This window comes from Megalobrama amblycephala, linkage group LG14 (genome assembly GCF_018812025.1).
Source record: "Megalobrama amblycephala isolate DHTTF-2021 linkage group LG14, ASM1881202v1, whole genome shotgun sequence".
Taxonomy (NCBI): domain Eukaryota; kingdom Metazoa; phylum Chordata; class Actinopteri; order Cypriniformes; family Xenocyprididae; genus Megalobrama; species Megalobrama amblycephala.
The window spans coordinates 29,900,858-30,045,036 of NC_063057.1; the positions used below are offsets into that span (position 1 = coordinate 29,900,858).

General features: G+C 39.4%; 2 protein-coding genes and 1 long non-coding RNA gene across 8 annotated transcripts; all 3 read left to right on the forward strand.

Annotated features, from left to right (window-relative positions):
* Nucleotides 1–33,723: 33,723 nt before the first annotated feature.
* On the forward strand, nucleotides 33,724–98,583 carry LOC125245136 (complement C1q-like protein 2). 6 transcript variants are annotated; one of them, XM_048155620.1, is made up of 5 exons: nucleotides 33,724–34,084; nucleotides 97,610–97,635; nucleotides 97,808–97,858; nucleotides 97,954–98,085; nucleotides 98,288–98,583. In XM_048155620.1, the coding sequence occupies exons 1-5, from the start codon at nucleotides 33,801–33,803 to the stop codon at nucleotides 98,566–98,568; spliced, it is 774 nt and encodes a 257-aa protein (XP_048011577.1). In that variant the 5' UTR covers nucleotides 33,724–33,800; the 3' UTR covers nucleotides 98,569–98,583. The 6 variants fall into 6 exon arrangements, with proteins under 6 accessions (XP_048011577.1, XP_048011572.1, XP_048011574.1 ...); XM_048155615.1 differs by lacking the exons at nucleotides 97,610–97,635; nucleotides 97,808–97,858; nucleotides 97,954–98,085; nucleotides 98,288–98,583 and adding exons at nucleotides 49,047–49,182; nucleotides 49,354–49,404; nucleotides 49,496–49,627; nucleotides 49,829–51,082 and having other exon boundaries at nucleotides 33,724–34,058; XM_048155617.1 differs by lacking the exons at nucleotides 97,610–97,635; nucleotides 97,808–97,858 and adding an exon at nucleotides 34,307–34,360 and having other exon boundaries at nucleotides 33,724–34,131.
* Nucleotides 90,341–91,396, forward strand: LOC125245164. The gene is made up of 3 exons (XR_007179446.1): nucleotides 90,341–90,522; nucleotides 90,673–90,762; nucleotides 91,293–91,396. It is a non-coding gene; the product is annotated as an uncharacterized LOC125245164 (long non-coding RNA).
* A 30,438-nt stretch (nucleotides 98,584–129,021) lies between the features above and the next one.
* On the forward strand, nucleotides 129,022–130,440 carry LOC125245142. The gene is made up of 4 exons (XM_048155630.1): nucleotides 129,022–129,469; nucleotides 129,631–129,684; nucleotides 129,769–129,900; nucleotides 130,104–130,440. The coding sequence occupies exons 1-4, from the start codon at nucleotides 129,151–129,153 to the stop codon at nucleotides 130,403–130,405; spliced, it is 807 nt and encodes a 268-aa protein (XP_048011587.1). The 5' UTR covers nucleotides 129,022–129,150; the 3' UTR covers nucleotides 130,406–130,440.
* The last annotated feature ends 13,739 nt before the right edge of the window (nucleotides 130,441–144,179 follow it).

Consider the following 144,179-nt stretch of genomic DNA (forward strand, 5'->3'; position numbering starts at 1 on the left):
AGAATCTAGAATCTTCTTAAATGATCAAACTCTGACAAACACTCAATTATTCTTGCCTTTATTAAAATGACAATAGGTAAATGTTAATTCTTTAGTTTCATTGCTGAGTTGGGTGTGTCTTGATATCTGATAATGTGCACATCATGTTATAGAGGTTTTGTGTAAAGGGAGAATTTATATCTGACCTATATAGCTGGATGAATTTAGTACTCCAGTGACGGAGCCCTCAGGTGGTGATCGGAGGGAGCCACAGAGGCCGCATTCGTGACAGAGTTTGTGAAAACAGTGACATCATGCACATGCGTTTTACGTGTTCAGTCTAGATATTTCTTTACAAAGTGACGTTGCGCAAAAACGCAACCCTGACATGTACATCATGGAGACATCTATTTGATGTGCGTGTTTAAATCTGGAAAATGTATTTTTTTAGAGTGTTTGTTTATCTGAAATACGTCTATAGGACGTTTCCTGTCTAATTACAAATAGGACGTTTAGAAATGTCTTTAAAGGGTCATGAAACCACAGAACGTCTTGGTTACGTATGTAACCCTCGTTCCCTAAAGGAGGGAACGGAGACGTATGTCAGTAGTGACCGACGAATTGGGATATCGCTAGAGAGCCCTATCAGCTTCGAGTGAACTAAAACAAGCCAATGGAATTGGCGTGCGATATTTGCATAATGCGCACCGCCTCCGACAGGTGTATATAAATAGGAAGCAGATGCAATCGCACTCTGTTTTTCGCTGAGGAGACAACTGGTGTCCGCACAACAGCGAGGGTACAGAAACTGTGGCGACGGGACGTACGTCTCCGTTCCCTCCTTCAGGGAACGAGGGTTACATACGTAACCGAGACGTTCCCTTTCAGTCGGTCACGTTCGACGTACGTCAGTAGTGACCGACGAATTGGGATCCCAAATAAAGCGCCACAGTTACGAAACCCCTTCCAGTGCCCAGTGCAAGCTCTGGCCACCCGTCGCACCAACTGGGACGGTGAAGGGGGCGAGCTTACGCCGAGAGAGTCTACTGCTGTTCCGACATACCCACTAAGTAAACTAGACTACACTGGGGAAGCGAACCCGTAGGGGACGCTGCGGAGGCCACTACCTACCCAATGGGGGAGGAGTTTACGTGGAGAATACACATATGGACTGGCCCGGGGGGCAGTACGCATATGGAGTCCCTGGGATGGCTCCACCTGGGTAGGGGAGACTCATCTGACAGGTGACAGCAGAGCTGGCTCTGCTAAGGGAAAGACACGGACTCGCCGTAGGGAGTTTTAAACCGTGGACAATTACACATATGTGACCGCTCACGTAGAGGAGTCACGACATATGGAACCCAGCCAACAGACAACGTCAGGGACGGATGTTGGCCTGGCATCAGACACTCCGCAATGTCCGAGCCGAAGGGGGAGGCGGAGGAACTCGACAGGGTGCGCCAAGTGGGAACACGACTGGAGTCAATAGATGCACGTATCCGGCCCAGGGGGCGGGAATGGCATTGCAAGCCGACACTTAGAGCGGGTTCAACGCGTCTACCGGCTAGTGGAAGCGAGTACACGGGAAGATACCGGCTCTACACGTAGGCTATAGAATCTAGTGAACGTGTTAGGTGTCGCCCAGCCCGCAGCTCTACAGATATCTGTCAGCGAGGCGCCATGAGCCAACGCCCAGGAAGAGGCCACTCCTCTGGTGGAGTGGGCTCTCAACACAAGTGGACAAGGCACGCCTTGAATCGTACGCCAAGGCGATGGCATCCACTATCCAGTGGGCCATCCTCTGCTTGGAGACAGCCTTTCCCTTCTGCTGGCCTCCGTAACAGACGAAGAGCTGATCTGAGGTCCTGAAGCTTCGCGTTCTGTCCATGTACACACGCAGAGCGCGGACGGGACAGAGAAAAGCTAGGGCTGGGTCTGCCTCCTCCGAGGGCAGCGCTTGCAGGTTCACTACCTGATCTCAGAAGGGAGTGGTAGGAACCTTGGGCACATATCCGGGCCAGGGTCTCAGGATGACGTGAGAGTCACCGGGCCCGAATTCTAGGCACGATTCGTCGACCGAAAATGCGTGCAGATCCCCTACCCTCTTAAGCGAAGCCAGTGCAACCAGGAAGACGGTCTAGAGAGACAGTACTTTTAACTCAACTGACTGCAGAGGCTCGAAGAGATGACCCCGGAGAGATGTAAAAACCAGGGTCAGATCCCAAGAGGGTATGGAGGAAGGGCGAGAAGGATTCAGTCTCCTCGCCCCCCTCAGGAACCTGACGATCAGATCGTGTTTCCCCAGGGACTTACCCTCAACTGCATGGTGATGTGCAGCGATAGCGGCGACATACACCTTGAGGGTGAAGGGTGGCAGCCTTCGCTCCAAGCCCTCTAGCAGGAAGGAAAGCACAGATCTGACCGAGCATGATCGGGGGTCCTCTCAGCGAGAGGAGCACCATTCAACGAACAGGTTCCACTTCAGCGCATAGAGGCTCCTCGTGGAAGGAGCTCTAGCGGAAGTGATGGTGTCTACGACACTTGCGGGAGATCACTCAGAACCTCCGCATCCCATCCAGGGACCACACGTGGAGTGTAACGATGTAGCGGTTCGTACAGTTATTAATTTATGGATGAAATATGAATATAATAATTCATAAAGCTTTATGAATGAATTATGATTCATATATCGACCCAACGGGGAATTAAACATATATTGTGTATCAATTACAACGAATTATAATCAATTACATATATGATTAGTTCTGGTTTAATAATTATTTAGAGAAACTGTTCGTTTGTCCAGCAAACTAAGTCCCTCACAGAATATTATAAACGGAGTTATTCTCTGGCCATGAAAATAATTTGCTATTATAGCATCAAAGCATAAAGCGATCGAAAAACGTTAAAGTGACTTGGTCTTCAGTTGAAAGAACAAACAGAACAATCGAGCATGAATTAAGTGTTTAATATATGCAGCTATGACTACAGAGATTATACGTCTAAAATATATACAGAAGGTATACACATATATATATACAAGAGTGAAAATGAAGAAAAGACAGGAAAAGAAAGATGATCAAAGAATGGCAAATTACACAGTCAAACCTTTTTGAGAGAGCCAGCACAGAAATCAGTTTAAACAAATTTCAGGTAAATTCTAATACTTGCTTATTGGTTCAAGCCCGTGTGTAGCAGTTTCAATGCGCCTGGCTGGGTTGGTCCTTTCCGAGAGGGTTTCTCCGGCGGGGTTTTCAAAACAAGGTTTAAACTGAAGAGTAACTTAGCCGAAGAGAGAGAAGAGAGAGAGAGTCTAAGGAAGTGGTCCTGCTGAGATGCGCGCGTGGTTGGGAAGCACGGTCACCTGAGGCGTCCGGAGAGACGTGCACGAGACGATCGGGAGATCACCGGGAGAACAAAGGAGAAGGTGTGTGTCGTTGTTTTTTATGGAAACCCAAGCTAACACACCTCCTGAATTGTAGCGGCCAATAGATGCGCAGCACTATTTGGCGGGCAAAGTTCCTTTGTTTGGTCTCCTAGATGAATTTGCATACTTAATGACTATCAGATCGGATTTCGAGATGGAGTCCATTCTTCACAGTATCATTAGACACATAGAAAAATGCATCTGTCAGTTATGTGACATCTCTCAGTGAATAGCTCAGGTCCGGAGCTTTACGGAGAGATCAAACTCGATACATCAGAAATGCATATGAAAGAAGTTATGGTTTACAGACAAAATTCTATCATTAAAATGCACACTAGCACAAATACACTCATTTAAACACTAGGAAACATGCATAGGCCCTAAAATACATGATGGATATATTTCAGCATAGTTCTATTTTACATATACAGTCAAAAATGTATGATTGTGTGTTTCTGTATGTGTCTGTGTGTGTATTTTTGTGTGTCCCTGTGTGTGTGGGGTGTTGGAATGTGGATCTGGTCAGTCTCTGGGGGGGGGTGCTCCTTTTGAAGTCACCAAAGTGAGGAAGTTGGAGTTTTTCTGTTTACCCTCGCAGGTCCACAAAAGTGTCAAGTGGGCTCATCTTATGGCAGACTGTTCGGAGCTGGGATGGTTTTACAACCCAGTCCAGCATGCTAAAAGCGTTCTGAACATTCCAAAGTTTATTGATTATCCTGTTACGTGTGCATATGCTACATGGAGGTTCCACAGGTCGGGACGCGGGTGCCATAGGGTGCCCCGTCTCTGAGTCAGGAGGTCCTTCCTCAGAGGAATCGGCCAACGAGGGGCTGTCATGAGGAGCATCAGGTCCTAAAACCAGGTCCGAGTGGGTCAATACGGAGCCACTAACAAGACCTGCTCCTCATCCTCCCTGACCTTGCACAGGAGCTGTGCGAGAAGGCTCACTGGGGGAAACGCATATTTGCGCAGACCCGGTGGCCAGCTGTGTGCCAGGGCATCCGTGCCGAGCGTGCCGCCGGTCAGGGAATAGAACCACTGGCAGTAGGCAGTTTCTGGGGAGGCAAACAGGTCTACCTGGGCCTCGCCGAAGTGCTGCCAGATCAGCTGGACCACCTGGGGATGGAGCCGCCACTCGCCCGCAAGTGGAGGCTGCCGTGACAGCTCGTCGGCTGCACGGTTGAGCACACCTGGGACATGAATGGCACGAAGCGACCTCAGATGCTTCTGACTCCATAACGAGATGGCGAGCGAGTTGTGACATGCGACGGGAGCGTAGACCACCTTGATGGTTGATGTACGCAACGGCCGCAGTGCTGTCCGAGCGGACCAGTACGTGCTTGTCTGACAGCAGCTTCTTGAAGCGGCCCAGTGCAAGACGTAATGCTAGCAACTCCAGGCAATTGATATGCCAATGCAGTTGAGGCCCCGTCCACAGACCCGACACTGCATGCCCGTTGTACGTGGCCCCCCATCCGGTGGCAGAGGCATCTGTGGAGACCACAGCGTGCCTGGACACCTGTTCCAGGGGCACTCCTGCCCGCAGGAACGAGGGGTCCGACCACCGGATGAGGGTGCGATGGCAGCTCGGTGTCACAGGGACACGGAGCGTACCGCACTGCCACACCCATCTCGGGACCCGGCCGCGGAGCCAGTGTTGAAGCGGCCTCATATGGAGCAATCTGAGCGGCGTGACCGCGGCTACAGATGCCATATGACCCAGGAGCCTCTGAAAAAGTTTCAGTGGGGCCGCTGTCCTGCGCTTGAGCGTACTCAGGCAGGTCAACACCGACTGGACGCGCTCCTCGGTGAGGCGCGCAGTCCGGGCGACCGAGTCTAGCTCGAGACCGAGATAAGAGATCCTCTGCCCGGGGGTGAGTTTGCTCTTGTCCCAGTTGACCCGAAGACCCAACCGGCTGAGGTGAGCTAGAACCATGTCCCTGTGTTCGCACAACTGCTCTCGCGAGCTGGCCAGGATCAACCAGTTGTCGAGATAGTTGAGAATACGAACGCCTTGTTCTTTGAGGGGAACAATGGCCGCCTCCGCAACCTTCGTGAAGACGTGGGGTGACAGGGCCAGCCCGAAGGGTAGGACTTTGTACTGATATGCTCGACCCTCGAACGCAAACTGTAGGAAGGGTCTGAGGCGAGGCAGAATCGAGACATGAAAGTACGCTTCCTTCAGGACGATCACTGCAAACCAATCCTGGGGACGGACGCATTCAAAAATGCGCTTCTGCGTGAGCATCTTGAACGGCAACTTGTGAAGGTACCGGCTCAGGATGCGCAGATCCAGGATTGGCCGTAGCCCACCGCCCTTTTTGGTACAATGAAGTAGGGGCTGTAAAACCCCAACTTCATATCGGCTGGAGGGACCGGCTCGATTGCATCCTTCGCCAGGAGGACAGCAATCTCTGCCCGGAGAACAGGTGCATTGTCCAGTGACACCTGAGTGTAGTGGACACCCCTGAAAACCGGGGGACACCGGGCGAACTGAATCGCACAGCCGAGTCTGATGGTACGAATGAGCCAGCTGGACGGGCTGGGGACGCACCGGGGGTGGGGCAGCGAGGCAGAGTACGGGGACCCGACTCGGACGGCATGGAAGCAGCCCGGAGTGTGGTCAGACTCTGCGAGGTAGCAGTGTGAATGGGAGACGGCACATGGGGTGCGGCCTGAACCACCACACTGGAACCTGGATGGTGAAGTGAGAGAGGGCTGAGAGTGGCAAGGCGGGGCCTTGCACACTACCAGCCACACCCTCTTGGGACCTGGAGGATCAGATAACAGTTCTATTCGTGGGTACCGCTGGACTCCGGAGAGCCAGCGGCAGAACAGACCAGAATTCTCCACCCGGCCCTCCTCCGGGGAAAGAACTGTTTACTTCAGCTTCAGGTCGCCATATCCCCAGGACCGCCTCCTGCTAACCAACTGGGTTGGCTGCGGGGGGAGCGGGCTGGATTTTAGGCCAGCTTGTGAGATGAGTGCGTCGAGAAAGTGTACTTTGACAACGACACATCCCAGCAAGACTAGCCAGGGGTGTTTCCGGACCACCACAGTGGACATTGTCTGGCCAGGGGCCTGCGCTATGACCTGGATCATGCGTAGCTCAACCCTGACTCAGAACTACCCACATGCAATGAGTGCTTTGGCGTACCACGGACTTGCCAGGGGCCAAGACCCATGCAGGGCAGAGGTGGTGTGCCCGTAACACTGCCACCCCACCCTAAAGGGTAGTGAGAGAGAAAAAACTTGTAATGCAGATTATGGCCCCTTTGGCGTACCATATTTGATACCAAAGAGGCTACAAACTGCCAAGTTTTTCCATGCACGTCCGGGCTAAAGACAGGGGTGGGGCAAGGCGAGTATGCGTCGCACAACGCCCCCAGGGGCCCGGGAAAGCATGGTTGTCAAGTCTGAATCTGATTCAGCATGATGTAGCATATGCACACGTATCAGGATAATCAATAAACTTGGGAATGTTCAGAACGCTTTTAGCATGCTGGACTGGGTTATAAAACCATCTCGGCTCCGCATAGTCTGCCATAAGATAAGCCCACTTGACACTTTTGTGGACAAGCGATGGTAAACAGTAAAGTCCAACTTCCTCTCTTTGGTGACTTCAAAAGGAGCACCCCCCCCCAGAGACTGACCAGATCCACATTCCAACACCCCACACACACAGGAACACACAAAAGCACACACACAGGCACATACAGAAACACACAATCATACATTTTTAACTGTATATGTGAACTACCACTATGCTGGAATATATATATGATATATTTTAGAGCCTATGCATGTTTCCTAGTGTTTAAATGAGTGTATTTGTGCTAGTGTGCATTTTAACGATATAATTTGTCTGTAAACCATAACTTGGTTTCTATGCCTTTCTGACCTATCGAGTTTGATCTCGTTTCAAAGCTCCGGACTCGAGCTATTCATTGAGACATGTCACAAAACGGACAAATGCATTTTTCTATGTGTTTAATGATCCTGTGAAGAACCCACTCCATCTCGAAATCCGATCTGATGGGCATTAAGTATGCAAATTCAGCTAGGAGACCAAACAAAGCAACTTTGCCGCCAAATAGTGCTGCGCCTCTATTGGCTGCTACAATTCAGGAGGTGTGTTAGCTTGGGTTTCCATAAAGACAACGACACACACCTTCGCTCTCTCTTGTCTCTTCGCGCTGCTCTTCTTCTTCTCCTTTGTCTCCCGACTGACTCACGAGCACCTCGTGCACGGACGCCTCAGGTGACCGCGCTTCCCAACCACGCGCGCAGTTCGGGAGGACCACTTCTTTAAACTCTCTCTCTCTCTTCGGCTAAGTTACTTAAGCTTAAACCTCTTTTGAAAACCCCGCCGGAGAAACCCTCTCTGAAAGGACCAACCCAGCCAGGCGCATTGAAACTGCTACACACGGACTTGAACCAATAAGCAAGTATTATCATTTATCTGAATTTGTCTAAACTGATTTCTGTGCTGGCTCTCTCTCTCTCAAAAGGGTTTACGTTAACTGTGTAATTTGCCATCCTTTGATCATCTTTCTTTCCATGTCTTTTCTTCATTCTCACTCGTGTATATATATGTGTATACTTCTGTATATATTTTTGACGTATAATCTCGGTAGCCGTAGCTGCATATATTAAACACATAATTCATGCTCGATTGTTCTGTTGTTCTTTCAACTGAAGACCGAGTCACTTTAACGTTTTTCGATCGCTTTATGCTTTAGTTATTTTCATGGCCAGAAAATAACTCTGTTTATAATATTCTGTGAGGGACTTAGTTTGCTGGACAAACGAACAGTTTCTCTAGATAATTATTAAACCAGAACTAATCATATATGTAATTGATTATAATTCGTTGTAATTGATTCACAATATATGTTTAATTCCCCGTTGGGTTGATATATGAATCATAATTCATTCATAACCTTATGAATTATTATATTCATATTTCATCCATAAATTAATTAATAACTGTACGAACCGCTACATTCGTTACAATGAGCACATCACAACTGTGGGACGCTCAGCATCATCTTCATGTTCAGAGCCCAACAATACTCTCTCCAATATAGCAGTCGACATCTGATCCTCTGCTGGAGCCCAGACTAAGACGCTAGTGTAACGGGTTATATTACTTATAATTTAGTTCTTCACTTTTATGGACCAATTAAGAAAATCAGAAGATTTGTATGTTCGACTATGGAGGTAGAGGGTAATTGCTGAAGGAACGACAGGAGACCACAATTAAGGTAAGTATATAGATTTTTTTTACAAGTGTTCCCTTAAATGCCGGCCTTTCCCCTTTTTGAAATCAAACAATAAAATAAATGAAAAACAATTCAAAGTAAGTTAAATCAATTCAACAAAAAGAAATAAAAGCACAAATCACTTAGAGCAAATCACTGTTGGTTTCACACTAGAATAGTATGAATACAATAGAAAACGATAGAATGACAACCATTTTGTGATATCACGCACACGTCGACGATCAGTTCAATTTCCAAATGTTCAATAACTGATATCAGTTCCTTCTATTTATCTCAGACAGTTTTCAGTCCCATATGTAGAAAACACAGTCTCTATGCAGGAATAGTTTTACCTTGAGCAAGGAAAAAAAAATGAAATCACGATACTCTCCTGGTCCTATAGGATGAATCTTCTTTCTTCTTTTTTCCAGTGTCCGAATAGGTTCGCTCGCCATCAAAGAAAATCAATCTCCCCTCAGGAAAAAAAAACCTGACCTATTCAAAAGATCAGAAATGCATGACTGCATTTAGTCAATGTTGCACACACAGAAGAGGCGGAGACTTCTGGTGGCACATATATTGTTTTATTGCTGTAAAAACACATAAACAGAGATAGGAATTAGTTATTTTCAACTGTTTATCAGTGACTGCCAGAGTGGCTTCTTCATATATAAATTAAGCTCTATGTCCTTAAACTCACTTTGCACAATCTTATGACACTACATCAAAAGAAAATAAGAATATATTGCTGTATACTGTCTGTAACACATTAACATTTCCATTACATCAGACAGACAATAATACTCAATACTCAATAAACATACACAAACGGTGTATAAGCACTTAGTTTCCTTTTTAGTATGCTATGTCTCTCTGTGTGCTCTGTTATAAACGATCTGTATCAGCAATTTATTTATTCCTAACCCATGACAGGTTTACAAAACACAAACGTAACAATAAACAAATAAACTCTTTCATAACCAATTATTACAATTATATTGTAATACTAACAACATTAAGCAATATGATTATGTTGCTGTAATATCTCGCGCGGCCTCCACCAGCCCAGCGGAGTCGGCCGCCTCCCAGCCGCGATTGCGCAATCCATCGCGCGGGCCGCCGCCGGCCGCATCTCAACCGTTAAATTTATCGAAATCTGCTTTAAATATTGATGTGCGGTTTTTATGATCTGTGCATTTTTCATGAAGTTATGAGCACGTGAAATATACACACTTGTATTCAGTTAGCTGCTGTGCTATTTTTGTTGTAAACGCATATTACTCAGACTCATTAGAGGGTGAAAACAACGCAACAGAAGCATGTTGGAGGCTTGATATGAAAGTTTAAAGTCTTTGGTTTTGTATGCAAAAAGAATTTTTGTGCTACCTATATGGATTAAATTTTTATTGGCTTTTAAAGAGAGACACGCAAATGGGAGTTTTATTTTATAAGGCGCGCTAGTCTGACAGGAGGATGGCTGGACCGATCGCGTGCCTGTCAGTCGAAACGGGACTTCCCATTGTTAAAAATCAGCATTTAGGTCCGTGTGTTTACATTTCTAAGCTGTTTGATTGGTTCTATACAACGTGTAACACCATATTTGTAGAGCAGAGATAATGACGTTTCAGGGGATACCGGGAAATGCTCATAAGTGACAGAGGAGTTGAGAAGTTCATTTCCAGCGAATTTAGTAAAACCATGTCAAATTTAATAGCCATTTAAATACCTTTTTTTTTAAATACCTCAATTATCTGGACTACGAAACTTTGGGAGATTATTTTTGAAAGTCTGTTCTTTGAAATTAGCTTTAAAAAAAAAATCGATTTTTTCATTGTTTTTCCACATAATCGGCCCATATCTTAAAATAGAACGTTGCGACTTCCGACTCATTTCGCCAGATCGGGTCACATATTATAGATCTCAGATTTTTTTTTTTTCACATGAACTTCACTTCTTCACAGTCTAAATCGTCTCTGGTCATATATAACTTAGATTAAAATCACATATTTCTATTTGATTGATCAAATTTGTTACTTTCTTTGGAGAGACTCGAATCACGTCTGCTCTTCTGATCAGCCGATGATAGAGAGAGCGCAAGCTCCAGCCGCGTGCGAATTCAGGAAAACAAAAAAATGCACTACACAACATCCTTGATCCTCATTGGTCGGTTCTCACAAACACAGAATAATTCAATTGGATGTCCCAATACTCATGAAAATAAATGATAAATTGAAAAGAAAGAAAAAAATGTCCTGACTCATTTAATTCAATCATGTATTTTTGGTAACCGGGGTTACATTAAACTAAATTGTCATATAGCCTACAATATGCTAGTGCAAGTATATAACAATTAGTTCAAACTTTGACCTGTGGAGGGCAGTAATACACTTAGCAGCGTCTACACTGCCGGAATTCTAATAGAGGAGAAGAAGAAGAGAGCTAGTTCAAGATGAGCATTTATTGTTAAATTATATAATTTTTTTTTTTTTTTTTTTTAAATGACCAATGGTTTCTCTAGATAAGACCCTTATTCCTCGTCTGGGATCGTGTAGAACTGAAACTGTAATTTTGACCTTCAACCGTTTGGGCTCCATTGAAGTCCAATATATGGAGAAAAATACTGTAATGTTTTCATCAAAAACCTTAATTTCTTTTCGACTGAAGAAAGAAAGACATGGACATCTTGGATGACATGGGGGTCAGTAAATTATCAGGAAAATTTAATTTGAAAGTGAACTAATCCTTTAGACAACTTTGAACTTTTTTGATCCACTACAAATTTTGACTACTGTATATTAATGGGTTTTTAGTTAGGGTGAAATGAATGTAGGCCTATTTTAAATACATTTTAGTAGTTTTTTTACTTGGGCAGACTCTGCATCCATTGCCTCTGACATCATTTCTCATCGTCACGTACTTAACTCGGAAACTCTTAAGAAAATCCAGAGTTACCTAAACTCATAATTATGAGTTTTGCTGATGTTCATGTGCATTTTATCTCATAAATGTATTCTTCCTGACATGACTTGAAAACACTGTAACTGCTGAAGCTAAACCTTGACCCCCATTGGCCTGCCCCAATGTCCTATTGGTTGAACCAGAAGTTGACACATATAGATCGTAATGATTGATATGTTTTGAACACGCCATAAACCCAATGCCATCACACTCGCCAACAATCGGTTTTGCTGTACTTTTGCTTAACAACAAACTCTCTGGAGTGCACACTATTGGGAATCTGTGTTGCAGTTTTGGCACATTTGTCAGAAGGAAACTGGGTCTAGAAAGTCATTGTAGCTAAAGACACAAGTCTCACCATGTATTTCATATCTGAAAATGATGAAATAATTTTTAGATGATGCTATATAATTATTTAGATGAGACTTTTTTTGTGCAAACCAAAGAAAACGTGAGGTATGAACTGAAACATCTAGTTTGTTTCTGCTAACTGGAGCTGTAAGGGCAGAATTTTCAAACCCAACTTTTGCCTACAACTCAAATGTAACAATGAGCAATTTGGAAATAAAATGATTTAATTTGTTAAATATTTAAGTAGCCTACTACTTCAGTAATTTATTTTTGTTGAATACCATGTTGACCTGTTATGATTAAATGTACAATTCAATGAACAGTATTTGAGTTCTACTTGTTTAGTAAAACAATAGTATTGGCCTAGATAAAAGTTAACAGGAAATGTATTTTGAGTTGCAAAAAATAATCATGAAGTAAGTTTTATAATTATGATATTTAGCTTTTCAATAATTTGCTCTCGCTTTGAATATCAGGTAGGCTATTGTTTAATTTAATTCAAATTGATTTCTATAGCACTTTTCACAATTTTGCATGGTTGCAAAGCAGATATACATACATATAGAAAGTAGTTACAAAAGTAAATAATTGTAATTATGACAGATAAAGAAAACAACATATAGTCAGTTTGATGAAAGGTGAATGGAGAAATTCATGTACCTGATCAGAAGTTTTATTACTTTGTTTTACTGTTTTATTACTGTATTTGTAATGCATTCCAAAGCACCTACTGTAAAACACTTTCCCTATTAATGCTACTTTAATGGCCCATTGCACATTTAAATATGGACTGCAGCCCTTTGGGCTGTCAAAATATTATGAATTATTATTAAACTAATTATTAAACCGATCCTGACCAGTCTTCAAAAATTACACAAAAAGTTAAAAAATGTCAAATAAATTCAGAAACGTTAACGGCATGAAAAGTAAATAATTTTAATCAACGCGTCACATTTAAATCCACAGCGTAATGCGAGACTGCCAAATCATTTCATTGCATTTTTGTCAACAGCAGTTGTGGTGCATTGCGAGTTAAAGCGTGCACAAGAATAAAACTAATGTTATGCCGGTTTATGCAATTGCTTTATGTTGCATTAATGACAGATCATGTCAAGTAAAAGGGAAGCAAAACATTCTTGATATTTAATGTTGCAACATTAAATATCAAGAATGTTTTGCTTCCCTTCTTAAGCTGTAACATTATTTATAAAGATTACTTTATTGTAGCCTATTTGAAGCACACTGTAATGATGCCGTTAGCACACTACTGTACAAGTTAACTTGGAATGCCATTGCAATGTGTTTTAAAATCACTAAAAGTTTGTTATCAGTATAATATTAATGTATGTTCAGCATTCTTACAATGTAATTAAATTGCAATTCTAATGTCACCAAAATACATTTAAAGTTTATGCTGAGTGAATTCTGCATTTCAAAACTTAAATACAAGAGCATATTTAAAGTGTACTTAAGTATACTTGAAATAGTTCCACTTTAGCACAAACAAGTATATTTAATACAACTTTAATTGAACTTCAGCACTGCTTTTGCACAACTAAAATGCATTTAGTACAAAATTAGTTGTTCCAATTTAGCAGACTTTAAGTATACCAATTTATAGTGTGCCACAAGTATATTTAGTCATACTAAAGTACATACAAATAAATTGTGCTTAAGTATACTATTTTTTCACTAGGGATCTTCCTGCAAGCTCTCTTGATTTAAAGGTGGTAAAGAGGATGTTTTGTTTTATACATTTTTGCAATATTACTTGAAACTGTCTTTACTAAGTGATAAAAGACTATTTTTTAGGTGCACTGAAAGGAATATTATTAATATACATCATCTGTGCACGAGGTAGGGCCTTAAAAACATCAACCCTCTGGCTTGTCTGGCTTGTCAATCACTGCCATGACGTTCCCTGTGAGAGACGCGCGGCCGCGCGCTCAACTTTCCACACTCTACATGCGCCGCATGCAATGTTTTTGTCAGGAGACAGGAGTAACAACTGCAGATTATGAGTCACCTGCGGTGAGTCCGACATAATGAATCCACTAAGTGTGTGCGCGGCTTAACGATTGTAAGGCCGATTATGAATGTAAATTGATACTTATGACTGATCGCGCTCAAACGCGTCCAGTCAGAGCCAGTTGCGTTCAGTCTGCGATAACAGTCGGTGTTCAAATTCCATGTGAAAGTATATAAATCTGCTTCAGGAGCAGGAAACTATCGCCGTATGTTGAGCACAGTCAGAATGTTTTAGCTAGTCGTAAAATGTGTGTCCGGCTTAATAACAGCGAATGCCGGTGGTAAACAAACACTCGTGCACGCGTTTTGGGAGACGTTCCTTTAAAATGAGCTGTGAAGGAGGGGGTTGTTCTTATGCATGCGCTCATTTCAAAAACTCAGTAACAGTCTTTGGATTCTCAGTCAAAAAAAATCCTCTCTATCACCTTTAACCGTGTATCATTCTACATTCTGATCATATTTGACCAATTCAGCAGCTAATACATATGCAAACTGGGAACTAATGTAATAAAAAAATACATTAACTAGTTTCAAACTTTGCATTACATTACAATGAAATTCTACACAGAAGCCAGAACACTAAGTACATTTTTAGAATTTTGACCTTCACATAGAAGGCTTATGAGTGCATTAGTGTCTGTTTTTGTATGTGTAACAAGTGGAATTAGGTACTGCTCCTTTAATGCGGAACACACTCTCTCTCACTCGCTGATGAGTGGGCAGTATGTAGATGGATCGTGAACCGTGAGTTATTTCTTTTGTTTTGTTCAGTAACGCAGTTGTCAGTGAAGTGTTGCAAACTGCCCCATGTGTTCGTGGGAACGGCGCTGACAGTAAACCCCATGTGAAACGTCAGATAGCCTACGTGAGTTTTGCTTGCACTTGGCTGCAACCATTCGGTCCAGCTATCCGGTCTCTCTCTTTCTGTATAAAGCATTACATATGGATGGCATTTTATACATTTATATGGGGGAACAACAATGAACTTTGAAGTGCAAGAAAAATTGCTGTTTAAACTGATCATTTAGCATGTATGGTTTAATGTTTGTGGAAATGGGCATGGAATAGTGAATAAACAAAATGACTTTGGTCCCCTGTTAGATGGTAAAGTGAATTTCATTTTAATGTAATGCAAAGTCTGAAACTAGTCAGGGCATTTTTTTTTTTTTTTTTACTTTTATAAGCTCCAACAATATCTAGTGATATGGCGATTTCAAAACACTGCTTCATGAAGCTTCTGAGCTTTATGAATCTTTTGTTTCGAATAAGTGATTTGGATCGTGTATCAAACAGCTAAACTGCTGAAATCACATGACTTCCTACCAGATAAACTAAGTTTTTTCATCTCCTGAACTCCCAGTCTTGCGAAGCAAATCTGTAAATTTTATGTACTGTTAAGAAATTTTTTTATCCTTCGTGCGGCACTGTTTGACGGTGCAATTAAAGCCCATCTCTTTGAGGTGCTCACTACACACCTTGTACGTTTTTATGTGTTTTGGACAGTTGCTTGATTAGGCATTGTAGTGAATTCCAGGGCCCAGTTTATGGCCGGGCCCCTCTCTCTCCGTAACAGTGGACAAAGGTTTGCTAAATTTTGATTGGATCTCGGTGGACTAACACAAACAAACTGTCCTACGCCATCAGATAAAGATGGAAGGACAACATCCAGACCTCTCTTAGAGGGTAAGAAGAAGACCTCTTGTACCAAGCCTGGGAAGGAGAAGACTTCTCATTGGTCCACAGGCAGTTACTGCCCTTCACCCATCTAGACACTACTTCCTAAGGTTGGCCAGAGACTGCCATAAAAATTCCTCGGGACCTTAGCAGCAATGGGTGAATTTGTGCTTAATGCAAATGAGTTCCACAGGGGAGAGAAGGGTGGACCACACTTTATGTGTCCCCTCTGATGCCAGTAGCCAATCACAGCACTCGAATGGAGAAGCGCCAGAATGCAATCTCCTCCTCATCGGAAAGGGATAAAGGTACCCTTTCTACAGACACTCATTGTTCTGAGTCTCCCATCGGGTGAGACATAACAGATATTGTTCTGAGTCCCGGCTTGCGAAGCTGAGACACAACAGATACACCGTTCTGAGCCTCTGGTCCATCCAGAGAGACAACAACAGATCCCATGATCTCAGTCTACAGCTTGTGAGGCAGCAACAGAGACGACCATGTTCTAAGCCTCTAGCCTTTGAGGAAAGAGACATCAACAAACACTACGTTCAAGAGTTTCCGTCCAGCAAGACAGTAACGACATCTGCAACAAGGTTAAGCTCAGGAGAGCAAACCTTCACTTCCAAGGTACCTTCGTCTGCGTGTTCCAGATTGTTAAGGACCTTCTGCACCTACACCAGGGCCTCATCTGCGTGTTCCAGATTTTAGGACCCTTTGGTGCTCCAGGAGATCAGCATCCCACAGAGCTTCGTGTTCAAGACTGTTGAAACAGATTCTGGCTCCTCTCCCCACTGCACTGTCACCCAGCACAACCAGTGGAAGACGTCACCGTCATCGGACTCGACCAAGTGGAACGTAAATATCACTAAACCAAACCTCTTTCCAGAGACCTTGGCATTGTTGTATATTATCAGTACTGTATATAATTTCCTAATTTCCATTAGATGTAATATAGCTGATTTAGTTAATAACAAATAATCTTTCGTTTATTTGTTTGGTGCATAATAAGGTTCTCCACCTTATTATTTTCAGAGAAACAGTTTATCTTTCCATAAGATAACGTAACTCTTCCATAGCCACACCCAACTTAATCACTTGTATTCTATGTAGCTTATGCATTCCTTTATTCATTTATCATTCATAGTATTCATTTAGTAGTTGTGTTAGTTATTCTTGTTTATCTTTTTGTTAATACAATGTATTTTATTACACTTGTGTCTTCCTTGTGCTGATAATACAGAAGAAGGTTCTACAAGTTAGCAATATCACCAATCTTTCAGATAAATCAGCTGACCACTTTACATTAATTCTAAATGAATGAAAGCCCCTGTTGGAAGTGTTCTCATACCACCAAGGTGACAGACCTTGACTGGTGCCCTGAACTAGGGAAAAAGGGGGAAGTGGTCATCTGATGTACTCATAACCACACCTCAAGAGACGTATGATCCAAAAATCACAACGTCAGCGGTGACTTGAGTACCAATCCCTTTTTCCTAGGATGGACAAAGTAAAAATCACTACAGCATTTTTGCTTCGCCCTTGCTCCAAGTTAATTTGGGAGGAATTAGCAAAAATTCCCTGCTGCTTTTCATGCAACTTTTCGTAATTACCCATCATGCATTGTGATACAGCCTGGTTCATTAGTCCTTTGGGTCGGATTGCTTTCTCACCACAAGTGACCTGCTCCAGAATTAATTTGCAATCGGGTTGAGAACATGATCTCGGACTGATTATTTTGGTGTGGATCTGAGCGCTTGTTCAGATGTCTAAAAATGATATTTAATTAACAAAGTTTGGGAGGAGCACATTTACTCAGAATGTTTTGACTGTTGTACTACATTTTTCCAAATTGCGCTCTTCATTTATGACACCTGCGTGATGGCTGATGGTAAAAAAAAAAGAAGGACTGGGCTTAATAGAGCTGATACTGATCATTTAAAAATTAACTTGATCAGTGCAGGACATCCCTAATATCTATATTTTTACCATGGTCTGTCTGAATACTCGATTCTGATTGGCTGGAAGGTGTGCAATAAAACCATTTAATGCACACTTAGTTTCAAGTCAGTTGAAGCGCACAAACATATGTCACTCATACACAGAGATCACACTGCGTGCACAGAAACATTCAGGAGCACAGAAACTTATCAATGCTGCTCTGCAACTTTTAGTAATAAAATAGCTTCACTACTGAATCGCTACATTATATTTCTCAGCAACGAGGCATCTGGTGAGTACATGCCCAGACAAAGGTGAAAATGCTGTGATGAAGCAATTACGATACAGACATCTTCAGAAGAAATGATGGAAAAAGAGTTTCCCATGGTTCAAATGAATGTTACAAAGGATGCTGAAGGAGAGCCAGGGGTTAAATTGGGCCAGCAGATAGGCTTTCTCATTCTTACTAATTCAAGCAATCATTCAAAAGCGTTGCCTTTGTAGCACATAATAAATTAATTCCACCCCTAAAGAGCTGCAACAAATCTTTGATAGCATCATTCACAGGGAAACTGGAGTGATGGTTTATGCTCTTGCCGCTTTACAGACTACTTCTAAGTCTGCGTTAGTCACTACTGAGTCACGACTTTGCTAGGAACATGTTGGCTACCTATTTGTTGTCACAGGGTGAGATTTGTGAACCAAAAGCCTATGCTTTTCAAACATTTTTATTCATGAATATAAATCATGAAATTTGGGACTTGATTCCCCCCTAGGTCTTCTGAACACACAAACATTTTTTTTTCTCAGGTACGCTAGCTTACTAACATGTAACATTCAAGTGGACAGGAGAGAGGAGAAGATGATGTTGGACAGGAGAAAGGAGTGTCAGAGTTAGTGAGGACTTACCAGACTGCTGGACCACCAATCAATATGATTATTTCACCAAGACGTGTCCATTTGTCACAAAGAAAAAGGCAAGTAAAACACGTTATGAAGCAGGGTCACATGGTGCACTGAGAATGGGGAAACACTGGTACATAATTTTTACTGAATGGCAAAAATCATTGTGTGACAAACTGTTCATTCATTTCTTTTCTCAATCACAATTTAGCAGAAGACGTGTGAAAAAACAAGGTGAGAAAGCTCCAGAATCAAGCTTTCTGAAAATACAAAGTGATATTTTAGCTTCAACCAACAACATCTTCACAACAGCGTATTATGTTGCAAAAAATTGATTATCCAGGATTAATAAACCTTCAGATGATAAATGATGCGAATGTTGGCTGTGTTCTTCACTCAAATATCACATCTACTGACATTGCATTTTATAGTCAAAGAGATCAGGGAAGCATCAGGGTGACTCGAGCAAAGCTGACTGTTATTGTGGATGAACGTAACTCATTAAGTAAGAAGTATTGTTCTGAGGTACACAATTAGACATCAGTTAATAAGTCAGAGCCATTGACCTTCCTCTTCTTGAGCTAGAGAGTACACCTGCAGATGGATTCACTAGTACTCTAATCAACTCCCTGCTGAAACATGGTCTTGATACTTTTCTTAAAGAAGGCTTGGTGGGATTCTGCTCAGATGGAGCCTCTGAAAAAATGGAGTAACTCAAAACTGAAAAGTGTGTTTCCAGGCCTCATTGGCTGGCATTGCCTAAACCATGGGTTGGAGTTTTTTTGTATCACATGCAGTAAAACACTGCAGAGACCAACCATTTCACTTGTCTGGCAAGGCCAGACTGATATAGCTTCTACAAGATATATCAGTCCGGTCAGTCCGGCCTCCGTCGCGATTCGAGTCAACTCCAAACCATACCATGCAATCAAATTCGTTTATTTCAGTGACGCAAACAGCGTCACTCTAGTGCGGCGAAAGTCCCATCAATATCAATATCAACAAAGATTGCGCACGGGAGACCTGAGAGTTTGTTCTATTCAGCCGTGAATTCAGTTTTAAATGACCAAAAACACATTAATTATTTACTTTTCGCTGTTGACTCTCTTGTCACTTTGCTAACGTCATATCTGCCCTTCTCTGATTGATTTACTCTGCTTCCTGTTTGCTCGGATTTGCTCCGCCCTAGAAATTGAATTGATTCAATGGCCAACCAGACTCATCCGCTGGTACAGTGGTGAGGCTGGATTTTCCAGGCAACCATTTCACAGCTTTCTGAGACAAGAATCAGGGTATCTTACGATCTTTTTTTTTTTTTGTAATCAGAAAACTGCATTTTTTTCGTTGGAAACGAATAATCAGCTTGAATATTCGATCTGTACATGTGGGCAGGAATGAAAATGAAAAGCTCTTTCCGTTGATTGGTCAACCAGACATCAAACCATGTTGTCATCAGTTGTTCATTAACTACATTTCATCTCTTTCTCATTAAACAACCAGTCTAGTGAATGGTTTGACACAAACATACTGAGTCAGAGTCAGGGCTTAATTCTGTGTGGACATAAATTGATCTACATTACTTTAGCTCATAAATATTAATTTACTTTGCAGCTGCACACAACTACCCTCTAGCCTACAACTTTGGCACACTGCCTGTTATATTTAACTGACCAATTATAAAAAACTGTGTGGCAAAGCTGCGCCACGCACTGGACAGCACAGAGCAAATGTACAGTACATGGCAGTAAAGAGCAAACCGGTATTATCGATTTAAATGTAAATGTTTAGACAACATCATGAGTTTTGGACATGGGATAAATTTGAAATATGACAGATATGAAAAGATTTTACGACGCTCAAAGTTCAATGCAAAGGGAGATATTTTCTTTTAAACAATTCTCTGTTTAATGACTTCAAAAAACGGCTGGAAGAAACTACAATAAACTCCTTTGACTTGCCGTCATTTTACGCCGGACTGCTTCACAAACGAGGGTCAATTCAATCCTGGATTTGCACAAAAGATTAACATGACGGCACATGCTAGTGGATGAGTTGAATAAAGTCCACAGCAACTACATAAATTTACCCACTAACCATTCAGAAACGTCCAGTTTCATTCTAAAAGTTGTAACTTCTTCCTGAGTCTCTCCATCAGTGTCGACTCCGGTTTGAACAATGTAAGGCTGAACACCGTTACTGACAATCCTCATTTTGGCTGCGTGAGATTCTCCAGCTTTGTTGTTGTTGAGCAACCGAAGCGTGAGCTGTTAAAGCTCCGCCCTCTTCTGGAAAGCGGGCAGAGAGCAGCAGCTCATTTGCATTTAAAAGGACATACTAAAATGGCGTGTTTTTGCTCACACTCAAATAAGGGCAAATTTGACAGGGTTAATGTTAGAGTGAGCGGGCAATTAAAACCACTTTCCACTGCATACTATTATTATATTATAACCTTTATTTTACCAGAAAAAGCACACTGAAATTAAAAATCTCTTTCACAAGAGCGCCCTGGCCAAGAGTGACAGTAACACACAGCTTACGTGGGTTTAACAACTAACAAATATCATCCATACATACACACAAGCAAAGTAAATTGATAAAATATACAATGAAAAAGACTATCAATACATAACTAGTCAAAACAACTACAGCCTGATGTTTTTGTCTCCAAGTCATTTAAAATCTTTTGAAAAATTGTCCAATGAAACCAGCTCCCTAAGTTGCACACACAGAAGAGGCGGGGACTTCTGGTGGCACACATATTGTTTTATTGCTTAAACACGCTGTAAACACACATAAACAGAGATAAGAATTAGTTATCTTCAACTGTATATTAGTGACTGCCAGAGTGGCTTCTTCATATATAAATAAATATATGAAGCTTTCTCTCAATAAACACACTTTGCACAATCTTATGACAATACATCAAAAGAAAATGAGAATACATTGCTATATACTGTCTGTAACACATTAACATTACATCAAACAGACAATACTCAATAAACATACACAAATTGTGTATAAGCACTTTGTTTCCTTTTTAGTAGACTATATTTCTCTCTATGTGCTCTGTTGTAAACATCTGTAAAAATCTCTATCAGCAATTTAGTTGTCCCTAACCAATGACAGATTTATAGAACACAAACGTAACAACAATCAAATATCAACTCTTTATAACAACGAGTGATTGCAATTATATTGTCTAACGACATTAAGCACTATTATTATGTCGTGATGTCTCGCGCGGCCTCCACCAGCGCAGCGGGGTCGGCCGCCTCCCAGCCGCGATTGCGCAATCCATGGCGCGGGCGCCGCCGGCCGCATATCAACCGCTAAATCTATCGCTTTAATATACAAATTCATCAAACTAACACATATAACTAACGTATAAACATTTTATGAACACAAACTGTGATGCCACATCACTCATCTTACCTGTAAACACACATAAACAGAGATAAGAATTAGTTATCTTCAACTGTATATTAGTGACTGCCAGAGTGGCTTCTTCATATATAAATGAAGCTCTATATCCTGCGGCTCACGATCACCCTCTAGCGTCACCCGCCAGCGTCTACAGGTCTAAGTGATGTTCAAGTTGGCATCCTTGCACAGTACTGTATACAAATATATTTCATATACATTTAACGTTAGAACCATATTTAACAAATGACAACTAATAATATTAATGATAAACAATACATACATGACTGCTTGAGTTCATATCACTACACTTCCAGCATGTATTTTGCAAATATAAGCATGAAGATATGAAGGGAGTAGACCCAGGATAGATTTATAAATAAAAACATGACATTATTTTATTCTACAGATCCATCCAGAGCATACAACACACAATGTGTGAAAGTTTTGAGATTTATTATGAACCTCAATGCACCATGATAAACAGTGTCTAAAGCATGTAAACACTGAGAAGATGTGTGCATATATATAACATCACTATAGTCTAGGACAGAAATAAAAGTGGCGGCAACAAGCCTCTTTAGCCTCGAATGAAAGGCAAGATTTGATTCTAAAATAGAAACCCAGTTTCACTTTCAAACTTTTCACCAATTGCTGAACACGAGGGACTAAAGAGAGAGCGGCAATTCAGGTAATAAATAACAAGATAAGGTGTTAAAATCAAAGCACACACCGCAAAACAACAGCTCACATTATGGTACCATAAAATAAGGTATTGTAAAAAGTGCATAAATCCAGTTTCCCAAAATCTAGGGCATTCTTGTACGGGAAAAGTTGTAAATCAGGTTAATAATTACATTATCCCCAGTTTCACAGACAAAGCTTAAGCTAGTCCTAGACTAAAATGCATGTTTGAGCTGTTTAAGCTTAAAGAAACTGGCACTGACACATCTTAAAATATGTCAGAGCCATTGTTTTGTCTTAAGATGCACACCAGTGATGTTTCTTTCTAAGGTACGTTTATAAAATGCACTTAAATGCTCTAATTGAACTAAGGCCTAATTCTGGCTTAGCCTAAGCCCTGTGTGAAACTGACCCTAAATGTTTTTATATTGTTTTTTTTATACTAAACTCCATCAGCAACATTAGTTTCATTAGTATAGACACAAGGTTTCAACATTATACATGTAAATGACACTTACAATTTTTTTTCCAGTGTAAATTAACATCCAATCTTTAACTTTTTTGTCATAACATAAATCTGGTAAACCTTTCGTAAGATATTCACATTGATACCAGAGAGTGGAGTGACCATCTATATCAGAGGTCAAAAATTTATCAGAGGTCGAGATAATCACTGACACGACAATAGGTAATGTATTTAATTTAAATAATGTCACTCAAACTTGCATATGGACGTATATTTTGAGGTACTAATTCCTTTTTAAGGATTAGTTCACTTCAGAAATTAATTTTCCTGATAATTTACTCACCCCATGTCATCCAATATATTTGTCTTTCTTTCTTCAGTTGAAAGGAAATGAAGTTTTTTGAGGAAAACATTCCAGGATTTTTTTCCATAGTGGTCCATTTTGCAGTTTCAGAGCAGCTTCAAAGGGCTTTACACGATCACAGGCTCGTCTTGCACTGCTCTGCGATGCGCCGCGCATTACGTAATCATATTGGAAACGTCACGTGTGACGTAGGCAGAATTACCGCGGTACTCCATCTCATTTTCTCCTCCAATTTCAAAATCGTCCGACATCATTGTTTAACCTGTAGGAATTGAGGACAAACCAGACAAATGAATCTTTCAGATGATTCTTTCAAACATCATGATTCTTTCAAACTCCATACAAGGCTCATCTCAACACTCCAGACGCCCAAATCAACTCAGAGAAACTGTCATTTGTGACTCCAGTGAGTCTACCAACAACCCCCTGCCACACATGCGTCCTGGCTTAGGAGAAAGGTGCCAAACTTAAGTCAAAGGCAAATGGTTGAAAAGACAATGCAACTTGAGCTGCAAAAAGATAACACCAGAGTCTTTTGATCTCCTGAGATGGAGAGACAATGCAGGCCTGTTTCTTCTGAGTGATACAGTTGAAAATTCACAAGAAAAATCATAGACTGTGATATAAAATAAACTGCATCAAATTGTTCCAAAACCATCTTTCAACTGCATAACAACACTATATAGTGTCTACACATTTTACATGTGACCAGTTGTGCTTAGAACACCCACAATTCATGTAAATGTTATAACTTCTGAATGATTGATTGAAAGTGTACCTTGTTTGGAATTAATTTAAATTTCTATTTTAAACTCATATTGTGGCTTGAATGAAATCTGTGTGAAACGTATCATATTATTTTAATATTTTTTTATTCTCTGCTGAGAACAGGAAATTACGAGATCAAGGAGATAACATTTAATTTAAAGTTAAGGGGGAGGAGGAAAGCCACCAGAAGACGATACCTGATTGGTCAGAACTCCTCAAAGAGGTTGGACAAACACCTAAAGTTTAAGTAGTCAGATCAATAAGACAGAACAGAAAAAGAAGACAAGAGAAAAATATTGCTTAAAGGTGCCATAGAATGTCTTTTTAAAAGATGTAATATAAGTCTAAGGTGTCCCCTGAATGTGTCTGTGAGGTTTCAACTTAAAATACCCCATAGATTTTTTATAATTAATTTTTTTAACTGCCTATTTTGGGGCATCATTAAATATGCGCCGATTCAGGCTGCTGCCCCTTTAAATTCTCCTGCTCCCCGCCCCCGGAACTCGCGCTTGCCTTAACCAGCATAAACAAAGTTCACACAGCTAATATAACCCTCAAAATGGATCTTTACAAAGTGTTTGTCATGCAGCATGTCTAATCGCGTAAGTACAGTGTTTATTTGGATGTTTACATTTGATTCTGAATGAGTTTGAGTGCTCCGTGGCTAAAGCTAACATTACACACTGTTGGAGAGATTTATAAAGAATGAAGTTGTGTTTATGAATTATACAGACTGCAAGTGTTTAAAAAAATGAAAATAACGACAGTCTTGTCTCCGTGAATACAGTAAGAAACAATGGTAACTTTAACCATATTTAACAGTACATTAGCAACATGCTAATGAAACATTTAGCAAGACAATTTACAAACATCACTAAAAATATCATGATATCATGGATCATGTCAGTTATTATCGCTCCATCTGCCATTTTTCGCTATTGTCCTTGCTTGCTTACCTAGTCTGATGATTCAGCTGTGCTCATCCAGACGTTAATTCACTTTTTTTTTCAATTCACATTTATTTGTATAGCGCTTTTCACAATACATATCATTTCAAAGCAGCTTTCCAGAGAATGCATGTCAACATTACAATTTAAAGAATGCAGTTAGCAAATAATGTAATAATTTAGGCAATTAATTTACAATCACTGTTAGCAGTTTAACTGAACGTAGAAGCAATGAGGTCCTGGAAAAATGAATTACATTAACAAAAATTAGGATATATAGAAATTGTGTAATGTGCATGTTGATCCAGATGATTGCGTCTTCTGAAGTCCTCGCAGGAGTTGGCGCCGTCTCTTCATAGGTGTTGGTCATCTGAAGTCTTCTTAAGAGGCTGGATCCAAACTGAAGCTGAAGTCCTCTCTAGTCACCTCGGGACGGGTGTCCCGAGGCAAAACAGAAAAGCAAATGGAGAATAATTAGCGTAGCTGCTGTTCATAACATTAAGCAAAGATAGTCATGTGCAGATTCCGTGTCCGGGGATTGGGTCACCGAGGCCCCCGCCTTCGACTGCCGCCCAATTCACAATGCACCGGCCCCTTACGGTCCCTCCCGCAGGTGGTGGGCCCACGGGAGGTCGGCCCCACGTCGCTGGCAGGTGGCGGTTGGGGAGAGTGCCCCTGGACTGGCAGACCGGGGTGGTAATCCCCCTTTACAAGAAGGGGGACCAGAGGGTGTGTTCCAACTATAGGGGGATCACACTCCTCAGCCTCCCTGGAAAAGTCTATGCCAGGGTACTGGAGAGGAGAATTCGGCCGATAGTCGAACATCGGATCCAGGAGGAACAATGCGGTTTTCGTCCCAGTCGTGGAACACTGGACCAACTCTATACCCTCTTCAGGGTGCTAGAGGGTTCATGGGAGTTTGCCCAACCAGTCCACATGTGCTTTGTGGATTTGGAGAAGGCATTCGACCGTGTCCCTCGTGGCACTCTGTGGGGGGTGCTCTGGGAGTATGGGGTCCGGGGCCCCCTGCTAAGGGCTGTCCGGTCCCTGTACGATCAGAGCAAGAGCTTGGTTCGCATTGCCGGCAGTAAGTCAGACCTGTTCCCGGTGCGTGTTGGACTCCGGCAGGGCTGCCCTTTGTCACCGGTCCTGTTCATTATTTTTATGGACAGGATTTCTAGGCGCAGCCAGGGGCTGGAAGGAGTCCGGTTTGGGGAACATAGGATTTTGTCACTGCTTTTTGCGGATGATGTTGTCCTGTTGGCTCCATCAAACCAGGACCTTCAGCGTGCACTGGGATGGTTTGCTGCCGAGTGTGAAGCGGCTGGGATGAGAATCAGCACCTCCAAGTCCGAGGCCATGGTTCTCAGCCGGAAAAGGGTGGCTTGCCCCCTTCAGGTTGGTGGAGTAGTCCTGCCTCAAGTGGAGGAGTTTAAGTATCTTGGGGTCTTGTTCACGAGTGAGGGAAGGACGAAGCGGGAGATTGACAGGCGGATCGGTGCAGCTTCTGCAGTAATGCGGTCGATGTACCGGTCCGTTGTGGTGAAGAAGGAGCTGAGCCGTGAGGCAAAGCTCTCGATTTACCGGTCAATCTACGTTCCAACCCTCACCTATGGTCATGAGCTTTGGGTCATGACCGAAAGAATGAGATCCCGGATCCCTTAGAGATAGGGTGAGGAGCTCGGTCACTCGAGAGGAGCTCAGAGTAGAGCCGCTGCTCCTCCACATCGAGAGGAGCCAGCTGAGGTGGCTCGGGCATCTGTTCCGGATGCCTCCTGGACGCCTCCCTGGGGAGGTGTTCCGGGCATGTCCCACCGGGAGGAGGCCCCGGGGAAGACCTAGGACACGCTTGGAGGGACTATGTCTCTCGGCTGGCCTGGGAACGCCTCGGAATTCCCCCGGAAGAGCTGGAGGAAGTGTCTGGGGAGAGGGAAGTCTGGGTGTCTCTGCTTAGACTGCTGCCCCCGCGACCCGGCCCCGGATAAGCGGAAGAAAATGAATGAATGAATGAATAGTCATGTGCAATTGATCTGGTATGAGATGCATTATGTGAATGCTTGGCTAAAGAAATGCGTCTTTAATCTAGATTTAAACTGGGTAAGCAAGTCTGAGCCCCAAACATTATCAGGAAGGCTATTCCAGAGTTTCGGAGCCAAATGTGAAAACTCCTTTAGTGGACTTAGCTATCCTAGGTACAACCAGAAGTCCAGAGTGCACAGGAGCTAAACCATTTAGAGCCTTATAGGTCATTAGCAATACTTTATAATCAATACGGAACTTAATGGGTAACCAGTGTAGAGATGATAAAATTGGTGTTATATGATCATATTTTCTTGACCTGGTAAGAACTCTAGCAGCTGCATTTTGTACTAATTGTAGCTTGTTTATTGAGGAAGCAGGACAACCAGCTAATAATGCATTACAGTAATCTAGTTGAGACGTCATGAAAGCATGAACTAACTTTTCTGCATCAGAAACATAACATGTTCCGTATCTTAGCAATGTTTCTGAGGTGGAAGAAGGCTGTTTTTGTAACATATGAAATATAAGGACAAGTTGCTGTCTAATATAACACACAGGTCTTTAACTGTCGAGGATGGAGTAACAGTACATCCTTCTAAATGCAGATTGTAGTCTGAGAGATTCTGTGTACAGGTTTTTGGCCCAATAAGTAATACTTCAGTCTTATCTGAATTTAAAGAAGAAAATTACTAGTCATCCAATGTTTTACTTCTTTAACACACTCTGTCAGATTGGATAACTTGGAGATTTCATCTGGTTGTGTTGAAATATATAACTGAGTATCATCGGCATAGCAGTGGAAACTAATTCCATGTTTTCTTATAATATTGCCGAAGTGGCAGCATGTATATTGAAAATAGCAGAGGGCCTAACACAGATCCTTGCGGCACTCCATAGTTTACTATCGTGATCTTAGATTTTTCCCCGTTTAATACTGGCTGCCCTTGTCTAATGCCTTGATCATGGGCTGGCATATGCAAATATTGGGGGCATACATATTAATGATCCCGACTGTTACGTAACAGTCAATGTTATGTTGAGATTCACCTGTTCTTCAGAGGTCTTTTAAACAAATGAGATTTATATAAGAAGGAGGAAACAATGGAGTTTGAGACTCACTGTATGTGAACTCTTGTTATTCAACTATGCCAAGGTAAATTCAATTTTTAATTCTAGGGCACCTTTAAGACAAAGAACAAATGATGAAGGGCAGACAAGCAGTTTCATTCAAGCCATCCCAATTCTCACTCACTTTTCTTTTCCTGTAACTTTCCTTTCTTTTTACGTCGAGAGTCTCGTGTTCTAAGTTTTGCCGCAAGGTTTAACCAACGACTTTTGCTGCCTTAACTTAAAACTCCAGCCATGACAAGAGACTCCATTCGTTTGCCAGTGTAACGGAGTTGTACATATATATTGTGTGTCTCTACTTGCTGAATGTAAACAATAAGAATGTTAAATAATAACACTGGAAGATGATTGGACAGAATAAGGGTTAACAGGGCTTCCTATTAGCTGGCAAGTTTTTTTTGTATTGTGTGCGCCCTCTATTGCACTTATCAGTTCATGTGTGTAAGGCCAATGGTAAGTCGTGTGATTGACAGCTCAATTTGGCTGTAATTGCCTGTCAATGAAATGTCTGCTACATTAAGAGCAACATTTATATATATTATATATATATAATATAACATATATATAATTCAATATCAAGGAAAGTGTTCGATTTTAGTAAAGAGTGTGAAAAACGTGTGTTTTATTATAGTGCCACGCCAGCATACGAGGAGTGTTGAATATGCTGGAACAGGCCTATATCAACTCACTCTGAGTTACTGTGTTTTCTCAGTGTTTCCCCAGTGAATAAATTAATGAATGGGACACGATTTCTTGAAGTACAAGCTTTATTGAAACAACACAACGCAAGGAGGAAAACGAGACCAGTTACACCAGCACGTCCAAACATGATTGGCTTTTTCACGACAAACCAGCAAATCTGGAAAACCCTTTTCTCCAAGCCAAGGATGCCGGCAAGGGAATCCGAATTCAAAGAAGCAAACAACAAGCAAGTACAGATTCCATAGCTGAACTGGTGCATTAAATTAATGATTCATGGTTCGTTCAGGTCAGGTCTTTGAAGTGCATATTTTGCTAGAAATCATGCTCATCATTTCATTTACTCTCTTAAAACTCTTCCTTTCTCCCTTTCTCACTTCTTTCTGCAACTTGTGTGTGTGTGTGTGTGTGTGTGTTTGTGTTAGATATTAGCTTATGTGTTAGAATAATCAATAAAGTCTCTTGTAGATTTTTAAAGAGAAATGTCTTGTGGTATGTGCTTAAGAATTTAATGCCTTAAACTGTGATCTATGTTTCCTTGTTGATAAATACCTTTTTTTGTAAAGGGCATTTGGCTTAGTCTTTGCTCGTTCACTTTGAAGACATTAGATTGGTACTTCTGCCTACGGACTGATTACCTCAAAATGCATGTCCATATGCAAGTTTGAGTGACTGTATTTAAATTAACACATTAGCTATTGTCACATGTCAGTGATTATCATGATCTCTGATATATTTCTGACCTCTGATATAGATGGTCACTTCACTCTCTGGTATCCATGTGAGTATCTTACAAAAGTTACCAGGTTTACCAGCTTTATGTTATGACAAAAAAGATTGGATGTTAATTTACACAGAAAAATAAGTGATGTTTACATGTAATGTTGAACACTTGTCCTAATAAAACTAATGTTGTTGATGGAGTTTAGTATATTAAAAAAAAGAGTATAAAAAACCTTAAATGGAATTATTAACCTGATTTACAACTTTTCTCGTACAAGAATGCTTTAGATTTTGGGAAACTGGATTTATGCACTTATGATAAAGTTCATAATAACTTGTTTTACAATACCATAATGTGAGCTGTTGTTTTGCAGTGTGTACTTTGATCTTAACACCTTACCTTATCATTTATTATTCTCAGGTTAGGTAAAGTAAGTCGAGTCTGGCCTAAATTATGTTGCTTACAATTTGTTCAGAAGACTCTGTGGTGTTTTTATTCAATGTCTTAATTAAATCCAGAGAAATACACAGTTTTAACTAGTGTCCTGTCCCTTGTCATTGCATCACCTATCATGAACATGATTTCTGCCCGAGTCCCATCGGTTTCTTCTCCACTGGCTATACAGGTGCTGGTCATATAATTAGAATATCGTGAAAAAGTTCATTTTTTTATTGTAAATTATTTTTAAAAATGAAACTTTCATATATTCTAGATTCCCTACGTGTAAAGTAAAACATTTCAAAAGTTTTTTTTTTTTTTTTTTTTTTTTGATGATTAGAGCATACAGCTCATTAAAGTCCAAAATCCAGTATCTCAAAATATTAGAATATTTCCTAAGATCAATCAAAAAATGGATTTTCAAAACAGAAAAGTTCAAGTTCTTTAAAGTATGTTCATTTGTACACTCAATACTTGGTCGGCAGCACATATTACAGCAAATGACTTGCTCCTAGCACAAATTACAGCATCAGTGAAGTGTGGCATGGAAGTGATCAGCCTGTGGCACTGCTGAGGCACTATTGAGCCTTCAGATCATCTGTATATTGTTGGATCGACTGTTTCTCATCTTTCTCTTGAAAATATCCCATAGATTCAGGGGTCAGGCATGTTGGCTGGCCAATAAAACACAGTAATATCATGGTCAGCAAACCACTTGGAAGTGGTTTTTGCACTGTGGGCAGGTGCTAAAGTCCTGCTGGAAAAGGAAATCAGCATCTCCATAAAGCTTGTCAGCAGATGGAAGCATAAAGTGCTCCAAATTCTCCTGGAAGATGCCTGCATTGACTTTGCACTTGATAAAACACAATGGACCAACACCAGCAGACGTCACGGCCCCCCAAATCATTACTAACTTCAGAAACTTCCCACTAGACTTCAAGCAGCTTGGATTCTGTGCCTCTCCAGTCTTCCTTCAGACTCTGGGACCATGATTTAAACATGAAATGCAAAATTTACTTTTATCTGAAAAGAGCACTTTCGACCACTGTTCACTGTCCAGTTCTTTTTCTCCTTAGCCCAGGTAAGATGCTTCTGACGTTGTTTCTATTTCAGAAGTGGCTTGGTAGTCCTTTTCCTGAAGATGTCTGAGTGTGGTGGCTCTTGATGCGCTGACTCCGGCTTCATTTGACTCATTGTGAAGCTCTCCCAAGTGTCTGAATCGGCTTTACTTGACAGTATTCTCAAGCTTGTGGTCATCCCTGTTGCTTGTGCACCTTTGCCTACCCAATTTCTTCCTTCTAGTCAACTTTGCATTTAATATGCTTTGATACATCACTCTGTAAACAGCCACCCCATTCAGTAATGACCTTCTGTGACTTACTCTCTTTGTGGAGGGTGTCAATGATTGTCTCCTGGACCATTGCCAAGTCAGCAGTCTTCCCCATTAGTGTGGTTTCAAAGAACAAGAGATACCCGGAATTGATACTGTAGGGATGGTCATTTAATGAAACTCAAATGTAAATATTCTAATATTTTGAGATACTGGATTTTGGACTTTCATGAGCTGTACGCTCTAATCAACAAATTAAAAAAAAAAAAAACTTTTGAAATGTTTTACTTTACATGTAGGGAATCTAGTATAAATGAAAGTTTCATTTTTAAAAATAATTTACAATGAAAAAATGAACTTTTTCACGATATTCTAATTATATGACCAGCACCTGTATTCTTCTCCGAAGTTCAGTCTCGGCGTCATCAAGCTACGCCTTTGGGCGTCACACAATACAAAGTTACACCAGCGAGAGGGAGATGAATGAAATAAATCGCTAAACAAATATATCAGAAGCTGTCATTTAGTCTTTATTTACAAACTTTGACAACACACACGGCTATTGACTGACCACGAACAGGAAACAGAACTTACTTGCAGCATTTTTCATTAGTTAAAGTCCACTTTCTAATAAAAATTTCCTGATAATTTACTCACCCTCATGTCATCCAGGATGTCCATGTCCTTATAGTGGACTTCAATTGGCCCCAAATGGTTGAAGGTCAGAATTACAGTTTCAGTTCCGCTTCAAGGGGCTTTATCTAGGGAACCCTATTCAACTTACAGAACGAATGCGACGCCAGTTCTGTTTTTTCCGTAAGTTTAATAATGAAGGTGTAGGACATTCAGCGTAAGCTTTTTGAAGAATACGGAATCGCAGTCTGGTGGAAGCACTTGTGATGCGATCATTTGTGTCTATAAAGCATATAGATTTTAATTTTTTAAAGAAAATGGCAGATTGTTAGATAAGACCCTTATTCTTCGTCTGGGATCATGTAAAGCCCTTTGAAGCTGCAAAGTTTGGGACCAATTGCAGTCCACTATAAGGAGAATAATCCTGGAATGTTTTCATCAAAAACCTTCATTTCTTTTCGACTGAGGAAAGAAGGACATGGACATCTTGGATGACATGGGGGTGTGTATATTTTCAGGACACTTTTATTAGAAAGTGGACTAATCCTTTAATGTCTCAGTCTTGCTGTTTTGTTGTTGTTGTTGTTTTTTTTTTTTAACAATAAATTTTGGGCTAAAAGTGTGTTGTAACGCAAGCGTTACAAAATATGTACCAGGTAAAATATTACTGAGAATTGATTAATAATGCCTTACACTACTGCGTTACAGCAAAAAGTAATATGTTACTGTAATGCATTACATTTGTAATGCGTTACTCCAAACACTGACTATAAATAACCAATCAGCATATGACCCATTGACTAAGGGAGCACATGAGGAGCAAGGAAATGTATCTAATTTAAGTGAAGTAATGCGTGGCGCATTGCAGAGCAGTGCAAGATGAGCATTTGTGGTTAAAAAGTATATATATATATATATATATATATATATATATATATTTATTTATTTATTTTTTTTTTAATGACCAATTGTTTCAGTACATAAGACCCTTCTTCATGTAGAGCCCTTTGAAGCTGAACTGAAACTGCAATTTGTACCTTCAACCCGTTGAACCCCATTGAAGTCCACTATAAGGAGAAAAATCCTGGAATGTTTTCATCAAAAACCTTAATTTCTTTTTGACTGAAGAAAGAAAGACGTGAACATCTTGGATGACATGGGGGTGAGTAAATTATCAGGAAATTTTAATTCTGAAGTGAATCCATTAATTACACAGCCTGTTTTATTAAGTTAGGTCCAATAAATACTATTAAAGTGTGATATTTTAACCTGCAGTAGCACGCAGATCAGACAATTAATTCACATGACCGGAGATTCCTGTGATTATCCCTCTGCGTCCCATAAGGATGCAAAATGCTAATCTATCAAAAGTATTTAAAAAATAAAATACTAAAAAAAACAAAGAAAAATAAACTTTGAGTCCAAGTTATTTTCTGTTGAGATCAACATAGTATCACAAATGTTGTGAACAGATAAACATCTACTGAACCTGAAACATCCCTTTGATTATGATTAACATTTAACTTGAATTACTTATTTATCTGAAGCAATATAAATCAAGAACAAAAGGCAGTAAATCAGGACACTATAAAAGGAACATGAGAGGCTGTGAGGATGACAGAGCAAGAGCTGGAAACAAACATCAGTGAAGAATGAAGGCTTTAGTATGTATACTGCTGCTGTTGGAAACCTTTGTGTTTGTCGTCCAGCAGCAGGTAGATGGAGGACTCAATGAGAATGAGATCAGTCAACAGATCAGCTCTGAGGACGGAAGACAGAATCCACCTCAAACAGACACTTTGAGAGCTGAAGCTTCAACTGACAGCCAACAATACTGTGATCTGGGCATCCCTGACATCCATGCAGCACTGAGAGAACTGACCGCCACCGTTACAGAGCAGAAAGAAAACATCAGAGCTTTAGAGACGCAACTGAGGGAACAACAGACGTTTATCCTGGAAGAGCTGAACAAGAAAAATGAAGGTACTTCACAAAAACATTCACTCTTTGATCAATGATCCTCAAAGTAAAACACCAATGCAATACATTGTAATAGTGTAAATGTTAGTGTAAAGTTGAGTGTATACTGTGTAAATTGTGTTATCTATTACAATAATCAGTGTAAATGTCATTTAACAGAATCTTTATTCCTTCACAGAAATTTCAAATCTTACTCTGAGTCAAGTGGAGGAGTTGAGAAAGGAAAATAGAGGTGAAAGTGTGCTTGAATGATGTTAAATTCAGTGTATTCATTCTCAGTGTAATACAGTAATATATCACAATATTTCTTATGTTTTTCAATAACAGACAGAGAAATAGCTTTTTCAGCTGGACTGATGGAATCTGGCAGTGGACAATGTTGGTCCTTTTACCACTGAAATCACACTAACCTACAGGAAAGTCTTCACAAACATAGGGAACGCCTACAACCCAATTACAGGTAATTATCAATGAAATGGAGTCATAAAACTCAGTTTATAGTAATGAAAACCTTCTGCTCCATTCAGATCTCTCTGCAGTTGTGTAATGTGTATAAGAGAATTAAATGATCTGCCATCTTTCTAAAACTATTACAGTGTGTTTGGTAATTGACTACTTGCACTGAGCTTCATGACACACTTCTGCTTTGAAATACAAGTACAACTTATTTATCTCCACTTGGTGTATTTTCAGTGTGCTCTAGTCACTTACTTTACTAAACGCCACTTAAAACGAGTGTCTGCAAGAAGATTTAAAAATCTGGATATTTTCAGAGACAGGAGAAGATATATTCTGATGATTACTATGTAACGGATTTTCCAAACTCAACAGAACATGAAGTTTTAATCAACTCAAGTCGATCTGAGAAAGCAGCAGCTGTTAAACATACATGATTATTTCAGCACAGGGTGTCAGTGCTCGTCTAAACTAGTGACTGTGATGCTGAAGTGTGCGAGACGATCTGATGAATAAGATCAGTACGAACATTTATTTATTAGAATTTAATATTTTTATCGCTATTCTGTGTAATTTTTTCATTGTCAATCATTTTACTGTATTTAATTTGTATGTTTGTGCACGGTACTGTACATTCATTCAAATATTTTAAAAGACTGGAATAAGAGCTCCAGCGCACACAAGCAATCCTTTTATCAGTCAAATTCATTTAAAAATGTGAATTCAGCAGGTATGAAATATGATCATTAAGAGAAAAACACTGTTAATGAGAAGACGAGCACTGGACTGCTGCAGGTTAGTGGGGAAATATTTATTTATTATTCAGAATGCACAGCTGGAAAGAAAATATATTTATAGAAACATTTGAGCAGGTTCAAGATAATTCATGTGAACTCAGAGAACATGATTCATTGTTTTAATCAACTGACGGACATAAAACAGTAATAATCTGCGTTTTCATGTATGAAGGTGCGCTGAACACTGTTACTGGAAACTCCTGAACTGTGATAGGGAGAACGAGGAAGTAGTTGTGCAAGTAGTCCATTAAGAAATCATACAGGAAACAGCTGATTCTGTGTCTCTTGTTATTTGATTTAGGTGTTTTCACAGCCCCACTGAAAGGAGCGTACATGTTCAGAGTCTCTGCACATGGTAATGGCCCAACTACAGCAATTGTAACCATTGTTAAGAATGGAAAGCATGTGGTTATAGCAAATGCTTATCAGGCTCAGGGTGCGTTAACCTCCTCAAATGGAGTTGTGTTGATCCTGGAGGTTGGAGATGTTGTCTATGTGAGACTTTGGTCTGGCACGAGGATATCAGAAAACGAGTTTAACCACAACACTTTCAGTGGTTATCTGCTGTTTCCCTTAAGATAACAGGAGATTTGAAGAATGTGATTCCAATAATTCTGAACCTTCAGTGTGTGATTTAAGATGAGAAAACTGCAAAAAAAAAAATAATAATAATAATATTAATTCTTAAATCAAGAAGCATTAAGTTTGTTTTTGCTTAAAACAAGCAAAATAATCTGCCACCCCATTAGCAGATTATTTAGCTTGTTTTAAGGAAAAACAAACTTAATTTTGACTTTTTTTTTTTTTTTTTCAAATTTGCCATAGATTACTGTATAAAGTCAGTATAATTCACTATATTCATAAGTTCTGATCTGTCTGTACATGTAAGTTTGTATAAAGAGTTTCAAAGAGACAGACAGGACCCATGAATATCACATGTGACTCAAAAGTGATTTGTTGAAGTAGTAAATTGTGTAATCTTCCTGAAATAAATCTTTTTTGTAGTAAAAAAGTGTATCTTGTTACTGATCCTTGATCTGTATCTCTTCATCCTACATAAATAAATAAGAGAATAAAGAGACATTGTGGCATTTACTTTTCCTCATATTGTCATCCAGGTGTTCATATTGTTAGTGTTATTCGTATATATTGTTGAGGTAATTAATCATTTAACCAACATTTAAGTTGATATCTTTAAGTTCAATCTTAAAAATACGTTTATAACAGTTACAGTACAAATAAAAACAATATAACAATGGTATTACATAACCACAGTGAATAACTGTACGTGGCAAATTATGTTGTATGCGCTTGCCTTGCAAAGCATAAATCTGTATTCAGATTTCAGAAGAATCATTTTAAAATTTGTAATACAAATGTTGAAGTGTCTCGTCCGTCAGCTGATCGGATATTTGCTACCATAATGAAGATGAATTCCTGACCATTTACCTGACCAATAACCATTTACATGTTTAGGACGTTGCATTGTAAGAATGTACAGGGAGATTTCAGATATAAAAATGCTGACACGTTAGGTAATGTTTTCCCATTAAAATCAGATTATTTCTGTTCCCTGGGCCCTGGAGATGTTTTGACAGGTCCTGACATTTGTGCTTATATATGTTACTTATAACATTTTCATGGTTGAAGTATTCAGCATAAAAAAATATTTGAGAAGCATGTGTAAAAGTTTATCGTTTATGTGTGGTAAGTGAATTTTTTTTAAGTCACTGAAATAAGGCCATAAAACCAATACTGAATATTTGTTCACAAGATGATTGATAACTGGGTTTTGTGGTCATGAATTTTTGCTTGGAAATGACGTAAAAATCACGCATTTCATTTTTTCATTTGGGCACAAATGAGATCAACCTCATTGCATAATAACATTAATTATGAATTAAAAAGACAAAAAAACAAGGAAGAACTGGTGTACCACTCTATTGACGTAATACAACAGAGGAGTCGTAAAGATTGGACCTAGCCTACTGAAGCAGTCTAAACACGTCACAGGGCTCGACATCAACGCTTGTCCGGGACAAGTGGATTTTTTTAAAAGGCCAAGTGAAAGAGAATTTTACTTGCCCGACTGGACAAATAGCCTAGCCTGATTAAAACGCCAATAACAATCACCAAAACGCGATAATCATTCTGCATCATTTAGTCTAAATGGCGATCGATAGTGCATACTATATAATGTATAATGTAATGACACTAATAAGGTTGCACTGCCTCTCTCGAGGAGAAATCAAAACAAATGAGCGCAGCAAACTCAAAGTGAACTAAACTCAGTTAACATACTGCGGTAAAAATAAAAAAGTGTGGAGTTTTTATAACATGATACAGTTAAAGGATTAGTTCACTTTCAAATAAAATTTTCCTGATAATTTACTCACCCCCAATTTATAGTTACGCCTTCCCTATTTTACTTACGGAACAAATGCAGCGGCAGTTACAATTGTTCCGTAAGTAGAATAGGGAAGGCGTAGGACATACAGCATAAGCTTTTTGAATAATATGAAATTGCGGTTTTGGCGAAAACACGTGCAAGTCGTTCATTTGTTTATATAAAGCATGAATGGAATTAAATGACCAATCGTTTCACTGGATAAGACTCTTATTCCTCGTCTGGTATCGATTAAAGCCCTTTGAAGCTGCACTGAAACTGTAATTTTGACCTTCAACCGTTTGGGCTCCATTGCAGTCCACTATAAGGAGAATAATCCTGGAATGTTTTCATCAAAAACCTTAATTTCTTTTCACCTGAAGAAAGAAAGACATGAACATCTTGGATGACATGGAGGTGAGTAAATTATCAGGAAAATTTAATTTGAAAGTGAACTAATCCTTTAAGAGAAAGAAAACTCAACCCAAGCACACAATGTCAGGCTGCCTTTAATGCTGACGCTGAACAGATCTATCTTAAGTTAGTGAAAGCTAATCTCAAAACTCTAGCATTTACCAGAGGAGAAAGCTACTAAACCAAAAGGTGGCTAACAGTGTGGCTTAGTTACAGCCGACATCTGAATACATATGAACGGTGGCTTAACCCTCTGGAGTCTGAGGCTGATTTGGGGCTTGGAGAAGTTTTGACATGCCCTGACATTTGTGCTTTTTTCAGTTGTTCATAAACATATTAATGGAAAAAGTGTCATTACACTGTATTCAGCACAAACTAGGCTACAATAATATGTGAGGAACATGTATGTACATGTTTGTGTTTTTGAAGGAATAACATTTATGCATGGTTATTGAAAAAACAAAAAACTTAAGTCACTGAAAAAAAGTATAGTAAATCTGTGTTCACAAGACTTTTGGGTATTGGAGGTTGTAAACTAGAGTTTTTGCTTCAAAATTATGTAAAAATTATGCTGCCTACTCCTTCATATAAAACAATATATTGATTTAGTTTTTGTAAGACACTTTTTGCCAAGAAACACAGTATGCATGGAGGCGTGAATCACCACTGAATAATGGGCCATTCTCACCTGAGAAGACAAAAGAATTGGATAGTAATGAGCTGAAATGACTTGCATATTAATGAGGCATTTCAGTCAGGTAGGCTGTGAAAAAAACCTTCTGTGATGTCTCAAGCTCATCATGATATATGAAACATACAGAAAAATATGATTACAATATAAAGTAATGGTTTTATATTATACTTTAAAATATAATGTATTTCTGTGATGCAAAGAGTCTGAATATAGGCTTTTAGTTTAAAAGCATGCACATTTGGAGAAATATTGGATTCTCATATGCTTATGTCAATTTTCTATACAGAGGAGTTATATTTATTTAATATTCATTGTCATTACTATGAGCGCTGGTGTTTTCAATTCATCCTTGAAGTCGGAGGGCGCTCTCTGTGCAATTTAGTCCACAAATTCATCTAAAAGAAGAAGAGGCTATTCCATGAATGGAGTTTCCAATTCATACTGCAGCCGGAGGGCGCTAAAGAAACAAAAACTCATCTAAAATTAATCTGTAGAAGAAAAGAAAACAGGAACTAACTGCATGTCTTCTAGAGCTCGCTAACCATGACTTTTACATCCAGATAAACACTTTTCAAGACAATAAATACACGATTGAGACGATGAATGCATGTATTGCCTCTGAATTTGCGTCTGAATAGCGCTGGCTCCGTGGGCGTGGCCGCATTAGCGGATAATGAGCTGAATCACAGACTTCTGACATGGCTCTCTTTTCATACAGATTACATAAACACAGAAGGTTTGTTTTTGATTTGACTTACATGATTTAAAACCTGACATCTTAACGTTTTTTAGACATAAGTTTAATTTTTCTGTGATTAGTATTCACTAAGTTACAGTTCATTTTCTGAGAATTATCAGATTGGACTTCGTTCAGAGGGAGAGGAGAAATCACGCATCATGTTAGTTTTCTTTATTTTACAAAAAGCACAACATTTTGTTTTTACTCTGAGTGTATACAAATAAAAGAAGATATTCTATAGTTTCAATTGATATATTACTTATGTCTCTATGACAAAAAATTAGTATTTTAACCCTCTGGAGTCTGAGGCTGATTTGGGGCCTGGAGAAGTTTTGACATGCCCTGACATTTGTGCTTTTTTCAGTTGTTCAAAAAATTAATGACCAAGTGTCTTACACTGTATTCAGCAAACTAGCTACCATAATATGTGAGGAACATGTGTGTACATGTTTGTGTTTTTGAAGGAATAACGTTTATGCGTGGTTACTGAAAAAACAAAAAACTTAAGTCACTGATATAAGGCCAATAAAAGTATATTAAATCTGTGTTCACAAGACTTTTGGGTATTGAAGGTTGTAATAGAGTTTTTATCAAAATTATGAAAAATTATGCTGACACTCTTTCATTTATAACAATATACTGATTTAGTTTTTGTAAGACCTTTTTGCCAAAAACACGGTATGGAGGAGGCGTGAACTCCATGAATAATGGCTATTCTACCTGTGAAGACAAAAGAATTGAATAGTATACCTAAAAGACTTGCATATTAATGAGGCATTTCAGTCAGGTAGGCTGTGAAAAAAAACTTCTGTGATGTCCAAGCTCTATGGTATATGAAACATACAGAAAAATGTTATTACAATTAAAATAATGGTTTATATTATACTTTAAAATATAATGTATTTCTGGATGCAAAGAGTCTGAATATAGGCTTTTAGTTTAAAAGCATGCACATTTGGAGAAATATAGGATTCTCATATGTTTATGTCAATTTTCTATACAGGAGTTATTTTTTATTTAATATTCTGTTATTACTATAGCGCTGGTGTTTGCAATTCATACTGCAGCCGGAGGGCGCTCTGTGCATTTTAGTCCACAAATTCACCAAGAAGAAGACGATATTCAATGGTTTTACAATTCATACTACAGCCGGAGGGCGCTAAAGAAACAAAAACTAACATCAATAGAAGAAAACAAACAGGAATTGAGTCTTCCAGTAAAGCAAGATAAACAATTTTCCAATAAATACGTTGAGATGATGAATGCTGTGTTGTCTCTGACCTGTGAATAGCTGCCGCGTGGCCGCATAAAGCGTCACGGACTGGGCTCTCTTTTCAGCATAAACACAGAATGTTTGTTTTCTATTGCACGATTTAAAACCTGGCATTTCAACGTTTTGAGATAGTTGACTTTTTTGTGATTAGTATTCACTAAGTTACATCTCAGAACTCAGTTGGACTTCGTTCAGAGGGAGATGAGAGATCGTTGAGTTTTCTTTATTTTACAAAAAGCATAACATTTTGTACCTGAGTGTATACATAAAAGGAAATATTCTATAGTTTCATTCGTATTACATCAACACAAATGACAGAGTATTTTAAGTCGAATTAACCTGCAAAACGCGCCGGCGCGTTGATGAGTGTTAAGTCTGTTTTGCTGCAATGTGAAAAAAACCCTGCAAAACGCGCCGGCGCGTTTTCAGACCTCAGAGTGTTAATTATCTCAAGCCAACACATCCAAAAAAGGGGACGAACAAAGTTCCATAATATATCGTACCAGCCAATCTAATGGAACTTCAGGGCCCTTAGTCCACATCATAAAAAGGAAACTGAAATATATATAAGAAACCTACCAAGCCAATTTCAGCAGGTCTAACAGACATTGAGTGTAAAGCAACACCCGTCTGACCTGCTGCCGCGTATAAAGCGTTGGAGCCTGTCTTTATGGAAAGTTTCTTCTCATGGGAGGCGTGGCTACCCATACTCATTCCATCAACACCAGCGAATTAACCTGTTGATGCTGATGAATGCGAGCTGAATACAAGTCCTTCCATGCCTTCTCAATTTCAGTATGAGGATCAAGAAGGAATGGAAAGCTTATGGTGGCTGGAGGATTATGGCAAAATAGGAACCGTTCGTCCAACAATCCACAAGTGGTTTCTTTCTTAACCTGCTCCAATGGCAGCTGCAGTCTGCCAGAGGCGCGTTCCACAATCTCACACAGCAGTACATACGCGGGGACAGGGTGGCTTTAAGGATTCAGGAGGCTCACCATCTCCATCCTCATCAGCCATCTCCTGCTCTCTTGTCAGGCTTAGAACAAGAATAACAACTGCTGCTGAATCTACTGATACCATAGACAACACATCATTGAAATCACACAGCTCTCTCCCGTCAGCCGTCAAAGGTCCAAGGAATTTCACCCTTTCAACTCTTCAACAAGCTCCAGCTGAAAACCCATTGATCTAATCTCTGTCTCAGCAAAAGTAAGACCCGAACCATAGGTGCAGCTGCCGCTCCTTCTCCTCTCGAGGAAAAGTCCGGAAGAGAGTGGAGCATTTTACAAGTAAAACACACTCACAATAACAGACAGATCCCACAAGAACTGCCTGTACATGCTCTTTTGTTCTCATAAAAGACAACATTATAAGTTATGTGTGTGATCAAATGTCCACACTATGGGACACGGATGCACACAATTGTCTTACCTTAATAACGGTTTGATATCGCTTGCTTTCAAACAAAACAGTCCCTGAAGAAGAAAAAGATACTGACTGGTTCTCTAGGTGCTCCTTATATACTTCTGGGTCACGCTATGATGACGTCATAGGCTGTCACCGGCCAATAGGATTGTCTTGAGTTGATATTGTTTTCAGACACCGGTTCCCCATAGCGTTTTCGAACACAGAGTTGAGTTCCCTTTCGAAAGGGAACCAGCATTTGGTGGTTAAGGTAGGTTTTGAAGCTGGTATGCTGGTATGAGCTGGTTTATCCTGGTTCTAAACTGGTCCTGGTCCAGCATAAACCAGCTCAAACCAGCATACCAGCTTCAAAACCTACCTTACCAGCATATGCTGGTTTTTTTCAACAGGGCTGATGTTCACAACACAACCACAGAAACGCGTTGCAATTAGCACATACCAGGCCCGGCGATCTCAAGCCCCCCCTCTGCGATGATCTGAATGATGATGATGATGATTATTAGGCTACTTTTAGAATTAAATTAATATTTTCTTTTGCCACCCAATAATTTGTAGTGCATCACAGCATAACAGACAAGCTGCAATAGATTAGCTAACTCCTCATTTAAAAAAAAATTTTTTTTTTTTTTTTTACTATGTATGGGCCACAAGAGAAATATTAAGAAAATAAATTAAGGTAACCATTTTAAGAACATGCTGAAGTAGAGTTTTTAGTTTTACTTTCTGCAGTGAATAATTGTCTGGGATTTAATTTTTAATTTTAATAAAAAATATTATTATTTATTAATATTTTTATTTTTATTAATAATCAGTGTTGGGCACGTTACTTTAAAAAGGTAATTAGTTATAGTTACTAGTTACTTCTCACAAATAGTAACGGAGTTAGTAACTGAGTTACAGCATTATAAAAGTAACTAATTACCAGGGAAAGTAACTATTGCGTTACTTTAATTTTTTTTTAAATATGTCAAATAACTTGAATGCCCCCAATATTAAATATAAGTCTAAGAATAAATTATTCTTGATCCGACTCGTGACTCATGATCCGCTCTTGCTTATGAAATTTCTCTGTACTGTACAATACGTGTTGGTAGCCATTAAAGAAAATGTAGTTTCATATTTATGTTTAAATAGTCCTATGTTATGTTTTAAATTCATTGATTATGAAAAGTGAACACCATGAGTAAGATGCATCATAAGATGCGCAATATATCGGGAGACATGGAGTGGGTCAGACACGATTTTGACCACTTCATTAAGTTTTGTTTTATAGAAAGCCTCTCTTTAAAGTGAATTTCGTTTTGTAAAAATTGTATCTTAATTTTAATCAATGTTTCATCAATCAATTGCCTGGATTTAATAAATAAGAAGCAAATATAGCAGACAATATAATCATGGCAGGCGTGGGCGCGATCACTGGTGCGTGAACTGGAGCGCGTCTTACAGGCTACAGAACCGAAACTCAGAGGCTGCTTGCCTCGCAGACATGAGAAATATATCTATAGAAAGCTTGAAATATCTAAAAACGAAAAGAAATAGGCTACTCTGATTATGTAGCCTAATCCGAATGAAATGTGCATTCTCTCTCTAGGCGCGTCTACTATGAAGAGATGATGAGAGTCAGCAATGTCAACTTCATCTTTGCAGCCGACACTGATTCAGAAAACATTACTTCATTAATAAACAATTAAAATGTCTCCTTGCTGTTTTGGTCACATTCATAATTATTACTTTTGCCGGTTCTTTATGGCAAGCTTTATGTGTGTGCTTGAGTGCCTATTACATAAACGCTCATTATTATGGTTTATTCTCTCCAGTATTTAAGAAATTAAATTAATATAAACGTGATTAGTCAACTAATGGCTTAAATGAATAGCTACTAGTCGACTAGAATAACTTATTTCCCATTTTTTCGATCCAGCATGTCACAAGTATTCTGGTTTGAGCTCGCGCTCAGCTCGCATGCTCATAGACACACACACACACACAGAGCATCGAACATTATTATCAGTTTAAAATTATATTTGAGCATGACTAACCCCAACACACACCAGAGAAAAAAAACTTTGCAGGTCCTATGGCTAAGAGAGAGCCTACTCAGATGAAAACCGCTTCAGTGAGCTCAATTATAGTAACGCAGCATTTTTTTTGCCAGTAACGGCGTTGTAACGGGAGAAAAAGTAATTCGTTTGATTACTCGTTACTGAAAAAAGTTTATATATGTATATTTATAACGCCGTTATTCCCATCACTGTTAATAATAATTTTTATGCAAGCTCCCTACTTTCTGCATATTCTTTTTTCTGTGTATTTCAGTTATCTCCTTCATACTAAAATGGATCAGTGAAAGTATGTTACTGTCCTGGTAACTCTGTATGAAAAGCACAAAGTATTGATAAGAAAAACTAAACCTCTTAGTGATTTTGCACCATATGATCATACATATCAACACTCAGGCCCCCCTCCCATTTAGTTATTTCTCCTGGGGAAGCTTCCATAATTTGTATGGCTCAAACCTTTTTATGAATAATCACATCAATATATTGTTCCAAGGTTGTCCAGTTTCTAGATCTGGTATGAAATGCATCCTACTCACAATTGACACATCATACAAATTTCAACCAATTTGTGACCTCAACCTGACAACCTACAACTGTTGATATCTGCACAGGAAGTAGATGCATTTAATCAAGCATCACTGAAAACTCAGGTGGAGCTCCAGTGAAAATAAAAATAAAATATACATGTAAATTTAACAACAGCTGGACAGAAGAATTTAATTTCATATCTCAAAGCCATATTGACAATGCCCACGCCTTTTGTAAAGTGTTGCTGTGATTTTATTTTCGGACATGGAGGGAAAACATCTAGGTTACTAATGTAACCCCCGTTCTCTGAAGGATGGAACAGAGACATTACGTCAGACTGGCGTCATGGGGTCTTGCCTGGGAGCCCAATCACCTCAAGTGGTACCTAAACAAGCCAATGAACCTTGGCCAATGAGATTTGCATGCTGAGTTACACCTACCCGGACATACAGATATTAATATGATTGGCATTACTCACCTCATTCATGTTTTGCAGAAGAGCCGAGAAAGGATCCCGGCCATGTAGCAGTGGTTCAGGGCTGTGTTCCCTCCTTCAGGGAATGGGGGTTACATTAGTAACCTAGACAATTTCTATTAAGTCAGTCACGTTCAACGCTACGTCGGACTGACATCACGGGATCCCTATGGAAAGTGCCACAGCCACTGAATTGTTACGAGTGTTGGAGACGCAGATGATGGCAAGCTACCGCGTGCCCTTTTAGTAACTGCCCTCACAATGTAGTAACCTCCTCAGCGTCCCATGTAAACCCAAGGGGTAGTCCTCCATACCAGATGGGATGGAAGGGACAGGACTTATTGTGGGGACGGTTGTAGCTGCTGCTCCCATATTGTGACATTTCATGGGAAGTATGGTTCGAATCTCAATTCACATTGTTTTGACCAGTGTTGTCAATGCTGGGGAAGTGTGCCTAGTCCAATGGAGGGGAACGCTACGGAGACCACACCCTACCAAAAGGGAGGTAAAGTGTGGAGGTTACACAAATGGACTGACCCGTGGGACAGTACTACATATGGAAGACATCTGCAGTAGGTCCTACCTAACCAGGGAGGAGCTACTACCGATGCAGAGATGGGGGCAGAGCAGAGCCACCCAGGGAAAGACACGAGTTTACCATCAGGGAAAGACACGAGTTTACCGTCAGGGAAAGACACGAGTTTACCGTCAGGTAAACCGTATCGTGGACAATACGCATATAGGATTACCGAAGGGGAATCGCAGCATATTGGCATCTAGCCCAGTACAAGGGCTGACTGGCCGGGCATGCACACGAGTACTGGCCTGGGCCTGGCATCAGACGCCTCCGCCGGATTTAAACAGCCGCATCCAGAAACAAACAGACAAAAAGACATTTTGAAAAAACTGCTCTGAATGCTGAAGTGCCGAGGGGTGAAACACTGCACTTCTCCGTGCACAGCAAGCTGGATGTGAGACATCGATGGATGTGCCTTCACACCGGCAGAGAGATCCCATGACAAGCTATTAAAATTGCTGCTTGCTCTTTTTCTGCTTTCAGAAATATACACTTTTTCTTGAAGGTAGACTGGAATGATCGATCACTGTACAACCGCTCTGTTCCAAAGCAAAATATGAATGAAGTGAGTAATGCCGGTTATATTTATACTTGTACGTCCAGGTGGGTGTGACTCAGCATGCAAATCTCACTAGCTAGTGTTCATTGGCTTGTTTAGTTACCATCTGGAGGTGTTTGGGCTCCCAGGCGAGACCCCATGACGTCAAGTCGAACGTGACATCGAACGAAATGACGTTACTCAGCACATTAAATCACAACGGCACAATCACGCAGCGGAGGCACATAAAGGCACTAATTATAAACATGACTTATTCATGTTTCTTTTTATTTTATTAATAATTATAAATTATGTATTTATTTATGTGTATTTAGCCTGCCTCTGCCATCAAGCAGATGCTTTTTTGCTACATATTTTTAGCCAATGTATTGAATATAATGGATCGCTTACAATATTGTTATTTAATTTTGTTTCTAAGAAATGCCTTCTACTGTATGGAGAGTGATGTACAGTAATTGTTAGTTATGTATGTGTGTGTGCCTACCCATGAGAAGGAGCAGAAGTGTGTGTGTGTGTGTGTGTGTGTGTGTGTGTGTGTGTGTGTGTGTGTGTGAGTGTTCAAGGACATAAAGAACTGTAGTTCTACTCCTAGAACCTTAAAAGGAAATCAGTCATATTGTTTGAGTTTACTGGAGTTCAATGACATGAAAAGGCAGACAGCTTACACCTGCAAGACCTTGAGAAGCATCTTGGAAACTTTGGGAAAGTTACAACTTGCGTCAATCAAGAAGATTAAAACCTAACGTAAGGTAAACAACAGAGTATAAAAGACTGAGTTGATTGCCTCTTTGGATACTGATACGTCATTGAACCACCGACGCCTAGAAGCCCAGAGCTGAAGACAAGAAACCCAGAGCTGACTACACCGTTGACTCAAAGTGTGATTATTACATTTTATACTTTACACTTTAATAATGACATTTTATTTGCCTTTAGATTTTGTACATTTCAAAAAGAAAAGTAACCTATGAAATAAAATTTAACTGATTACAAAAACTGCCTACCAAAGCTTTGATTTATAGTGTGTTAAGACTTTGACATGCCACCAAGAAGTCTTCTGACAAAACTGTAAGTAATTTAAAATGTTTATGATTTAGGCCAGACTTGACTTACTTTACCTAACCTGAGAGTAATAAAAAGTAAGGTAAGATCAAATGTTAAGATAATAAGATCAAAGCACACACCGTGAAACAACAGCTCACATTATGATACTGTAAAACAAGTTATTGTAAACTTTGTGCATAAATCCAATTTCCCAAAATCTAGGGCATTCTTGTACGGGAAAAGTTGTAAATCAGGTTAATAATTACATTTTTTATTGTTTTTTTAATTTCATGGCATTAAAATTTAAGATCTTGAAGTTTTGTGTTGAATAATAGTAGTGAGTTGTACACATATAGTCTGTTATCTTCAAAGATTGAAATAGATTTTGTCCTCATATTAATATTTTGTATTTATTAATCCATGGATTTATTCAGCTCTACTTCTGTTGATGCATGTGGGGAAAAATAACTTTTAAAGGAATTTTGTGGATTCAACACAAGTTAAACTCTATCAGTGCTCCGAACCACTGATTCGAAACAGAAGATTCGTAAAGTTCAGAAGCAGTGTTTTGAAATCGACCATCACTAGATATTGTTGAAAAGTCGTTTTGTTGTTGTTGTTGTTTTTTTTTTATAAATTTTCTTGCTGGCAATAGTGGTGTATGCATTTAGTCACTCAAACTTACATATGGACATACATTTTCTAATCATTCCTTATAGTCACACAGCCTATTTTATTAAGTTAGGTCCAATGCTATTAAAGAGTGAGTTTTTAACCTGCACTCCTACGCAGATCCGACAATCCATTTACACAACCAGAGGTCCGTTCTTCTGTGATTATCCCTCCATGTCCCATAATGATGCAGACCACTAATTTATAAATATATATATATATATATATATAAAACAGATGAATCAGTTGATTTCTGTGGACATCAAAATAGTGCCACAAATGTTGTAAATAGAGATAAACATCTACACAGTCTCAAACATCCCTTTGATTATGATTAACAATTAACTTGAACTACTTGTTTATCTGAAGCAATATAATTCAAGTACAAGAGACAGTAAATCAGGACACTATAAAAGGAACATGAGAGGCTGTGAGGATGACAGAGCAAGAGCTGGAAACAAACATAAGTGAAGAATGAAGGCTTTAGTATGTATACTGCTGCTGTTGGAAACCTTTGTGTTTGTCGTCCAGCAGCAGGTAGATGGAGGACTCAATGAGAATGAGATCAGTCAACAGATCAGCTCTGAGGACGGAAGACAGAATCCACCTCAAACAGACACTTTGAGAGCTGAAGCTTCAACTGACAGACAACAATACTGTGATCTGGGCATCCCTGACATCCATGCAGCACTGAGAGAACTGACCGCCACCGTTACAGAGCAGAAAGGAAACATCAGAGAACTGACCACCACCGTTACAGAGCAGAAAGAAAAGAACAGAGAACTGACCGCCACCGTTACAGAGCAGAAAGAAAACATCAGAGAACTGACCGCCACCGTTACAGAGCAGAAAGAAAAGAACAGAGAACTGACCGCCACCGTTACAGAGCAGAAAGAAAACATCAGAGCTTTAGAGACGCGATTAATGGATGAGATAAACAAGAAAAATGATGGTACCTCACCAAAACATTCACTTTTTTATCAATGATCCTCAAAGTAAAACACCAATGCAATACATTGTATAGTGTAAATGTTAGTGTAAAGTTGAGTGTATACTGTGTAAAGTGTGTTATCTATTACAATAATCAGTGTAAATGTCATTTAACAATCTTTTTCCTTCACAGAAATTTCAAATCTTACTCTGAGTCAAGTGGAGTTGAGAAAGGAAAATAGAGGTGAAAGTGTGCTTGAATGATGTTAAATTAAGTGTATTCATTCTCAGTGTAATACAGTAATATATCACAATATTGATTATGTTTTTAACAGACAGAGAAATAGCTTTTTCAGCTTCAATGATGGAATCTGGCGATGGATATATTGGTCCTTTTTCCACTGAAATCACACTAACCTACAGGAACGTCTTCACAAACATAGGGAACGCCTACAACCCAATTACAGGTAATTATCAATGAAATGGAGTCATAAAACTCAGTTTATAGTAATGAAAACCTTCTGCTCCATTCAGACCTCTCTGCAGTTGTGTAATGTGTATAAGAGAATTAAATGATCTGCCATCTCTCAAAACTATTACAGTGTGTTTGGTAATTGAGCAATAATACAGGAAACAGCTGATTCTGTGTCTCTTGTTATTTGATTTAGGTGTTTTCACAGCCCCACTGAAAGGAGCGTATATGTTCAGAATCTCTGTACATAGTATTGCCCCAACAGCAGCAACTGCAGGCATTGTTAAGAATGGACAGCATGTGGTTATAGCAGATGCTTTTCAGCCTCAGGGTGGGTTAAACTCCTCAAATGGAGTTGTGTTGATCCTGGAGGTTGGAGATGTTGTCTATGTGAGACTTTGGTCTGGCAGGAGGATATATGATAGCTATAATAATCACAACACTTTCAGTGGTTTCCTGCTGTTTCCCTTAAGATAACAGGAGCTGATTATGATTCCAATAATTCTGAACCTTCAGCGTATGATTTAAGATGAAAATTGTGAAGAATCATTAACATATGAACCTGTATTAATGAGGACTAATGTGGGTTTGAAATCTGCAGTAGATTACTGTATTAAAGTCAGTATAATACACTATACTCATTGATGCATCCAAAATGGTCAATATTCATATTCATGCACTTTAATTAATATTTATTTTAAACGTTTATGGCTTATCATTTATCAGTTTCACTTTTGATTTCCTATATTTATGTACTAATACTTTATATATTAATTCTTATCATATTTTCAAGGATTTACTTGTTATTGTACCCTTATGGTTATTTTATATTTAAGAGTATGCTTGTTATGTTCAATTGTTCTTCAAGTGTTCCAGTGTGAGAGGTCACGCTGACACGGTTGTGGTTAGACATTGGACGCCTGCCAAGTGCTGTATAAGTGATGTTTTTCAGAGTTAACCATTTGAATTTGAAATCTGATCAAAATATGTCTGTTATTATTCCTGATGACATTTAAAAGGGTAAGATTTGCAAAATTCCCAAAGGGGGTCAAAACAACTCTTATATCTATTTTTGACACTGGGTAAAACCATTTAACCTTTTCTTTTAACAAAAACATCCGTTTGTGTGGGATGTAAATTTCCCTATATGCTCATGGTATAAAGCTGACCGGGTCATTGATAATTCAGCTTTTTCCCTCCTTTGCTCTCCTTGGCTTCTACTTCTTGTCTCTTATCTGCAAATGTCTTAATTATTGCTCTTTTTGATCTTCATCTATTAGATACAATACTCTAAATTATACAATACTCTAAATTTATTATTAACTATTGACTGCTTCTTTATGATGGTTATCTTGCCTTTTGGTTTTACTAAGTATTTTCATTATCGATTAAAGTTTGCGTGTGAGGCTAAATTTAATTGTAATGAATAAATAATTTTTCATCAACTTTATCTACTGCCTGGATCTCATTTTCTCAATTTTTTGCATCACTCATAAGTTCTGATCTGTCTATACATGTAAGTTTGTATAAAGAGTAGGGATGTCCAGATCCGATCACGTGGTTTCAGACTCGATCGGAATCGGACGTTACCTCCAGATCAGGACTCGGACATATGTATATATAGGCTATATATTCTCATTATTTTTGAACACATCTATAGTTATGTGGTGGCACAGAGTTAGACCCTTTTGACTCCACACAGAAACAGCAACGCGTGCGGCATGACATCACTTTGTTGCAGAGACGCTATTGGTTAAATGCCGGCAAAGTCTGCTGTCTGGAGTAGGGTGACCACCTGGCTATTGATCTGTTGCAGGACAGTAGATGTGACTTTGCGGGACAATGCAGGACACGTGAGACAGATAAATTTACTACTATTACGCAATGTAAATAGTGATTTACACTTGTTGGTAAACTTGGCATATGCGCCGATTAATGTTTCTGCTGGTGGGTTTTATAATGTTGCGCTTATGGCAACATTAAATCCTAGAGAGAAGAAAATTCTAGATTCACGGCTGCACATGCAGGAGGACAAAGTTTGAGCACGCCGATGTAGGCTATATCTGAGCGAGAGCGCGCGCGCTTCCAGTTTTATGCAGGGGAATCTGCCTTTGAGGAGAGATTGCTTGAGCATTTGATGCGCTCTCAACATTTTTCATTATAATAACGCCATAGAACCCGCATTAAATGAACTATAAACGTGAGTAGAAAGTCGTGTCTGAACGTCGCAATTTTGTATTGGTTAAAACAAATGGAGAATATCTCGTTTTTCCGTAGCTGCTCAACCATTTCCGTGTGTGGCGCTTGATCGCTGCCGTTCGTTGGAAATATTTGCCATCAGAATATTTGATTACATGCTTTAAATCATCGATTTAGGCAGCTTGCAGCTCTTGAGGTTCTTATCTAGTATGTGAGATGAAATCCTTGCTGGTGTAGTTGTGTTTACCGACTTTGATGAGGCCCCACTTATCCCTGTGTGTGCTGTCCACTCAGTTGATGTCCAATCTCTCTCTGATTGCGTTGTTTGGTTATTTTCACAGCTAGAATATGACGGCTGCACAAATAGATTTTTAAATGCCAGTCACAGTTTTTATTATATTTCTTACTGTTGTATTGTAATTTCAGGTATGAAAAAAAAAATTACAGACATACTGTAAATGAAATGCGGGACACTACTTAAAGGTTTTTTGAAGCTTTGATTGTGTTTATAGTGTGCAATATAACATGTGTTCATGTTTCGCGTGTAAAAAAAACAGTATTTTTCACATAATTTACTTATCTGTATACCGCTGTTTCCACTGTCATAAAAACGGGCTGATGACTTCCTTGTTCTATGAAGTCCCTCCTTCAGAAATACGTAACGAGTTCTGATTGTGCCAGCGGTTCCTGTGTTGTGATTCGACAGCAGCTTAGCGCTCCTTGCCGGGAAAGGTCACGCCTCTTACCATAACGTGGAGATGCACGCGCTCAGTGTTATTGTAAACATGTCTTTAATTTTACCCTATCAATTTGAGCCGGAATCAGACCCAGTGATTGGACTGCGGGATGAAAATAACAGCGTTTCGACGACATGGCGACAAAGACACTCTACAAACGCAACTCTTGTGTATTCCTGTGGGCGGAGGTTAGTCAAAAAACTGTTTTAGTGACGTCATTAAAGAAGGAAGTAGAGGGATGTAGTCCAAACTGGCCGTTCGATGTAGGCGACTTCTGTTAAATAAAATATCTCGCTTGGCATTGAACTTTGAGCTTTAACATTTTACAGATTTTATTTATACTCTAACAACAACATTACACACTAACTAAAGTTTGAAACATGGGATCACGAAGAACGGGACCTTTAAGTCTTGCGGGACGCGGGACAAAGCTCCCAATTTCTGGACTGTTCCGTAAAATAAGGTGAATTAAATAAAAAATAAGGAACATCCTGGATCTGTTTTTTCACTCTTCTTTTTTTATGCATTATAGAAGTATCGGATCGGGACTCGGTATCGGTAGATACTCAAAATCAAATGACTCGGACTCAAGGGCAAAAAAACCTGATTGGGACATCCCTAATAAAGAGTTTCAGCACTGAGACAGACAGGACCCATGAATATCACATGTGACTCAAAAGTGTTTTGTTAAAGTAGTAAATCTAGAATGTTAAATAATACCTTTTTAAGTGTATCTTGTTCCTGATCCTTGATCTGTATCTCTTCATCCTACAGAAATAAATAAGAGAATAAAGAGACATGGTGGCTTTGTCTTTTCCTCATATTTTCATGAATATTTCCCCAACAATGGTTCCACCTGGATTTTTTTGTGTGCAATTTTTTTGTGATGACTGAAATGCCTGATTTTGTGGTGGCAATTTCCAGAATGGTGGGGATAATTTCCTAAGAACGGACAATATGACCAAAATCATATAGACTAAGCAAACCACAGCAAAACAAATAGTTGCCTATAAGTGAAAAGTTCTAAATAAATATAAGTGAAAAGAAAAATAATCAAGTAAACAGTCAGTAATACAATTAGAACAGAAGAAAATGCCAATAGGATAAATATTGTTCTCAAACCTGATTGTCTGAGAGCATTTTCCAGCTGTGCGATATTCCCCCAGTTTCACCATTTGTATCACTCCACTTGCATCGACTGTCGTTGTGAGTGTGACAAGCAGGGTGGGGTGAGAGCCATGAGGGAACGGCGCGAGGCTGGTGGTGCGAGTGATAATGAGCGTCAACTGCCTGTTCCATCGGTCTTGTATCTCACGGAGGAGCTCCAGAAGCATAAAAAGGGTGCGACGACAGTGAAGGATGCGAGGGTGGTCAGAGGCAGTAGGTGGCAACACTAGGTTGTGACTGAGGCCAAGATGGACGGAAGTGGAGTAGAGTCTGGACATGGAGGACATAGCTGGCGGGGGAAATGAAAGAAGCAAAAGTAGTAAGTGGCTTGGAGTTATCACTGGACTACCAATGAATGTATTGTAAGGGAACCCCCCCACCGGCCCAAAAACGGAATCCGACGGCCTGGGCGAAGGTTAACACGTGTATGCCTTTTCAGCATCTCTATGAAGTTCACTTAATTTCACTCGTTTAATCTGACTCCAATTTCAAATGATTCTTATTCTTAGGTTGTGCTCCCAATTAGAAATTAATCATTTGTTATGCCATAATTTAGATTTTTGATTATTCTGATTACCTTATAGTTTCAATTATTTTGTTTTTTGCAGTCCCGGTATCGCTTTAGAAGAGTCATTTCGGCCGACTGAATGCTCTTCCCAGACACAAACTCATCAGTTCTGATCTTAAACATTGGATGCAGGGTAAATATCTACCTTTAAGTCGGTCACACTCTGCTTACTCGTAACAAAAAGCATAGTTTTTATATATTTACGAAAACTGCAACTTATTTAAGGCAGCGATAGTCAGAAAACGAAATGGACTTAATTGATGTGCCCCATGCTCCATCTATTAAACCTTTCGTATGAACAATCCTGAACACAGATTTGAGGTAATACCTTCGCTTTGATCTACTAGAAATAATGGATTAAGAATAATACAGAATCAACCGAATATAACCTTTTATTTGTCAAGTAAAAATATATCATGCCAATTACATTACAGTTAGACAATTAGAAGCCAATTCAGAAATAATGAATGCATAACATCAGTTTAAATGCATATGCACACAGTGGTGGATTAGTGTTTGAAGACACTTGTCCATCACTGCGTGGGGGTCTCTGGCTACAGAAATTCCCCCCTTACTGCTTTGCAATTTACCTTATATACCAAGACCAGAACAGAAAAGGTCATAAATATTTACTACACCAACACCTGTTTTGGGGGGAGAGGAGTGGGTTTTCACAAAAGGCACCACCCAAAAAGAATTTTCCTTAGTTTTCAATCTTCTTCATAATACCAGTGACTGCTGTGAAATTGAGACCATTTTACCAATCGCACTGAGACATTTAAAATGATACCAAACAATAAAACAACAATAGATACATAAGTTACATTATACGTTTTGAAAAACTTTCAGTGACTTGAGTCAGGGGAAGGGAAGGTTTGTTTGTGTGTGTGTGTGTGTGGTGGGGGAGGCGTTGTCCTTTAGGGGTTAGGGCAAGGTGTTGCCCCTTGCTATTTCTTTGAGATCTTCTTCTCCAGATGAGTTTTATTGCTTTATTGCAGGATGCTTAATCTCAGTTTTTGTCTAGCAGGAAATTCAAGCCTTACAGTATCAATAGATACGATTAAGAAAAGTATTTCAGGAGCAAAAGTGATAGATGCGAGAAGGCTGAAATATACCTGAGACAAGGAGGGGTGGAGAGTCTTTCGGTAATGGTATATGTGGCGACCAGGGCGGGCGAGAGCTGTGAGGGAACGGCACAAGGTCGGTGACGCAAGTGATAACGAGCATCACCTGGGAGGCTCACCGGCCTTGAGTCTCTCACGGAGGAGCTCCGGGAGCATAAAAGGAGGAGCGACGACCGTGAAGGACGAGAGAGGACCAGGCCTGGACTTTATTTTATGTTTTATTATGTTTGTGTGGCCGGTAGACGTCCGCGAGGGTCTGCCGGCATTACTTTCGTTTTGTATTTGTTTATTTTGGTATTAAAGTTTTGTTTGAATGTTCGCCGGTTCCCGCCTCCTCCTTCCCGTTTACGAACTGTGTTACATTACATTTTTATGAAGATGAAAAATGATGAAAAATGCCGGAAAGAGTGTTTTTAGGGCTTATTAGCTATGTAGTTACATTCTACCCCCAGTAAGGTGTTTTAAGTGTCAAAAATATGGACATGTGACTTCAGTATGCAGAGGGTAGCAATGCTGTACTAAATATGGGGGGATCATAAATACATAAATGTGGGGAAAGTGTGAGGAAGCTGTGAAACCTAAATGCTTTAATTGTGGAGGAGAACACAGTGCGGGATATGGAGGTTGTCAGATCAGGAAAAATGCTGTGAAGGTTCAGAATGTTAAGTCAAGTCAAGTCACCTTTATTTATATAGCGCTTTTTACAATGCAGATTGTGTCAAAGCAGCTTTACATTGATAACTGGTATATAATTTTGGCTGCACAGCAGCTCTTAAAGAACAGTGTCAATGCAGGCAGATCAAAGCACTGTTGAATATTAAATGTCAAGTCAAATGTCAAGTGTCCCCAACTAAGCAAGCCAAAGGCGACAGCGGCAAGGAACCCAATCTCCAACAGGTGACATCAGGTGGCAAATAGGTGTTAAAAATGGAGAGAAAAAAAACCTTGGGAGAAACCAGGCTTAGTCGGGGGCCAGTTCTTCTCTGGCGAACAGTGCTTTGTTACGATTCAGGTTGCTATCATAAGTCCGATAGGATCGCAGCATTCAAAATATTTATTTATTTATTTCAGTTCCATCCAGTTGAGGATCGTATTCATCACGCCGGTATGGACGTTGAGGAACTGTGGCACTGGCTGTCGTGTTGATGATGTCTTCACAATGGATGATCTAGTCGACTCGATCTCTGCTGATATTTCAGGGCTGCGTTGTGGCTCCAGTCTTTGGTCTCAGCTGGATACGGCCCAGATCCGGTTGACTACGGATAATAGAATAATAGATAATAAGATAAAAGAAGGATTAACATATATGGAGGCAATCAAGAAAGTCCAGATAAGAGAAAAAAAAGGAAGCAGAAGAAACAGTTGCAGACTTGAGAAGGAGAATTGAGCGTCTGAATCTTGGAAAAGAAACTTCATGACTGATAAGTTGGCATTTGTTACATTCATCGTAAAAGTAGTTAACTGCTCGGCACAGACTGAGAGTAGAACTGAAAGAACGAGTAATCTTAAGAGCGGCAGAAAAATATCTGATTGTAGAAGGAATTACATTAGAACAGAAAAATTAAAATGCATGCATCTAACCCCCAGGCAGTATGTGGAGATTTTTTAATCTTGCAATGCAATGCAAGAAGTTTAATAATCAAATGGACAAGAATTTAAAAAAGGATAGATGATTGTAAGGTTAAACCTCATATAATATGTATACAAGAATCATGGTTAAAGCCTAATTTAAGATTTGTGGTTCAAGGATATGAAGCAGTACGCAAAGATAGTATTGAAAAAAATGGAGAGGGAGTAATAACATTCATTAAATTAGGAGTAGCATATAGGGAGGTTAAAGTGAATGGGGAATAGTGATTGACGCAAGAACTGGTAATAACTGGAGTTATTAATTTTTATAATACGTGTAAAAGATTAAATTGAGTTGATGAAAAGGTAACACTTTATAATAACTGCACACTATGAAGCATTAGTTAATAGTTAATTAATCACTTATAAAGCATTAATATACATTAGTAAGTAGTTTATAAATACAGCTATAATTGCTTTATAAGCATATCTATAATGTGTTTAATAATTGTATATTCATACTTTACTAATAATCAATTTATCATTTCTAAATTAAGTATTACATTATTTACAAACCAGTTATTTAGGAGTTGTTAGTAGTTCATTTAGTAAGTGTAAGTAAATGATTAATAAACTATTTAAACATTCATTTATACATCTTATTATTTAGACACATAGTAATAGTTACTTAGTGTGTTAGTAAATGTTTTATTAACACATATTCCTACTGTAATTCATGATTAATTCAGATAATTATAAAACATTTAGAAGCAGTCAGTTAACTATTTTTGTGAGCTCATCTAAAGCGAGGACTATTTATGCTTTGTAAAGCTTTTATAAATGAGATTTAAAGGTTCAGTGATCTTCTGCACTGCTGTTCTCTAATGTTTTAAAGTTAGTACCGAGGTAGTTTTGACACTAGGAATATGTTAATAAAGCATTTATTAATACACTGAGTAACTAATACTATATGTCTAAATAATAAGATGCATAAATGTACATTTAAATATTTTATTAATCATTTACTTACACTTCCTAAATGATCTTATGAACCACTGACAACTCCTAAATTACTGGTTTGTGAATCATGTAATACATAATTTAGAAATGATAAATTGATCATTAATAAAGTATGAAAATACAATTATTAAACTCATTATAGATATGCTTATAAATCAAGAACAAAGCATTTATAGCTGTATTTATAAATGGCTTACTAATGTCTATTAATGTTTTATAAATGATGAATTGACTATTTACTAATGCTTAACTAATGCTTTATAGAGTGAGTTATTCTAAAGTGTTACCGATGAAAAATATCAGAGGAGAGGGTAATTTTAACATAGTGTAGTGTGGTGATTTTAATGGTCATAGTACTTTGTGGGGAAGTGTAAATAATGACCAAAATGGAAATGTGATAGAAGTAATATTAGATTGTAATGACCTAGTTGTCTCAGTCTCTGTCTGTCCTGGACTCCATTTCCCATCATCCTCCCTGGCCCTCACCTGCACTCACTCCACCATCAGCTAATCACACACACCTTTTCCCCATCAGCACCTCATCACACCAGACTTTTAAGCACACCACTCACCTCCCTCAGTTGTCCAGTCACCGTTGTATTTTGGATGTGTTCACCTGCCCTTTTGAGTTATTATTAAACCTTTGAGTGTTAATTGGAAACCTGCTCTCCTGCCTTCTTCCTCCTATGGTCACACACCGTGACACTAGTGTGCCTAAATAATGGGAGTGTAACAAGAATAGATGTAGCTAGAGGAAATAATTAAGTTTTAGATTTAACATTGTATCCAATAATTTAGCCAAGCAATGTGAATTGGAAGTTTTCAGATCATTATCCTATAAAATGCAGTATAGGAATAGAAACGTCTCGGTTACGTATGTAACCCTCGTTCCCTGAAGGAGGGAACGGAGACGTACGTCAGTAGTGACCGACGAATTGGGATATCGCTTAGAGAGCCCTATCAGCTTCGTGTGAACTAAAACAAGCCAATGGAATTGGCGTGCGATATTTGCATAATGCGCACCGCCCCCGACAGGTGTATATAAATAGGAAGCGGATGCAATCGCACTCTGTTTTTCGCTGAGGAGACAACTGGTGTCCGCACTACAGCGAGGGTACAGAAACTGTGGCGACGGGACGTACGTCTCCGTTCCCTCCTTCAGGGAACGAGGGTTACATACGTAACCGAGACGTTCCCTTTCAGTCGGTCACGTTCGACGTACGTCAGTAGTGACCGACGAATTGGGATCCCAACTAAAGCGCCACAGTTACGAAACCCCTTCCAGTGCTCAACGCGAGCTCTAACCGCCCATAGCCTTTTTAGGGGGCGAGCTCACGCCGAGGAGTTTACTGCTGTTTTACCTGATACCCACTAAGTAAACTAGACTACACTGGGGAAGCGAACCCGTAGGGAACGCTGCGGAGGCCACTACCTACCCAACGGGGGAGGAGTTTACGTGGAGAATACACATATGGACTGGCCCGGGGGGCAGTACGCATATGGAGTCCCTGGGATGGCTCCACCTGGGTAGGGGGAGACTCATCTGACAGGTGACAGCAGAGCTGGCTCTGCTGAGGGAAAGACACGGACTCGGCCCGTAGGGAGTTTTAAACCGTGGATGAATACACATATGGGACCGCTCACGTAGAGGAGTCACGACATATGGGCCCCAGCCAACAGACAGCGTCAGTGATGGATGTAGGCCTGGCATCAGACACTCCGCAATGTCCGAGCCGAAGGGGGAGGCGGAGGAACTCGACAGGGTTCGCCAAGCGGGGAACACGACTGGAGTACAAAGTATGCACGTATCCGGCCAAGGGGCGGGAATGGCATTGCAAGCCGACACTTAGAGCGGGTACAACACGTCTACCGACTAGTGGAAGCGAGTACACGTGAAGATACCGGCTCTACACGTAGGCTATAAAACCTAGCGAACGTGTTAGGTGTCGCCCAGCCCGCAGCTCTACAGATATCTGTCAGCGAGGCGCCATGAGCCAGCGCCCAGGAAGAGGCCACCCCTCTGGTGGAGTGGGCTCTCAACCCGAGCGGGCAAGGCACGCCCTGGGATTCATACGCCAAGGCGATGGCATCCACTATCCAGTGGGCCATCCTCTGCTTGGAGACAGCCTTTCCCTTCTGCTGGCCTCCGTAACAGACAAAGAGCTGATCTGAGGTCCTGAAGCTTCGCGTTCTGTCCACGTACACACGCAGAGCGCGGACGGGACAGAGCAAAGCTAGGGCTGGGTCTGCCTCCTCCGAGGGCAGCGCTTGCAGGTTCACTACCTGATCTCTGAAGGGAGTGGTAGGAACCTTGGGCACGTATCCAGGCCGGGGTCTCAGGATGACGTGAGAATCACCGGGCCCGAACTCTAGGCACGCTTCGTCGACCGAAAACGCATGCAGGTCCCCTACCCTCTTAAGGGAAGCCAATGCGACCAGAAGGACAGTTTTCAGAGACATTAGTTTCAGGTCGACTGATCGCAAGGGCTCAAAGGGATGACCCCGGAGAGCTGAGAGAACCAGGGTCAGATCCCAAGAGGGTACGGAGGAAGGGCGAGGAGGATTCAGTCTCCTTGCCCCCCTCAGGAACCTGACGATCAGATCGTGTTTCCCCAGGGACTTACCCTCAACTGCGTGGTGATGTGCAGTGATAGCGGCAACATACACCTTCAGGGTGGAGGGAGACAGCCTTCGCTCCAACCCTTCTTGCAGGAAGGAAAGCACAGATCTGACCGAGCATGATCGGGGGTCCTCTCGGCGAGAGGCGCACCATTCGACGAACAGGTTCCACTTCAGCGCGTAGAGGCTCCTAGTGGAAGGAGCTCTAGCGGAAGTGATGGTGTCTACGACCGCTTGCGGGAGATCACTCAGAACCTCCGCATCCCGTCCAGGGACCACACGTGGAGGTTCCACAGATCGGGACGCGGGTGCCACAGGGTGCCCCGTCTCTGAGTCAGGAGGTCCTTCCTCAGAGGAATCGGCCAGGGAGGGGCTGTCGCGAGGAGGATGAGGTCCGAGAACCAGGTCCGAGTGGGCCAGTACGGAGCCACTAACAAGACCTGCTCCCCGTCCTCCCTGACCTTGCACAGGAGTTGTGCGAGAAGGCTCACTGGGGGAAACGCATATTTGCGTAGACCCTGGGGCCAGCTGTGTGCCAGGGCATCCGTGCCGAGCGTGCCGCCGGTCAGGGAATAGAACCACTGGCAGTGGGCAGTTTCTGGGGAGGCAAACAGGTCTACCTGGGCCTCGCCGAAATGCTGCCAAATCAGCTGAACCGCCTGGGGGTGGAGCCGCCACTCGCCCGCAAGTGGAGGCTGCCGTGACAGCTCGTCGGTCACACGGTTGAGCACACCTGGGACATGAGTGGCCCGAAGGGACCTCAGATGCTTCTGACTCCACAACAAGAGATGGCGGGCGAGTTGCGACATGCGACGGGAGCGTAGACCACCTTGATGGTTGATGTACGCAACGGCCGCAGTGCTGTCCGAACGGACCAGTACGTGCTTGTCTGACAGCAGCTCCTTGAAGCGGGCCAGAGCAAGACGTACTGCTAGCAACTCGAGGCAATTGATATGCCAATGCAGCTGAGGCCCCGTCCAAAGACCCGACACTGCATGCCCGTTGTACGTGGCCCCCCATCCCGTGGCAGAGGCATCTGTGGAGACCACAGCATGCCTGGACACTTGTTCGAGGGGTACTCCGACCCGCAGGAACGAAGGATCCGACCACCGGATGAGGGTGCGACGGCAGCTCGGTGTCACGGGGACACGGAGCGTGCCGCGCTGCCACGCCCATCTCGGGACCCGGCCGCGGAGCCAGTGTTGAAGCGGCCTCATATGGAGCAATCCGAGCGGCGTGACCGCGGCTGCAGATGCCATATGCCCCAGGAGCCTCTGAAAATCTTTCAGTGGGGCCGCTGTCCTGCGCTTGAGCGAGCTCAGGCAGTTCAACACCGACTGGACGCGCGCCTCGGTGAGACGCGCAGTCCGTGCGACCGAGTCTAGCTCGAGACCGAGATAAGAGATCCTCTGCCCGGGGGCGAGTTTGCTCTTGTCCCAGTTGACCCGAAGACCCAACCGGCTGAGATGAGCTAAAACCATGTCCCTGTGTTCGCACAACTGCTCTCGCGAGCTGGCCAGGATCAGCCAGTCGTCGAGATAGTTGAGAATACGAACGCCCTGTTCCTTGAGGGGAACAATGGCCGCCTCCGCAACCTTCGTAAAGACGCGGGGTGACAGGGCCAGCCCGAAGGGTAGGACTTTGTACTGATATGCCCGACCCTCGAACGCAAACCGCAGGAAGGGTCTGTGTCGAGGCAGAATCGAGACATGAAAGTACGCGTCCTTCAGGTCGATTGCTGCAAACCAATCCCGGGGACGGACGCATTCGAAAATGCGCTTCTGCGTGAGCATCTTGAACGGCATCTTGTGGAGATACCGGTTCAGGACGCGCAGATCCAGGATTGGCCGTAGCCCACCGCCCTTTTTCGGTACAATGAAGTAGGGGTTGTAGAACCCCGACTTCATATCGGCTGGAGGGACCGGCTCGATTGCATCCTTCGCTAGTAGGACAGCAATCTCCGCCCGGAGAACAGGTGCACTGTCCAACGACACTTGAGTGAAGTGGACACCCCTGAAAACCGGGGGACGCCGGGCGAACTGAATCGCATAGCCGAGTCTGATAGTGCGAATGAGCCAGCGGGACGGGCTGGGAAGCGTGATCCACGCCTCCAGACTCCGAGCCAGCGGGACCAAAGGCACCACAGACGCACCGGGGGTGGGGCAGCAAGGCAGAGTGGGACCCGACTCGGACGGCATGGGAGCGGCCCGGAGTGTGGTCGGACTCTGCGAGGCAGCAGTGCGTATGGGAGACGGCGCACGGGACGCGGCCTGCACCATCACACTGCCACCTGCTGGCGGAATGGGAGGGGGCTGCGAGCGGCGAGGCGGGGCCTGGCACACTGGCAGACGCACCCTGTTGTGACCTGGAGTTTGAGGAAACTGCTCTTTTTGTGAAAAAGTGGGTACCGCTGGACTCCGGGGAGCCAGCGGCGGTAGATGGACAGACATCACAAATTCCCCCCGGCCCTCCTCCGGGGGTGGGAGAGAAGGTGGAAAACTCTCCCGAAGAGCAAGATCCTTCCCCTCCAGGTTGCCCGTCTCAGGGCCGTGACTTCTTTTTTCGTTTGCCACCTGGCTTGGCAGAGACGGGCTGGGCACCGCGTCCGCGACCGGCACCCTGCTGTCTGGCTGGTGTAGACTGCTGCTTTGCCGACTTAGCAGGGGCGGAGGACGACGCAGACGGGCGCCCTCGGCGACGAGCAGGCTGAGGCGGAGCCACGGGCGGCTGGGTGGAGGCAGCAGCGGACCGCCGTGGCATGACATGTTTGATGGCCTCGGCCTGCTTTTGTGCAGCGGAGAACTGTTGGGCGAAGCTCTCCACTGCGTCGCCGAAAAGGCCGACCGGGGACACGGGGGAATTCAGGAACCGCTGTTTGTCGGCTTCCCGCATGTCCGCCAGGGTCAGCCAGAGATGGCGTTGCTGGACTACCAGGGTAGACATCGCGTGACCAACAGTGCGTGCTGTCACCTTCGTCGCCCGGAGGGCAAGGTCAGTGGCAGCGCGCAGCTCCCCAAGCAGTTGTTGGTCAGGCCCTTCCTGGGGCATCTCCGACAGCACTTTTGCCTGGTAAACCTGCAAAAGGGCCATCGCGTGCAGGGCGGAGGCGGCCTGCCCACAGGAACTGTAAGCCTTCTCAGTCAGACCGGCTGAGAACTTACAGGCCCGGGACGGGAGGCGCGGCTCACCACGCCAGCCAGTGGCCGTTGGACACAGCTGCATCGCAACGGACCGCTCGACTGGCGGGATCCTCGCATACCCCCTGGCTTCCCCGCCGTCCAGGGAGGAGAAGGCGGACGACGGACCGGGCCTCGCACGAACACTATACGGTGTTTGCCAAGACCTGGTCACCTCATCGTGCACTTCCGGGAAGAATGGCATTGGGGCGGGACGCTGGACCTGACCAGCGCGACCCCCCCCCCCAAGTACCAATCATCCAACCGAGATGGGCCGGGGCAGGGTGGAGGGTTCCACTCGAGCCCGACACACAAGGCGGCCCGGGAAAGCACAGCCGTCAACTCGGGATCCGACTCGGGCAACGCTACCGTCCCGGAGGGCGGCAGCGCGTCCGGATCTTCCTCCCCTGAGGACTCTGGCTCACCTTCCGATGCAGAGATCGACATCTGCTCCGCTGCAGGCGCACCAAAGGTAACGGCTGGACAGTCCGTAGAGGGCCCAGCGGAAACCAACGGTGGCACAATGGGTTGCGGTGCTGATGAGGCGGCAGGGGCCCGCGGAGCGTTTCCGCTCGGCGGGGAAGCCCTGACCGTAATCCTCAGGTCGCCCTTCCTATACACCGCCGAACCGTCATTCCGACCGGGGCCGGAAAAAACGGTCGAACGGGGCATAGGGGAGGGGACCCCCGCTTCCTGAGACTTCAGGAAGGAGAGCCTAGACCTCAGCACCGCGATAGTCATATTCCCGCAATGGGAACATGAACCATCCACAAAAGCTGCTTCAGCGTGCTGAACGCCCAAACACGAGATGCAGCGATTGTGCCCATCAGCAGGGACCAGGGAACGACCGCACCCAGTAACGCACAGACGAAATGACATACTGTCAGGGTTCGTCTGTAAAGCTCTTTTAGAAGGGGAATGATCAGCTCACTTGTGCTGAAGCACACAGGGAGTGACGCGATGTGCTCAGGTACACCACTCCCTGAACACACCGAGGAACCGGCCCAAATCGCAACACACACACACACTTTTAGAGTGTTGCTGTAAAAACAGCAGTTGAGAGCTTATAGCTCGGCTCCTCGGAACTCGCGACCTCGCTGGAGTGCCTTCACTGCCAACACAAACAGCTCGCTGTTAATCCTCTTCTGAGGCAGTTTTAGTTTTTACTTTTGAAGAAAGTCTTCTGAAGCAGGACACCAGTGTATGGCTCCGAAGCGAAAGACAGAGTGCGATTGCATCCGCTTCCTATTTATATACACCTGTCGGGGGCGGTGCGCATTATGCAAATATCGCACGCCAATTCCATTGGCTTGTTTTAGTTCACACGAAGCTGATAGGGCTCTCTAAGCGATATCCCAATTCGTCGGTCACTACTGACGTACGTCGAACGTGACCGGCTGAAAGGGAACTGAAGTATGCCAAGTGGAGAACATTTCTAGATGGAGGTTTAAAGCTGCAGATTGGGATAAGTTCAAAGAGGTATGTGAAGGTAAAATAAGTACAGATTTTAATTTTGAAGATGTAGAGGATGTGAATAATAAAACAAATAGGATTCTGTGTAGTTCAGCACAAAAAGTAATAGGCAGTGGCGTACTGCACATCTGTGAGGCCCCCGCGCGAAGCACGAGATGGGGCCCCTCCCACCAGCAGTGACGTCATGTATGAAAATTTGTTGTGCACCTGCTGCTGTCTGTATACCCCCCCCCCCCCCATCCCATTTACATACAGTAATTGGTTTAACGGTATAAATATGCAGTTAATTATCATTGTATTGATGCTTCTGATGTTATTATTAATAATATTATGTAATTTTGATATGTATGCATATAGGCTATGTAATAATCTTTAATACTAATACTAATAATCTAATATAGATATTATATACTATATAATAGAATAATCTTTTAAATAATAGGAATAATCTTTTATGAACTTGCAGCCAAACATGCTGCTCCAATTTAATTGTTTTAAAAATAGCAGGTTTTTTCAATGTTCATTAGAAGATTGTATTAATATTAAACTTCTTAATTAATTCAATGAATTTTAGTGTTGCACCGATTTTTTTTTTTTTTTTTTTTTTTTTACCGAAACACAAAGAAAAATAGCCTATTTAGTCAAAAACCTACACAGTAAATGAAAATAAATTTGGTTAATCAATTAATTAAATAAAATGCATTTAATAATCAACAATCAAATACAAGTTTGAAAATAAAACATTTAGTTATAAGGAAGTTTTATATAAACATTTTAATATAATCGTTTCTACTCCAATTTGTTGGTTAAAGGTGCCATCGAACGTTTTTTTTACAAGATGTAATATAAGTCTAAGGTGTCCCCTGAATGTGTCTGTGAAGTTTCAGCTCAAAATACCCCATAGATTTTTTTTATTATTTTTTTTAACTGCCTATTTTGGGGCATCATTAAATATGAGCTGATTTATGCTGCGCCCCCTTTAAATTCTCATGCTCTCCACCCACGAAGCTCGCGCTTGCCTTAAACAGTGCATAAACAAAGTTCACACAGCTAATATAACCCTCAAAATGAATCTTTACAAAGTGTTCGTCATGCAGCATGTCTAATCGCGTAAGTATAGTGTTTATTTGGATGTTTACATTTGATTCTGAATGAGTTTGATAGTGCTCCATGGCTAAAGCTAACATTACACACTGTTGAAGAGATTTATAAAGAATGAAGTTGTGTTTATGAATTACACAGACTGCAAGTGTTTAAAAATGAAAATAGCGACGGCTCTTGTCTCTAGGGATGGGCAGATCGATATGAAGTATCAATATATCGATACTGACGTTGAGTATTAAAAGTATCGATACTCAAATTAAAATATTGATACTAAGGTGTGTTTTTTGTTAACCAGTGATTTTGTTTATTTAACAATAAATTGAATGCATAAAATATGCATTGGATTGGACAAATAACCTATGTAAGCGAATCATTTGTAGTAAAAGTATTTTCCTGCTCATCTGAACACGCAAATGCTGCAAGTCAGAACCAATCGATCACAGAGCGTTCGCTCACTGCCGACACTACATTCAAACAGCTGTAGGGCTGCGTTTATTATTGTAAGAAACCATTGATGCTTTTGGGAAACGCAGCCCAGAACAATGCTTAACATGGGCTGGCATATGCAAATATTGGGGGCGTACATATTAATGATCCCGACTATTACATTACAGTCGGTGTTATGTTGAGATTCACCTCTTCTTCGGAGGTCTTTTAAACAAATGAGATTTATATAAGAAGGAGGAAACAATGGTGTTTGAGACTCACTGTATGTCATTTCCATGTACTGAACTCTTGTTATTCAACTATGCCGAGGTAAATTCAATTTTCAATTCGATGGCACCTTTAAATATAAACATTTAATTGATGGCTGTATACTTAACATAGCCTACATTAACAAAGATAGCAACAGGTTAAGTCAAAATATAATGAATATGCAGTGCTGTATATTAAATGCTATTTTAGGGTTATTTCTAGCTAACTATCCAGTTTATGGTCATTGAATGGCTTTTCTGAGGTAAATGTGGCATTACGTGACATTGTTCTCCTTTCCGCGGTTGAAATACTGATTGATCGATTACGCAATAGTTTAAGACGCAATAGTTTGATACGCGATACATTTCGGGAAGTTCTTTATCTTTTTTTAACATTCTTTCTGCTGTTCATTCATGTTTACTTGCTGCTGTACTAGTAATAAAGAGGAAGAGATGATTAGTTCATGCTTGATCTGCGCTGTCTGAACTTTTAAATTGTTTTCGACAGAATTTAAAACTTGAGAAAGACTTTGTTTCATATTAAAGCATATTTATATTTATTGTCATTATTGGATGGGTGCGCTACAAATTTTAGTGAAGTTTTGGTCACGCATCAACAGAAAAAAAACAGACTGAAAGATTGATCTTGAAATAAATATAGGCTATCAATAATAAACAAAAAAAGAAAATCGACATATTTGTGGTTTATCCACAATGTGCACAAAGTCAAAACGTGAGGAGAAGCTAAACCTCGCTGTTTCAGTCAATGATTTCAGCCCTACAAAACTATTTTGATCGAAACAAAAATTGCTGTTTCGGCCGCAAATTTTCAGTAATTTCGATCGGTGCATCAAATGATATAGGCCTAAGTTGAAGTATTTACAGTAAAAGAATAAAGAAATAACTCTAGACTTATTGGCTAGGCTAGTCATTAGCTGAGCTGGCGATGGGGTAAATACGTTTGTGCAAAATATAATAATAAAAGGAATTATAATAACAACAACAACAGTAATAATGTCTCAGCAAAGACCAAACATATTTATTTGTCTCAGTTAACGGCACACGTCCGCTAACAGTAACACAGCGCGTCAAGGCTTGCTGTTGTCTTGGCTACCTTACAAACGGGCGATGGAAACAACGGTGAATTTTTTTCCCCCTTTTGTGGTAATTTAGCACTATTTTCCATGATCTTCTGCTTGCATTTTTGGGCTTCACTTGGATGTTTTATTTTCATCTTTAGTCAATTGAGTTCAGTTCTATAAAAAGCAAAGGCTACATAGTAAATAGTGAATCTGCGATAGGGCCCATCATAGGGTGGGGGTCCCCATGCACAGCGGGGGCTGCAGGGGTGTCCCGTACGCCCATGGTAATAGGTAAAAGTAAAGGGGTAAGAATGAAAAAAGCAGTACCATGGTGGACTGAAAAATGTAGTGAAGTAATTAAAACCAGAAACAGAGCTTTAAGAAAAGTAAAAAAAATCACATTCTTTTGATGATTTTATAAATTGTAAGAGAACTCAGGCAGAGGTAAGAAAAGACAATTTTGTGATGAGATTGGTGTAAATATAGATATAAGTGATATGTGGAATATGATTAGGAAGATAGGTGGGAAACAAATGTATAAAAGTACTCCAGTTTTAATGAGAGAGGGTAGATATATAATGACTAATGAAGAAAAGGTAGAAGAGTTAACAGAAGCTTTTGTTAAGGTTCATAGCAATAATAATATATCGGAAAGCATGAGAGTACAAATTTGTACTTACAAAGGGAACAAATTTTGAAAGAGAACCCTAATGTATTGGTTCGAAAAATTCCTTCTGGATGCACATTGGAAACAGACTTTACAATGTATGAACTGAACCAGGTGTTACAGGGGGTTAAATATACATCGCCAGGAAAAGACGAAATATGTTATTGTGGTGATACGATCAACCATTTTTGGTTAATGAGGGCGAATTTCTAATTTTTAACAAGGCGGTAATTTCTATTTTGAATGTAACATGTCTTATGACACGGGGGCCAGGAGGTGTTGCAGCAGGCTTTGTGGGCGCCATTAGGCGTTGTAACCCTTCCCTTTGAGCAATACGACTTGCTATTATTTGCATGCGGTAATGAATGCCTGAACCGGAACGTTTCCGGATGGACTGGATTGTTTCTTTCTCTCTTTGTGTTGATCTCTTCGACCGTTCTTCTGCTTGTATACCGGACGACACATTCGCTGCAGCTCTGCAGGTAACACTAATTCACGTCATCACCTTGTTGACCTGAGGAGTTAAAATGGGAATTCCATTTTTCGTTTAGCATGCAAGAGGTTCTGGGTTCTAATCCTACCATGTATGATTTTTTTTTTCTCATTAAAACCAAAGATGTTCATCAGTGATTGTATCAAGAGCAGGGATACGTTTATGTGTATTTTGTCAGAACGAATAGATAGAACGATAGATTGAAGCGCTCCTCCATGTGAATCCGCGGTGTGCATGAGCGCCAAGAGAACACTGTTGCACCTCTGATAACAGCGACAACGAGCACTCAACATGATTTCAAAAACAACATCCCAGCGCCAGATCGCATATTATTTAACACAAATTGATAACCAACTAGAGGTGTTTCTTTTGTATTAGATATCCGTGCCGCGAGATGTTTCAAAAGGTGGTGGGGACAATATCGACCCTTTCAAAAAGTGGTGGGGACATGTCCCACCCGCAAATTACGCCTATGGTTTTGGTGCTGTGTTGTGAGAGCACGAGTGGTTGCTGTGTTTATCCGATAGGCAAGACGAATTCCCCAGTTCTGAAGTGGTAAATTGTGTTTGTGTGGATGTGCAAGAAGTTTTATGATTGATGCACTCTTTTTTTTTTAATTTTTATACATTAAAGAGACTGGTCTTGTATTTTCTTGAATGTGTTTACTGAATAAATTGTGTGAAACATTCCATTGTTGTCTGATAGCTGTCTCAGCCACTATGTATCTGTGTGCTTGTGGTACTTCGTGTACCTGTGGGCGTAGTCTAGTTGTTGCCATAATTGTTATATGAATATTTGCACCGTGTTAACCAATCAGGAGCTTGCTCTTGTAGTGACGTTATTATGACGTAGTGAGCGGAGGCAGAAATCTGTAACAACAATGGAGGACAAAATCATCGTCGCTGTACGATACATCTTCATACTTTTATAGAAACAGGAATAAAAAGGATCTTGCTTGGAAGAAAGTGAGTGTTATGTTAAACTGCGCCCCACAAACACAATCAAGCCTAGAAAAAAAACAGTGAACCACCCCTTTAATACTATTTCATACATACATTATTTCATATGCCTTGTTTAATACTATTTCATCGGCTTCATTTATCATCAGTACTTCTTAAGCTGGAAACAAACATCTCTTAAAGCTTCAAAATACTATTTTATCTTATTTCATATAAACACTATTTCTTATGCTTTATTTAATACTATTTCATCTTATTTCACATAATCACTATTTTATTGTCTTTCATTTATCATCAGTACATAAGCTGGAAACAGACATCCCTTAAAGGGTTAGTTCACCCAAAATTGAAAATACTCACCCTTCATGTTGTTCCACATCCGTAAGACCTTCGTTGATCTTCGGAACACAAGTTAAGATATTTTTGATCAAATCCGATGGTTCAGTGAGGCCTGCAAAGACAGCAATAACACTCCCTGTTTCAATGCCCAGAAAGCTACTAAAAACATATTTAAAACAGTTCATGTGACTACAGTGTTTCAACCTTAATATTACAAAGCAACAGGAATACTTTTTGAGCGCCAAAGTCACGTGATTTCAGTAAACGAGGCTGTGTTACGTCATAAGTGTTTTGAAACTTCAATAGTTCATGTGACTTTGGCAGTTTGGTACACGCTCCGAATCACTGATTCGAAACAAACGATTCGTAAAGAATCGAAACTTCATGAAGCAGTGTTTTGAAATTGCCCATCACTAGATATTGTTGAATAAAGTCGCTATTTTTGGCACACAAAAAGTATTCTCATCATTTTATAATATTAGGGTTGAAACACTGTAACACATGAAACACATGAACTGTTTTAAATGTTTTTAGTAGCTTTCTGGGCACTGAAAAAGGGAGTGTTATTGCTCTCAATAGAGGCCTCACTGAACCATCGGATTTCATCAAAATTACCTTAATTTGTGTTTCGAAGATCAATGAAGGTCTTACAGGTGTAGAACGACATGAGGGTGAGTAATTAATGATATAATTTTCATTTTTAGGTGAACTTACCCTTTAAAGTTAAAGAGCTCTTAAAGCTTCAAAATATTATTTTATCTTATTTCATATAAAACACTAATTCATATGCTTTATTACTATTTCATATAAACAGTATGTCATATGCTTTATTTAATACTACATCTTATTTCAAATGCTTCATTCATCATCAGTGCTTCTGATTTATTAAACTCATCTGTATTGTTTTATTCACAGACATTATGGTTGTTGCTGCTCATTCTGAAAAAACAAATCCACACCATTCACTTCCTGATCACAAAAACATATGGTGGTCATAAACACAGTCCGAGAGTGGAAGGGAAAAGGTCACATCAGTCATAAATAGGTCATAAATCATAATGACACATGGTATAGGGTATTACTACTCAATAGTATAGTGCAAAAGCTACATTACATGTATGTGTTGTAACAAAGTACAGCACTCAAAAGTTACAGTAGAGAGCAGTCTGAACTACACCTGTCTGATTGAGGTGACAGTGAAGAGACTCAAGCTTGGCTGAACTCCTTGTCCAGCCTCCCTCATAGTCATACACTACCAACAAGGACATGGTCAACTAGAGTGGCATGAATTTCTTTTGCGATTGCTTGTCTCCATGCCCTTCCCCCTCCTTGCTCCTGAAGTAACCCTTTAATGGTGCAAGAGATTAGGAAAGTATGAGATATGGACTATGTCCCATCACATTACATTGCTAAAAATCATTTAGCATATTTTAGAATAATAAAACTATATAAAATACGTTTCAGAGAAAGTTATTCTCAAACTTTTCGACTGACCAAATAGTTTTCAATTACTTGAATCAAATTTATGCATTTTTGCCTATAAGGTTGTAGGAACTGTGGACGAACCAGACAATTGAACCATTCAGAAGACTCTTTTTAAACATAATCCTAACTCAGAATCAAGTTTCGACTCCAGCTCGTCTGCAGAGCACATCAAGGCTGATTAATTTTATGACACGCTTCCTGATAAGTGACAAACAAATGGTCACCCAGGAAGATAAGGTCCCTTTGATCACCATCAAAGGAACAGAGGAAACAGTGCAGGCACCTCTAAAATACCCTAACCTCACAGAAAACTCAACAGAGACTGTTATACAACTAAAACTGCATTAAAATTGTCGCAAACAATTTTAAATGGACTTATCAAACATCTTTTAACTACATACAGTTTACCTTATGTGTCACAAATAGTTATGCTTTAAAACACTCAACAATTCATGTAAATGTGTTAATTCTTGACTGAATGAATGAAAGTATGCTTTAGTTTGTCTCTTTCCCCACCCTTTTCTATATCCTGACTTGAATGAAATCTGTTTAAAATGTATTGTATTCCATTTAATAGAAATTATGTTAAATTGACACTCTCTGCTGAAGCAGACTAGAATGTAACACCCATGTGTTATTGGGGGCAGAAAAAGCCCTTTTGAAACAGGACAATATCTGATTGGCCAAGACTCCTCATAGGTGTGACAAACATCTAAGTTTTAAAGAGTCAAACGGCAAGAGAAGATACACAAGATGGAGTTTCTTTTAGTAGATATAGTTTGCAGAACCCCGGAGTAACAAAAGGAACAGACAAGCCGCTCATTCAAGCCATTCAAGTTTCACTCACTTTTCTTTTCTTTTACTTAATTTTCTTTTCCGATTAAAGTCTCGTGTTCTAAGTATTACTGCAAAGTTCAACCAACGACTTTTGCTGCTTCAACTCCAGTGACAAAGAGACTTTCCTTTCATCGTGTCACACGGACCCTGGACAAATCATCGACTGAAGCCCTTCTCTGCACGACGAGGGAGATTCACATAAGTCAACAAGCAATTACCTCCAGATGAAAACTGAACTGGTGCATTTTAATTTAATGATTCATGGTTCGATCGGGTCTTTGAAAGGCATTGATAAGAATTCTGTTAATCATATCTCTCTCTCTCTCTCTCTCTCTCTCTTAAAACTCTTTCTCTCTTATTTCCTTCTCACTGCAATGAGAATGAATGTGTGTGTGTGTGTGTGTGCGTGTGTTTGTCGTAGATTAGTTTGTGTTAGAATAAATAAAATCTCTTGTAGATTTTAAAAGAAAGTGTCTCGTATTATGTGCTTCTATGATTTAATGTCTTAAACTGTCGATTTAAGTTACCGCTCTAATCAGAAGAGCTTACGGCTCGAGCAAATGAACGCTGGACGAATCAGTTGCTCGGTCGTAAAATAACAACTCTTTGTAATTCCCTGATAAATTATTTCATTTGAGCTAATTTTACTTCCTAGGGTGTGAAAACCCCCTACAAGGTAAACATATTTTAAGATGTTTATTTTTTAATGGAAACAAATAGGCCTTAATTTTTGCAGTGTAAATTACTGTCTGACTCGCATCACTGACAAAACATTTTAAAAATAAAACATGCATATCTTACCATTTCCTTCAAATTGGAAATACATTGGTCTTTTTTTTATAATGTTGGGAAGACATGAAAGGGGTTATCATTAACCTACATGACATCATCAGCACCTGTGTGCAGCAGAGGATGTACAGCACTGAGTCATCGGACTTATTCAAACCAGCCAATCCGTTCGATCACCAAGCGATTCCTTCATTGTCTGTCATTATCCCATCTATGTTGCGAAGCCATCTGCTTAGACGGAGTAAGTGTGCATCATTGATTATTATTTGTGCAAAAATATTTTCTCAGAACATATATAGATATTATAGAGATATTATGCTATTTAGAACAATTTAAAGCAGAAATATCATGTGCCAATCAATCCTCGCTGTAGTTAAAACATTAAAACCCAGCATGCCACAGGAAAAGTGTTCAAAATCAGTGCTTCCACTACAAATATTTCTATTTAAATTAATATAAAAAATGTAGCTTCTGGATAATGATTTCATGTAATTTCAGGGCATATAATGAGTAGCATATTTAATCTAATTGTGGAAATGGAAATGTTCAAATGGAAAACAGAGTTTAAAGTCATTGTAACACCTGCAGTGATCAGATCATATGAAGTGGCACTGAACTGAAAAAAGGGCCATTGTCAGCAGTAAAGTGCTTATTCACTGAAGGTACTACCATCAACATTTCATAAATGAATGTCCAATCTTATGCACAGTCACTTTGCTGTGACTAAATACTGTCTGTGAGTCTGAAGTTTGAACTGAAGTTTGGCTCATAGCCAGAGACAGCCACTTTGAGGCAGTCTGTGAGGTGTCTGTCAGTGAGGCGGCTCCTGTACTTTGATTTGATTATTTTCATCTGTGAAAAATCCATTTCACAGAGGTAAATCTAAAGTAGGCACTCAATTTTAGTGCACATGAGAGGAAACTTCTCTCTGTTGACAAGTCCCCAAGAGTCACTGTCCCTTGATCGGGCTTTCAGCTCTGTCATTTTGCAAATCAACCATCTCCATGTCAACTCCACTTGACTAATAAATAACTTGCTGGAATTTGGCTGAAACCTGTTCTATATCACTGAGCATGAATGGGTATGAGACCTAACTGTTATATAGCCTATAGGTTATATATTTAGATTATATGTACATGACGAATATCCAAGGTACACATTTCTAGTAATTGTGCAATTAATTCTCATGTTGTATTTTCATAAAGTTTTGGAATATTTTTCCTCTAGCCAAATTTGTCACTTCCGAAACAAAATGAATAATTTAATGAGAATTCTTATACTGACCTATTAACATTTTGTTTACATCTACCTCGTAAATATAGTTTGCTAGTTTGAAAAAAAAAAAATTCAAAAGTCAATAATAAGTCAATAATAATTGTCGTGGAAACTGGTCTAACAAATATGAACTGTACTGAAAATTCCCTACCAAAAGAACTAATTCATCAGGGGAAACCTAGAGTTGATATGGTCGATTTGATTACTCAAGGTTTGCAAAAAGAACAAGATGAAATCAAGAAGAAACAAGATGAGGAAGAGAAGAAGAACCACAAGAATGGAAGGGATAAAGATGGATCCTAAGGCCAAAGAGATGCTTAAATTGTTGAGACAACAGCAAAGAATTAATTTGAGATTGATCATGCTTATTAAACAATCATGTATGTTGAATACTTTTAGGTGTGACTTGGAACAGATTACAAACGAGGTTGAAGCTTTGAACACAAAAGCTTCAGCGCCGGTTGAGTCTGATTATTGAAGTTAAAGGCCAAAGAGGTCAACATTCAGAATGGCCAATATGTATTTTTGTTTCTTCTGCATTTTTCTTATTTTTCTTATTTTTCTTAGAAGTGATAAGCAGAGCTAACCACAATGTATGCTTCAGTTGCAGAAAGGGGAAGTATTAAGAGGAACTAATGCAAGGCTAATGTATGCTTTTTACCACAAGTTAACCGAAATGAGTATTTTTGATGCAAGCTATATGCCTTTTAGCAGAACTAAGATATTTAGAGTGAAAGTCGTTGAGTTTAAGTTAGAAAATGTGTTAAGACGTGCTGCACGTGTGCAACCTGTAGATGACCTCTGTATCTTGTACTTTGACAAACAAGGAGATGTTTTCAAGTCAGGAAGGAGGATGTGATTAGACTATATATTGGAAGTTGTACAACAGAAACAACCCCGGGTGAAGACTTTACTCGCTTTTATGTTCTTTGTAATTTTTTATTTCTGTATCTTGTTATTAAACCGAAGCCATTGTATTTGGCGATTCGTAAACTTTTCTAAACAAGACTCAGAGTGAAATTACTTATTACATAAGACTATTATCTGAACCTGCAATTACTTTACTCCATCGAGCCTCAAGAGCACCGGACCTTGACTGAGCCGGCGTGGACTCCACCTTGAAACTACTGATCTTCATACAACGCTCTCAATCCTCGGTAAGACCAAATCTTATGATGAAGTTAAGGGTTGTAGAAATGTATGTATGATTAATTGGTGGTTGGGGGGGATAATAAATACAACATGGCGCCCAATCGTGTGGGGCTCGAATAATAGGACGTAAAGATTCAGGGATAATAGAGAGAAGTCTTCAAACCTCACACACCACAGCCAAATATGACGGTTCAGCCGTGAACCGGGAAAAGTTAGTCAGTTCAGAGGAGCTGCAACAGTTAGTCAGTTCAGAGGAACTGCAAAAGTTAGTCAGTTCAGAGGAGCTGCAACAGTTAGTCAGTTCAGAGGAACTGCAAAAGTTAGTCAGTTCAGAGGAGCTGCAACAGTTAGTCAGTTCAGAGGAACTGCAAAAGTTAGTCAGTTCAGAGGAACTGCAAAAGACAGCTCAGAGGAGTTGTGAAGGACAGTACACTGTGCAGAAAGAAGTGGATCGCGACCATTTCAGCAGTCAACTGTAGAAGTCAGTTCAGAGGAACTGCAAAGCGCGCGCAGGCTCGAGAAGACCTGTAAACATTGAAAGACAAAAAACTCAGAAGCCTTCAGAGGAGGGTGAGTTTTGTCGGAATAGAAACCGGTTTCTAAAAGTAGAAAAACAGGGAGATATGTCGGTTCCGATAGTTACCATTGATCTAGTACCTGGAGACACAGGTGGAAAACTAGAATGGGTTAACTCCACACAGTGTAGATGTGGGTTCAGTCATATTCCTTGTTGTGCAAAATTCCAGTTGTGAATTTTAGAATGAAGGAAAGGGCTCCAGTAAGGGAGGTAAAGATGGATCGCCTAGAGTATGGGTTTTTGACAAAGCAGGGGAAGAGATAAAAGGCATGCCAACAAGAGGTTGGGCCTCCCTGACAGTCGATGATTCGGAAGAGGGATCCGAGAGGGGCTCAGTGGCTCCTAGTTTCATACCCCTAAGAGAGGGGAATGAAAGTGCTCTTGACCCATTGGCTCCGCCAGCTGACCCTGATAGCCCTGAAAGCCCTGAAAGCCAAAGTGATGACTTTTCATCTGAGGACGAGGAACCAGTCAGGATATTTTTCGGTAAGGGAACGAATTTAATCATCCTGAAACAAGGACGTTTGGAATCTGAGAAAGAGGCTCAATATGCTTATTAACATTGCTAATAGATGTCGGCATGTTTAGCCCTAATTGCATAAGCCTTTTGAGATAAACAAATCTCAGATTAGTGGAATACTTAAAACTGAATGACGGGAAAATCGCACTATGCTAGTTTCAATAGTAAGGCCTTATTATTTGTCATGTCAGGGTATTCACATTGGTGGAATAGAACCGCTCATATGAAGCAGTTACATCAAATTATTGTTGGATGATATGACTTAGCCAACTAGTAATTAAGCATTGTCTGAGAGGTCAAGGTGCTATGTTGATTTTGTGAATGTCATGGATTATTTGCCATGACTGACTGTATTGGAGTTCTCAATGCAATGCTTGCAGCACGGCTGGAGTGCTGCTCCGCTCGGGTTGTGTTGTTCGCTGGCATTGGTCTCATAACAATACATGGCATCATAAAGTGTGAGCAGACATTTTTTGATGACCTGACAATAGCACCCACCTCAAAGATCATTGCGGGTATGCCGGGCAGTTAAATTTTAGTGCAAACCACCACGGCAACTGATAATAACAAATAAAGAGAGTAGGTGAACCAAAACAGACAATCACAGTAGAAAAACTTTATTATGATTAGGATTAACCAATGATAACAAGTAAAATTTGTAATTGAAGCATAGCAGTATGTAGAACTACAGACATAATTGGCTGAAATTAGTAAACTATAGATCTGTTAAATAGACATTACAAATTAAGAGATAATAAAATGAAATTGTCAAATAATAGTGATGAAAACATATAAGGATATGAGAAGCATCACAGCAACCTAGAAAGATAAAAGTGGCCAATGAAAAAGGCCCAAAGATGATTAACTTACCTTATCGATATGAATGAACAAAGTTATTAACCTCATGTGAATGGACAAATACATTCTAAATAATAGTGAAAAAAAAATGTATGTCCTGTTTAGGATGTAATGGGTCTCTGACACATACTGCACTACAGTGACAGTTTGTGGTCAAGAGACACTGAGTTGCTTGGGTGATAGAACAAACCCCAAGAAGGGATGGAGCGGAAAACTCAAAAGAGGAACTGACAATCACCAGAAGCTGTGAGCTGCTGCCTGTCAATCACAAACCCCTCTCTAGATAATTACATTAAAGCAAAGCAGTCCTAATGACTGCATAATTTATTAACTGACAACAGCAAAAAAAAAAAAAAAAAAAAAAAGAGAGGCTAAGTTAAAAAATCACCAACGCGAAAGGAAAACGTTAAATGAACAGATGAGGAGAGAATCTATCGACTCTCATATACTCGCCGAATTTGGGATACATGGTGGTCGTAAATTGGCACAGACTCTTGAAGGGTTAATCCCCACTGATAAGGAAGAACAGGAGCAAAAACAGTTTGAAGATAAATGGGTAACTGTAGGGGCCCTGACCGCATGCCAAGAGATGGCCCCAAAAGGCGTACAAGGCTTGCTGAAACATATTTTCCGAGGAGTTAAGCGAAACGCTTTAGTTGGGGCCAGGGAATTCCTTTTGTATGGCCCAGAAACAGCTCCTGAAGAACTGGAGAGGGTCCTTATCCGGTACAATAGGAAAACCGAGATGATTCAGGCGAATAAGGAAAAATCGTATAATAAAGAGCGGCAGTCTAGAGGTAAAACTAGATGGTCGAGTCATGAAAAGAAACCCTATAGTCGCCAGGAGACTTTTAATAGGCCCTCATCTTGTCCTGAGCGAAAAACAAACCGGAGATGGAGATTAGGCGAGAACAGAGGAGAGAAAAATGATCGCAAAAGCCAAAATCGCAGAGAAAGTAGGTATCGAGAACGGTCAAAACCACGGTCAAACCGAGCTGAAAGTAATAAAGAGAGAGGAAAATATATTAGCCCAGAGAGATGGAACAAACTCAGTCAGGAAGAAAAAACTCGGGTCATGACTGAAAGAGGAAAAAATAAAACTGCAAGTAAAGTAGGTATGAATCAGGTTGAAGAGATCCGTACCAATGCTGAGATGGACAAAGTGAAGCCTAAAAACGTAAAGCATAAAAAGGGAGGATCGAAAGCATAGGATGAGGCGACTCCCCTAAAGAAAGCACTCCTAAAAACTGAAGAGAGAGATAAGAAATTATATAAAACTTATGACAAAACTACGTTCCGCGTTGACACAGGGGCTGATGTATCTGTCATAAAACCGACAGAGGTACCAGTTGAAGATTTTGACGGGCATGTTCGGAATAAGAATTTATGGGAGAAAAAGGAGATTAAAGTAATACTAGGAAGCGAGAATCTACTCTGCCCTGATGACCTACTGAAAATAGGAAGGTTAGGAGTGGTTGACAGAGAAAAAGAAATAAAGAGGATTGTGAAAGAATCCACCATAAGTGAAAAAGGGGGGCTGGAAACAATTTTAAGAAAATATATCAACTGCTATTCGAAGAGCAAAAATGATAGTGGAAAAGTCTGATCGAAGTACGAACACAAAATACAAGGGGGAATTCCGCCCCCTCAGCGGCAGTACAAGATCAATGGTAAGAGCAAAAAAAGAAATAAGTGAGACTATCCGAGAGTTAACCGAACAAGGAATTATTAGAAAATTGGGAAGAAATGAAGCCGCTGTGACCAACGTGCGTATTTAATCAACTGTGGCAAAGCAAGCGGTGATATTGGAAAAGAGAAAAATTGGTTGTCTAAAAATTGATCTTGCTAACGGTTTCTGGAGTATTCCATTGGCAGAAGAAAGTCAAGGAAAGACAGCTTCCACGTATCAATGTGATCAGTATGTGTATACCAGACTACCGCAGGGTTACAAAAATTCCCCAAATGTCTTCCAGAGCATGATGGTCGAAACCCTATCGGGTTTACCTGTAATAGTCTACATCAACGATATTTTAATAGCCAAAGAAACTGAAACGGAACATATGAAGCTACTGGAAGTGACTCTGGACAGAATAATAAAAGCAGGTTTAAAACCTAGCTTGAAGAAAATGGAAATAGGTAAACAGGAAGTGGATTCCTTAGGGTTCAAACTAGGAAAAGACACGAAAGCTCTAACTACGAACATGAGAAGTAAGTTAGAAGAAATGGAGAAATCCGGCCCACCTAAATCGCAAAAGCAATTGCAGCCCTTGCTAGGCACACTGAATTTTATCAGAGAATTAATCCCCCGGTATTCCAGGGAAACCAAAGTGTTGTACCAGGGAACCAGGGAAGGGAAATGGCAATGGACAGAAGAAATGGAAACGGCCAGATTGAAACTGTGTAACGAATGTAGCGGTTATTAATCAATTTATGGATGAAATATGAATATAATAATTCATAAGGGTATGAATAAATTATGATTCATATATCGACCCAACGGGGAATTAAACATATATTGTGAATCAGTTACAACGAATTATAATCAATTACATATATGATTAGTTCTGGTTTAATAATTATTTAGAGAAACTGTTCGTTTGTCCAGCAAACTAAGTCCCTCACAGAATATTATAAACGGAGTTATTCTCTGGCCATGAAAATAACTTGCTATTAGCATAAAGCGATCGAAAAACGTTAAAGTGACTTGGTCTTCAGTTGAAAGAACGAACAGAACAATCGAGCATGAATTAAGTGTTTAATATATGCAGCTATGTCTACAGAGATTATACGTCTAAAATATATACAGAAGTATACACATATATATACAAGAGTGGAAGTAGAGAAGGAAAGAGAGAAGGAAAGTAGCAAACTCACAACCAGTCCTAAGCCAGCACGGAAATCAGTTTCATCATCTAAGATTGAGAAACGGCAGTATACTTGCATTGGTTGCGTGTGTCGAATTTCAGGTTAGCGCTGGTGCAGTTCGTTGGCTTCTTCCGTTCCGCGGGAGGTTTGAAGTGAGGACTTGAGAGTGAGTTTCGCTGGAAGATGGCGATCCCGAAGCTGAGCGCGATGGCAGCGCGTGGTCACCGGAGATGTCCGGGAAAAACGTGCACGAGATGCTCGTAAGACAATCGGGAGAGAGCACAAGAAATTTTGCGTCTTTGCTTTTATGACAGATAAGCCGACACACCTCCTTGAGGTGGGGTAGCCAATAACATGGGTGCAAAGTTGGCGGGAAAGCTTTCCCTTTGTTTGGCCTCACGACTTAATCTGCATGATTTATGATTATCAGATCAGATTTCGAAATGGAGTGCGTTCTTAACAGTATCATCAAACACATAGAAAAATGCATTTGTCAGCTGTGTGACATATCTCAGTGAATAGCTCGTGTCCGGAGCTTTACGGAGAGATCAAACTCGACAGATCAGAAAGGCATAGACAAGAAGTTATGGTTTACAGACAGAATTCCCCTATTAAAATGCACACTAGCACAAATACACTCATTTAAACACTAGGAAACATGCATAGGCTCTAAACTATATCATGTATATATTCCAGCATAGTGGTAGTTCACATATACAGTTAAAAATGTATGATTGTGTGTTTCTGTATGTGTCTGTGTGTGTGTTTTCGTGTGTGCCTGTGTGTGTGGGTGTTGGAATGTGGATCTGGTCAGTCTCTGGGGGGGGTGCTCCTTTTGAAGTCACCAAAGTGAGGAAGTTGGACTTTTCTGTTTTACCGTCGCAGGCCCACAAACCTGCCGAAAGTCACAGCCGTCCGGCGCCGATTTAGTGATTTATAAACAAAGTTCACCAGGTTAAAAGCGTTCTGAAAACTCCAAAGTTTATTGACTCTGAACGGATCCATCCAGGCGTTACAACTGATAAGAATGGCCCTAAATAGTGGACAGTTCGAGAGGCGAGACGAAAAAGTCCAATTAGAAGTGCATGTCCACGAGGACGGAGACAAAGTGACACTTACTTTGTCAAACAGAGACGGAAAAGGGCCCATAGCCTTTTTAACTCACATGCAGGAGCCAGCGATGAACAAATATGACCCGAACGGGCCAGAAAGGGTACTGGCCTCTGTGACTAAAAAATTGTTGCAGATAAAAGCTGTAGCAAAAGAACAGCCAATAATAATCTACTCAATGGCAGGAGAACTAGCAAGACTGAAAAAGAATTTAGTCATGAACCAACAGAGAATTCACTGTCATAGATTTGATCAGTGGAATTTAATTTTGTCTGACACTCAGTTAGAATGGAGAATGACTAAATTAAAAAGAAAGGAAAAAATGACTAAATACCACGATAAGCACCAGCATTTGCCTAAATATTTCACAGATGGAAGCGAAAAAGCTGTCAAGACGAAGTGGGGTTATTTAGTCAGAAAAGACGGACAGCTAATAACCTCTAAAAGTCAAGAAATAGAAGGAACAGCCCAGCTAGCGGAAGTAGTGGCTGTAGAAAAAGCACTGGAAAAAGCGGTTGAGTTAGGACACAAGGAAATTGTCTTAACCTGTGATTCCGAATATGTTTCAGATGGAATCAACCGAGAATTGGATGTGTGGAAAGCAAATGGTTTCCATACAGCAAGAAATAAGCCAATGGCTCACCGAGAGCAATGGATGAGAATAGCTGACCTGTTAGGGCAGGTGGTCACCCATTGTTACCACCAGGTGAGTCACAGCCGGCAAAATAGCGAATCAGCAAACGGAAATCGTGAGATTGACCTGTTGATAGGGCGAGTTAAGCAACAGGACTTAACCGAGCTTTTTGAGAAAATGCATGACCAGTTGAATCACCCGAGCTACAATATGATTCAATTGGAACTTAGGTTAAGAAACCTAAATATCCCGAATTGGAGGGCCAGATATCGGGAAGTTAAGAAGGAATGCAACATATGTAGGAAGTTTATGACAGCTAAAGGTGCAGAAGACAGTGAACTTCCGAAAGAATTCCGTAATCAAGAGGTTAGCATTGACTTTGCAGGCCCGATGAGAAAAACCAAGTTAGGAAATTGTTATTTCCTGTTGGACATCGACAACCACACTAAGATGAAAATGTTATGGCCTATGCGTTCCGCAAAAGAGGAAAAGGTAGTTGAGTGTTTGAAGGAATGGATAAAATGGCAAGGTAAGATGGAGTCGCTTCGCGCGGATGGGGCACATAACATATCTGGACGATTAGTGCAAGATTTTTGCAAGGAGAATAGAATAATACTTACTAAATCGATCGCCTATCGCCCCGCGACGAATGGGATCGCAGAGAGAGCGATAAGAGAGGTCAAGGAATGGTTTTGTAAAAATCAAGCATTGGGAGAATGGGATACTATCATTGATAGGTGTCTCTTGGATCTCAAAAGGTGCAATAAAGCGGAGACGAAAGAGAGGGAGATTAAGAAAAACCCGAAGTTCCAACCTGGTGATCAGGTAATTATCACTAGAAGAAGAAAAGTGGGAAGATTTAAGGAAGGGCTCGGAACCTTAGATAAGGTCAAGGCCATCACAGGGTCAAATACAGTAGAGTTAGAGGCTAACGGCATATATAGCAACCGAGACTTAATTAAGAAATAAAAGAAACAAGTAAAATGGACAACATATTAGAAGTCGTTAATCAAAGGGGGCTGATCAAGGTTGAGCATGGAAAGTATGGGTCAAGAGCAATGATGTGGTTAGAACCAGAATTGGGTAGAGTCATGGGTCTTACAGGAGGTAATGCCCGGCCCGGAGAAACTTTGGTTCGTCCATACCAATGTGTGATCTGTAGTCGTCACTGTGCCATGCCAAATCTGTCCGCTGTTGAGACAAAACAAATGGGACTGGAATGGCTAGTGAGAGAGCAGACTCAGATCGAAATAGGAGGAATACTCCTTTGCCAACGGTGTCGGCCTATGCATTCCAAGTTACGGATAGACTCGTATAAGTTAGCCGGAGACTTTGGAGAAAGATGCAATTGTACCTGGGATGGTACCAGTTTTTGGCAGTGTGTGGTGTGTGAGGCAAAAGACCGTACGCTAGAATCATCTAGGTCGGTTTGGGAGAGTTTGAGGGTTATAAAGCCTATAGGCTTATTCCGGGACGGAATAATAACCCGTTTCTCCAGACATCCCTATATAGGGATGAGGGAGCACGAGAGAAGGGCATTCTTAGACTCAAGAATTCCTATTCTCCCAGGTGCTGAGAAAGAACATGGAGACCGTGCCCTCCGGGAGAGGGAAGAGCTGGTCAAAGATATAATAAGGAAAGATCAGGATAAGGATCTTAGCTGACCTTGAGTCCACAAATCTCACATTGTGGTATGAACCTTTGCTTAAGTGCTTTCCCGAAGAGGACCTGAAAGCAGGCCCCAGGAGTAGGTTTGCATGGATCTATATGTTGAGAAACCAAAAGTGGCAGGTCAGGAGCTGGAGATCTCTAGCCATAGAGATAGCTGAAGAAACAGGATGGATCGAGGCTCCAAATGAGGTCACATGTAACAAAAGAGAAAAGGGAGTCAAAGAGAAAGGTAAAGTTCGTGGAGTTGGAGGTGGCACCAGCCCAAGAGCTGAAAGACCACAAAGTGTGGTGGTCCGAAGAGAATAAATATTTGGCTGAAGTCCCTTATGTGGATGGGGATGTAACTGAGAAACCAAAAGAAAAGTTCAAGGTAGTGATGCATTTAAAGATAAATGTATTAACTTGTGCACATCCAGATTTTAACTGGATTGGAGGCATTGAGGCAGAATTACACCACCAAATACCAAAAATGAAAATGGGTAAACGTGGATCCTTGTTTAGGAGAGTCGAACGGCTCATTGAGGAGCCTTAGCACTAACCTCTTTTCCAGGAAAATGAGAAGATCCTTATCCATGGAGAGCTTGGCTGGAGAATTGGAAGAGGCGAAGGCGAACATTAAGAAATTAAGAAGACAGAGACAATGCTGGAAATCGATAAGTATGATTTTATGGAATTTACTGGGGTTGGGAGTGATGCTAACAATCCTAATTCAAATTAGCTACTCGATCGAAGAAGAAATAAAAGCTAAACAAATAATATTGGCAAAGGTTGAAGTGGCAAAACAAAACATAACGGGGTATGATTTAACCGTCTGGGCAACCAAAAAACAAGATAAAGCAAAAGTTGAAAAGGACACAATTGGCTTTTGGAAATGGTTGGTAGATAACAGTACGGAGAACAACATTGTGCTGTATTACATGGTCAGGGAACGCAAAACGAAGCTACAAAACACTGTGAAAATCAAACATTGGCATGACAAAGCGGTGGAAATTTTTGAGGCAAACAGTTATATTGAGGAATGAGAAGACAACGAAACCGTTAGATATTTTACAGGATCAACAACCCGAACTAGTGAAAACAAGGAATTGGGGGGTTGTTGGATAGTTAGATTAAGAAATTATTTTAATCTGTGGAACATAGACGGATGCGAATGTACAGAGTCAGTGGTAAGACATAAACGGAGTACAATGATGAGAATGCAAAGACGCAGAGATCCGTTGAGTACAAAACTAAATGAGTGGATTAAGGCCAGTAAAATTTTAAATCCTGAGGGGGAATTCGTTTTACTTACATCAGCTAGAGACCGTTATATAAGGCGTTATGGAAACAAGTATGTAGAGAAAGAAAACTATTATGAGACTACAATGAGTCTGGACTTTAATAATACTTTACCATGGTTATGGAAGGTCAAAATGACCCTGCCGAGAGCCACATACAACCAAGAGAAGGAATCTTGGGAGGTGGATAACACGGAAAGACCAGTTGATGTTTATCTAATTAAAATGAAGATTAATGAAACATTAAAAACTGAGCAGGAGATTAGAAACCATTATGAGCATGAAACGAAACTAATGGATAAATGTGTCCGAGAAGAAATTGGGAAGCGTAAACACGGACAGAAGTATCGTTACACGAAAAACGACTATAACGACTATTCGTACGCGAGCCCATGTGACAAATATCGTGAGAATATGAATTGTATGGACTTTGTAAACGGAACAGATCCAGAAACAGGTAACCGAACGAGCGCGATTCTGAGTATAAAATGTAGACTACATCTGAGGAGAGTAGGTTTAAAACAGAAAAAGGATAAACAAGGAATCTACAAGCTGAGTTTGATTTACCATAGGGAAGAGACGTTCGGCCTGCCTGGTCAGGAATGTGCTGAAATGTTAAAAAGCTGTGCAGAAGGATATGATGCAATAACCATCAATCAGATATCTGCAGTTTTATGTTATTGGACGTATGGCCTACCCGTGTTGCCGTGGACATTCGTACGTGATCAAATATCACATAGGTTCAAAATAACCTATGGAACGAATGGCGTGGTGAGAGAAATTGACGAGAGAAGAAATTGGGAAGTTTTCCATACACCATCTAGAATTGAAGAGAATAGTTTAATTAGATACAATATTCCCTATGGAAAAAACAAAGCTGTGATAACGAACCTAGATGCACTAGCTTTAGATGATCTTAGTGAACTGATTAATAGGAGAAATTGGAAAAAGAATTGGTGCAATGCACTGGATAAAAACTCTTATTTAGGGTTAGACTGGATGAGGAATATCACATGCAACACCAGCCGGGAAATAGACGGAATCATCGTCGGAAGGAGATGGTTTGATGATCCGGTCGGATTCCTGGAAACAGGTGTGAAGGGAATAAAAACTGCAGCAACAGCCGTAGTCAATTTTGTATCAAAAGACGTGTGGAGCTGGATAACTGATTCTCTAATTAGTATGGGATGGTACAGCCTGTACGCCGGACTGACTGTTATTGGCATTATATTATTACTTATTATGATTAAATGTCTGTGTATGGCAGCCGGACAAAGGCTTTGTTCTAGGAAAGGAAAAAAGGCTGATGAGTTGGAGATTTTAGGACAGCTCCTTGAGGTACAAGAAAGACAGCAAAAGAGGAAGTGGTCTAAGAGACCACTAATGTAAACTTCCTCATTCCTCTATATAGAGAAAGGGGAAGTGGACCCTTAAGATATATGTTAGCCCATGTATAGACTGCCACACAGACGACTTAGATTCTGACCTTGAATTATCTTGGGGGGCACCGGAGCGAAGCTTTTGACTTCCAGCTAGACTAATCATTGCAATTGGCATTGAACCAAGTCCAACAGAGATCCAAATTGATAAGTGTAGAATGGCATCCAATATGATCAAAGTTGAATATGACAACGGGACCAGCAACGGAGGCAATGCAACCGTTGAAGAGCCAGAGAGCCTGCCCGGGACCTCTGACGAATTCCCAGAGGTATTTGAGTTGTCAATTTTCTTTTTTTGGCTGATTTTACAAGGAGCTACTAAATATCTCTGGTGGCATTATTTAGTAAGTGTTGTTCAGATATGCAGAATTCTGTAAATGAAAAATTTAAGCAAATTGATATTTGTTTGCGGATTGCTTGTGAGCTCTGAGGGTTGGAGCAGGATGCTTGAAACTAGGGGACTTACAGTCCTTTTTCTATCCTGTATGTGTAAATTAGGCACTGACATAATGACGAAATTGGTTGAGAATGATCATTATAGGATTTGGGGAGACATATCCATAATGATATGTACAACATCGTACTTAATAATCTTGCTTGTATGTAGATATGGGAAAAAAGCGAATCTACTAGTATTTGTATGGTTGTCTACAGTGACCATTTTCACCATTGGAATTTACATGAGAAATGAAAATATTAAATTAATGGGAGTCGCTATTTTAATGAGTAGATGGGATAAAGTACATATGATAGCGAGAAGATGGAGGGAATGTTGGGACGATTTAACAAATCGTTTCTAATAACATTTCTGCCCAAAATTCCAGATCCTGGAAAGAGAGATCCGTGAATTGGAGGAAAAACAAAGAAAATGGATCCAACCTGACGATGTCAAGACAATGAGCAAATTTAGTGCTAGAGCATGTCAAATTAAATATTTGTGCTGTGGATGCAAAGCATCGATCAAAAGAGTGTACTTTAAATTGATTCATGACGAAAGGCGGTGCACCAGATGTGTAAATGACCCAAAACAGACAGCTGTAAATTTTTTGGATGAAGTGGTGCCCTTATGGAATTTCGTAGTCAGCTTAAATATGGACCTTGAGGCAGACGGTAGAAGGGAACTTCTGAGAGCTGGGTTCAGTGAGACAAAATTGGAGCGGAATAATGAGACAGGGCGATATCACATTCCATGGTTTCTGAAATTGGGAATACCAGGTAGACAGTGTATTAGATTAAACCCATGGAATGACCGGAAGGAATATGTATTTCAAACCGTTGAACTCCTGGTTATGAAGTCTTGGGATGTTTGGAATGGAAAATAATTTGTTAAACAGAATTTCATTGAAAATTCTGGGATTCATGGCTTTGCCTTGTTCTCAAACGAATTTTTGTACTGCAGATTTCTGGAGTGCTGACCCAGGAGACGCCAGGTGTAAGAACCTGGGAGACCCTTGCACAGTTTCTCGAAATGGCCAAGACGGTTCATGAATCTGTCGAGAGGGTCTGGTTCTCCAGGAGGGTGCTGAGGAAATTTGTAGACGATGATGGGACCAGGGACTGCATTGTACATGAATTACCAAAAAATCCAGATCCAAACAATGTAAGGTTAATGAAATACTATTACGAAATTACATTTATTAGAAACAGGAGGAACGTGTTTGATGTATATATTGAACATGAAACCGCAAGTGAGAAAATTGGCGTATTTTTGATGAAGTGTAGAGAAGACAGGTTACCAATTATAGGTGATTTTACGAGGGCAAATTTTTACTACAGTTCAGGAGAGGGTGTCGTGGAAACTGGTCTAACAAATATGAACTGTACTGAAGATTCCCTACCAAAAGAACTAATTCATCAGGGGAAACCTAGAGTTGATATGGTCGATTTGATTACTCAAGGTTTGCAAAAAAAACAAGATGAAATCAAGAAGAAACAAGATGAGGAAGAGAAGAAGAACCACAAGAATGGAAGGGATAAAGATGGATCCTAAGGCCAAAGAGATGCTTAAATTGTTGAGACAACAGCAAAGAATTAATTTGAGATTGATCATGCTTATTAAACAATCATGTATGTTGAATACTTTTAGGTGTGACTTGGAACAGATTACAAACGAGGTTGAAGCTTTGAACACAAAAGCTTCAGCGCCGGTTGAGTCTGATTATTGTAGTTAAAGGCCAAAGAGGTCAACATTCAGAATGGCCAATATGTATTTTTGTTTCTTCTGCATTTTTCTTATTTTTCTTAGAAGTGATAAGCAGAGCTAACGTCAGTGTATGCTTTAGTTGCAGAAAGGGGAAGTATTAAGAAGAACTAATGCAAGGCTAATGTATGCTTTTTACCACAAGTTAACCGAAATGAGTATTTTTGATGCAAGCCATATGCCTTTTTGCAGAACTAAGATATTTAGAGTGAAAGTCGTTGAGTTTAAGTTAGAAAATGTGTTAAGACGTGCTGCACGTGTGCAACCTGTAGATGACCTCTGTATCTTGTACTTTGACAAACAAGGAGATGTTTTCAAGTCAGGAAGGAGGATGTGATTAGACTATATATTGGAAGTTGTACAACAGAAAGATTGCCACACCCCGGGTGAAGACTTTACTCGCTTTTATGTTCTTTGTAATTTTTTATTTCTGTATCTTGTTATTAAACCGAAGCCATTGTATTTGGCGATTCGTAAACTTTTCTAAACAAGACTCAGAGTGAAATTACTTATTACATAAGACTATTATCTGAACCTGCAATTACTTTACTCCATCGAGCCTCAAGAGCACCGGACCTTGACTGAGCCGGCGTGGACTCCACCTTGAAACTACTGATCTTCATACAACGCTCTCAATCCTCGGTAAGACCAAATCTTATGATGAAGTTAAGGGTTGTAGAAATGTATGTATGATTAATTGGTGGTTGGGGGGATAATAAATACAACATAATTTACACTTGAAATATTGTTAAAATTGTATTTAAGAGATTTGTTGTATTTTGTATGCCTTTTTTCTTTTTTTTAGACGGGTAGGTTAAAGGTGCTACAGAGGATGTTTTGTTTTATACATTTTTGCAATATTACTTGAAACTGTCTTTTACTAACTGATAAAAGACTATTTATTAGGTGCACTTGTAGCTGGTTCAAATATTACATATATATATATATACACACAAAGAATAATGTTAATGAACTTAATCAAAACTTATGTTATTTTCTTATATTCTCATGTTTGTGTTCAGAGTTATAATGAGGCATAACATGCATAATTAATTCGAGTAGGAACCGTTAATGCAGAATATTTTATGGGGCACATAATGGTGACGCACACAATGCCTCGTGCGATGTGTGAACAGCGCCATCTTTAGAAGCACATTTGCTATTGACGAGGTCGGTTGTGCTTTCTCTCGCTCTTCAAACAAGAGTGCTGGTAAGGATATTTTTCTAAGTGTAAACAATATCATCGATTAATTTCATGAGATAAATAACGTTTAAGTGTAATGTAAGACGGTGATGTCATGAAATGTAACGCATTGAATTGTATTTTGAACATTTTACCGAGATTGGTTTTGCTTACTAGCTTTCTCCATGCTGTATGGACCACTGAAGGGGAGAGACGTGTATCCCCCCCCCAAAAAAAACATTAATTGTGCTCTGTGTATTTCTGCAGGTATGTTCGTTGTTTATTGTATTATATGTTGAGAAATGTTTGAAATGTTTACTATCGAGTTTATACGAGTTTGATAGATACAAAAAAAGAGTGAGGTCTGTATGCAAACGTGATGTTATCAAATTTAATATTTTCAATTTAAATTGTGCAAAATCTGTAACTTTTGAGATTTTCCCCCATTTAATTAATTTACTGATGCGAGTACGCAGTGAGGAACTATATTTTCTTTTTTTGTATATATTTCATATGCCATATAATGGTGACATGTATTTTGTGACTTACTTTATTTGTTTGTTTTATCTTAATTATTTAATTTATTTGATTTATCCTATTTGTCTTATGTTTTGTAACTGTTAATTGAGTAAATTGAGATCTTGAGAAGCACATTTGCTATTGACGAGGTCGGTTGTGCTTTCTCTCGCTCTTCAAACAAGAGTGCTGCTTTCTCCATGCTGTATGGACCACTGAAGGGGAGAGACGTGTATCCCAAAAAAAAAAAAACATTAATTGTGCTCTGTGTATTTCTGCAGACCTGCTTCTTCAGAATAAACCTTCCTGAGACCTGCTCCACCTGTATTGTCATCTTTGAGAGCAACAAAACACAACCAGAGTAAAACTGCTACACACTGAAAGGAATAATATTAATATACATCATCTGTACATGAGGTAGGGCCTTAAAAACATGGCCCTCTGGCTTGTCAATCACTGCCATGACATTCCTTATGAGAGACGTGTGCGCTCCAGTAACTTTCCAGGCGCCGCATGCAATGTTTTTGTCAGTAAGAGTAACAACTGCAGATTATGAGTTACCTGCGGTGAGTCCGACATAATGAATCCACTAACACGACACAGTGAATGCCGGTGGTAAACAAACACTCGTGTTCCAATACTCGTGCACGAGTTTTGGGAGGCGTTCCCTCGAAATGAGCTGTGAAGGACTTTTCGTCGACTGAGAAACCATAGACTGTTAGTGAGTTTTTTTAAATGAGCGCATGCGTAAGAACAACCCCCCTCCTGAAATCCTTGAAATCCTCTGTAGCACCTTTAATGGATATGTAAAATAGGAGGAGTTGGATTGAGTACATTCTGCAGTACAAACCATTTCTGTTTGGTAGTAATGTTCCTTAAGATTATACAGAGATTTTCAGACTTGAATACATTTAAATCAAAATGATGGTACCTATCTACTATGAAAGAGACAAAAATGCAGGACACATTTTTTACATAAAGTTTCATGATTTAAAAATACATTTTTTTTTTTTTTTTTACTTCATTTAAAAAAAAATAAATAAAATGAAAGTGCCCAATTAAATGCTTTGTTTGAAATGTGTTTTTTGTTTATGGGACAGCAGTTTGTACCTATCCTGTAGAATGGCCCATATATAATCCTTCAAAATGCTGTTTATCTTAATTTCAAACAAGATTAAACTTACCCACTTACTCTAAATGTTTCAATTCAGTGTTGTTTAGTCCAAAGTCTAAAAAGTTTAAAATTATTACACAGGTGTCTTTTGTCTGTCTGTATGATTATGAGAAGGATCATTTAGTTAACGTGACCGTAATCACAGGCAAAATATAATTTATTTCCAGTTTCTGTGGTTCCAAATCTGAATAAATCCAGATTCAGAAATAATGAACTATTTATTTATTTATGTGACATGAGTGACATGAATCAGTGTGTTCAGTGTCTGATCTGAAGCTTTTACTGCAGGTCTGTTTAACAGCCTGAATGTCATTTGTGCTTCTGCACGCGTCAAAAATATACTTCAGTATTACCACTATATAGTTTATGGTGGTTTACGCACTCTGACGGCACCTATTGTGAAGAAAAACAAATAAAAAACAATCTTACCACACAACAAATTCATACATTAAAAGTGCTGATTCTTCCACTTATTTCCTGTAACTTGCATGTGAAGGAAAATCGTACATATATTTATGAACTCAATGTAAGGCTGGAAGCTTACGCTGCTATTTTGAACCAATAATAGGATCAAAAAGCAGTTGAAGGATGACGTGCATAATTCAGTTATTTATCTGACTCCAGTATAATTAAAGAATAAGAGGTTAAAGAATAACAATTTTAATGGAGTCAGATTAAAGGTAAACGTCTTTCTTAGAACTGACAGGAAAACGTAGGATTTGACCTGAATGCTTAGATAATGAACGTTACAATCACTTGAGCTTTCAACATTATCAGTGGTAAAAGGAAAGATACTCAAAGCTTTTAAAGCAGGCAGATTTATTTATTGAGTTACATGTTTAAATATACAGACAGTAGAATGGAAAAAACTGTATAGAAAAACGTTAACAAATAATGCACTGCTGTGAAGGAGAGGCCGTACAAGTCTTTCTTGTAGTATGAGGTCACGCATATAATTGTGTATAATAATGTGCAGGAGTGACAGGATTAAAGCCTTTCTCCCAAATCAACAGTTACCCTGAGCAACACATTGTTAAACATGAGTGGAACACCAACACAAAACAAAAAAACAAAACAAAACAAACAAACAAAAAACAGCTGACAGGAAACTGAAAGATCAGGCAAATGGCTGGAGATCAAGAGGGGGAGAATACATGCACAGATGTCCTAAAGCAACCAGGGTGGCGGTGGCAAACAAAGAGTAAAATATGAACAGGAAATAGAAAATACTAATAGATAAATAGTATGTAGTGGAAAGCACATGTGTCCTGAGAAGCAAAGAGTACAGATGTGTCATAACCAAGCAGCAACCTCCCTTGAAGCCAATATGGAAGTGACTTAAACTGCAATTCATCAACTGGATGCTAGGGACAGGCTCCAAAAGAGAGCAGAATCTCATTGACCCACATGTTAAAATGGCCAATTTTACAGCAGAAAAAAAAATATTTTCAGCCTGGTTCAAATTGTGGTTTTGGTCTATACTGCTAATTTTGCCCTGCATGACAACTCTGAGGGGGTGAATTTTTTTATAACCGTTTATCCGTGCTCGCATGCAGAAGATAAACAGAACACACGTTGCTGGATCATCTTTGCATTGGCTGAAAGTTTTGTTCATGAGATTTGATAAGACCATGGCTGGAGAATATGCCTCTCAAGACACCACAAACTCTGACAGCACTGCTTGGATATTAAAACTAAAACTGCTGCATTTTGAAAAATTATACTTTAGCAGGCTTATTTGTTTGTGACATATATACAGTCATACAGTTTTACAACGCTGCTCAGGTTACATCATTTCTTGAAGAACGATGATGAAGAACAGATCATTCAGAAGAAATGTGATGCAAACAATGGATAATATATCAATATTTAATGGATTTAATGCTTTTGTGGACAAAAAGTACTGTTTTTTGTTTTTCAATGAACACTCATGGACATTTTACCCAAATGCAATGGATTGGATTCATTTCGCGAATGCTATTTCATTATAAAGTTATGAAGTCCCGTTTGATTTTTCGTGCTGTCATGTGCAAACCCGACACAAATTTCAATTACTGGTGCTGGAGCATATCGTAAAAAATACACTGTAGACTGTCACCTTTAGAACTTTCTATTGATATAATTTATCATTATTAACTAATAAAGATAAGGTATATCATTAGAATATTAATATTTTAGACAGTATCTAAGATATATAGATAGCTCCTTTGCGTGCTAACATGGTCATGTTGAGCTAGGTTTCAGAAACCATGGCAGTGGTACCTCAGTTTCAACCACATCCCGCCTCTTTGCCCATTTTCAGTTATCCCGGAGTGACGTTGTTACATTCACCATCTCGTCCTGTTTGTTATTGACTGTCACATGCTCCTTTGTTTTCAGTTCCCGCCACTAATCATTCATCATGGACACTGATTACACTCACAGCTGTTCGTCATTGGTTTTGTGTATTTAAGTTACTCCAGTATCGATGTATGTTACCTGTGTTTGATGTTACCTGCCTATTCCTTAAGATTAAACTACGTTATCTTCCTTGAACCTGCCTTCCTCGTCTTCCTTGGAGAACATTTGTAACAGAATACCGGACCAAAACCGAAAATAGATTATGCGGACATGTTCACATTTTTGTGTATTCACCACGAAATTCATCAGTGTTGCACTCGCATGCCTCTACGACGACGAAACCCTGAAGTCATTGTTCTGGATCGGGGCCAACTACCATCGTCCCGTGGAGAGTGTTCGTCCCCGATCCAGAGCATAGCCAGACCCAGAGCCCGTATCTTCTCCACGGACCGCGGAGTACTTGTGCGTGCCCCCCGCAGATGGAGAGTTACCATCGGCAGCTACAGGTCAGCCAGACCCCAAGGACAGACGTGAGTGCCCATGACATCTGCTGACGAGGGAGAAACTACTACGGAGAGGGAGGACTGGCTGATTGACTTCGGCAATGAGTCGATTCCCACCCAAACCCACCCATCATGTTCATCATCGTCATTTGACAAGGACATTTCTATGGACTGGTTTTCCTTTACAGACCCTCTACCTATGCTCAGCCAGTCCTCCTGTACCATCGCTGCTGGATGTCATCTGCCCTGCGCCATCTCCGGGGAACCCCTGTGATGTCGAGCCGCAGGTCACACTCCCGCCAGCAGCACTAAGGCCAGAGGTTTCGGTGGCTTCGCCTCCAGCTGCCGACCTTGTCGCTCCATCTCGGCCTGTTGACCTGCCGGCTCCGTCCAGGCTCTGCCCATCTACGGTTCCGCCGGAAACGCTCCAGCTGATGGCTCCTCCAGTCTCCCTCGTCCGTCCGGCCGGCTCCCCCTTGGTCAGTCGTTCCTCCTCTTCCGCAGCGGACTTACGGGACGTCTATTACACTCCGTCCCTCCACCCCTTCAGCTATAGAGGGCTCCTCCTTCCCCTCGGAGTCACCTCGGTCGAGCCGACGTCGCCACAGCCCTCGGGATCTCCAGCTCCACCTCCGCCGGTCGTCGCCAGTACTTCGCCGTGGTCTCCCAGACCAGCGACGTTGCAGGAGTTCACCAGCTCTCCGTTTGCGCCCCGGAATCCACCTGCTGAGTCTCCGTCAGTCGTCCCCCAGATGCCGTCAGTCCACTATACATCATCTGGACTCCGCCCTTCTACTCGGCTGTAGACTGTCAGATCTGGGGAGCACTAGGTCTGTGCCAGCGGTTTACACCATTTACGCCGCCAGGGGATCGTCGTCCTCCCTTCATCACTCCGTCCACCTCCAGAGCCCCCTCCAGAGGGGGGAGCTAATGTTACATTCACCATCTCATCTTGTTTGTTATTGACTGTCACATGCTCCTTTGTTTTCAGTTCCCGCCACTAATCATTCACCATGGACACTGATTACACTCACAGCTGTTCGTCATTGGTTTTGTGTATTGAAGTTACTCCCTGTCCTCAGTCTAGCATCTGGTATTGTTGTATGTTACCTGTGTTTGATGTTACCTGCCTATTCCTTGAGATTAAACTACTTTATCTTCCTTGAACCTGCCTTCCTTGTCTTCCATGGAGAACATTTGTAACAAACATGGGGTGATGCGCAGCTAAGATGGCAGCGGCCTCATTTTCGCTTAAAAAATGCCCTTCAGAAATCTACGGGTGACGTCACGGACACTACGTCCATTTTTTTTTTTTTTTTTTACAGTCTATGGTCATACCATCTTTCTTAAAGAGATGACAATCATCAACATCATTTACCCACTTTAAATGCACAATGCCGTGCACAGCTGTATTAAAGCAGCCAGGTTGGCGGCGGCAAACAAAGGGTAAAATACGAATAGGAAATATTTGTGCACAAACAAACAGTAGTATTACATACAGTGTACTTTTAGACCGATTACTCTGCATATGAACCAAAACTGAGAACTTTTGCAGAACCACCCTATAAAAACACAATTTGTTTAATCTTTATCAAGATAAATTCTTACCATATGCCATAATAAACTCACTGCACAAATCCACCAAATGATAAGTGAACACATTTATTTATATTACTAATGCTGACAACAGCAACTCAAGATGGAAAATTGCAAAATGATTAATTTACGTATTTTCCTTGACACTTTTGGCTGCTTGTTTTAAATGATTATTTTCTTTTCTTTATATTTTCTTCTCTGTGTTCTATAAAGCTGTGCAGAACCCGAATAAAGTAATAGTTAACAAAGGTAAAATCAGCTCACATTATGGTACTGTTTGTGCATTTATTCAGTTTTACTTCTGTTGATACAGGAAGTTGTAGCACATAGATCCGACAATCAGAGGTGTGTACTTCTGTGATTACCCTATTATATATATAATAAACAGATTATTCAAATTTATTTTCTTTTGAGATCAACATAGTGCCACAAATGTTGTGAATAGAGATAAACATCTACTGAGTCTGGAACATCCTACTAATTATGATTAACAATTAACTTGAACTACTTATTTATCTGAAGCAATGTAAATCATGTGTAAAAGACAGTAAATCAGGACACTATAAAAGGAACATGAGAGGCTGTGAGGATGACAGAGCAAGAGCTGGAAACAACATCAGTGAAGAATGAAGGCTTTAGTATGTATACTGCTGCTGTTGGAAACCTTTGTGTTTGTCGTCCAGAAGCAGGTAGATGGAGGACTCAATGAGAATGAGATCAGTCAACAGATCAGCTCTGAGGACGGAAGACAGAATCCACCTCAAACAGACACTTTGAGAGCTGAAGCTTCAACTGACAGACAACAAGCATCCCAGATCACAGGCATCCCTGACATCCATGCAGCACTGAGAGAACTGACCGCCACCGTTACAGAGCAGAAAGAAAACATCAGAGAACTGACCGCCACCGTTACAGAGCAGAAAGGAAACATCAGAGAACTGACCGCCACCGTTACAGAGCAGAAAGAAAACATCAGAGAACTGAGGGATGAGATGAACAAGAAAAATGAAGGTACTTCACCAAAACATTCACTCTTTTATCAATGATCCTCAAAGTATAACACCTGCAATACATTGTATAGTGTAAATGTTAGTGTAAGGTTGAGTGTATACTGTGTAAATTGTGTTATCTATTACAATAATCAGTGTAAATGTCATTTAACAGAAACTTTATTCCTTCACAGAAATTTCAAATCTTACTCTGAGTCAAGTGGAGTTGATAAAGGAAAATAGAGGTGAAAGTGTGCTTGAATGATGTTAAATTCAGTGTATTCATTCTCAGTGTAATACAGTAATATATCACAATATTGCTTATGTTTTTCAATAACAGACAGAGAAATAGCTTTTTCAGCTTCAATGATGGAATCTGGCAGTGGATATATTGGTCCTTTTCCCACTGAAATCACACTAACCTACAAGAAAGTCTTCACAAACATAGGGAACGCCTACAACCCAATTACAGGTAATTATCAATGAAATGGAGTCATAAAACTCAGTTTATAGTAATGAAACCTTCTGCTCCATTCAGACCTCTCTGCAGTTGTGTAATGTGTATAAGAAAATTAAATTATCTGCCATCTTTCAAAACTATCACACAGTGTGTTTGGTAATTGAGAAATCATACAGGAAACAGCTGATTCTGTGTCTCTTGTTATTTGATTTAGGTATTTTCACAGCCCTACTGAAAGGAGCGTACATGTTCAGAGTCTCTGTATATGGTGTTGGTGGAACTTCAGTAACTGTATCCATTGTTAAGAATGGAGAACATGTGGTTACAGCATATGATAATCAGCCTCAGAATGCGTTAAACTCCTCAAATGGAGTTGTGTTGATCCTGGAGGTTGGAGATGTTGTCTATGTGAGACTTTGGCCTAACACAAGGATATATGATAATGAGAATAAGCACTGCACTTTCAGTGGTTTCCTGCTGTTTCCCTTAAGATAACAGGAGCTTTGCAGAATGTGATTCCAATAATTCAGTATATGATTTAAAATGAAAGTCATGAAGAATCATTAACATATGAACCTGTATTAATGAGGTCTATACATGTAAGTTTGTATAAAGAGTTTCAGCACTGAGACAGACAGGACCCATGAATATCACATGTGACTCAAAAGTGTTTTGTTAAAGTAGTAAATCTAGAAAGTTAATTAATACCTTTTTAAGTGTATCTTGTTACTGATCCTTGATCTGTATCTCTTCATCCTACAGAAATAAATAAGAGAAAAAAGAGACATTGTGGCAATTTCTTTTCCTTACATTTTCATGAATATTTCCCCAACAATGTTTGCTTTGAAGCACTCATAATTTCATATTTATCAGTCCTACCTGGATTTTTTTGCGATGACTGAAATGCCTGATTTTGTGGTGGCAATTTCCAGAACAGTGGACCTAATTTTCTTAGAATGGGCAATATGACCAAAATCCTATAGACTAAGCAAACCACAGCAAAACAAATAGTTGCCCATAAATAAAAAGTTAGTAAAAAAATAAAATATAAGTATATATAAATATATAACAAAGAAATAAGTAAAAAAGTAAATGCTCAAGTAAACAGTCAGTAATAAAATTAGAACAAGGAAAATGACAATAGTGTAACGATCTTTAGCGATATTACAAGTATTTAATCAATCAGCTCAAATCATGGGTGAAATATATATTGAATAAATCATAAATTCTTATGATTAATTATGATATATGTCAACCCAAGAGGGAATTATGCACATATATTGTGAATTAATTACAACAGATTGTATATGATTAGTTTTAGTTTAAAAGTTGTTTTAGAAAAACTATCCTAGCTTGTCCAGCAAACCATCAGATTTCTCTATGGTCTATTGTAAAAGAAATTGTATTCTCTGGCCACGAGAATAAATTCCTATTATAGCAAAGCTTAAAGCAATGGTGCAGAAACGAAACGTAGAAGTGACTTGGTTTTCTGAATGAGCAGCAGAACAATCGAGCATGAATATAATGTATTTAATATATGAAATTGATAATACAAAGGTTATACGGCTAAATATACACAAGTACTACACATATATAGAAAATGAAAGTGTAGGAAATCAACCCAAATAATTAATCACAAATGTAATCAAATTACACTGAATAAGAACCGGATTAACCAAATGATTTAGAATCAATATTTAACACTTTATCAATATTTAACACTTTAGCTTTTAACAAATTTCTCTGACCGTAACCTGAGAGAATTAATACACTAGCAATCCAACAATAGTTTCATTTGCTTAATAAAATTGCACCAGCTCAGCAAAATTAAGAGACCTGTGTTTACTTGCGTTGGCTGCTCCTTTAAGCGCGTGTTCCCTTCGTGACGGAGTTGAAGGAAGCGCGTGGCTCGGTCAAGAGCTCTGAAGGACGACGTCCGTGGGGAAGTAGTTGGCTTTGCAGAAAATGGAGTCTTCGTTGAATAGCAGGGTTTACGCGTTGCTGCGTGAGTGTCTCTCTGCGTCTCAAGGAGTTGCTGGAAACAAAGGACTTTTGGCAAGTCCTCGGCTGTGAAGTTCAACGAAGGTTCTTGCAGGGGTTTGAGTGAGTCTTGAAGTGGTTTGGCTTGCAGGCAGGACGATGTTCGGTCCGCCGCCTCAGCGAATGCCAAGACGAAGTGCAAAAGCAGAAAGCCAAAAACAGAAAGCAAAAGCAAAAGCCATTTCACAATGCGCGGTATTGAGTTTTGAACGGTTTGTTGGTTCCGCCTTTCCGATTGTTTTAGCCAATCAGGTCCTGTTTTGGGCGGGGTCCAACGCCCAGTTCTCCTGTCCTTGTATGCAATTAGCATACTGTCCTTACAGTCCTTTGTTCTCAAACTTAGGGATTTTGATCAGAACTTTGAGAAGTTAATTTTGCTGGTTCAAAAGTCATACATCTTACATAAATCAATTTTGCATCAAAATACTGGAAAGCATTCATCCATCACAACCATACCAAACAGTACACACTTTCTATAATTGAGGTAGATTTTCTTCAAATTTACCAGTAATCAATATTTAAAACACACAGAAAGAAGTGAATACGTACCATGAACAAAATAAAACATGCTTAATACATATTATATGTTAGAGACTGCTTTTTGGTGATAAGTTCATATCTCTGGCAGTATTTTTCTAAATTGTCTCCGTTGTCTCTGAAACTTTGGAATGTCTTTTGAAATGCAAAGCTGGGCAGAGGGAAAGTTTCTTATGGGTGATTCCCATGGTGCCCTGCTGTGATCTTCACCTTGAGATGTGTCGCAGGACCGAGTTTCCTGATAACAGTGAATTTACACCTTGTGTCCTGGTGTTTGCTGATCCATCTGTTTTCTTAAAGTCAACACAGCGAAAGAGAGTCTCTTTGATCTTTTGCTGTGTTACTACAATCACATGCATTTGTAATAAAGCAGACATTGAGGGGCCATCTTCGATCAGCCATTTTAGTTTCCAGGTCCAACTTTATGGCTCACAAATGGTTCAGTTAGGGAATGAATTGACTCTTTGATCTTTGGAATGTGGAGTTTGTGGTAATTTGGTGAGCTTTGTTCGGGAATAATCCTACAAAAGTAAAGTCAAGGAAACAGAGGTGATCAAAAGAGTGGCAAATTACAAACAGTTAAACCTTTGAGAGCCAGCAAGGAAATCAGTTTACACAAATCTTAAAAGGTTGTTACTTGCGTGAGTTCAGAGTGCTGTAGTTACTGCCTTTCCGTAGAGTTTCAGCGTGTTTGGCTTGGAGCGACTGGTCCTTCTCAGGAGGTTGTTCTCCGGCAGGTTTTCCAAAGCAAGGTTTAACTTGAGCGGAAGATAACCGGAAAATAAAGAAGAGAGAGTCCGTCTCCTAGGTGATGGAGGATGACGAAGGCTTGACAAAAGCAAAGCTTGTGCAACGAAGAGATGCGTGTCATTGTGTTTTAAGGACAACAAACCAGAACGCCTCCTTGGGAACGTCTGCCAATGATACGGGTGTTTGGCGGGCAAACTTTTCTTTGTTTTGTCTTGCAGCTCGATTTGCATAATTTATGAAGCATCAGATCAGGATGTATTTTCGTCAAAGTATCATTAAAAATAGAACAATCCATTTTACAGTAATGTGACATACATTGTTGAATAAGGCATAAAGAGAGCTTTACAACGAAACCAAACTTGTCAGTTGGCAAAAGCATACAAGGGAAGATACAGCTTATAATCTATTTTTATCATTTAAAATGACACTAACACAACTACAGTCATAACGAGCTTATACACTAGGGACACATACATATAGCTTGCAGTACAATGGCGGGTACACTTTGGCATAGTCATATTTTGTACATACAATCTTCCTGCGTGTTTGTGTGTGTGTCTCTGTGTGTGCGTGTATTGGAGTTTTTAGTGCTGTCTAGTATGCGGACACATGGCTTGCAGTAATTCGATCCGAGTTGACCACAATCAACTGAAGTCACAAAGGAGATGTTCAGGAATCTATCGAAATAGCCATAAAACGTGTCCAGTGAGCTGTTAGTGTCCGCCAGGCCAGAGCCAATGTGAGATTTACAAACAAAAGTTCAATGAGTTTAGGCTTAAACACAGTTCATGGTTGGCCTGCAAATTTTTGGGATACATTAATATCTAAAACACTTTGTTTTGGTTCTCAAATCTGATTGGCTGAGAGCACTTTCTAGCTGTGCGATATACCCAGTTTCACCGTTTGTATCGCTCCACTTGCAGCGAATGTCATGGCGAGAATGTAGTTATTTAGACCTAAAATCTGTGACTTGTATATAAATATAGCACATATTTTACAATTAGTTTGGACACTTTTGCAGATGCGAGCTCCAGGCCATCAGCGGCCATTCAGTGCTCATGTGCCCGCAGAGAACAGCTTGATCGCCAGTCCTTGGGGAATTTGCTACTAGCTCTGATGTAGATAGTGGTTTAACATGAGGTATAATTCATTTTGGTTATATTAAACAGGCATTAATCTATTGTTGCAGAGCAAATCAATTTGGGTTAAAGGGTTAGTTCACCCAAAAATGAAAATTCTGTCATTTATTATTTACCCTCATGTCGTTCCACACCCATAAGACCTTCAATAATCTTCGGAACACAAATTAAGATATTTTAGTTCAAATCCGATGGCTCAGTGAGGCCCCCATAGGGAGCAATGGACACTTCCTCTCTCAAGATCCATTAATGTACTAAAACATATTTAAATCAGTTCATGTGAGTACAGTGGTTCAATATTAATATTGAATACGAGAATATTTTTGGTGCGCCAAAAAAAAAATTAGTGATGGCCGATTTTATAGTGATGGCAGGAAGCATGTGAGCACAAATGAATCAGTGTGTCGAATCTGCTGTTCGGAGTAGCTACATGCTAATAGTGATTAGCTAAGTGTTTAAGTGGGCTAAGAACATGCTAATAACTCCATAGTAACCATCTGTGACAACTACCAACCACCTAGTAACATCATAGCAACCATCCAGGTTACCATAGAAACTGCCTAGCAACACCCTAGCAACCACCCAGGTTACCATAGCAACCACCTAGCAACCACCCAGAACACCCAAGCAACACCTTAGCAACCACCTCAAGTACCTTAGCAACTGCCTAGCAACCACCCAGGTTACCATAGCAACCACCCAGAACATCTTAGCAATTGCCTAGAAACACCCTAGCAACCAAGTGGCGAGTTTTGCCACTGCAAGCACCATTCACATTTTCTTCAGGAAATGTACATTCTAGTATTAATATTGAACCACTGTACTCACATGAACCGATTTAAATATGTTTTTAGTACATGAACTCCCTGGAGTCGGGTAACACGCCGGCGTGTTTTGCAGGATTTTTTTCACATTGCAGCAAAACAGACTTAAAATACTCTGTCATTCATAGAGACATAAGTAATATATCAATTGAAACTATAGAATATCTTCTTTTATTTGTATACACTCAGAGTAAAAACAAAATGTTGTGCTTTTTGTAAAATAAAGAAAACTAACATGATGCGTGATCTCTCGTCTCCCTCTGATAATTCTCAGAAAATGAACTGTAACTTAGTGAATACTAATGACAAAAATATTATACATATGTCTAAAGAAACGTTGAAATGTCAGGTTTTAAATCGTGTAAGTCAAATCGAAAACAAACATTCTGTGTTTATGTAATCTATATGAAAAAAGAGCCATGTCAGAAGTCTGTGATTCAGCTCATTATCCGCTAATGCGGCCACGCCCACGGAGCGAGCGCTATTTAGAGGCAAATTCTGAGTCAATACATGCATTCATCGATTCAATCGTGTATTTATTATCTTGAAAAGTGTTTATCTGGATGTAAAAGCCATGGTTAGCGACCATTGGAAGACATGCAGTTATTTCCTGTTTTCTTTTCTTCTATAGATGAATTTTAGATGAGTTTTGTTTCTTTAGCGCCCTCTGGCTGCAGTATGAATTGAAAACACCATTCATGGAATAGCCTCTTCTTCTTTAGATGAATTTGTGGATTAAAAATGCACAGAGAGCGCCCTCCGACTGCAAGTATGAATTGAAAACACCAGCGCTCATAGTGATGACAATGAATATTAAATAAATATAACTCCTCTGTATAGAAAATTGACATAAACATATGAGAATCCAACATTTCTCCAAATGTGCATGCTTTTAAACTAAAAGCTTATATTCAGACTCTTTGCATCACAGAAATACATTATATTTTAAAGTATAATATAAAACCATTATTTTATATTGTAATAATATTTTTCTGTATATTTCATATACCATGATGAGCTTGAGACATCACAGAAGGTTTTTTTCACAGCCTACCTGACTGAAATGCCTCATTAATATGCATGTCATTTCAGCTCATTACTATGCGATTCTTTTGTCTTCTCAGATGAGAATGACCAATTATTCATGGTGATTCAGGCCTCCACGCATACTGTGTTTCTTGGCAAAAAGTGTCTTACAAAAACTAAATCAATATATTGTTATAAATGAAAGAGTAGTCAGCATATTTTTTACATAATTTTGAAGCAAAAACTCTACTCTACAACCTCCAATACCCAGAAGTCTTGTGAACACAGATTTAATATATATATATTTTTTTTGGCTTTATTTCAGTGACTTAAGTTTTTGTTTTTTCAATAACCACGCATAAACGTTATTCCTTCAAAAACACAAACATGTACATACATGTTCCTCACATATTATGGTAGCCTAGTTTGTGCTGAATACAGTGTAATGACACTTGTGTCATTAATATGCTTATGAACAACTGAAAAAAGCACAAATGTCAGGGCATGTCAAAACTTCTCCAGGCCCCAAATCAGCCTCAGACTCCAGAGGGTTAATATCTTAACTGCTGATCTTGTTGTCTATACCAGGTGGTATTTTGTACAAATGTAGAACAACTTCAGTATAATTTCATTTTGAACATAAGTTGCACATTGTTATTTTGACCACTGATTTAAATGTGGCTCAATCTTCCAGTGGCCTGTTGCATGAAGCTAGTTTCAGAGTAGGTTTAGAGTTGATAAATCCAACCTGGTTTAGATCAGGATCAGTTGTTGCACAACGCTTGGTGTAAACGTTCGGGTTTAATCTCACACCTGATGAAGACTGCACTCAGCACATATCACTCAATCAGGTTCGGTAACATCAGACTTGAAAGTAACCACAGACAGGTTCTGGTCGATTTCTATTGAAATAAACACTGTGCAACTTGAGATTATCATGGACAAAATTTCAAACAACGTTCATTTTCTCAGGGTTCTCCCGAACGATCAACTGCCTGAAAGACCGTTAAGGAACTTCTTGTCCATGGTGATAATTAATACCCATCCAGCAGAGTTACCGGGGGAACACTGGTTGACTGTTTATTTACAAAGTGATGGTACCGGGTATTTTTGACAGTTTTGGCAATCCCCACGACAGTGAGCGCTTTCCAGCCACCATCAAATACTTTCTACTAACCAAATCTGTTGACACTGTATATTCTGACAGATGCGTCCAGGATTTTGAATCGGACACTTGCGGACAGCACTGTGTTTTTTCTGTATCATCTCGCCAGGGGTCATGACTATAATGATGTGATGAAACTGTATAGTAATGATCATATTAAAAGTAATAAAATGGTATCGCACTTTGAAAAGATTAAATCCGAATGCTTGTAACGAAAAATTTTCATGTATTTAGTGTGTGCAAACATGTAATACTTATATATTAGTATTCAATTTACAATGTGTTTTATTATTAATAAAGACTCTTAAAACTGATATATTTTACCATGTTTTATTTCAGCTTTCAAAAAGTACATATACACATTTCATGAATCTAATATTCAAAACATGTTAAAATTCTAACCATTGCCTTCGATTGATAGCCGGTGATTTAAACACTGGACCTTCTGAAGCAACCGACCGACATACATATTTCTTTTTTTAGAAGACGATTCAATTTCTGTATCAGATCTTTTTAAAGAATTAATCGTGCGTCTAACATGATGATTCAGCACAGTAGAAAACGGAATGTTTAACTCTGCAAATGCGTGCATAAACTCTGACCATCCTAGAGGTCTTCTGTCATCTTGAACCTTTTGTAGCGCTGTCACATTTTTTATCAAATCAAGCATATGTGACCCAGATATGGCTTTTCCCCTGTACACAAACTCCCCCGACTCATTATATGCACTTCTTCTTTAGCTTTAGACATTTTGTCTAAAATGTATCTGCTGTTTTTTCACACTTCTCAACGGTATATTCTTAAACACTATGTTCACAACATCTTCCTCTCTCCCCCCAGCCAGCAATGACATGTGGGGCCCAGATGAGGTCTTCATGGGCGGCAAATGTGGGCCCCATTATGGGCTTGCACCTGGGATCCACATTGGGGCAAGCCGTGGAAGCCCAGACGTACTAAAAGTGGGACCTGTAAGGGTACTGCATGGGTCTTAATTGGGCAATTCATGTCAGACCCATTTGGGCCCCACCTGCCCAAAGGGGTCCAAAGTGGGCTTTGCAACATGGCTACACAGATGGGCTTTACATGGGATCTGTAAGAGTCTTATGTGGGTCCTAACTGGGCAATTCATGCCAAACCCATTTGGGCCCTACCTGCCCAAAGGGGTTTAAAGTGGGTTTGCAACCGGGATCCACATGGGGGCCAGCCGTGGATGCCCAGATGGGTTTTAAGTGGGATCTGTAAGGGTCTTATGTGGGTCTTAACTGGGCAATTCATGTCAGACCCATTTGGGGCCCACCAGTCTGAAGGGGTTTAAAGTGGGCTTGCACCCGGGATCCACATGGGGGCCAGCCGTGGATGCCCAGGTGGGTTTTAAGAGGGATCTGTAAGGGTCTTATGTGGGTCTTAACCGGGCAATTCATGACAGACCCATTTGGGCCCCACCTGCCCAAAGGGGTTTAAAGTGGGCTTGCACCAGGATTCAACCGTGAATGCCCATATGGGCTTAAAGTGGGCTCTGTAAGGATCTTATGTTGGTCCTAACTGGGCAATTCATGCAAGGTAAGCCCAACCATTCATTTAAGGAAACAATCTAAGAAAAATTAAAAACGAAGAATGAATGTAAGTACAAGATAAATACAAGACACTTGATGCTTTGAACTGCAAGAAATATATTAAATTGAACAACAAAAATTATCTTTAAAAAACAATGTCAAAACATACGGTAAACTAAAAAATATATTTTAAAAAAATCTCTGAAAAAAACCCTCCAAAAATACAATACAAAATACACTCATTATATAATACATTGAACAACAAACATAATCTTTAACAATTTAAATTAAAGCCTTATCCCAGGAACATCAGGGTTGATGCTCATGATGCCAAACCACTCAGATGTTCCTGGGAGTCATAAGGCTGATATTAATTCATTATGATGTTTACAAGCCCAAAACATTTGAGACTGTTTGCTTACACATTTAGTTTGATTTGATTTGTTCCAATTTATTCTTAGAGCAAAAGGTGGGGACAGTGCAATATGTTGAAATATGTGTTATGCAATATGTGCAATATGTTTTTATGTTTAAAACATGAGGAAGGGTTCGGGACGGAACCAATCTCTGAATCTGATATTGACTCAGATGAATTTGAAGTGAAATAATGATGAATATATTTTATATCATATCACCGTTATTGAATAAAAGTATATTGTGATATATTGATACTGAATTATTGTCCAGCACTATAGCTAAACCAAACCCGCTGTTTTTCCTTTTGGTTAGATTCTACATCAGATTAAACAGCACAAACCAAAAATACAGACTACTGTACAATCTGCAGTGTTATTTTTATGGCAACATAATATTTCAACTTACCTTAATTTTATGGAAATTCGGCGTTGGTCGGAAGAAATATGCACTTCACCTCCAAGTCACAGCCAGCTTGCTTTCCGATTCCGAATGGACTGTTAACGTTTTGAGCGCGAAACACAGCCTTTGCATACAGGCCCCAGAGATGTCCGAACTGCCTGACCAAATAACAATTTAATACAGTAAAATTCGTAAATTAAAGGATATGTGAGAGAATTAACAAACGACTTAACTGCTTCGCTGGCATCATTATGAATGAGCCTAATTAGGTGTTGTTGTGCATAACAGGCAGTGGTGGAGAGTACTGAAAATATGTAGTCAAGTACAATTAAGTGCATTGCTAAAATATTACTCAATTACGAGTAAAAGTACCAGTGTTAGAGAAATACTCAAGTAAAAGTACAGTTTGTATAAAAAAAATAAATTAAAAAAAAACTAAAAAAGAAAATATTCAGAGTATTAGTTACTTTTAACCACTGATGTCACCGTCACTTCTCCAGACTAGGGCTGGAAATTGTGTGTTTTCCTTTACCAGAAGTTAACGTGCCAACAATCTATTAATCATTAATAATTGATAAGATGCAAAACAAGTGTTTTTCCCTCATTTTTTTCTCATTTAAGTTTTTATGGTAACACTTTACAATAACAGTACATGAATAACCATGAACTAATACCTGAGTTAATAGTTACTTAAACATGAACTCAAGATTAGTTAAGATATGAACTAATGAAGAGTGATCCTTAACTACGACAGGAGTCATAAGGATTCATGTATGAAAACAGCAGCCTTAACTACGCGTTAATACATGTTTGATAATTAATGCATTAATTAACATTTAGGGCAAACTAAATCAAACAGTCTCTATAAGAAGGAATAATACATATTTGGACTTTGAAATAAATTTAAACAATTTATTATTGTCAGAATTTAAACTACTGACATCAGCAGCTTCATTATAAACATTACTGAAAGGCACATGATTAGTTTGCCATTATTTTCACTTATCCTCCTTATCAAACATATAAAATACTAAATACACTATTTATCTTAAAAGGTCTTAATCTGTTTTGTGATATTCTTTCCTGTAACAAAGCGGGACTGAGGCAGAGATCCATTTGCAAGCTTTTATTCAAAGTGAGCATAGTCGTACTGGCTGGGTCGATCAGGGGCAAACAGGAACAGCAAGGAACAGGCAGAGTCGTAGTCAAAGTACAGGCAGTAGATCGAGGCAGGCGGATATCATTCACAGAACAGTATACAAGGCAAGAGTCAGGACAGGCAGCAACGGGTCAATAAACAGGAACAGGCAAGATCAAACACTGGCAGACAGGAAACAAGGAAATGCTCAGAAATGACACACTGGGTAATCAAGACTTCGCAAACTGGTGGTGTGAGTGTGAGTCCTTTATAGTCCTGATAATGAGCTGCAGCTGGGTGTGGTAATCAGTGTGGTGTGCTAGGGTGGATGTGACAACAGGTGATAGGTGGAGTGAGTGCATGTGATTGACAGGGGGGATGATGGGAAATGTAGTCCGGAACTGACAGGATTCGTGACAGTTTCCTATCAAACTAAACTACTGTGACTTACATCAGTTCCTGAGGAATCGGTTCCCAAAAAAAATAACCAAACAGGAAACATGAACTAAGGTCAGGGAGTGTTTGCTGGGATCAGATTTAGAAGTTCTCTCTCCATCCAGACGCAGGCCGTGATCATATACTGTACCTCCATTCTCTGACTTTTTTAAAAGTCACACAAAATCACTTAACTGGGCTGAGTACTTATATAGTTGTGTTAGTACAAGTGTATTTGATAGTAAGTTAATGATAATCATGAGCTGAATTTGGTAAGTAGTTAACAGTGAATTAATTATGATTGTGCCCCCTCAAGTAAAGTCATGGCATAATTATGCATTATCAAGCTATTAGTTGATGTTAGTATATGCTTAGTTAATAATGAGTTAATTATGATTGTGCCCCCCTCAAGTAAAGTCATGACATAAGTATACATTAACAAACCATTAGTTGATGTTAGTATATGCTTAGTTAATAATGAGTTCATTATGATTGTGCCCCCTCAAGTAAAGTCATGACATGATGCACATATCACACATCATTAACTAATATATGAATAAACACTATAGAGTGCCATCCTTATTCCTTTACACAAAAAAACTAAAATAAAAAGTATTTGTATTTTATTTTTATTTATATAATTAAATATATATGGACTTGAAAGCAAGCCATAAACATACCTGTAAAGACACACATAAGGCACATTTACATGTAAAATAGCGCGCGTCCACAAGCTAATGCTAATCAAAGCATATACATTTAAATGACAAAAATACAAATACAGTTAATAACTGCACATAACCTCCTGAAAACCCCAATAAAACATACATGTAAATATGTCTTTAATTATTAATTCGGCTTACCAAAGCAGTCAACATTTATTAGTTTAAAATGCCAGCAACACAACAAACACGCCAAGAGAACACCTAGCGTGCGCCACTAATGAGTGTCCCGCCAGAAACAAACCCTACATACTTTAGTTCCGGGAATAAACTAGGCCTATGACTATTTAGCTATGACTAAATGTAAATGAACTATAAAAATCAGAAAACAGTTTAGATCAAATTAAATTTATTAGTGGTAGTTAGTCTATTTTCCACATTTGATTAGACAGATCTATGTAATTAATGGCTAAATAATCATGTGCCATTGCAATTATTTGTCACAAAGCTGCAGATGGCATATTATGATATTACAGTGTAAATTATGACAGTATTAAATCACGTTTAATTCAAATTCAGAGTACTTTTTGTTTACTCTTATGGAGGCTGATTTATTTAGTTTACCCCAAATGTTAATTAATGCATTAATTATCAAACATGTATTAACGCGTAGTTAAGGCTGCTGTTTTCATGCATGAATCCTTATGACTCCTGTCGTAGTTAAGGATCACTCTTCATTAGTTTATATCTTAACTAATCATGAGTTCATGTTGAAGTAACTATTAATTTAGGTATTAGTTCATGGTTATTCATGTACTGTTATTATAAAGTGTTACCGTTTTTATTTCCTTATTAAGCAAATGTCTCCGGCAGACAAAAAACTAAATTACATGAGGAGCCACGACTATTGATTAAATATCCATGAATACATTTTTAACTGGTTAAATTCTTCATTCAGAATCAATGAAAGATCAATAATTAACTTCCTTTTTTTGTTTTGTTTTGTTTTCCGTCCTCATGACCCGGTTTTCATCGGCTTGTTTGCTATCAAATCACCTTACTGGCTACAAAAATGCAGATAAAAGGTTTGGATATGAATTAAAATTGTACTCAACTATGATTTTAAAAGTAACTTAGTAGATTACATGGATTAATGAATATTACAAGTAAAAGTACAGGCTTGAAAATCTACTCATAAAAGTACAAGTACCCCAAAAAACTACTTAATTACAGTAATCTGAGTATTTGTAATTAATGACTTCCACCTCTGATACCAGAAACCACTCCCCAAGCGGGTCTTGAATCTCGGTATCCGGCGTGGTAGATGGATGTGCAAACTGACCAAAAGCCAATTGGGTAGCAAAATGGGTCCTATGAGGCATCAGGGAGGGATTTACCCAACATTCTACAGGCAACTATATGTTATAAGCAACTTATGTTAAGTTAGCAAAATATTCATACAATATAAATATTGTAAATATTCAAATGCCAGCAGTAGCAATGCTGTCTCCTTTACACTTATCCCCATAAATCTGTCCCAATCTGGGTCACTGCACCAATGAAAGTGTTTATGTGAATGCTCCATGCACTGTCGGAAGGCTTTCTGCATCTTTATTCTTTTACTTAAATTGAAAGGGCCTCTGTCTTTACAGGCCTACTTCTTTAACTACCTCAGCCCCTCCCTTTAACGTCTTAAGCCATAAACCATGTATATGTCAATGCATCCTGAAGATCTTCAGATAGCCTAACCAAACAGATCTACTGTACCTTTTACAGCCAACACATCAGTCATTGTTGGTGTATGAGCTACACCTTGATAGAAACACATGCTACTCCTTGGTCCAAGGACATCTAACAACACAGAAGTGGCAGACAGATTGATGATGAGGCCTCCTGCAAGTCCTTTTTTTTCTTTTTTTCTTTTTTCCTCTTGTTCTGTCCAGCATCGAAGCAAGCAGAATGATGCTCTGTCTGCCATGTTGTGACGAGCAGATTTTGCTTTGCCAAGAGGAGCTTGAATGATAAGGCTCCTCTTGATATCCTAAGTTAAGCTTATTTTATTTTATTTTATTTTATTTTTGATGCTTGTTTGTAGATAAGCATTACATAATATTGCTGGACCTGAACCAATCACCCAAACCCATGGCCACTTGGCCCATAAATATGCCATTCAAGACCCATATATGTGTTCCCAGATCAAACCCATGCCCACTTGGCCCATAAATATATCATGCAAGACCCATATATGTGTTCCCAGTTCAAACCCATGCCCACTTGACCCATAAAAATTCTATGCAGGACCCATATGTGCATTCCCAGTTCAAACCCATGCCCACTTGACCCATAAAAATTCTATGCAGGACCCATATGTGCATTCCCAGTTCAAACCCATGCCCACTTGACCCATGAAAATTCTATGCAGGACCCATATGTGCATTCCCAGTTCAAACCCATGCCCACTTGACCCATACATATGCCATTCAAGACCCATATATGTATTCCCAGTTCAAACCCATGCCCACTTGGCCCATAAAATTTCTATGCAGGACCCATATGTGCATTCCCAGTTCAAACCCATGTCCACTTAGCCCATAAATATGCCATTCAAGACCCATATATGTGTTCCCAGATCAAACCCATGCCCACCTGGCCCATAAATATGCCATTCAAGACCCATATATGTATTCCCAGTTCAAACCCATGCCCACTTGGCCCATAAAATTTCTATGCAGGACCCATATGTGCATTCCCAGTTCAAACCCATGTCCACTTAGCCCATAAATATGCCATTCAAGACCCATATATGTGTTCCCAGATCAAACCCATGCCCACTTGGTCCATAAATATGCCATTCAAGACCCATATATGTGTTCCCAGTTCAAACCCATGCCCACTTGGCCCATAAAAATTCTATGCAGGACCCATATGTGCATTCCCAGTTCAAACCCATGCCCACTTGGCCCATAAATATGCCATTCAAGACCCATATATGTGTTCCCAGATCAAACCCATGCCCACTTGGCCCATAAATATGTCATGCAAGACCCATATATGTGTTCCCAGTTCAAACCCATGCCCACTTGGCCCATAAAAATTCTATGCAGGACCCATATGTGCATTCCCAGTTCAAACCCATGCCCACTTGGCCCATAAATATGCCATTCAAGACCCATATATGTGTTCCCAGATCAAACCCATGCCCACTTGGCCCATGCCTGTCCCTTATGGGGCCCATGTAATCAGCTCATATGGGCTTCCTATGTGGGACTCGTACTACAAAACCTACATGGGACCCGCTGATTTCACCCAGCCAAAGCCCATGCCCACACAGTACCCATGGAACCCGTAGTTAACCCATCTGTGCCCCACATGTCATTGCTGGCTGGGCCATTGTCTCCACCGACAGGATGATGCTGCTCGTCTTTATGACCGGGTTCAGAATATGGTAGCGATAATGTTAAAATGTTACTCTCCTGATTGCCTTGTTTAACGATCATCAAAAACCTACTCAGGATGTTTGTGTAAAGCTTGGCTTTTTCATATTGATTCAAATCAGACCTGAGTGAGATATTTGTTATGGATGTATCCAGGTCGTTCTCCACAGACTGTTGAATATTCTCGCGAACATTTTCATTTTGCAACTTTTCCAGTTGCAGATGCTGGGGTACTAAATACATTTTCTCTGCACACTCCATCCTTAACCCCATCTAGAAGATATTAAACTGGAAATAAAGGGTACTTCAGCGCTAAGGAGCGGTAAAAGAAACCCTCCAGTCTGATTGAAGTCTCACTTCTTGGCAGAAATGCCAAGAAATGGAATTTCCTTTTTTCTCCTTTTCAGTTTTTGGTACTGCTGTCGGTTGATAGGAATCGTACCATAGACAATGTTGAGGGCCACTTCGCACAATGTTAAAATAAGTTCATCGGATGCTGATTGTAAAATAAGCTGTTGTTGTTTAGGTGTAGCTTTATCAGTTTTAACAACAATAAACACCTACAAAGTCTGGCAGACATGACGACTGATCACGTTCTTCTTTTTTTCTGGAGATAAACCACTTGGCGGTTGGAAAGCAAACCGGATCTGAGGTGGTATTGTTCAGGAGTTTTTGCTTTATAGTCTATCATTAAATATTCGAAAGGTTGGCTGGTCAAGAGGGTGCTCATGGGGTGACCCAACACCCCTTGAGGTCCCTCTCTTCATTCGCATGGCTACAGTTCGTTGTCTGGTTTTGGACGTGAGCGCATGTACGACATAACGGAAACATACATTTTCCACCGCATCAGTAAGGGAGAACCGGGTGCAGTAATTTGCAGAGCGGATAAACGGTCACTCTGATCAGACCATAATAATTCAAAATCTTTGAAAATGATTTGGGGTGACCGATCGGATAGCTTTTCCCAGAAGGGATATAAGCTAAAATCTATGTAACTTATTTTCTCACCGTCAACCATTTTGTGACACAATTTATAAGCATTAATATGGCCCCCAAACAGTGAATCTCTCAGCTTCAGTCTCTCGGGAGCTGAATAGGTACTCATAAATTCCATAACAGAAGGATCGGTCTGCTTTATCTTTTCCCATTCACACTACCAAAGAACATCAATTTGCAAACCGTACGGATTCCGCAGAATATCAACCTTATCGTCAGCCTGCCTTCTGAGAACCCCATAGGGCACTACTGACATGGGATGCATCCGATGGGGTTCAGAGCAGCATTCATGACCATGATGCCTGCATCTGTTGTACTCTAGCCCATACCTTAGCCCGCCCTGTTCTTAGCAAAAAAACAATCTAAAAAGTAACAACCATTTGACACTTCGCCTTGGTTTACAGCATAGTGAATATCCACGTCTTGAGTCTTATCCACATACTCGATCAAGTGAATATCCACATACTCAAGCGGGTCACTCAAAAATGACCCGTATTTATTTCCTATGTTATTTCAATCATGGTTGAGTGTTTCTTTGCTGAATCTTTAAAATAAATGTATTTTATCATTCACTTATTCCATGTATTCCTTAAATATCTTGTTTTTGATTTTCACAAATCATAGCTTTTGTATTTCTACATCAATTTTACACACATGGGTCAAAAATGACCCAAATAGAAACCTTTGTAAATTTTCCCAAGTAGGAACATATTTACTGCAGACAACTATTCATCCGCCACACATTTCACCTCTCAACATGGCTGCTATTGTATATTTGATGGTTGAAAGTCATATTATATTTCATATAATAGGCTATATTATATATTTTATTATTTTTATTTTTTGTCATAAACCAATGCTACTGGTCACTTTTTACATCTATCACTGTTCCTGAAATGTAATAGTTTTGAACAAGGTTTCTATCCAACAGTGAAAATATATAATAAGTGTATCCATCAAGGGTTTGATGTGTATATTCTTGTGCTTTTGATTTTCTTTATCTAGAGTGTTAGTGGCTGATCCTCAACAGAACTGAGGTGGATGATGACATCACTGTAAAAGAAGCTGAAAGTATACTTTGCGCACAGTCAAACGCAATTTAAATGTGTATGTGCAGGTTGCACATACAGTTACAGAAATCAGGTCAGAAATTATAAAAAGTTACAAAACTCTATATGCTGACCATCACGTACGCATAAAAAGTGAAGTATACTTTGGCCTTTAGAAAGGTAATGACACAAAAAAAATTAAAATAAGGATTTGTTTATTGAGTAATACTTGGAATAATGAATGATGAAATTAATTTATTGTGATATATGAGATATAGAAAGTAATTCTCATTCAGGTGACTTTAGACCCATGTTGTATATGTCCAAAACTGTTTCTTTTCAGGAACACTGACAGACTTAAAAGGTGACCAATTGCATTGATTTATGACCAAAAATTAAAAATTATGAAGTATATAGCCTAATATATTAAATATAATAAGACTTACATCCATCAAATATAAAAAAGTAGCCTTGTTAAGATGTGAAATGTGTAGCAGATGAACAGTTGTCTGCAGTAAATATGTTCCTACTTGCAAAATTCGCAAATATTAAAGATTTCTATATGGGTCATTTTTGTGTGTTGATGTAGAAACTGTGTTTGTTTATGAAGTAAGAAAGAAAAAATAAACATAATTATTTGTAGAAAACAAAAACAAGATATTAAATGAATACCTGGAATAAATAAATGACAAAATACATTTCTTTTAAAGATTCAGCGAAGAAACACTCAACCATGATTGAAATAACATAGGAAATAAATACGGGTCATTTTTGACCCGTGTGTAAAATTTATGTAGACATACAAAAACTGTTTTTTTTATAAAGTAAGAAAGAAAAAATGAACAAAATGATTTTTGACAATCAAAAACAAGATATTTAAGGAATACCTGAAATAAATGAATGATAAAATACATTTCTTTTAAAAATTCAGCAAAGAAACACTCAACTATGATTGAAATTAAATAGGAAATGAATACGGGTCATTTTTGACCCATGTTATGCATTAGAAGGGTAGTGATACAAAAATGATTTTTATTCAAAAAGTAAGAAAGAAAAAATAAAAATGAGGATTTGTGATGATCAAAAACAAGTTAATTGAGGAATACCTGGAACACTGAATGATGAAATTAATTTCTTGCAAAGATATAGAAAATACAAACTCAGCCGGGTCATTTTTGACCCATGTTGTTCATCAAAAGGTTAAAAGGCTTATAAATGAGCCAAAATATGTTTTTATTTAAATCATGTTTCTGTGATGGGTAGGTTTAGGAGTAGGGATTGGGTTAGGTGATAGAAAATATCATTGACCCGATTTAAAATCAGTGGAAATCACTATGTAATGTCCTCACCAAGACAGAAATACAAACCTGTGTGTGTATGTGTGTGTTTACCCATTTTTTGATGAACTTATAGAAATATTGAACTGCAAATAATAACTTCACACTCATTTGAAATTGAACCATGACATTATATCACTATTTGGACAGGACAACTTTTCAAATGTCATTTGAGATACAACATACAAGACTTTAATCTTTGTTTTGTTTTGTTTTGTTTTTACAAAGGAGTTGTTTTCTCGACATGGGTGTTATAGAAAGTCATGTGCTGTGTTTGCAAACATTATGTACAACGCATGTCTTTAAATGAATTATTTATTGATATAATTCAAATTTATTAAAAATCACTATTTAAGTAAATTTCACTTGCTTTTTAAAAGTGGCTGTTTAAAATAAACTTGCATAAGTGAGCGGAAAAATCTAGACATGTACCTTACTACTACCTGAGACTGATATTAAAATCGTCTTTGCAGGTTCTGTGATTTGGCTCTATTAATTATTATTATTATTTTTTTTTTCATCTTATACCACACATATTGAAATTAATTGAAAGCATGCTTTTGTATGGAATTACATTTGTTAAAAAAAAAAAAAACGTAACTTTTCAAAAAAACTAAGAAATATAAATTGAAACTGAATAAAATGTCTTTAAAACTTAAAAAAATAAATCGCAGGCAAAATGTTTGACTTTGTTTTTAATACACTGCATGTTTTGCTAACAGTTTCTCCTCTTTCTTTCACTGATCTTTACTTACAAAAGCATTTCCAGAGTTTTCATTTATGCTTCTGAAGTTTTCGTTTACGATCCCAGAGTTTTCATTCGTCTTTCTGGCACAAATCTCTCGCGGGGGCGGGGCCAGCAGTGGTGTGTTCTCATTGGCTACTGAGTTTTTGATTGACAGCTTCTTCTTGACCTGGAAGTGAAGACGTCAGCATTGTGTTTACAATTACATGTGTGGATGTGAGCGCCTGTATACGTCTTCTTGTTTCATTTAAAGATATGAGTTTTGTTTTTGAATTTTATCTGTATTTATCTGCGGCTTCTACTTTGTCGACATAAGCTTTTAGGAGCGTGAGAGATAAAACGCGAGAGAAAATGAATGTCTTGAGGTTTAATTGTATATTAAAGTTTATAATACTGAAAATATTGCATTATGTCCAATGTTTTTCGGAGAAAATTTGATTATTTCTGATGATTCTTCTCTATTGTTGGGTCTGATTAGGTTGTGCTGTTACAATTTAAAGAGAATACTAGTATCATATGTTACATGTATATATTCAGCCGTCAAGAAAGTCTCACTCCAACCATGGCCATCACTCTACCCGTTGTTAGGATATGCACATACACCATCACAATTAATGATCACTCAATTCTGAAGGATTCAAACAATATGAAAATAACAGTCGTGGCTTGCTGTAAGATGGTATAGACCTCAAAGGGCATTTCAGTACTCCACACAAAGAATTATCTTGTTGCCATTTTTTTTAATCATTCTGATAATGTTATTTAGTTATTTTATTTAGTTAACATTATCATCTAACATATAAAAGTAGATTTTTTTTTAACAGTCATCAACAGTTTCAATTGTGACTTATATAAAAAAAAACAGTTGAATAAATGTAAATGAAAATATGAATCAATTCAAATAAATTTAAATTATTTATTGTCAGTACAGCATACACACAAGTATCAAAGTGAAAGTGTTGGATCCAATTATGTTGTGAAAGGAACGACCAGAATCCACAAAACACTAACTGCATATTCATGTAATGCACAGTATTCTCATGATATACAGTACATTACTATGAAAATGCACAAGCACCTATTATAGAATACAAGTGTAAAATTCATAAAATTCATTTTATCACCATTTTTTAAAATATAGTGAATAAACTGTATTAATGAATGGAATGAAATGTTCATGTTGTCTGAATACATTTTGGTTTGACTTTATGACTTTCTTTCTCCACATAAGCACATATATCTTTAAGTAAATAGTCCATCTCAGTGAGCCCATAAGTGGACTGTAACCCATACACAGATGATGGTTGGTGGGAAACGATTGTTAATAATTAAAAAAATTTGTATTTTTCTCATCTATTGTTTCACTTCAGAAGACATTGATTCATCCACTGGGGTCGCATGGATTACTGTGTCTTTAGGACTCAAAGACATGTATTATTTTCCTAAAAATCCTAATTCATGTTTATCTGTAGAAAGAAAGTAATATGCATCTTGGACGGCATGAGGGTGAGTAAAATATATGAGAATTTTTTTGGGGTGAACTATCACCTTAACATTCATATGTTGTTGGTATGCTAATCCAAGATCAGCATGGACTAATAAGAATAAAGTACAACCTCTTGTGTGTTTGTGAACTGTGTCTTGTTTTAATCTAGAGCTCCAAAAAAATGAAAATATTTGCATAATATCCGGTGTCTGAAGATCAAGATCCCAGTCAGTCAAAGGTGATGTGTCTGAACAAAATAAGATTCTTGTCTGATGGGGACAGTGGATCTCTGGGGCTACCGCTCCCTTCTCTGGGTCAGCATCAGAATTTTGTTAATGGAAAAGTTGCTCCACTCCCTGGAAAATAAGAAATCAGATGTATTATAATCTAACAATACAAACTGCTTTGAATTTTTGGTCTTTATTACAATGCAAACAGAAAATACAGGAAATATGCACACAAAAAAATCAGAACAAAATGGATTCTATAAGCAACAATCAGTATTTAGTGTGACCTCCTAGACTTCCAGTTTTTTCAAAGGAGAAACTTCTGATCAGATTTTGAAAGTTTTCTTGGCCTTCCAGTCATTTTACATTTCATTTAGGTTTGAGAGAGCCAGTTCCTGCTATTGCTCAAGTGTAAGGAGAGGTCACTAAATACTCATCACTTTAGCCTGTAGAAGTATTTTTTTTTCTTCTGTTTTTTAATAATACTTACAAATGTAAAGTATTTCCTGGTGATATTCTAATAAGAAGACTGAAAAAAAAAATTATATGGTCACTATACCATTGCTAAAGCAACATCTAATGGTGTCCTAAGACTTTTGCACAGTACTTTATATGTATTATTATTAAAGACTACGTTTTCCCCTTTAAATATGATCTAATCCAAGGCTGTACAGTACATAACCAGATCCTGTAATGATTGGGTTAAATCAAGACAACACTGCTGTATAAAGTGGGCTCTAAATGAGCTCTAAAATACCTCTCCATCTGAAAAAGCAAAAGCAAGTAATGTTACTTATATTGATTTTGTAAACGTAAACAATACTGACTTACCGCGAGTATCCAGATAACAACGATGATTAATGATAATGATGATTATATCATTTGTCTGTGCTAGGCCCAAGAAATCATCTCACCATAGTAGCAGCAGATACAGATAAAATAATAAAAACTCCTATCTTTACATCACTAAAATGAAAAAAGAAGCCGCTTACAGACGCTCACCTCCACACATGTAATTGTAAACACAACGCTGATGTCTTCACTTCCAGGTCAAGAAGAAGCTGTCAATCAAAAACTCAGTAGCCAATGAGAACACATCACTGCTGGCCCCGCCCCTGTGAGAGATTTGTGCCAGAAAGACGAACGAAAACTCTGGGATCGTAAACGAAAACTTCATAAGCATAAATGAAAACTCTGGAAATGCTTTTGTAAGTAAAGATCAGTGAAAGAAAGAGGAGAAACTGTTAGAAAAACAAGCAGTGTTATTCATTATTTTTGGAACAAATGTAATTCGACGATTACATTACTTTAAATGAGTCTAGTCCTCAAGGTTATGATTATCGACACAATCCTCGACAGAAAGGCAAAGGGGGAGGTGTTGCTGTAATTTATAGTAATATATTCAGAATCATTCAAAAGAATTTCAAATATAATTCCTTTGAAGTGATGGTGCTTTATGTAACATTATGTAAGTTGACATTTGTGCTGGCTACTGTATACAGGCCACCAGGACACCATACTGACTTTACCAAAGAATTTGCTGATTTTCTATCAGAGTTAGTACTGGCTGCGGATAAAGTCCTTGTTGTTGGTGATTTTAATATCCATGTAGATAATAATAAAGACGCATTTGGATTGGCATTTGCAGACATTTTAAACTCTATTGGAGTTAGACAACACGTGTCAGGACCCACTCATTGTCATAATCATACCCTAGATCTAATACTGTCGCATGGAATTGATATTGATGCTGTTGAAATTCTACAGCAGAGCGATGATATATCAGATCATTATTTAGTTTCATGTAGCCAAGGCTACAAAACCACCACCCAGCCATAAATTTGGTAGAACCATCACTTCTACCACTAAAGATTGCTTTATAAATAATCTCCCCGAGCAGTTTCATCACCTTAGTATACCTGACAACTTAGAAGAACTCGATGCTGCAACAGAAACTATTGGCTCTCTCTTTTCCAGCACATTAGATGCAGTCGCTCCTTTACGTCCAAAGAAGATTAAGGAAACTAATCCAACGCCGTGGTATGATGAGCACACTCGGGCTCTAAAACGAGCTGTGAGAAAAGCCGAACGTAGTTGGAAGAAAACAAAACTAGAAGTTTTTCGCCTTTCGTGGAAAGAAAAAATGATTGAGTACAGAACGGCTATAAGAAATGCTAGATCTACTTATTTTTCAAATCTCTTAATAGAAAACAAACATAATCCTAGGTATTTATTTGACACAGTGGCTAAATTAACTAGAAACAGAGATTCAACTGCTGACGTTTCCAAAGAGCACAGCAGTAATGACTTTATGAACTTCTTTACTTGCAAGATTGACAATATTAGAGAGAAAATTAAAAACATGCAACCGTCTACAGTTTCGCTTCAGACAGTGCACTGTAGTGTCCCTGAGGTAAAACTAGAATCATTCGCCGCTATAGGAGAGGAAGAATTATCTAAACTTATCAAATCATCAAAATCAACAACATGTATGTTAGACCCAATGCCGACTAAACTACTGAAAGAAATGCTTCCAGAGGTCGTAGGTCCACTTCTTGATATAATTAATTCATCTTTAACACTAGGATACGTGCCAAAAACTTTTAAGCAGGCTATTATTAAACCTCTTATTAAAAAACCTCAACTAGATCCGAGAGATTTAGTAAATTACAGGCCAAACTCGAATCTACCTTTTCTGTCAAAGATACTAGAAAAGGCAGTTTCAACACAACTGTGCTCCTTTTTAGAAAGAAATGGAATCTGTGAGGATTTCCAGTCAGGATTTAGACCATACCATAGTACTGAGACTGCTCTCGTTAGAGTTACAAACGATCTACTCTTATCATCCGATCGTGGCTGTATTTCTCTATCAGTGTTATTAGATCTCAGTGCTGCTTTTGACACTATCGATCACAACATTCTTTTAAAAAGACTTGAAAACTATATTGGCATTAGTGGAATTGCTTTGGCATGGTTCAAATCTTACTTATCTGACCGTTATCAGTCTGTAGTAGTTAATGAAGAGATGTCGTATCGATTACAAGTTCAATATGGAGTACCACAAGGCTCAGTACTAGGACCGTTGCTTTTCACTCTGTACATGCTGCCCTTAGTAGAGATAATTAGGAAGCATGGTGTTTTCACTGCTACACTGACGATACTCAGCTCTATATTTCCTCGTGCCCTGACGAAACCTACAAATTCACAAAACTAACAGAATGCATAGCTGACATTAAAAGCTGGATGACAAGAAATTTCTTATTATTAAATTCAGAAAAAACTGATATCTTAATCTTTGGACCAAAAACTTCCTCACGAAAAAACCTTGAATACTCTCTAACACTTGACGGGTGCTCCATTAAATCTTTGTCCTCAGTTAGGAACCTGGGTGTGCTCTTTGATACCAATCTTTCATTTGAAAGTCATGTTTCCAGTATCTGTAAAACCGCCTTCTTCCATCTAAAAAATATATCTAAATTACGTCATATGCTCTCAATGACAAATGCGGAACAGTTGGTTCATGCATTCATGACCTCAAGACTAGATTACTGTAACGCTCTACTGGGTGGTTGTTCTGCTCGGCTTTTAAACAGACTACAGTTGGTCCAAAATGCGGCAGCTAGAGTTCTTACTAGAACCAGAAAGTATGACCATATTAGCCCAGTTCTGTCAACATTACATTGGCTCCCTATTAAACATCGTATAGATTTTAAAATCTTGCTACTTACTTATAAAGCTCTAAATGGTTTAGCTCCCCAGTACCTAAGTGAGCTCTTAATGCATTATAGTCCTTCACGTCTATTGCGATCTCAGAATTCAGGCCAGTTGATAATACCCAGAATATCAAAATCAACTGAAGGCGGCAGATCCTTTTCCTATTTAGCACCTAAACTCTGGAACAATCTTCCTAGCATTGTTCGGGAAGCAGACACACTCTGTCAGTTTAAATCTAGACTAAAAACACATCTCTTTGCTCTTGCTTACACATAACACATTATCAATACATTAACATTTTTCAAATCCGTTAAAGGATTGTTACGCTGCAATAATTAGGTCGGCCGGATCCGAGAACATTTCCTATAACACTAGATATACCTGTACATCAGAATAAGAATGGCATCTACGCTAATATCAGTCTCTCTGCTTATCCTGAGGTTTGCCGGGTGCTGGATCCAGGCCGTATCCAGATCAGATGGAGAACCTGTGTCTGGACCTGACTACAACGTAGCCCAGGAGACAATGGGCCTACAGATCCAGTTCTGGCTGCATCTATAATTCAGATTTTTAATCCCCGTATCCGCTTACATATATTTATATATAATCTATTTTTAATCTCAATAATAAAAATGTATAATTCAGATTTTGATCTCCATATCCATTTACATATATTATATATATCTTCCAAGGATTTTTTTCCCTCCTAGGACTTTTTTCTCAGTGTTAGCATGCTGGGTTTTTCTCCTAGGGGGTTTTTTCCACCCCTGGGAGTCAGCCGACATTGGCTTAATGTAGCACCATCTTGTATATGTTACATATTACCACGCTTGCTTGTACAGCTTATTTTTAACCACTTCTCTTTTTTCTGTGCTTCTAATATGTAAAGCTGCTTTGAAACAATTACCAATTGTAAAAAGCGCTATATAAATAAATTTGACTTGACTTGACTTGAATTCCATACTTTTGGTGCATAAGATTGGTGCACAAACGATAGTTCAGGGAGGTCTAAAAACACATGAAGAGAAGTGTTGGGATTACACAACATCAGCAATCACAGACATTCGCGTTAGACTGGATTAGTTTTCTCAGAGCACTGTGGAGTTTGAGCAAATTTGCTCTGGAATTTTTATGGAGGTTGTCTGAGAAAAACATAGACAGGGCAGATTAGAATGATATTCTGCACTCATTTGAAATTGACTTATGACATTCTATGACATGAAATTAATCTAAATTCATCAAAATCGTATGGGTGTGGTTGTTGTGGTTTGTGATCAAATGGGCACCAGCTGCTGCAGTAAATGTGGTGTATTCAAATAACTTTTAAAATATCCTTTTATGTTTACCTCTTTAAATGCCTATTTCCCGCTGTGTACAGTTGCTCTGAAGCCACCGGGTTGGCAATGCAACCGTGCTTGGGCCCGCCATCACTGCTTGCAGCTATATTTATTATTCTTCTCCAAAGTAAATCGCATTTTTGAGGGCTTAAACATGCTCGAAAACTCATGAAACTTTGCACACGTGTCAGAAGTGGTGAAAATGTATGTCTGTTATGGGTCGCAGCTTTAGACGTGCCAAAATGGCTCGATAGCGCCATGTAACGTAGTGCCCCTCTCTCTACATTTCACATAGATTTTGAAATTCGGTACACACATTTAACAGGAAGTCAGATATTTTGAATTAACGTGCCATTTTTTGCCATTTCTAGACGTTGTACTTTAACGAACTCCTCCTAGAGCTTTAATCAGATCAATGTCATATTTGGTCAGTCTAATCTAAAGGCCTTTGCGACATTAAATTGTGAAGATCTAGAGTTTTCACTGAAGGGCGTGTCCGTGGCGGTCTGACAAAGTTTGATGTTTCGCCATGAAACAGGAAGTTGTTGTAACTCAGGTATACAATGTCGGATCTGCCCCAAACATCACAGTTTTATTAGAGTCCTGACCTGAAGACATCTATATGACAATATACAGTTACCTGGGTGACACAGGAAATGACATGTTTTACACTGTGATTAACTCCTCATAGAGATTTAACCAGATCAACATAATATGTTGTCAGTTTAATCTTAAGACCTTAGCGATGATAAATCTCAAAAATCTTGAGTTTTCGCTGAAGGGCGTGTCCGTGGCGGCCTGACAAAATCTGATGTTTCGCCATGAAAGAGGAAGCTGTTGTAACTCAGGCGTACTATGTCTGATATGCCTCAAACTTCACATGTGTGATAAGAGTCCTGGCCTAAAGACATCTATATGACAATATTCAGTTAGTGTAGTTCTGTAATTCACTCCCAGTAACACATTTCAATATGCAAGGAAGTACCAAACATGCTAGAGACACGTTAAATCATGCAACCCTTGGCTAAGTGCTAATGTATGCTATTAACGCCACGAAACAGGAAGTTGTTGTAACTCAGGCATACAATATCCGATCTGCTCCAAACGTCACACATTTGATAATATTTCTGACCTGACCACATTTATATCGCAATATTCAGTTATGGTCAAAGCGCCACCTGTTGGCAACAGGAAGTGTGGCACTTTGAAATGACTTGGCCATAATTCTCCTGTATTTACTCGATTACATGCATGTCACCCACTATTCACTCTTTTCCTAAGGCCAACGGGTGGCGGTGAGCCCGGGTGCGAGGGCCCTTTCATCGCTGCTTGCAGCTTTAATTTGACTTATTTTCTATATTTGTCTCTGTGCATTTTTACATTTGTTATCAGTTATCTCCATCAGACTAAAATGGATCAGTGAAAGTATGTTACTGTAAATACAGTAACTCTATTTGTAAGAAAAGCACAATAAAGTATTTATTAAAAAAAACAACAACTGTAAACCACTTGACACTTGATTTTTCACCATGTGACTAAAATCTAAATAAACAGCAATGGCAAACAAAGGGTAAAATTATGAATAGGAAATAGATGTGCACATAGATGTGTCTCTCGCACGCTGGACTATGGTGTAATTTAACCTTGGCTCCGACCGGTCCAGAGAAAAAACAGACACTCTGACATCTTTATTACCATCCAGGTAATAAAGAGGGCCCAATTCGTTAGCTCTGGGGACATCAAAGGGGCCCCCCCATGGGGGCTACAGGCCAGATCACATTCCAACACACACCACACACACACAGACACACACAAACATACATCATTGACTGTATATGTAAAATACAATTATGCCAAAATGTACCCATCCTGTATATTAAGTACACATATGCTTCCTAGTGTTTAGAATTAGTTTAAATGACTGTATTTGTGCTAGTGTTAATTTTAATGATGGAATTTGTCTGTAAACCATAACTTCTTTTTTATGCATTTCTGATTTGTCGAGTTTGATCTTGTTTTAAAGCTCTGGCTACCGTTCATTCACAGAGATTTGCCACATAACTGACAAATGCATTGTTATTTTTGTTTAATGATACTGTGAAGAAAGTACTCCATCTCGAAATCCAATCTGATAGTCATCAGTATGCAAATTCACCTAGGACAGTGTTTCTCAACCCTGGTCCTGGAGGACCCCCAGCACTGCACATTTTGAAAGTCTCTTCTTTCTGACATACTAATTTCATGTCTTGGAGTTTCTTCTAATGAGCTGATGAGGTGAATCAGGTGTGTTTGATTAGAGAGACAAAGACAATCTGCAGTGTTGGGGGTCCTTCAGGAACAGGGTTGAGAAACACTGACCTAGGAGACCAGACAAAGGGAAAAGCTTTCCCGCCAACTTTGCCCTATGTCATTGGCTATTCCACCTCAAGGATGTGTGTCGGCTTATCTGTCATAAAAAGAGGAACACCAGAATTCTCCTGTGTGTTCTCCCGATTGCCCTGAATCATCCATCGCCCACTCACGCACGTCCCTCCCGGACATCACGCCGACCGCGCTGCCATCACACTCATCCCTCGGGACCACCATCTTCAGCGAAACTTTCAAACTTCCAAGTCCTCAGTTCAAACCTCCCACGGAACGGAAGAAGCAAACGAACTGCACCAGCGCTAAAACGAAACTCGACACATGAAACTCGACAAACAAAACCAATGCAAGTATTGCCGTTTCTCAATCTCAGATAGTGAAACTGATTTCCGTGCTGGCCTCAAGGACTGTTTCTAAGTTTTGTTGCTTCCCTTCTCTCTTTCCTTTCCTCTACTTTCACTCTTGTATATATTTGTATATTCTGTATTTAGACATATAACTTCTGTAGTAGTAGTTTGTATATATTAAACACGTTATTCGTGCTCAATTGTTCTGTTTGTTCATTCATCCAAAAACCAAGTCACTTTAACGTTTTTGATCATTTTATGCTTTGATGCTATGATAGGAATTTATTCTTGTGGCCAAAGAATAAATCCGTTTATAACATCCTGGAGGAGCTGGGGTTTGCTGGACAAACAGTTTCTCTAAATAATTATTAAACCAGAACTAATCATATAGGTGATTGATTACAATTCGTTGTGGTCAATTCACAATATATGTTTAATTGCCCCTTGGGTCGATTTATGAATCATAATTTATCATAGATTTTTATGATTTATTATAATTCATATAATTCAAAACAACAACTCAGGATGAAAAATTGCAAAATTATTAATTTTGTAAATATCTTAAGTATTTTCCTCTGCATTTTTTCTTTTTTCCTTGCACTCTCTGACAGAACCTATGAGTAATAATTAACAAAGATAAAAACACAGCTTACATTATGGTACTGTAAAACAAGTTAATGTCAATGTTATCATTAGTGCATAAATCTACTTTCCCATAATCTAAGGCATTCTTGCTTGTGAAAAGTTGTAAATCAGGTTAAAAATTACATATTACATACACAAAAAAGTAGCTTTTTGGATTTTAATAGGCAAATACTTCGGAGTCTAAGGATGGATCATTATTACAGTGATTATATTTCTATAATGTTATATGTTTGGCAATGATTCTTTTAACCCTAACAGAGTGTATATATTTTCATTTCTTTAAACAACCATGTAGGAAGACATATCATTGTCACGGAAAAGAAGACTGGATACAAATGCAAGTTAATATCTCTTTAATAGAGTTTCACGCCAGGTAAATAGACAACAAACACACAGCAGCAACACAGACAGCAGGAGAGGGGTAACACAGGGACTTCGATGGGCGATGAAGTGTCCGTGATGAATGATGGTCCTGAATGGTGAGTCCGTGTGTCCGTGTGAGTATCCGTGCATGAAATCCAGAACGAGTAATCCAACGAGACAGACCGGTAACGGAACAGCGACGAGAATCCAATCCAGGAACAAGAAACACGAGAAACAACGGGACAACACCAGGACTTCAACAAACGATCTGACAAACATGAGACGAAAGACAAGGCGTTATATAGGCAGGTGTAATGATCCACAGCTGCCGCTGATCAGCAATCAGCGGCGACGCCCACACAGAACAATCAAGTGACACATCCTAAAACCTACACACAGACAACAGTATGAGACAGCGGATTAGTGAACCGTGACAATCATGGCCATACTCCAGGATGACAATGCCAATATTCATCAGGGTTAAAATTAAGCAGAGAGCATAAAGAATAATTTTCACACATGAATTGGCATCTCTGAGTCCTGGCCTTAACCTCAGTGAAAATCTTTGGGATGTGCTGGAAGAGATCTTACAGAGTGCAGGATTTTGACCACAAATTGATTCACTTCTTGATGGAAATAACATTTATTTCCATCAAGAGGTGCATTAACTTTTGGTTCAAGATCTAAAAATAAATAAATTAAAAAAGCTTTGAGTCTAAGTTTTTTTCTGTTGAGATCAACGTAGTGCCACAAATGTTGTAAATAGAGATAAACATCTACTGAACCTGGAACATCCCTTTAATTATGATTAACAATTAACTTGAACTACTTATTTATCTGAAGCAATATAAATCAAGTACAAAAGACAGTAAATCAGGACACTATAAAAGGAACATGAGAGGCTGTGAGGATGACAGAGCAAGAGCTGGAAACAAACATCAGTGAAGAATGAAGGCTTTAGTATGTATACTGCTGCTGTTGGAAACCTTTGTGTTTGTCGTCCAGCAGCAGGTAGATGGAGGACTCAATGAGAATGAGATCAGTCAACAGATCAGCTCTGAGGACGGAAGACAGAATCCACCTCAAACAGACACTTTGAGAGCTGAAGCTTCAACTGACAGACAACAATACTGCGATCTGGGCATCCCTGACATCCATGCAGCACTGAGAGAACTGACCGCCACCGTTACAGAGCAGAAAGAAAACATCAGAGAACTGACCGCCACTGTTACAGAACTGAGGGATGAGATGAACAAGAAAGATGAAGGTACCTCACCAAAACATTCACTCTTTTATCAATGATCCTCAAAGTAAAACATTCAATGCAATACATTGTATAGTGTAAATGTCAGTGTAAAGTTGAGTGTATACTGTGTAAATTGTGTTATCTATTAAAATAATCAGTGTAAATGCTTTATTCCTTCACAGAAATTTCAAATCTTACTCTGAGTCAAGTGGAGGAGTTGAGAAAGGAAAATAGAGGTGAAAGTATGCTTGAATGATGTTAAATAAATTCACTGATATACAGTAATATATCACAATATTGCTTATGTTTTTCAATAACAGACAGAGAAATAGCTTTTTCAGCTGCACTGATGGAATCTAGCTATGGATATTTTGGTCCTTTTACCACTGACATCACACTAACCTACAGGAACGTCTTCACAAACATAGGGAACGCCTACAACCCAATTACAGGTAATTGTCAATGAAATGGAGTCATAAAACTCAGTTTATAGTAATGAAACCCTTCTGCTCCATTCAGACCTCTCTGCAGTTGTGTAATGTGTATAAGAGAATGAAATGATCTGCCATCTTTCAAAACTATTACACAGTGTGTTTGGTAATTGATCAATCATACAGGAAACAGCTGATTCTGTATCTCTTGTTATTTGATTTAGGTATTTTCACAGCCCCACTGAAAGGAGCGTACATGTTCAGAATCAATGTAACTGGTCGTCGTGGAATTCATTCAAGTGCCTCCATTTATAAGAATGGAGAGAAGGTGGTTTCAGGACATGATGAGCAGGCTCAGGATTGGTTAAACTCCTCAAATGGAGTTGTTTTGATCCTGGAGGTTGGAGATGTTGTCTATGTGAGACTTTGGTCTGGTAGGAGGTTATATGATAGCGTGAATAACTACAACACTTTCAGTGGTTTCCTGCTGTTTCCCTTAAGAGAACAGGAGATTTGCAGAATGTGATTTCAATCATTCTGAATCTTCACCATATGAATTAAGATGAAAATTATGAAGAATCATTAACATATGAACCTGTATTAATGAGGACTAATGTGTGTTTGAAATTTGCAGTAGATTACTGTATAAAAGTCAGTAGAATACACTATATTCATAAATTCTGATCTGTCTATACATGTAAGTTTGTATAACGAGTTTCAGCACTGAGACAGACAGGACCCATGAATATCACATGTGACTCAAAAGTGTTTTGTTAAAGTAGTACATCTAATCATTTTAAATAATACCGTTTTAAGTGTATTTTTGTTTCTGATTCTTGATCTGTATCTCTTCATCCTACATAAATAAATAAGAGAATAAAGAGACATTGTGTCACTTTCTTTTCCTCATATTTTCATGAATATTTCATGAAATGCTTGCTTTGAAACACTCATGATATCATATTTATCAGTCCCACCTGGATTATTATTATTATTATTATTTTGTGGGCCTAATTTCCTTATGATAGGCAATATAACCCAAAATCCTATAGACTAACCAAATCATAACTAAACAAATACTTGTCTATAAGTACAAATTTCTCAATTAATTAATAATTAAGTAAACAGTTTGTTCTAATAAAATTAATAAATATGTTCTAATAAATAAATATACATTTATACAACAGTTTGTTTTGGTTCTCTAATCTAATTGACTGAGATCCTTTTCCAGCCGTGCAATATTTTCCCAGTATCACTCCACTTGCAACGACTGTCATGGTGAGTTTTTTAGGCGAGAATGTAGTTATTTAGACCTAAAATCTGTGATTCGCATATAAACATAGCACATATTTTACAATTTGTTTTGACACTTTCTCAGATGTGAGCTCCAGGCCGTCAGCGGCCATTCAGTGCTCATGAACCCACAAAGAACAGCTTCATCTCGGCCAGTCTTTCGGGAATTTGCTGCTGGCTCTACATAGTGGTTATACATCAGATATAATTTTTTGGGGGTATATTAAACAGGCTGTACTAGAGTGCTGCTTCTATACATTTTACTGAATTGTTTGCTTGTGTTTATTTCTTATTGTCTTTTATAATGGCCTTTGTTGCTAATTGAAATATTGTTGTTCAATAAATATTATTTTATTTAAATAATATGCTGTATTTGGTATTGACAAAAGGGATGGTGATATGCGCTTCAGTGAAAGTTACATTAAAATGCCATTAGATGGAAGCAAAGGCTGTGTTAGTAGTGATACCCTGGTGCTTATGTCAAAAATGATTTATGACTGTTTGATTTATGATATGACAGGAAGTGAAATAGTGTATGGGGGTGTTTATACAGGTGTGGTGGGCAATTTGACGATTGAACGTTTGAACTTTGACACGTCGATATCCGCATTCCGGCACATGACTATATAAAAAATGCTTGGGCTTTTGCTGAACAGGAAAATTGCTGCGAAACATGTCTGGTTTGCACTCACCTAAAGACCCTGAGCCAGAATGGTGCAAAGAGATGATGGAAAGTCTGACTTTGTTTCTGCTGCAAAGACAAGACAAAACTCAGCGTTCGCTCAGGAGGTGTCTCGCATATTGAACATAATGATATGTATGAGATGCAATTTTTGTTTAAATGGTGTGATCTGGCTCAGCTGAGTTCCCTTTTCTCAATCATAAACAAAATGTTCAAATGGTGTGACATGCATGATGGATACAACAGAATTAAAGTGCAGCTGTTCCACCCTGAGAGATGCGCACGCAGCAGTACATATGCTCTACCGTCCCCATCCATTCACTGCAGCCATAAAGAGAGTGGTAAGGCAGGACCTCCCCTCAGAACATCTTTATAAGCCATGTCTCAAGACGTCGCATCAGAGCGGGATCGCAACAGTAGTTGTGGAGTTTCTTTCAACTGAACTCTTGACCCAACTGACAATAATGCTATTGATCATATGCTGACCGACGAACCTGCGACATCTGATGACAAAAAAGGATGGTTAGATAAATTAACTTGTTGATAGACCTCTGAGCGGCATTGTGGGAGATCTTTTCGGGGTTGAGGCGAATACCCTCTTTCTCATAATACTCGCGTATGTGCGCCGTTTTTCAGCATCGGTGACAACGTTTAATGGGTAACCGGATGCTTGCTGTTTCAAACGTAAAAAAGTCTTTACGTAATCGCAAAACAATATATTTGACCTTTGAGGGAAATGCCAAACTTCGTCAATCTTGGCTACCACGTAACCCTTCTCTATGGCTTTTAAAAGTTCAATGCTGACCCAGCAGCCCGTGAGGGCCCTCTCTTCATCCGAGCGCACGTACGGCATAAAGGGAACATTAGTTTTCCGCCACATCGGTAAGGGAGGATGGGTTGCTGTAATTTGTGGGGCGGATAAACGGTAGCTTTGATAAGACCGTAATGATTTTCAATCAGTTCAAAATCTTTGAAAATGATTTGGGGGTGACCAATCGGATAGGTTTTCCTAGGCTGACAGAAAGGATATAAGCACAACAAATAAGTCGTTAAAAGGTTTAAGGTGGTGTATAATAAACGTTGACTTTTGTCCGATTTCACAACTCTTCCTTATGGCTACTGATTCGACGTTGCATAGGGGGCTTCGGGATGCTTCTAATTTTGATTTCAGACTTCAACATCCATTTTCCGCTGTAATCAGCGGACCTTCAAATTCGGGGAAGAGTTATTTTGTAAAAAGTCTGGAAATGGAATGAAAATGATTTCTAAAAAAATTGAAAACATTGTATATATTTACAGTTGTTGGCAACCTTTGTATGATGAATTACTGAAATTGTATGCCATTAAATTTGTGGAAGGAATACCGGAGATTCTCAATGATGATGATTTATTACCTGTGATGTTGTGGAGACAATTATTGATATGAACTGTACTGAAAATTTCCTACCACAAGAACCAATTTATCAGGAGAGGCCTATAGTTGATATGGTCAATTTGATTACTCAAGGTTTGCAAAACGAACAAGACGAAATCGAGGAGAAACAAGATGAGGAAGAGAAGAAGAACCACGAGAGTGGAGAAGACAAAGATGGATCCGAAGGCCAAAGAAATGCTTAAATTACTGAGACAACAGCAAAGAATTAATTTGAGGTTAATCATGCTTATTAAACAATCATGTATGTTGAATACTTTTATGTGTGACTTGGAACAGATTACAAACGAGGTTGAAGCTTTGAATACAGAAGCTTCAGCGCCGGTTGATTCTGACTATTGTGTGTAAAGGCCAAAAGGTTAAGAGTGCATACTGGCCAAAAATGTATTCGTTATTTTTTTCATATTTTTCTTCTAGAAGTGATGAGCTTAGCTAACCACAATGTATGCTTCAGTTGCTGAGCAGGGGGCCTTGAGGGGTAATAATGCTGACTGAGATAACTGTTTTGGGCGTCTTGATGGAAGGAGAAGTATTAAGAGGAACTAATGTCAACGAAGATGTATGTTTTTACTGCAAGCTAACAAATATGGGTGTGTTTAATGCAAAGCTAACGTATGTTTTTTATCACAAGTTAACTGAAATGTTTATTTTTAGTGCAAGCTATGTGCCTTTTTGAGGAATTAGAATACTGAGTGTGAAAGGCCATTGGGGCCAAGCTAATTACATGTGTTAAGATGTGCAGCACGTGTACAACCCGTGGATGACCTTTGTATCTTACACTTTGACAAACAAGGAGATGTTTTTATGTCAGGAAAAGGATGTGATCAGACTATATATATTGGAAGTTGTACAATAAGAAATTGCCACACCTCGGGTGAAGACTTTACTCGCTTTTATGTTTTTGTAACTTCTTATTTCTGTTTCTTGTTATTAAACCGAAGCCATTGTATTTGGCGATTCGTAAAATTTTATAAACAAGACTCAGAGTGAAGTTATTTTTTACATAAGACTATTATCTGAACCTGAAATTACTTTACCCCATCGAGCCTCAAGAGCACCAGACCTGACTGAGCTGGTGAGGACTCCACCTTGAAACTTCTGATCATCATACAGCGCTCTCAATCCAAGGTAAGACCAAATCTTTTTGATGAAGTTAAGGATTGTAGAACTGTTTGTGTGATTTATTAGAGGTTGGGGGGGACAACAAATACAGCAGTGACCAAAACAAATCTTTTGATTTTGGATGATCTAATGAACAAAGCGGGTGAGAACAAACAGGTCGAAAAGGTTTTCACTCCATTTGTACATCACTGTAATCTCAGCGCTATTTATATCGTACAAAATTATTTGCTCAAGGCAAAACCAGTAGAACCATTAGCTTAAACACAAATTATATGATTTTGTTTAAAAACCCTCGGGATGCCAATCAAGTCAATTAAGTAGCGGTGCTAGGACGTCAAATGTATCCTGGAAATGCAAAATACTTTATGGAGTGCTATCAAGACAGGCCTTTTGCTACCAGCAGGCCTTTTGGATATTTAATGATAGACTATAAAGCAAAAACTCCTGAGCAATACCGCCAACAGTCACTGTCGGGGGGATTTCCAAAACTGTCGAAAAAATAGCCGGTATCATCGCTATGTAAATAAACAGCCAACCAATGTTCGCCTGGTAGCTGTGCAGGGTGAGTGTTAATAATTGATGCGGATGGTGAGTTTTCAGGTAGTGTTTCAGGTAGTTGATCGCTCGGAAGTACCCCAAGAAAATGAATGCCGCATGAAATTTTGTCCATGATGCCGGTGAGCTGTACTGTGTTCCTTTCAATAGTAATCGACCAGTACCTGTCTGCAGTTAGACAACTCAATGATACTGTGGAACACTGCGTAGACTAATAAATCTTGAGATTTAGCGTTATCGTTATATGTATTCAATATGTAATATGCCTTTTTTTTTTTTTAAAAATGGATTGTTTCGATGGTTTAAAGTGTAGTTTTACGACAACTTTACCGTAAGAAAATGGTATTTCGCGGTTTTGATCGTCCTTCAGTTCGACGGTAATATCTGTGATGAGCTCCTTGTTGACCGACGCGTAATGTGGTTTGTCGTATCTGACACTGACGATATCATTGTTTTCACCCGTTATATGTACGCATCTCAAAAGGGGGACATACAAATCACCGACCGATTGATATTGGATAATGTCGGTGTAAACGTACATAGTATAGAAACCCGTGTTGATATCAGCTTGATGAGGAGCATATGTAGTTTGGCTCGTTGTAAAATCAGCATCTTTATGGTATGCCGAACGCCCAATAGCGTCATCAGGATTCATTCCTAAAATAGTGGCGAGTTTCCCAGAGAAGATTACTGAGACGTTAGGTCTCGCAACCAGATACACTTTGTTTTTTAAAGGATCGTGAGTCAATACAGCCGTTGGTACGAGAACATTAGTTATCACCCGGGTCACATCACGAATGTTCGCATAGTACCCGCCTTCTATTTGTACCTTCCTCGATACAGAAAACCCTGATAATTCTTTAACCCTCTGGAGTCTGAGGCTGATTTGGGGCCTGGAGAAGTTTTGACATGCCCTGACATTTGTGCTTTTTTCAGTTGTTCATAAACATATTAATGACACAAGTGTCATTACACTGTATTCAGCACAAACTAGGCTACCATAATATGTGAGGAACATGTGTGTACATGTTTGTGTTTTTGAAGGAATAACGTTTATGCGTGGTTACTGAAAAAACAAAAAACTTAAGTCACTGATATAAGGCCAATAAAAGTATATTAAATCTGTGTTCACAAGACTTTTGGGTATTGAAGGTTGTAGACTAGAGTTTTTGCTTCAAAATTATGTAAAAATTATGCTGACTACTCTTTCATTTATAACAATATACTGATTTAGTTTTTGTAAGACACTTTTTGCCAAGAAACACGGTATGCGAGGAGGCGTGAATCTCCATGAATAATGGCTCATTCTCACCTGTGAAGACAAAAGAATTGAATAGTAATGACCTGAAAAGACTTGCATATTAATGAGGCATTTCAGTCAGGTAGGCTGTGAAAAAAAACTTCTGTGATGTCTCAAGCTCATCATGGTATATGAAACATACAGAAACATTTTATTACAATATAAAATAATGGTTTTATATTATACTTTAAAATATAATGTATTTCTGTGATGCAAAGAGTCTGAATATAGGCTTTTAGTTTAAAAGTATGCACATTTGGAGAAATATAGGATTCTCATAGTTTATGTCAATTTTCTATACAGAGGAGTTATTTTTTATTTAATATTCATTGTTATCTCTATGAGCGCTGGTGTTTGCAATTCATACTGCAGCCGGAGGGCGCTCTGTGCATTTTAGTCCACAAATTCACCTAAGAAGAAGACGATATTCCATGAATGGTGTTTACCAATTCATACTACAGCCGGAGGGCGCTAAAGAAACAAAAACTCACTTAAAACTTATCATTAGAAGAAAACAAACAGGAATTTACTGAATGTCTTCCAGAGATCGCTAACCAAGGCTTTTTCATCCAGATAAACAATTTTCAAGGCAATAAATACACGATTGAGATGATGAATGCATGTGTTGTCTCTGAATTTGCCTGTGAATAGCGCTGGCTCCGTGGGTGTGGCCGCATTAGTGGGTAATGAGCTGAATCACGGACTTCTGACATGGCTCTCTTTTCATACAGATTACATAAACACAGAATGTTTGTTTTCGATTTGACTTGCACGATTTAAAACCTGACATTTCAACGTTTTGTTAGACATAAGTATGAATTTTTTGTGATTAGTATTCACTAAGTTACACTTCATTTTCTGAGAACTATCAGATTGGACTTCGTTCAGAGGGAGATGAGAGATCACGCATCATGTTAGTTTTCTTTATTTTACAAAAAGCACAACATTTTGTTTTTACTCTGAGTGTATACAAATAAAAGGAGATATTCTATAGTTTCAATTGATGTATTACTTATGTTTCTATGACAAAAAATGACGGAGTATTTTAAGTCTGTTTTGCTGCAATGTGAAAAAAAACCTGCAAAACGCGCCGGCGCGTTTTTAGACCTCAGAGTGTTAAATGGTTTGGAGTCAGGTTTAGGTTGTATATGTTTCAGTACAGGGGCAGTGTTTAGGGCGAAAATTTCGTCTTCATCGAGCGCGACCTCCCATTTACCTTTCAAGCTGATAGGACTCGCTAACCTTGTTCTGTAGCTAGAGATGCGATTTTCCGGATAAACCGTCAAAGAAGCGTTGCATGGCAGCGTAACGTAGAATCCGTTTTTGCCCATGGTACCCCACTCAAATGATCTATTCCTGCATGCGTTCGAGTGTTTTAAGGCGATTGCAAGTCCACCAGAGCTTTTTTGTCTACATAACTATTACATTTCGATGGCCATCCTAACCATTTCACTGTTTTTTCTCCCCTAAAATCTTTTCCACCTTAAACGCTTTGTTTTAACTCACAATTATTTTTTGTAACTCTTTTTCATAAAAAAAAAAACTCAGTCGATAACCTCACCGTCATAATCAGACAGTCTGTAGATGGGTGGCTGGCGTGGAATACATGAGGCTGTAGTGAAAAATTCCTCTGTGTAGTTCTGCTCATATCCTTTGGTAAAAGGTCCTCTCACTTTAGAAATTCAAACAACATCTCAGACTTTATATTTAAATACTGATTTTTCACCGCTCTTTATATCTCCGTACAGATTTTGAAACACCAGAGCCTCATTTTCTTTGTTGACGTCCACCAGTCTCATTCTAATACTCCGATGATAACTGGTGTTGTAGCCCAGAAAAATATCTTGTAAAACATCTATGTAACGGCGGGAATTTGTAGCCGTTAAAAATCGCCACATTCAACTTTTTAGCATTCTATTAAATCGTTCAGTGACGCTGGCTTTCAAATCAGTAGCCGTTGCAAAATGATTAATGTAGGAACTGTGGACGAACCAGACAATTGAATCATTCAGATGATTCTTTTAAATATAATCCTAATTCAGTATCAAGTTCCGACTCCAGCTCGTCTGCAGAGTAAACCCAGGCGGATTAATTTTATGACACCCCAGGCTTCCTGATAGCAGGGGAAGTGACAAACCAAATGGTCACCAGGAAGATAAGATTCTTTGATCAGGCTGAACCCTCTGGAGTCTGAGGCTGATTTGGGGCCTGGAGAAGTTTTGACATGCCCTGACATTTGTGCTTTTTTCAGTTGTTCATAAACATATTAATGACAAAAGTGTCATTACACTGTATTCAGCATAAACTAGGCTACCATAATATGTGAGGAACATGTATGTACATATTTGTGTTTTTGAAGGAATAACGTTTATGCGTGGTTATTGAAAAAACAAAAAACTTAAGTCACTGAAATAAGGCCAATAAAAGTATATTAAATCTGTGTTTACAATACTTTAGGGTATTGGAGGTTGTAGACTAGAGTTTTTGCTTCAAAATTATGTAAAAATTATGCTGACTACTTTTTCATTTATAACAATATATTGATTTAGTTTTTGTAAGACACTTTTTGCCAAGAAACACTGTATGCGTGGAGGCGTGAATCACCATGAATAATGGGTCATTCTCACCTGAGAAGACAAAAGAATTGCATAGTCATTACTTGAAATGACTTGCATATTAATGAGGCATTTCAGTCAGGTAGGCTGTGAAAAAAAACTTCTGTGATGTCTCAAGCTCATCATGGTATATGAAACATACAGAAAAATATTATTACAATATAAAATAATGGTTTTATATTGTACTTTAAAATATTATGTATTTCTGTGATGCAAAGAGTCTGAAATAGGCCTTTAGTTTAAAAGCACGCACATTTGGAGAAATATTGAATTCTCATATGTTTGTGTCAATTTTATATACAGAGGAGTTGTTTTTATTTTAATATTCATTGTCATCACTATGAGTGCTGGTGTTTTCAATTCATACTGCAGTCGGAGGGCGCTCTCTGTGCATTTTTAGTCCACAAATTCATCTAAAGAAGAAGAGGCTATTCCATGAATGGTGTTTTCCAATTCATACTGCAGCCGGAGGGCGCTAAAGACACAAAAACTCATCTAAAATTCATTGATAGAAGAAAAGAAAACAGGAACTAACTGCATGTCTTCCAGAGGTCGCTAACCATGGTGTTTACATCCAGATAAACACTTTTCAAGACAATAAATACACGATTGAGACGATGTATGCATGTGTTGCCTCTGAATTTGACTCTGAATAGCGCTGGCTCCACGGGCGTGGCCGCATTAGTGGGTAATGAGCTGAATCATGGACTTCTGATAAGGCTCTCTTTTCATACAGATTACATAAACACAGAATGTTTGTTTTCGATTTGACTTAGACGATTTAAAACCTGACATTTCAACATTTCTTTAGACATAAGTGTAATTTTTTTGTCAGTAGTATTCACTAAGTTACAGTTCATTTTCTGAGAACTATCAGATTGGACTTTGTTCAGAGGGAGACGAGAGATCACGCATCATGTTAGTTTTCTTTATTTTTCAAAAAGCACAACATTTTCTTTTTACTCTGAGTGTATACAAATAAAAGGAGATATTCTATAGTTTCAACTGATGTATTACTTATGTCTCTATGACAAAAAATTTTCAGCACGTTTTCAGACCTCAGAGAGTTAAAACAATATGATGACGTTACAGAGTGTAAAAGAAATATATTTTAAAAAAGAATACATATTGCATGTATGCTCTAAGTTTAGTGATTGTCTAGCCAGAAAAGAAATTCACGGCATGACTTCCAATCATGGTCTAGGACATACTTCCCCGTTGTTTCAACAATACCCCTGATGGTGCCAGAATCGGTATTATGGAATCTAACCAATTCCACACAAACATCTGATACATACGTGTAGATACAGAGGATGTCACTGATGCGAAAGCGTTCGTTACTTTGAGTCATCACCTCCAGAACATTTCGTATCGTATCGCAATATGGTTCAGTCCCTTTAACACATATGTTTTTCAAATCCTCTGTAGAAGCCATATTGTTACTAATGTTGTTAATCAATTTATCCATTATTTTATTTTGTACTTCCACTTTAAGGAGCCATTTTGGGATCTGCCGGGTTTTTTTTTTGCCATTTTAAAACAGGAAGTGATGTGGCAATGGCAGGGGGAAGGGAGACAGTTTTTTGACCTACACTATACTGCTCTACACTTTTCTGGATTCACAGTTTTGTTTTTAAGTTTACACTTTTTTGTTACAATAAAAAGGATTGATCAAATGATATGTAGCGTCAAAGGTACTTTCCCCACTGGAAGTGGCTATGAACCAAAAGGAAGCCACTACATTTAGTCAAAAAACTCCCAGGAAGGACATGCAGGCATGTAGTAGGCCCCATCAAGGCCTACATTTGGAATGAACAAGCCATGAGTGGAATGTATCGACAGCATTGACAGCTTTTAAAGGATTCTGAAACTCATCCAATTCGTGAGTAACCATGGGTGAACTTATTTCTAAGAGCTGCTGTTGAAAATTCTGGCTTTGTTCAAAGCATGATATAAGAAGCTGATGCTTATGTGTATATTGTGGCCTGCTGATTTTGTGGATATCTGGATATTTGGTTGTGCTCGTTTGTGTCAAACATGGCTGATGAATCGTCTAAAAATGAAAATGTTGAAGTTGAACAAAGCATTGCATCCCTCAGTTCTATGCGTAGGGGAAAACTTGGTGTGTGCACACGTAGAATGAATGAAGCAAAGGCATTGCTTGCTGATGGTGGTGATGTGGATTCAATAAAAAGAAGCGTAGAGGCATTTTATGCAGCACTTGGAGAATTTAAGACTGTTCATAAGCTTGTGCAAGAGCAACTACCAGATGATATCAGAGAAAATGAGCGCATTGACTGGTTTGAGCCTAAGATGGCTACATTTGATAATTTTATGAGTGAATACGAGATGTGGAAAAATGTTCGAAAGGATCCACAAACACTGATTGAGCCAAATGATAGCGCTTCGAATGTGTCCAAACGGTCACATAGATCTCGTAGCTCTCACAGCTCAAGTATATCATCATCATCATCTGTATCGTCAATGAGGATAAAAGTATCTGCTGATAAAGCAGCCCTTCTTGCTCGCAAAGCTGCATTAAAACAAAAACATGCCCTTGAAATGGAAAAGGCTGCTTTGAATATGAGACTGGAAACAGTAAATCTGGAATGTGATCTAGCTGCGAATGATGCTAAACTTAAAGTCCTAGAAGACTTTGAAACAACAGCAAGCCCAAGTCTACAAGTTCGATCTGGTAATTCCCAGCAATCTGATGAACCTAAGGATGAAATGAATGAGTATTTTGGAAAGTATAGCACTGAGAATTCTAAGACATCAATGCCACAGGATCAGACATCACCAGGACCATCTCCATCATTTGAATTTGTTCAACTTGGAGCTATCCCAAAAACTCCATTGCAAAGAATGCTTCAACCCCCAAAACCTAAGCAAGCTGTACAAAGAAATTCCAATTTTGAGGATGTAACATTAACGTCCGATAACCCTGTTACAACTTCACAAAATCCTTCAGCCAGCTGCACGGATACAGGGCCTACAAATATGAATCTTTCAAATACGGTGCGGAGGCAAAATGACATCGCTGAACTTTTGGTTTTGCAGCAAAAACACACTTTACTCCCTTCTAGAGAGATTCCAGTGTTCGACGGAGACCCATTAAATTTTCGTCCTTTCATGCAAGCCTTTGAACACTGCATAGAAGATAAGACCGACAATAGTAGGGATAGACTTTACTATCTGGAACAATTTACTTCTGGCCAATCAAAGGAGCTCGTTCGAAGCTGCTTGCATATGGACGCTAGAAGGGGTTATTCTGAAGCTAAAAGGCTTCTCAAAGGTCATTTTGGTGATGAAGTGAAAATCACCAGTGCTTATATGGAAAAGGCCCTGAGTTGGAATAATATCAAGGCCGATGATGGAAAGGCTCTTAATGCTTATGCCCTTTACTTGAGAGGCTGTTGCAATGCTGCCGAGGACCTCCATAACATGTATGATCTTGATTTACCTTCCAATCTTAAGCAGATTATATTCAAGCTTCCATATAAATTACGTGAAAAGTGGAGAAGCACAGCATGTGACATTCTTGAAAGAACGCACAGTAGAGCAAAATTTCAGGATGTGGTTGCTTTTATTGAAAAGCAGGCAAAGATACTTCAAGATCCCCTCTTCGGCAGTATTCTAGATTCTACTTCTGCAACCAAGAGTATTAAGGCTGAGACAGGCTTTCGTCCATTCAAGTCTGGGAGTAAGAAAAGCTTTGCTACTTCCATTTCACCACTGATATCCAGTACAAAAGAAATAAAGTGTGCTGAGGCTTCTGGTATTGCATTTCAGGCCCCCTGTTTGTTCTGTTCTGGCAATCATGCATTGGAAACATGTAGTCAGATAGTGCTAAAGCCTCATGGAGAGAAGGTTGATTTTCTAAAAGGAAAAGGACTATGCTTTGCTTGTCTTCTAAAGGGGCATATGAGCAAAATGTGTAGAAAGCGCCTGGATTGTAATACTTGTCACAAAAGGCACCCAACAATACTCCATGTCGAAAATATGCCCTCTAGAGAGCAATATACTTCCCAGAAGGATAAAGGTGGCAGTAACTTAATTACAATTGCCATGGTGTCAGCAGAACAGAAAGAAGTTGGTTCTTTAGACTACAAACTCGCTATCTTGCCAGTGAAGATTAAGGCCTGCAATGGGAGTAACATAATTCAAATTTATGCTTTTGTTGATCCCGGAAGTTCTGCTACTTTCATTACAGAAAACCTGATGGAAAAACTGTATGTGAGAGGAAGGAGAACAGAAGTTCTACTTAGGACCATGGGACAAGAAAGACCTATATGTACATACAGATTGGATGGTTTCGAAGTAAGCAGCCTTGATGGTAACAATTTTTTGCCCCTGCCAGAGGTTTTTACCCAAGCTTCTATACCAGTTCGTAAAGAAAATATTCCTACTCAAGAGGACATTCAGCACTGGCCATACCTCAAAGAGGTCAGTTTGAATACAATTGAAGCAGAAGTCGGTCTGTTGATTGGAGTTAATGCTCCAAAGCTTATAGAGCCATGGAGGGTCATTAATAGAAGGACCTTATGCAGTTCTAACAAAATTGGGATGGCTCATTAATGGCCCATTGGGCAGAAGCCCATCTATAAACAGAAGTGAACGACTAAAGGTGTCCTGTAATAGGATTTCAGTTTCCAGTGTAGAAGAGCTTCTCTTGAATCAGTTAAATTACGACTTTCCAGAAAAGGCATATGACGAAAAGTCTGAGCATTCAGCTGAGGACAGGATGTTCCTCAAAATCGCATCAGATTCCGTTGTTAAACAAGATGGTCACTATCAACTTCGACTTCCATTCCGTCAAGAGGAGGTTCACTTGCCTAATAATAGAACCATAGCTCAACAACGAGCTCTTAGCCTTATGAAGAGATTCCAAAGGGATGATCGGTTTTTTACTGACTATAAGGAATTCATGAGTGACATTTTGGAAAAGAGGCACGCTGAAAAGGTGCCACTTGATCAACTGTCAGGAAAATTCGGAAGAGTTTGGTACATACCCCATCATGGCGTGTACCACAAGAGGAAAAAGAAAATTAGGGTTGTATTTGATTGTGGGTCCTCATTTCAAGATACATCCCTAAATAAAGAGCTTCTACAGGGACCTGATCTTTCAAACAGTCTCCTTGGAGTTATCCTTCGTTTCCGTCAAGAACCAGTGGCAGTCATGGCAGATATCGAAGGAATGTTTCATCAAGTAAAAGTTACACCTGAGGATGTTGACTTTCTGCGGTTCTTATGGTGGCCTAACGGTGACACTAGCCAACCATTGGCAGAGTATCGGATGTT

Coding starts and splice junctions, on each gene's coding strand:
- LOC125245136 (XM_048155615.1), top strand. CDS start 33,801: ATGAAGGCTTTAGTATGTATACTGCTGCTGTTGGAAACCTTTGTGTTT. Junction 49,183..49,353: donor GATAAACAAGAAAAATGATG/GTACCTCACCAA, acceptor TTTCCTTCACAG/AAATTTCAAATCTTACTCTG. Junction 49,628..49,828: donor CGCCTACAACCCAATTACAG/GTAATTATCAAT, acceptor TATTTGATTTAG/GTGTTTTCACAGCCCCACTG.
- LOC125245142 (XM_048155630.1), top strand. CDS start 129,151: ATGAAGGCTTTAGTATGTATACTGCTGCTGTTGGAAACCTTTGTGTTT. Junction 129,470..129,630: donor GATGAACAAGAAAGATGAAG/GTACCTCACCAA, acceptor ATTCCTTCACAG/AAATTTCAAATCTTACTCTG. Junction 129,901..130,103: donor CGCCTACAACCCAATTACAG/GTAATTGTCAAT, acceptor TATTTGATTTAG/GTATTTTCACAGCCCCACTG.